This window comes from Cyclopterus lumpus, chromosome 7, assembly GCF_009769545.1.
Source record: "Cyclopterus lumpus isolate fCycLum1 chromosome 7, fCycLum1.pri, whole genome shotgun sequence".
NCBI lineage: Eukaryota > Metazoa > Chordata > Actinopteri > Perciformes > Cyclopteridae > Cyclopterus > Cyclopterus lumpus.
The window spans coordinates 18,722,483-18,863,585 of NC_046972.1; the positions used below are offsets into that span (position 1 = coordinate 18,722,483).

General features: G+C 42.0%; 14 protein-coding genes across 17 annotated transcripts in view; 7 read left to right on the forward strand and 7 right to left on the reverse strand.

The window, feature by feature from the left end:
* The first annotated feature begins 1,275 nt into the window (after positions 1-1,275).
* On the forward strand, positions 1,276-24,028 carry nol4la (nucleolar protein 4-like a). Its single transcript, XM_034537698.1, has 11 exons — positions 1,276-1,617; positions 9,768-9,923; positions 11,613-11,724; positions 12,849-12,958; positions 15,253-15,394; positions 16,146-16,438; positions 16,557-16,742; positions 17,248-17,436; positions 17,531-17,653; positions 17,798-17,987; positions 18,943-24,028. The coding sequence occupies exons 1-11, from the start codon at positions 1,276-1,278 to the stop codon at positions 19,158-19,160; spliced, it is 2,061 nt and encodes a 686-aa protein (XP_034393589.1). The 3' UTR covers positions 19,161-24,028.
* A 5,417-nt stretch (positions 24,029-29,445) lies between these two features.
* ppdpfa (pancreatic progenitor cell differentiation and proliferation factor a) lies at positions 29,446-31,649 on the reverse strand. Its single transcript, XM_034537378.1, has 5 exons — positions 31,466-31,649; positions 30,351-30,453; positions 30,074-30,151; positions 29,894-29,981; positions 29,446-29,799 (listed from the first exon to the last, which is right to left on the reverse strand). Exons 2-5 carry the CDS (start codon positions 30,403-30,405, stop codon positions 29,667-29,669), a joined length of 354 nt encoding a protein of 117 aa, XP_034393269.1. The 5' UTR covers positions 30,406-30,453; positions 31,466-31,649; the 3' UTR covers positions 29,446-29,666.
* A 939-nt stretch (positions 31,650-32,588) lies between these two features.
* LOC117733639 (tumor protein D54-like) lies at positions 32,589-36,189 on the reverse strand. Its single transcript, XM_034537424.1, has 9 exons — positions 36,095-36,189; positions 35,539-35,654; positions 35,291-35,439; positions 34,974-35,021; positions 34,434-34,535; positions 33,996-34,022; positions 33,256-33,291; positions 33,058-33,106; positions 32,589-32,976 (listed from the first exon to the last, which is right to left on the reverse strand). Exons 1-9 carry the CDS (start codon positions 36,105-36,107, stop codon positions 32,905-32,907), a joined length of 612 nt encoding a protein of 203 aa, XP_034393315.1. The 5' UTR covers positions 36,108-36,189; the 3' UTR covers positions 32,589-32,904.
* A 4,247-nt stretch (positions 36,190-40,436) lies between these two features.
* Positions 40,437-42,306, reverse strand: dnajc5aa (DnaJ (Hsp40) homolog, subfamily C, member 5aa). The gene is made up of 5 exons (XM_034537420.1): positions 42,210-42,306; positions 41,220-41,348; positions 40,909-41,122; positions 40,642-40,813; positions 40,437-40,540 (listed from the first exon to the last, which is right to left on the reverse strand). The coding sequence occupies exons 2-5, from the start codon at positions 41,327-41,329 to the stop codon at positions 40,437-40,439; spliced, it is 600 nt and encodes a 199-aa protein (XP_034393311.1). The 5' UTR covers positions 41,330-41,348; positions 42,210-42,306.
* A 2,375-nt stretch (positions 42,307-44,681) lies between these two features.
* On the forward strand, positions 44,682-48,012 carry LOC117733887 (glucose-induced degradation protein 8-B homolog). Its single transcript, XM_034537806.1, has 5 exons — positions 44,682-44,851; positions 45,169-45,296; positions 45,412-45,608; positions 45,803-46,000; positions 46,565-48,012. The coding sequence occupies exons 2-5, from the start codon at positions 45,179-45,181 to the stop codon at positions 46,736-46,738; spliced, it is 687 nt and encodes a 228-aa protein (XP_034393697.1). The 5' UTR covers positions 44,682-44,851; positions 45,169-45,178; the 3' UTR covers positions 46,739-48,012.
* A 950-nt stretch (positions 48,013-48,962) lies between these two features.
* Positions 48,963-56,621, forward strand: LOC117733886 (solute carrier family 17 member 9-like). 2 transcript variants are annotated; one of them, XR_004609771.1, is made up of 13 exons: positions 48,963-49,132; positions 49,770-49,967; positions 50,063-50,202; positions 50,992-51,091; positions 51,188-51,312; positions 51,571-51,664; positions 51,771-51,867; positions 51,995-52,082; positions 52,199-52,233; positions 52,574-52,689; positions 52,997-53,244; positions 55,592-55,647; positions 55,733-55,763. XR_004609771.1 is itself a non-coding variant. In XM_034537805.1 (13 exons), the coding sequence occupies exons 1-13, from the start codon at positions 49,008-49,010 to the stop codon at positions 56,069-56,071; spliced, it is 1,368 nt and encodes a 455-aa protein (XP_034393696.1). In that variant the 5' UTR covers positions 48,963-49,007; the 3' UTR covers positions 56,072-56,621. The 2 variants fall into 2 exon arrangements, 1 of the variants encoding a protein (XP_034393696.1); XM_034537805.1 differs by lacking the exon at positions 52,997-53,244 and adding an exon at positions 55,908-56,621 and having other exon boundaries at positions 55,733-55,762.
* Positions 56,622-60,643: 4,022 nt separating this feature from the next.
* Positions 60,644-66,350, reverse strand: ythdf1 (YTH N(6)-methyladenosine RNA binding protein 1). Of its 2 annotated transcripts, XM_034537683.1 has the most exons (6): positions 65,957-66,350; positions 65,486-65,513; positions 64,849-64,943; positions 63,139-64,746; positions 62,591-62,635; positions 60,644-62,176 (listed from the first exon to the last, which is right to left on the reverse strand). In XM_034537683.1, the coding sequence occupies exons 1-6, from the start codon at positions 65,984-65,986 to the stop codon at positions 62,162-62,164; spliced, it is 1,821 nt and encodes a 606-aa protein (XP_034393574.1). In that variant the 5' UTR covers positions 65,987-66,350; the 3' UTR covers positions 60,644-62,161. The 2 variants fall into 2 exon arrangements, with proteins under 2 accessions (XP_034393574.1, XP_034393573.1); XM_034537682.1 differs by lacking the exon at positions 65,957-66,350 and having other exon boundaries at positions 65,486-65,668.
* Positions 66,351-67,868: 1,518 nt separating this feature from the next.
* zgc:100920 (uncharacterized protein LOC445241 homolog) lies at positions 67,869-72,298 on the reverse strand. The gene is made up of 6 exons (XM_034537539.1): positions 72,245-72,298; positions 71,023-71,160; positions 69,874-69,954; positions 68,908-69,105; positions 68,112-68,172; positions 67,869-67,924 (listed from the first exon to the last, which is right to left on the reverse strand). Exons 1-6 carry the CDS (start codon positions 72,296-72,298, stop codon positions 67,869-67,871), a joined length of 588 nt encoding a protein of 195 aa, XP_034393430.1.
* A 9,594-nt stretch (positions 72,299-81,892) lies between these two features.
* Positions 81,893-87,840, forward strand: si:dkey-70p6.1 (uncharacterized protein LOC570575 homolog). The gene is given in 15 exon segments (XM_034538212.1): positions 81,893-82,026; positions 82,760-82,817; positions 82,986-83,019; positions 83,917-83,993; positions 83,995-84,192; positions 84,194-84,290; positions 84,293-84,381; positions 84,383-84,445; positions 86,426-86,528; positions 86,531-86,565; positions 87,299-87,340; positions 87,342-87,389; positions 87,391-87,618; positions 87,620-87,676; positions 87,679-87,840. Coding segments are annotated over 15 exon segments (1,425 nt in total).
* A 3,827-nt stretch (positions 87,841-91,667) lies between these two features.
* uckl1a (uridine-cytidine kinase 1-like 1a) lies at positions 91,668-102,306 on the reverse strand (the record flags this gene model as incomplete). Its single annotated transcript, XM_034537815.1, has 15 exons — positions 91,668-92,174; positions 92,844-93,000; positions 93,263-93,370; positions 93,571-93,693; positions 93,795-93,857; positions 95,463-95,556; positions 95,651-95,749; positions 95,935-95,951; positions 96,604-96,665; positions 96,756-96,945; positions 97,103-97,174; positions 97,490-97,660; positions 98,744-98,850; positions 99,074-99,261; positions 102,071-102,306. Coding segments are annotated over 15 exons (1,767 nt in total), but the record flags the coding sequence as incomplete, so codon positions are not given.
* Positions 102,253-108,603, reverse strand: samd10a (sterile alpha motif domain containing 10a). Of its 2 annotated transcripts, none has more exons than XM_034537174.1 (5): positions 108,445-108,603; positions 106,689-106,870; positions 103,194-103,362; positions 102,957-103,097; positions 102,253-102,663 (listed from the first exon to the last, which is right to left on the reverse strand). In XM_034537174.1, the coding sequence occupies exons 1-5, from the start codon at positions 108,455-108,457 to the stop codon at positions 102,641-102,643; spliced, it is 528 nt and encodes a 175-aa protein (XP_034393065.1). In that variant the 5' UTR covers positions 108,458-108,603; the 3' UTR covers positions 102,253-102,640. The 2 variants fall into 2 exon arrangements, with proteins under 2 accessions (XP_034393065.1, XP_034393063.1); XM_034537172.1 differs by having other exon boundaries at positions 102,951-103,097.
* A 9,793-nt stretch (positions 108,604-118,396) lies between these two features.
* LOC117733687 (EMILIN-3-like) lies at positions 118,397-122,519 on the forward strand. The gene is made up of 4 exons (XM_034537510.1): positions 118,397-118,548; positions 118,689-118,808; positions 118,922-119,448; positions 120,122-122,519. The coding sequence occupies exons 1-4, from the start codon at positions 118,397-118,399 to the stop codon at positions 122,077-122,079; spliced, it is 2,757 nt and encodes a 918-aa protein (XP_034393401.1). The 3' UTR covers positions 122,080-122,519.
* A 6,167-nt stretch (positions 122,520-128,686) lies between these two features.
* Positions 128,687-135,484, forward strand: LOC117733815 (opsin-5-like). Its single transcript, XM_034537708.1, has 6 exons — positions 128,687-128,776; positions 133,603-133,693; positions 133,787-133,949; positions 134,261-134,388; positions 134,512-134,846; positions 135,032-135,484. The coding sequence occupies exons 2-6, from the start codon at positions 133,603-133,605 to the stop codon at positions 135,482-135,484; spliced, it is 1,170 nt and encodes a 389-aa protein (XP_034393599.1). The 5' UTR covers positions 128,687-128,776.
* Positions 135,485-139,871: 4,387 nt separating this feature from the next.
* Positions 139,872-141,103, forward strand: part of rad21l1 (RAD21 cohesin complex component like 1) — a 5,453-nt gene continuing 4,221 nt past the window's right edge. The window contains exons 1-3 of the mRNA XM_034537630.1: positions 139,872-140,018; positions 140,124-140,253; positions 140,944-141,043. Coding sequence (XP_034393521.1) covers positions 139,872-140,018; positions 140,124-140,253; positions 140,944-141,043 — 377 coding nt within the window. The remainder of the gene's footprint in view (positions 140,019-140,123; positions 140,254-140,943; positions 141,044-141,103) is intronic.

Below are 141,103 nucleotides of genomic sequence, written 5' to 3' on the forward strand. Positions count from 1 at the left end.
ACACACACACACACACACACACACACACACACACACACACACACACACACACACACACACATAATGGGAGCACGACACACACATGGCACATATCCAGATCCTAAATATGTGCAGTTTGTCGATTCTTCATGAGTGAAAGTAAAATTCTTCTCTTTTTTTTACTGGGACAGATGTTGCAATACTGAGAATTTAAATTTACTCTCTAAAATTATGGGTTTGCAGTACTCTGCACCAAAGCACACAAATCCACAATAAGTAGGACTGAATAAAGAAAACTGTTATACGTGGACAATCTTTTGAAGATCATTTGTGTGTTTTTTAGAGGTTGTTTGACTGTATCCAACCCACTTTTTATTTTATTTTTACTTTCTAAATATATTTGTTTTTTATTTGAAAGGAAATTGTGAAATCCATGTGTTCTGGCATATTCTTCAGATAGCATCAACTATGTTCTGCCCCCACCCTCCCTCACCTTCCACGTCTCCAAATCGGAAATTTTCTCTCCGCGTTTGGGCAACATCTCGCTATTTGCTGCAAAATCAAGCCAGTCACCATATGCAATGTAGATATGACATGTGTTTTATTAACGGGATAGAAAGAGCAGACAGTGCCAACGCGATTCACATTCAAACAGGTGTGAGGAGCACGAAACAATCCCAGGTGGCGCATGTTGATCGGATATGTGGCCACACAAGAGCACATTGTGTGCATCTCTGCGCTTTTTTTTTAAAGGGTTGAGCAACCCGCATCCGAGAATAGTGTTGGCTGTTTAAAAGTAGGTCGATAGGAACTGAGAGCGACGGTTGTTTCCATGCTTTCGTCTGTGTTCTTTGTTGTTAAGCGAGGACTGTGTTTTTTCTTCTTCCTGAGCCTACCATTTAGTGAACAGCGTTTTACGCACAGGTGGGAGATACCCGCTCAGCGTGCTGTAGGACAGCCCCCCTCTCTGCTCCTCCGCGGATGATGTGAGGAAGTGACATTTTCCACCGCTGCGGTTCGGGACAGCACTGCTCCGCTGCAAACAGGTGTGCTGCCGTCCGGGTCACTTTTGCTGGGAAACAACAGAGAGGCGGCGTCCCAAACCCGGAACCAAGCTTGCTTTTACACGGGACAGCGGGGACCTGAGGAGAATCAACCCGGTGAAGTCTTTATTAGCCTGGGCTGTTTGAACGGGTTCAGACATAGAGAAAAAAGAGAGAGAGGGAGGGAGGAGAGAGAGAGAGAGAGAGAGAGAGAGAGAGAGAGAGAGAGCGAGAGAGAGAGAGAGAGAGAGCGATGGCAATGAAAAAGGCGTGCGTGGATGCGCCCAAAAGGAGCCGGAGTCCGGTCGTGTTGGAGGCGGAGATGTTCAGTGAATTTCAGGACTGGTGTCTCCGGACTTATGGAGACTCCGGTAAAACAAAGACCGTCACCCGGCGAAAATATAACAAGATCATGCAGACACTGTTGCAGAACGAGGAGTCGGATGGCGTGTATATCGACAACAGCCACATCAACGCCAAATTCAAATTTTGGGTGAAGTCTAAAGGATTTCAGGTCGGGACCAACGTGTTGGGAGAGCACATCAAGAAGGGAGCTCCGGGGAAACCAGTTCTATATGTCCCAGTCAAGACAACGGTAAAGTGTGTGTGTGTGTGTGTGTGTGTGTTTCTCTCTGTGTGTGTGTGTGTGTGTGTGCACGTGTGCGCGTGTGGCAGAGAGAACGTGCGTGTACACGCGCACAGATGTCCCATTGCCGCCGATAAGTTATCATTATTTCAGGCCGCACACATGCACCTGTCACATGAAATACAATGACAACTTATAATCTTTTGTCGTCCCGGCTCGCCCTCGTCTTTCTTGATAAAGCTTCACTTTGTCCACATCCCAACCAGAACAGCCCTATACTCTCATCCCTTGCTGCCATAGCAACGCCGGTGCCTTCTGGCAATTGCAATTGTGAAAGGTATATCGGCTATCATGCATAGCCATCTCGCCAGTGAGGTTGAAGTCCTGTCAGCGGCACGCGCCCGGGTGCAAAGCGCGAGATAATTGACTATTGACAACATTTAGTTAGAACCGTGCTGTTCAGGTCTCGTGCAGCCCGATGTGGTGATGCTGTGCGCGCGCGCGCGCGTGGATGCAACGGCATGTTCGTGGGGTCGGTAGCCTAATGTCAGGTTACTCCGGTGTGTGATGGACTACAGGGCACTAACGTCGACTATAAGATCATGTCTGATTCACCTTTCTGCTGTGCGCGCAGCAGGTTTGATTGTAAGCGATTCATCAAATAACACGCGCGCTCACTGTCCCATCTAAACCGAGCAGACCGGACTGTGTCGCGAGCGTCGCCGAGATTAGTTAGAGAGAACAAAGATGGGGTACTACTCAATACTCAAATGTCTGTCTTTTTTTTAATAGAAATGTCCCTGGGCGGCAGACAGCCCGAGCCTCGGTGTTTGCACCCCACTTCTCATTGTCCTGGGCGGGATGCAGATCGGCTCGCAGGCACTCGTTGCTCTGGCAACACCTGTGTAGTCCAGGATAGTCTGCCTCTGCCGCATTTTTTTTCATATTGTACGTTAAGATATTAAGCCCCCATAAGACCATTTAAGACTGTGTTTGCAAAAGAAACATTTTACAATTAATTTGATGGAGTGTGGTAGCTGTGCGTAATTGGTGACCACGTGAGGGGCTGTGGCGGAAACAAAAGGGTCTGATTGGGACTGATAGCGACGTACGCCCACAGACTTCTTCTACGTTTCTCTGGATGACGGGGTGAGATATTTATGCGTTACTGAGGCTGCAGGTGTGTTCAGGGTTACATTCTTCTTTTAGATAAACATGAACATGGGGAACTGTCAGCAATGCCCCCGTAGCTCTCTTTGTGCATGCGCACGCAAACACACACACACGTACACACACACACACACGCGCGCACACGCGCGCACACGCACACACACGCACACACACACACACACACACACACACACACACACAAACACACACGCACACACCATATTTCTGTATAGTGTTTTGGCCTGCTGTGCCAGAAAGGAGAGAACCACCATTTTAAATGAGCGTCTTCAGGGAATAATATTCCCCCCTCCCGCCCTGCTGGGACAATGTCTCTGTGGACCTCACAGAGCAGAACACATTTGCTCTGTGTTGGCCCCAATTACAGACTGAATACTTTGATTTTGGTTTGAATAGCACTGATCCCTCCACAGGTGTTATACCTGTGTGAATGTACAAATTAGATTATGGCCAACTGCCTTTACAAAACTCCTCTAATCTCCACTCAATATTATGTTTCCCCCTGGGCAAGAGGGCAGGTGTGATTTGTCTCCGCAGGTGCAGATGGGGCCTGAAATGTGTTGTTGATTAGCTTTTGTCTGTGGCTTTTGTAATTTCTGGTCTATATACATTCTTCTATGTCCTCTTGTCCAATATATATTCTAGCCTCCTCCAGGTGAGCCGGTTTCCTCTGTGAGTGAGGCCCATCCAATATGAAATAATTCTCAGAGGTCTGTTTAAACCATTTGGGAGGCTGAGAAAGTCGTAAAAAAAAGTGAAGCTGACTGTTCTTTGGAGAGGAGTGCACTCACTTCTTAGCTAATATCATAAAGAGGAGGAAATCTTCCCCCTGACTCGACTTGAGAATTTCAAACAACAAACAAAACCTCAGCCAACACAAGCTGCTTCTAATGATGAGTCAGTGGCAATAAATCCACAGATTAAAATGCATTTGACTGTAGCAGAGTTTTTCATTCACTGTTCGTGGGCTTTATAAATAGGCTGTCCTGGGCCAGTGGAAAAGTGACACACGAGCAGACGCACAAACACACACACACACAATGGTCACTGGCTCCTCGTACGGCTGCAGGGCCGGGGGCGTGTCTCTGGAGCTCCAGCATTGGTAGCCCTGCTGCAGCTGCTCCCAGGGTGTGCCAAGTTTCTGTATGGGGGCAGGCATGGGGCTAAATGACAGGAGGCTGGGTGGGGGTAGGGATGTCGGTGGCTGATGTGCAGACAGAGAAGGTCTCTTCTTCTGATGCATACAAGGCTGCTTCAGTGTGTGGCGGGACAGAAAGGCCGGGCACAGTGTAGCACACACTCAGTGTCGATGCCTCCTTTTCAAGCCGCACACAGAATCGTGTTCTTTCTGTATTTTCTCTGTTCATCTCTATCCTTTCCAGCTCGTTCTGTCTGCACAACTCAGTGCTCAGAGAATCCAGCAGTCCTCGGTGTGGAGATGCAACCTCGTTTAGCTCCCATTATGTCTTGATTAGAGGACGCTGGGAAGGGAGGAGGGGAATGGGACCAGAAACAGGCACAGAGATGCACCGCACACTCTGAGCACACATACTTTCTCCAGACGAGGGGAGTCAGAGTGCAGCCACTTTTCAAAAGACACGCTTAAACGCCCCATGCGTTTTCTTTTCGGCTGACATGAGCATTGTACTGACAATTTTGAAGTACTGCGCGAGCTGTTGCTTTTTGTTGCCATGCCAACTGAAATCTGTAAATATCTTTGTTCGTCTCACAACTTGTTAGTTGGACATGCTCTCAAACACACACACAGACACAAATACACACCCGCACACACACACACACACACACACTTTTGAAAAAAAAGTTAAAGTTGAATCGCTCTTTGTGGTGGAGCTGCGAAATATGGAGACATTCAACATCAGCCTGTGTAACGCTTTTTATTTTAACTTGTACAATTAGTCCAAAACATTAATTAACACTAATCAGACAAAAACAAATACATGTCCTAAAGCTAAAACGTTTAACAGTCATTCAGAAAATGAATTGGCAACTAGGGCTACAACCAAAAATGTATTATCCAGCTGTCAATTATTTTCTCATTTTAGTATAACATGTTATAAAGCAGTGACACATATCCATCACAGTTTGTCAAAGCTCAAGGTAATGCTTTTAGTCCAAAGATATTCAATATAACTATTACAGAAGACAAAAGATAACAGAAGTATTGACACGTTAAGAAGACAGAAGAAGAGGAATTTGGCAAATCTTATGAAAAAAAAGGCTCAAAATAATCAATTATTTATCAAAATGGATGCAGATTATTTTCTATTAATCAACTCAACCTTAATAATAAGCATTAAGAATTTTTCTTTAAGCAAAATTACAAAACATTTTTGGTTTTAGCCTCTCTAGTGTTTGCTGATTTTCTTTGTTATATGATAGTTAACTGAATATCTTCGATCATATAACATAAAGGATAAAGAATACAGAGGCCACCTCAATCTGGAAGGTTATAATCTAACATTTTATAAACAAAATGATTCATTGAATAATTAAGAACATGATCAGCCCTAAAGTGACAGGACAGAATAAAATGAAACAGGATTGCCACAGAATGAGGATTTCTGAAAAGAGGATTTAATAATGCTATAATTTTACAAAATAGAGGTTTGTCTTGGGACGTCCTCTCCTCGTGTAAAATTCAGAAACCCCTATTCCTAATCTGTGTCTCCGAAAAATCGTCCCTAAATGTTTGTGCCTCGCCGTCAGACGGGAAGAGGAAGATCATCATTATTATCTGATTAATTAGTCCACGTTTCCCCTGAGAGGCCCTCTTTTATGGAAGGGCCACAGAGTCAAAAGAATACTGGCCCTATTATTCAAGAGCATTTGCATGTATGCTATTTTTGCATAGAGAATCTCCGGTGCTTTTGTCCCTGTTTTTTTTTTGTCTCCTCCGTCTCTGGCAGCGCTTATTAGGGGCAACACGGGCTCGCACCCGTGGATTCAAACGACAAATGCTCCACCACCCCAAACAGGAATCACCTAGTTGTTCTAGCCACAGCTGGATTCAGCAGAATGTACCTGTGCGTGGGTGAGGTGACTTCTTCTAGTCAAACTGAGACTTTATGTCCACGTTGTGTTCAGACGTTATGTTACTGTGACTTACTGTAACATGGGTGATGGAAACTGTACTGCACGTATGTGGTAGTTTGAGAGTCTGCTCGTACAAAGAGGGGGTCGCTGATCGCATGCTCTGTGTTTCCTCCTTTCAGCACCCTCTCTGTTGCCATGGAGAGACCGTTCTTTGCTTTCCCATAGGAGGAGAAATTAACACCATTTTTAACTGGCCCGGGGGCCTCCCCCCCTGTGTGGGAGATAGTCTGAGTTCTGCTCCACGCGCACACACACACACACACACACACACACACACACACACACACACACACACTCTTTAAGACGGCAATAATCTTCCTACCACACCGCTACTGTTTTTTTAATACCTTTGCCAGGCCCACATTTAACGAAGTGGGACAGTATGATAATAGCCTTAAAATGGACTCTGTGATGATGTGTGTGCGAGTCATTTGCATACCATTTTGAGCCAGCGATTGGAATGTCAACAGTGCTAGTCTGCCGGCGCTGGTGGAACTCTCTGTGTCTCCGGCTTGTGGGATATTGTGGATGTCACACACTCAAATAATGTTCATCATGGATGCAGCTGGGAGAGCAACACACACGTACACGCACACACACACACACGCTCATGCATGCACGCACGCACACACAGACACACGTAGATATGGGTGTCGGACATGAGGGCTAGAGCACGTAATGTAGATTTAATGACAGGGCTTCATACATTTAGATAAGAGAGAAGGATGATGATGATGTAGAAAATAAAAGAAATACAAGGGGACGGATTTTATACAATATTTGGGGCACTTTGGAGGCAATAGTTTCTTTTATCTTAGTTTTCCTGTCATGCGCGCGCAAACACACACACACACACACACACACACACACACACACACACACACACATACAGAAGAAATGGATTGTACCATTTACATGTCCATTAGCCAGCTACAGAGGGGGAGATGGGGCTGTAAAAGATGACCTGTTGTCACATCGGCAGTGAGATAATCTGAGTCATAAGTGGTGTTGACACAGCCATCTTTACTCCCTACTTGCCACACACACACACACACACGCACGCAAGCACGCACGCACGCATGCACGCATGCACGCATGCACGCAGGCACACACACACACACACACACACACACACACACACACACACACACACACACACACACACACACACACACACACACACACACACACACATAGAAAGTAACTGACCACATCACTCCTGCTGCTGCAACTTAAGCTACTTATTGTGCAGCCACCCAACTAAATAAAACACCCTCCTCATGTTTTGCTTGACTTTCAAAGTTAAAGATTAAACATTTCTGCCTTTGAGATTTTTGCAAACCTTCACCTGTGAATTAAATTCCTTGTGTGGCGCATCTCTTCTATCTTTGCCGGCCTGCCTTTGTGACCCAGCTGCTTCCCGTGAACCTCCCCTCCTCCTCCTCCTCCATCACCTCCTCCTCCTGACCTGCCTGTGTGCAGGACTGCTCCTCTTTCCCTCTCTGCTACAGTGTGTGTGTGTGTGTGTGTGTGTGTGTGTGTGTGTGTGTGTGTGTGTGACTGCCAGCGGGGGTGGGGGCAGCCGACTCAACCCCTCCAGTCTCCTAGCAACAGAGCGGTTTGGTGCGGGACGGGGAGAGAGCGAGCAGGGGATGGGGGCTGGTTGTACAGTGGCTGGGGAGAGCAAAGTCCTACTGGATTAGAAAGACAGCGAGAAGGAGAAGAAGGAGGTCGAGGAGTTTTGCGGTGTTGTCGGCGATTAGGGATGCTGACATGTCTCCTTTGCTCCATGAAAATGGCTCGCTGCTGATGAGACCAAATATCTACAGCGCTGTTCAACAGCTGTTCTCCTCTGAGATGTTTCAGCTACAAGCTCTGCCCGGTAGACATGTGCTGCACTTAAACACACACCACACTCGCGAATGCACACACACTCAAAGCATGTTGTGTTTTGAGGTGAATGTTTAACTCCCTGTTGACTTGTGTTTGGAAACTTAAGAGCTTATTGAAGCAGAGGAGTCCGAAAAGGCCTTCAGGTAGCTGGATTTAATGGAAAAGTTCACTCAATATAATTTGCCAAAATTTGAAAAATTCCTAAGTAACAGCTTCTCAAATGTGTCTTTTCTCTGTTTTGAATGCCTTTAAAATGAATAGTTGTGTCAGCCAGACTAAAAAGACATTTAAAGATGTCCCTTTGGGTTTTGGATAATTGTGAGGAGCACTATATAGACTAAACAGAAAACAATTTACAATGAAAATAATAGTTACAGCCTGACACAAAGCAGACTTCAGCAGCATTAACTAAGCTAACTACAAGGTGTAACACTAGTGGGTTGCAATATGATGTATATATGATCTGTATGTCTTGAGGTTGTATTTCCGGCACATTCCCAGCAGAATATCCGGTGTGTGTTGGATATTTTTTGTTGGGGTATAATTCAGTGGAGGATGCAGCAGCGGTGTGGGTACACTGCACACCCCACAGTTGTATGAGATTATCTAAATCCAGCGTGAATGGACCTGACACCATTGTCCCAAGCAGCAGTAGCAGCAGCAGCAGCAGCAGTAGCAGCGGCGGTGGTGGCGGTGATGTCACCGGGGGAATGATGATGATACCTCCAAGTGCGATAGATTACAGCTGTGATGATGAGGTGCAGGGTTGCTATTATTTCATTTATTATCAGTACATTTATCCCATGCTGACAGGGGAGAGCGGCTAGAAAGAATGAGGGAGAGAGGGCCGGATTAAAACAAACCCGCTCTGTGAGCTGGTTTTAGTTGCCATGGCAACGATCATTACCTCGCACTTGGGAGAGCAGGAGCAAGAAGAGGAGGAGGGGGGAAGAAAGAAAGAAAGAAAGAAAGAGAGAAAGAAAGAAAGACAGGATGGAGAGGTAGGGGATGGTACATGGAGGAGAGACAGGAGGGAGGACGTAGTTGCAGGAAAACAGGGAAATTAAATGTCAATGCCAGGAACTGTGCAGAAATGTCAAGGAGAGGAGAGGAGGGGGACGGAAGTGTGATTCCTCAATGCCAGGGGGACAACTTTCTGAACTCCGGACCCTCCTCTCACTCAAACAAGAAAAGATCACTCTCCACCTCAAACCTATCTCCAGAAAATGTCAGAGTGTGTCTTATATCGGCATGGAAGAGGTGCATGAAAAGAAAAAACTAATTAAATGCCCCAAACCATTTATCTTTTCCCGTTTATGCTTGCTGGGACACTTTAAAAAAACCAGCAGGTGCAAGATAAGATCTGGTGGAAAATGCAAAGTGTTTGTAAGGATTGAAGGGATGAGAGAGTTGGAGAAAAAGATGGAGGCAGAAAGAAGGAGAAAGCCCCATGCTGTGGATGGAGGCCGTTGTCCTGGCGATCCCACTTCTATGGCGTGTCACATGACCCTTTGCCCAGCACACCTGCCCGAGAGAAATCAGTGGCAGTTTCTATGGCGACAGGGTCAGCGGTATGGGAGGCAGGATGGCTGCCAGAGGTTGTGGTAGGAGGGACTGTTAGTCTTGTACAGTGTCGGTAGTGTTATTTTTAAACATTGCAGAAATGAGGTGATGGCTGCCGACCCAGACGGGCCGAGACTTCTCCACCCGAGAGAGACATTCAAAGACAGAATGACTAGTGGACAAAACAAGAGATGATATTCCAGTGCTGGTTAGGACACCTTGTGCAGAACTGTAACCACCTGACCCATGACGCATGTGACTCAAATATCCTGCACACATCACATGGATGCAGGAAGCTCCATTTGCAGCTATAATACATGATATAGATGATACACACGTGTCATCCCTGCAAGCCCGAGGCGGGACATTCAACTGAACCCCAGTCTTTATCTGTGTTTTAGTGCTCGGATGGGAATTCGGCCCAAGACAACTCCTCCCTGAAACGTGTAGCTGTGGTGGAAGACTTCTTCGACATCATCTATGCCATGCATGTGGAGATGGGCGCCGACCCGGGAAGAGCACCCAAACATGCAGGCCAAAAGAAGACCTACAAAGCGGTGGGTAAATCCAAACAGGTACCTGCTGGGTGCAGCTAACCCTGCTAGCACTGCTCACAGGAGTGAAGCAAAAGGAAAGATTGTTTGCACACTGACATTTGTTAACTTCCCACCCAATGTTTTTTGACTAGACTTTTTTGTTGGTGTGAACAATAAACAGTCAATACCGGGTTTAGCCTACAAACACACCAGGCTGAGGGTCTACAGCCATGCTGGCTGCTCAGTGACGCTGTACGTAGGGGCAGTGGTGATTTGAGCTAACTGCTAATGTCAGCGTGATAGCATGCTCACAGTGACAATCAACCTGTTGATAGATATGTTTATGTTTTATAGATATGTCATCCTCTGGGGGACCATGAATGTTTGTACAAAATAGCATGACAATACATCCAATAGTTGTATTTCAGTCAGGTTTGTTGTTACTGATGCTGTTTGTCTGTAAAAATAATAAAAAATAATGGAAGCATTCAACTCACAGCTTGCAGAGAACATCTCCTTTTCCTTTGAGTGAAAAGTGTCGCACAGTTGGAGTTCGTTTTTAAAATTCCCAGTTGGATTATTTAATTTAAAAGAAGTGAGCAAACCTTCTGGAGCTCGGCTAAAGCCATGTTAAAGTTAGACCTCATCAGTGTTTTTTAGTCCGTGAAACATAATGTATAACATCAAGAGTTACCAAGGGAACAAGTAACCACCAGAATAACAAAGTACTAATGGTGCTCAAGAGTTTTTATGGTGCCACATCATTGATGTCTCGAGAACAAAGGCAGTCAGAAATATGAGTTTATGTTGCAAATGGAGGTATGGTTTCGGGTCGGGTGGTATCCTGACAGAACGAGGGGCTTTGTATGCAGCTCTTGGTGCAGTGTTGTGTGTGTGTGGCCGGGTGGGAGCGGGGAGCAGGACTCTGGTACCCCCCCCCACCCCCCCCCCCCACCCCCCCCACCCCTCAGGATTGGAAAATAATAATCATAGAGCCTCTTCCTCTTGCCCTGTAGAGAGGTCCTGTCACGTCTCATAGAGTGTACCCTTTTGAGGAGGCAGCATCACTGGGGCAGGGCATAATATGGAACTGTCACTGTGGCCTTCTGGGAGGTGCACGCTCCTCTGGGTGGCCTTTCCCTCTCAGCTGCCTCAAGGGGCCGGGAGGGTAGGGGTGGGGCCATGAGGGTAGAGGTGGAGGGGGTGGGGTGGGCAAAGGGAACGGGGAGCTGTGGCAGTGGTGATGGTGGGCCGGTGGGGGTGGGCACCCCCGCTGCCTCTCCATGGTCACGTGAAGGTCGCATTTTACAGGGAAACGCCAGAGGGGGTGAGCAGGGGAGGGTGGCATAGCAGTGGAGACAAACAGAGAAGGAAGGCTGAGCATGAGAAAGAGGTGTAGGGATGAGTCGACTGCACCTGAGAGAGCAGGAGGAGAAAGATGACCAACACTGATTGTTGTGTAGATTGTCAAAGAAGAAATACGCGCAGCTGGAATTAGGCCACTCACGAGAAATTGCCTAAAGGGAGGATTCCTCCTCATGTCACATCCATGATGACGCATTACCACTGACCCCAAACTTTCACACATGCACAGTACAAAACAGACCAAAAAAAACCCCCTGCGCACACAGTTTGAGTTCACAGCCTGGGCCATAACTGCTGCCATTTTTGTTAATAACCCGGTCTCCTCTGCTCACTCCCCCGGCACAGATAGCAGAGACCTACGCCTTCCTGCCCAGAGAGGCGGTGACTCGGTTCCTAATGAGCTGTGGAGAGTGTCAGAAGAGGATGCACATCAACCCGAGCACTGCGGAGTTCAAAGGTAATGGCACACATCTGACCTGTGGAGGGCTCGCTAATGCTGGAGACATCATTAACTGATATGTTTTTTTTTTAGATCAACCTTTAAGAGCGTAAAGCTCAAATCCTTTGACATACTGACATGGGAAAAGGGTTAATTACAATGCTGCAATGCATGCTGGGATTGCAGAAACCAATCAATCTTCTCCTACAAGAGCCAGATGTTAACGTTGTAGGATTCTGTGAAATAATTGTATCATAAGATCCATGGAAATATTTATTTGGTTTATCCCATAAGAAAAGAGGTGAGTTCTCCACTGTCCTGTCAGACACTAAATATGAGCTGGTGTGATTGTAGGTATTTATACTGAGATTAATAAAACATAGTGTATATATCCATCACTGGCATGCTGTAACAAAGACCCAAGAGGACCACATATCTGGGATTGTATATACCCACGAAAACGATCACAGAGTCCCTCTAGTGGCTGGTATGGAGACTGCGGACAGCTCTCAGCCACTTTGTTTTGATATCAGAGCAGCCTGCTGCACGGATTTCAACCCTTTGCAGTATTGTTAGTTATAATAGAGCAGAGCCCCCCTCCCCCTCCCACCCCTTCTCGTTGTCAGAGCTCAGTCAAATTCTGAAGCCTATTATAATTCTCTGATGCTCATCACATATTAACATCAATATACCTGTTTTGAAATCACAGAGCAAATACTCTCATTGTAACTCCAAAACTTGCTTGATACTAATCACACACCAAAAAAATCCAATAATAGTTATGTGTATATCCATAGATACTGTACAAACAGGAACTGGTAACTGCTTACTCAGGATACATTTGTTGCTCCCAATTTAAAGTATGGGGGTGATTTTAGTTTTAATTGGTAAAGTAACCAAAGATTTTAGATAAACGCAGTGTAGTAAAAAAGTACACTATAAATAAATACTTAATTAAAGTACCTTTAAATTGTACTTAAACATAGTACTTGAATAAAAGTTGACTATTTAGTTACTTTCTTGATTCATCATCTTGATCTATGTTTTTTTAGATAATACATTATTATTATTAAATTAAATTATGATCTATTAGTTTGTATATTTTTTTGTGATTTGCCTGTTTCTTTTGCTGTCTTTGACAGAAAATGACAGACCCACCTCGCTGGTCCCGGACCTTATTGATTACAACATGCCTCTCACTGCCACCTACCTGAAACAAATGAAGCTGCAGTGCATGACAGCCACTGAAAGGGTAAGTTCCTATTTTCTGCAAAAGGGCACAGAAACACGTGTCCTGATGGGATTGATTAGAAAATCAATCACTATTAACGTCTCCTTCTCACCACGTTCGTGTTTGTATTGACTGCACAAATCCTGTGGTTAATGTTGTCTTTAGTCTTGTGGAGGCTGTGGGGAGACACACTTAGTGCAGGCAGAGTAAGACAACCTTCCTCTATACTTTTAAGTCCATATTAAACATTCAAAACAGTCCTCCTGCTGGGTGGGGGGGGGGGGGGGGGGGGGGCTCAGTGTGAAATGAGGATTAGTAAATCATCTGCATGACGTCACGTGTGAGACCACGCCCATGTGTGGCTGTGACAGAAACCCTCAGAAACCACTGTCACTAAAGTGCATAGAGCGCCGCTCGATGATGATAATGTAGAACCTCACTCACGCATAATTAGGATTATCCGGAACAATGACCCAGACTGTGATTTGCGGGTGAGTACAAATTAACAAATGCTCAAAGTGTTGGTCACATCTGTGTGCAGACTCAGAATGAGCAGGGCCAATAATTTAATAATTAACCAACCGGGAGGGTTATCTCAAATGTTGTAGCGATTTGTTCCATATCTCTGCTTCGCCGGTTCAGAGAACAGTTAAAAATGCAGCAGGTTTTTATTTCTGTTGACAAAAAGCAGACCAGTAGAGAGTGTGTGAGTTTGTACCTCGTGTGCAGCCAACTGTTTGCATGTTGTTTTGCAGAACTTTGGTGATCGTTACAGTACAACTCCGCCTTTCTCTTTGACATATGAATAAAGAAACAAATTATACATGGTGACAAAAACATGCCTTGCATTAGTTTTATATCCTTTTCAACCAAACATTCTCCCGGTTATACAACTTAGTATGACCATTTAGATTGGATACACGCATAGTTGTGACATGACAACTAAAATAGACTCTGCAACTAGTGAGTGTTAGTCCTTAAAACATCAGAAAAACAGATGGCAATCAAAATATCCTCTCCTGATTGCTGGTTCCTTCCATAAAATAAATCCAAAATTATGTATTTTACTGTGGCAAGACAAAAATATACAAGACAAAAATATACAAGACAGCAAACTGGAAAAGCTGGAATCACTGAATGTTTGGTCTTTTTATTTAAAAAATGACCCAAACAAGGAATAGATTGTCAAAACAATACATAGTGGTGATCAACATCTAACTCTTTTTGAGAGAGAACCCTTTTAGAAGTTAATCTGCGGACTGCATGAATTACATACTTTCCTAAAGCCTAGACGCTAACGATGCTTGAAACGGTGTAATTAAAGACTCTCTCTCTCTCCCTTTAATGCCACCTTGCTCACTTGGTACCTAATGGAGTTGCCACTGAGCATTTTGGTCCTCCTCAGAACCGTTACAGAGGGACAGATGCATGCTCCCGAGAGTTGAATGCCATTCGTGTGCTCGAGTGGCCGGAATGAGACGGCGAGATGATATTTCCGCTCTGTTCCCATCACACAGTCGTAGTTTTGCTCCTCTTTCTGCCAGCTGACAGAAGAGAAGTCCCATATTTGTTGTTCATCGTGATGTAAACGTGCTGCTTGTTTCTGTAGTATGAAGCCGAAGCTCCGGACAGCTTTTGAATAGTTTGTGAGATTATTCCGCTGTCCTTTGCTAATCCTTACCCTCGTGGTTTACTCATATATTTGTGTTACGCTACAACAAGCATCCTCAGGGTCTCTACGTAACTGTGTTATAAATAGCAGCGCTCCAAGAAACATAACAGGGAGCCTCCTGCTTTTTTTCCTTCTTAACCAGACTTTGGCACGGTCTGCTGAGATTTAAATCAAGAAAAATGTCATGAATGTACTGTACATTGAAAGTGTAATTGGTTGTGTTTGTACCTCCTGAAGCTGTTTCAATGCAGTGGGGGACTAGATTCTCAGTATGAATGTAAAGCTCAGCTGAAGCTAATCATCCCTATCACGTAGCTCACTGGATGCGTAAAGAGGGAATTTCATGCTTAAACACAGGAATGCCTCCACTTAATTTGTGCTTTAAAATGCATTTCTTTCACAGACCGAAGACTGTGGATTTTGTCCCCCATCAACAAGGGATTTCCTTGTGTGTTACTTATATGGACAGGATCAATCATACCAATAGTAAACCACCGGTATTGCTAAACGTGTGAACCTACGATGCAAAAAAACACAATGAATGTTTCTTCTTCGGGAAACGTAACAATCTTGTTCCCGACACTGAGTTTTCACGTCCAGGTTCCCTCTCCCCGTGTCACAGTCTCTGCCTTCCTATCCTCAGGATGACAGTTCGGTGAGCAGCGAGGACATGAACGGCGTTGAGCCGACCTGGGTCGCAGCTGAGCCGCCACCAGTGCGTGAGCCCAGTCCACCAAACGGAGAGAGAGTCAGCAACCCAGCAGCCCCCATTAAAGAAGAGGATGGTAAAACATCTTGTACTGGTGGTTACTGGCTTGATGGGTTTATATCTGTTTTTACTCCTTTTTAGTTTAGTATGTACATCTGTAATCTGAAGGTTTATTCACTACGTGAAAAGGGCACAGATTGAGGATACACAGGAAACAGCTTGCCTTGTTCTTAGTGGACTAATCCACATAAATCCACTATTACAGGGGGTGGGACACCACCGCATCCCCAATCCATTGGGCACACCTCTTTCTCTCAGGGTACAGGGTTTAGAGAAGTAGGACAAAGGCCAATATCAACCATCGCAGATTAGGCACCACTATAGAAAAAACCCATTGAAATGGAGAATGACTCTGTCCTTGGGAACTAGATGTAGAAAGCATCACAATACAATCAGTACACGCCATAATGGAGGTTAGAAAGCTGTACTTTGCACACACCAGGAAGTGAAGGCTCCCTTCCCCCATCAGTCCCTCCTCATCCTCATCTCTTTCTCTTTTCGCTGTTAGAACTCAGGAGATTCCTCTCTTCTCCCCTAACTTTTATTTATCGTGACAGTTGACCCCAATACCCACTTCCCTAACAGTTTCAGAAAGCACAGCATGTGGCATGAAGCCCCCATCCCCCTGTAGTCACACACCCACTCTGTCGTTATCCAAGACAGAAGCAGTGCCTATTGTCGTAAACAAAGTCACAAGCGTGCAAAAAATGATGACAGACATCCGCACAGCTCATCGCTGTATCTTCTGCTGCTTCCCTTTCTGCCAGATGACGTCTCCTCGGAGAGCGGCAGTGCCAACGGGCTGCCGGCCCTGACCTCCCCTGAGGCGCTGGCTGTGGGTGGGAACCCCCCAGATGGTGTGGCCCCTTACGGGGAGGTGACGGAGAACGGGCTGAGCGCTCCCCTGGACTTCAGCACCACCTCGCCCTCGTCCACCTCTGAGGATCAGCAGCCGGTCAATCTGAGCGACAGACTGCTGCCGGCGGGGAGCTCGTCACCAAACTCTTACCCCGCAGAACCCAACAGGAAGTACCCCATCAAAACAGAGTACAACAACAAGGTAAGAACGGAAACTTGACTTTATCTTTCTCATGAGGAGACGACTTGAGAAAACGCAGCTCTTGAGTCTGTATAATCTGAATTAATGGTCTTTTTGGTGCATTTCTGTGTGTTTTTAGTCCCCTCCTTACAGCTCAGGGAGCTATGACTCTGTGAAAACTGAACTGAGCATGAGCGCTGAGGACTTGACCTCCGGTCGGGCGCAGATAATCGACGACGACGATGACGATCACGACGACCACGACGACAGTGACAAGATCAATGACGCTGAGGGCATGGACCCTGAGAGACTCAAAGCCTTCAATGTAAGTAACCTGTCTAAACGGTGAGAATACCAACCAGTCCTGCTAGATATCACCCAGCCTGGCTGAATTATTGTTATTATAAGTATATCGTACTCAGAAATATTTTTTGAATTCTCATATCCTGACTTAATATAGGCACATACTCAATGCTCCCTATTTATTCTGTGAAAAACACCATCTGTGCATTTCTGAATCTAATGGACACGAATACAGTAGAGTTGCAGAAATGCAACCATGAGTGAATAAGCAAACACTCGAGATATTGTCCTGAATATGAGCAATGATTCAATTTCCACCGCCCCTGTTTTCATCACCTCCCCCTTCCTCTTTATCCTCTCTTCTTCCACTCTACCTCTGATGCTCCCCCATCCCCTGCCTTCCCTTTTCCTCTCTTTTGTTTTCGACTCTCACACCCCTCTCTCCAACCGGCTCCCCCTCTCCATTTTTCTGCTCTATATCCCCTCTCACCCCTCCCCCCCGCTCTCTCTCTCTCTGTCTCTGTCAGATGTTTGTGCGTCTGTTCGTGGATGAGAATCTGGACCGCATGGTGCCCATCTCCAAACAGCCCAAGGAGAAGATCCAAGCCATCATCGAGTCCTGTAGCCGCCAGTTCCCGGAGTTTCAGGAGCGCTCCCGCAAGCGCATCCGCACCTACCTCAAATCATGCCGCCGTATGAAAAAGGGTGGTTTTGAGGTACAAAGTGCCCCACATGCATTCACGAATCCCAATAAATCCTGTGTTTCACATTTCATAAAGTGCAAACATCTTGCTTGCCACCTTCTGGCAGATACGACCAACACCTCCTCACCTCACCTCTGCCATGGCTGAGAACATCCTCGCTGCCGCCTGTGAGAACGAAACCCGAAACGCTGCAAAGAGGATGCGGCTCGATGTCTACCCAGCGGTAAATGTCTTGGCAGTTGGTGTTTGTGAATTGGCCCAGCAGGGATTTTGGGGAATGCGCTCGCGCGGCTATGCATCATTAACGCCAAGCTGCACAACACAAACTACAATATCCTCCCCAAAAACTGAAAAACATTTTAATTTATCATAGGATGAACCGGATTCTGTTGACAAGACCAACTCAAGGGACCCGGCGTCTGTGGCCCCGTCAGGGTTCACCATCTCCAGCGCAGCTTTTGCCCAAGACCAGCTCTACACCAACGGAGGCCTCAACTACAACCTGCGGGGATACGGGACAGTCGGCAGCAACCAGCAGAACTCTGGTGCTGCACACACCAACGGTGAGAAGCTTTTCCCACCAAGCAATGAGGCTCGAAGGGGAATTATTAATGCTGTGTATTTAGAAGGAGCGGATATTCAGCTCATTGCCCCTTTCAATGAAGGGTTGGTTCATGCAATTCACAACAATGCAAACACATTTTCTAATTTAAGTCTCCACCTCAGAGATTCCACTGTGATATTATTGCTGCCTTCAAGTTTAACCAAAGAGCTCGTGGTTACAATACAGGAAGTCACAATGTGCTCATAGTGTTTCGGTTGGGAGAGCACCGCTGCTAGGCAACGGCAACATTGAAGCCAAAAGGCACAGAGGCTCACAATCTAACAAGCTAGTGAATGGGTAATGTTATGCAGGGGAAACAAAAAGCATAATGAAAAGACGAGGCCTTTGGAATACCGACATTTTCCTCAGACAAATATAATTCTGAATAAAACTAAAATTACAATATATCGATCACCATCCACTGAAATACATCTGTACCCTAAGAGAGAGGGGTGCACAATGAATACAATGATACCATGACTTTTCTTCTAATGCCACCATCAGGTCAAATTTTGTATTTGTTTAATACTTTGGTACAAAATCCAGCACTCTGGAAACTATTCCCAACACTCACAGCTGTATTTGATGGAGGATGTGGTAAACATCACTATCGCTTTGTCTCAGTACAGCTTTGGATACCACAAACTAAGCTTCCAAGGCATTTCTTAAAATAAGCATTGTCTGATATTTGTCTAATTACAAAGTTAGCATGCACACATTTTATTTTCTTAGAGATATTGAGCTCCTCTTTGATGCATCTCTGAAATACTAGAATGTTTTTTTCTGCCATGTTCAGGGTATTTAGTCTTAACATAGTTTGATACCTCGACATGTTGACACTTCTCAGTTTCCTGCCACCTTTTTGACCGTATGTTGCATAATTTCTTCTTTAACCATCGCGATCGTGTCCGCAGGTCCCACAGATCTGAGTATGAAGTCAGTCGGCCCAAACTCCACCACCTCCAGCTCCAACAGTCACGGTCAGGGAGGCGGCGGCGGCGGCGCTTCGGCTCAGCTCAGCCCCCCGGAGGTCACGGCGGTGAGGCAGCTCATCGCAGGTTACCGGGAGTCCGCCGCCTTCCTGCTCCGCTCAGCGGACGAGCTGGAGAATCTGATCCTGCAGCAGAACTGAGTCCGAGCCAAACCTTCTCGCAGCCTGTCCATCTCTGTCGCCCTCGGTCACACATCTCTGGGCGGACATTCATACAAAGACACAAATGCACACGAGTGATACTGCAGCGCACAGTGGGTCCTGTAGGTACAGTACCTTTACTTATTCCCCACGTGTTTATGTGTTTGGACGGGCCAGAACATATCACAGGCTGACAAATGTTTATTTATGCATTTGGTTCACTTTGACCTTAGTGCCCTGTTATTTGTAGCCATTCATCCCATTCAGTTCATTTTAACCCTTCAACCTTCATTCGTCTCAGGAAGCGATGATCTATGTGAAAGCGTTATCTTCATTGGTGCACAGGGGAGAACCAGAACCTTAAGTGAGCTGTGACCATGATGCCACATTGGCTCGTTTATGCAGATGTTTGGACAAATTAATAGTTGAATGGTAGCGATTTAGTATCATATCCTTGTTTCTATTTTTACACCAACCTAAAAATATGCTGTACAGTGGCATGATCCGATCGGGTCGTCTGAATCAAGTCATTTCTAAACGATAATTCTCTCCAAATTCACTTCTGTTTCATGGAAAGTTTGGAGTATTGCATTCTGAAAGTCTGCAGATGAATCGCTGCTAATTCCACTGACCTCAACTGCTACAGAAGGATGTGCTGACTTAAATATACGCAAAAAAAAACAGGACAGTGTTTGATAGTTTTCACCTGAAAAGTTTGACCGCCAGATCCGTCAAAGCTATACCTCGGTCCTGCTCTGCTGGAGTGGTTTACAGAATCGTAGACATGTGGTTACTAAGAGAGAAAAGACTCATTACCCAACTTTATTTTAATTATTTTATGATGAATATTTCTTTCACGGGCAACTTCTCATTACTTAAAAAACGAAAGGAGGCTTTTACAAAGCCTGGGTATGCAAATTGAGGTCAGAGACACCTGTCAGGGAAAAAAAGGAGATTAATATATTGTTTAGACTCTTGGTTTATAACCAGTGCTACTGGAACAGAGGAAAACGGTGCAATATTGAAGATAATCAGTAATGGTGTGCTTACTGAAATGACTCAGACTTGCAAAAGCGTTTTAAGGCAAAAAGACGGAGTACTTTACAACAATCTCTTCTCGCTGTAACTGTCAAGTTGTAAAAAAAAAAAACAAAGAAGAAAAAAAAAGAAACGATATCCCATGCAGCATTGTAGCCAATTTCAATGTTGTTTGTTGTGAATACCGATCTTTGATCGCGAACCTCATAACTGAGGCACTTTCATGTATTGGGATCAGTCAGCCGTCGTGGTAAACAGAAATGGGACCTGGCAGAAAAATGAGACTTAATGTTGCACGTCTTCTTTTTCTTTTCTTTTTTTTTTACTTTCAAGTGATTTTTGGGGTCTTTTCGTGAAGGAATTGTCCTGTGAGTATTTTGTAAGTTAAAAAGGAGCATATTGAGCTCACATGCATCGGTGTAACCCCTAACATCCATGTGGCTTTACTGGATGTGGTGTGAGTGTGTGTGGGCTGTATCATTCCGTCTGACCTCAGCTGTGTCAAACCCTCTCGCTCATCTCCATCATAGATATCATGTCTGAAAACACACTGTCTGAAAAGAAGCAAGAGACAATCTTTGAGAATGATGTAATCGCATCACAGTTTACTCTCCCAGCTTTCTGCAAGTGTGTGTGTGCGTGTGTGTGTGTGTGTGTGCGTGTGTGTGTGTGTGTGTTGGTGGTCTGAGTGCACACAAGAGTACTCAAAGCAGATCTAGAGCACAGTCTCACAACAGACACTTTTAATGGCGAGTCACTCGGCACAAAAAACATGTTGTTTAAGTGTGTGTGTGTGTTTTTATTCCCTTTTTTATGTTGGTGTAAGTGTTGGTATTGACAGTATGTTTATGGTTTTCTGCTTGTGTATAAGTGGAGTGACCCAGTTTGTACCACATCAATCTGTGAAGATTTAATTCAGTCGGCTGAAACATTCCAAACAAGGACAATGACTCTTCAAGCGGCCGAAAAGTGGCTCGCACCTTATTGATTAGTCAAAGTTTAGAGAGATATATTTCTGTATTTATCACAAATCTTATCAAATTTATCAGTAATTTATCATGAATCAGTCTATTTCTCACCACCACCAGGCTGGTCTAGAGTTGGATTCACATCCTAAATGACCATTTCACATTTTTATTCCCATTGTCATGATTGGGATTGCATTACATTTAAATTATTTTAAACTATTGCAAGTTTGGAAGCACTTTAAAGCTCAGGATTAAGGTAACAGTGATTTGAGTGTGTCTTTACCTCATTTGGATTATCAGCTTCAGTTCAAACATATTAGGAACTGATTATGACAACGGACCGAAGCAGCGCTCATGCTTTATAGATGAAAAAAAGCATACAGCTCCTTTTTTGAAAACCTCGTTGGAGCTCAGTTTGAACTCATTGCAGAGGGGTGTTTAATAAAGGAGACTCAGAAAAGCCAAGTTTATTGTCAAAAGTCCGTCTCAAATTCGTCTATCAACTGGAGCATAATAATGGTTTGGAGCTGAATCTGTTTCATCTCATGAGGAGTGGCTCGTAGAGATGAACCTACAGATAATTATCGCCTGTATCTGCAGCTCCCCTCGACATTACAGAACTTTAAAGTGGGTTTTGGCACATTGTTTAGGTGTCCTGGCTGCCCACTGCCACTGTGCACTACCTGCTCAGCACAAAACAGCAGACAGACACAGTCAGCGACTAGCCGGTGAACACAGTCGAGCAATTAGCAGCTGAAGAGAGACTCCCTCAGCAGATGGTGGGGACCAAAAACGGAGCTAAAACAGAATATTACAGGGAGACAGAAACAGCACCCCAAATTAATAATAACGTTGTTTCGTATCAGCTTAATGTTTAAATAAGCAACTGTTTTGATAACACGTTCACCGCATCAACTTAAAAAAAGTGATGATATGATCTGTGTTTGCAGTGTTAAGCTATCAGTTGGATTGTGTTTCTTGGTTTGTACAAGTGACACAACAGCTTTAATTGAGTTGCATTTAAAAGCACATTCGTCCACTTGAATCCGGTGAAGGATGACAGATTCATTGTAAAACACAGTTTACGCCTGAAAGCTAACCCGACACAAACCGGGGCTTCAAGACAGACTTCTTTAAACCTTCTGATTTACTGAAATACGCCTGCTTTATGAAACACCCCTCTGGACATAATCATAGATGTACGTGGGACCCGAGTCCTCACACATGTCTTCCTTGTCTCCTCCAACCTGCTCGTTCGTCACTGCAGCCGCTCAGATCCTCCCACGTCAAACTCAGTGATGTCACGCTGTCCCATTCTCACAACCAAACATTAGCTTGCAGATTTTGTAAACTGTCTTAAGTCTACGCTGAGCAACATTTGTGCTGAAGTTACTGTGATCAACGACAACCACTTGTTGTCATGTTGTTGTTTTGTTTTTTCTAATAATGCCCAATGGATTTTCTCTTTGTATTGACTGGACAATGTAATCTATTGGTGTTAAAATGCCCTGGTAGCTTGTGGATTGCTTAAGTGGTCAGATAAATGTACTGTATAGCTGTACAAAGAGTGATACAAGATGTTTTAAACCTTTCTTTTCTCTGGGTACAGCACCGTTAAAAAAGAAAAAAAATCAAAGTGGTTTTAGCCTTTGCTCGTTTTAACTTATCATTTGGTGGTGGTCTGTATTACTTCTATTGTTATTTATATTATTTCAATTGTTGCCTCTCCTGCACTGATAAGAGACTGTAGCTCTGTGCAGGAGGTTGTACTGTAAACCTGTGTGAAGCTTTGTATCCCCCCCCTCTGGTTTTGGACTCAGTGAAAGTGTGATGTTTACATGTACAGTTTTTCAGAATACATTTGTGTTTTATTCAGGCTATATTTTTCTTTTCCTCACCTGCACCCCAAATCTGTGTACATTTGCCCAGATATTTCCCTTTTTGTTGTTTCATCGCATCAAAGTGCAGACGTGCACCTCTTTGACTTCTTGGTCACGCGGTCATGAAGTGTGCCATCGGGTCGGCTCGATGTTGTGGTGGCTTTCAGCATTAAAATAGAAAAGGTAAATCTTAAGTAAACGGGAGCTTCACAACTTCTCAAAGTGGACCAGCAAAGACTTATTAAGGATCAACTTTAATCACCTGTTTTAGAATACTATTGTGGCCTAAATGGAGATCGGTGGGGTGTAGGTACATTTATTATACTACATTAAGTGCTCAGAACCTTTTAATATCCTGGCCGTATTTTCAGGGAAAAGTCCTTAATCCGACTGGTACCCTGAAAGGTACACTTTGACCTGTTGTAATATCTCCTTGGTAACATAAAGCCATTCCCCTCTCCTGGCCTTTTTTTAAGGGGAACCCATAAACCTCAGGAAATACTGAATCTCCAAGTTTAGTTTTTATCCAGTGATTTCTTCTGAAATGAGATTTAAATCTCAAAAAGAAAACCATTAACATTTATACGAGATGTCTATTGTTTTGTACATTCGTCATTGTGATTTAAAAGTGGAACTTTTTCCAGTACCTGTGACCTAATAGTTTGATTTTTTTTGGGAGTGTTTATAGGTATGGATATTTATTATTATATGTGAAACAAAAAGACAAAAGAAAAGGTTGAACCTGTTTCATTTGTATGTGTGTTTCATGCAAAAATGTCCAGGTGAGATTCTCTCTGCCTATTACATATCACTGATGAGGGACCTGTGTTTGTTTGGAAATAGCGCTTTTTCAGTGTTGCATCAACGCTATGAAAAAAAGAAAAAGAAGAAAAAAAAACACACACCAGTGGTTTTACCAACAGCAGAGCTCCAAGGCGCTCCTCTTCTCCTGAGATGTCAGTAATTGAATAAAACAGTTCGATGAGCCATCAAACTGAGACCTCACTTGTTTCCTTTCTTCATTCAAATTGTGTCAGCTCAGTGTTTTCAGGAGTTGTGTTCTTTGTCCACAAGAGGGCAGCAGAACGCAGTGGGAGGAAGTTAACAGTTCACACAAAGAGCTCTTTTCACCAGGGAGAGGCCATCTTCAGGTCACTTTGCGATCATGCCAGATCACTTTGATTGTTGCAGTAAGTGTTGTCTATCTGGAGGTTTCTCCACAGAGGATCATGGAGCTCAACCAGAGTGCTCAGTTCAGCCGGGCAGCCAGCTCCAAGAAGAGTCCTGCTTGTTCCAGACTTCTTCCATTTAACAGTTATGGCGACCACTGTGCTCTTGAGGGCCTTCAAGCTGAACATTTATTTGTGTGGCCTTCCCCTGATCAGCACAATCCTGTAGGCTATTCCTTCCTTCCACAGCTTAGTTTTCTTTCTTTCTTTTGAGACCTTATATATAAACAGATGCCTTTCCTCATCAAGTCCAATCAGTTGAAGTTAGCAAGAGAAACGGGAGACACTTGAGCTAAATGTCTAAATACTTCTGTCAATGGGATATTTCCTTTTTGTTCTTTTTGATAACTTTTTCACTCTGTCATTGATTAGTGAAAACATTTATTTCAACGATTTTAGCATACGACTGCAATACATTAAAATGTGAAAAAGGTGTATGGATTGCTTTATGAATGCATTGTATCCATAAAGATACACACAATATGCAAGTACAGTGAAAGGGAGATCTGTCATTTTATGGATTGACAAATTAAACTTTATTATATGTACATTAATGCTCCTATTAGTGGTTCTATAATTGGTCTTTTCACACCATTTACACAATGTTAACATACTGTTGTTTATCAAGCATAATGTTTACCATGTTTATCATTGAGTTTAGCTTGTTAGCGTGCTGCTAATTTGCACTAGTCAACACAAAAAGAGTTCAGTCTGATGGAAAGGTAACTTATTTTGGACGTTTTGGATCATAAATCAACCCATTTTCACCACATGGTGGCGCTGGAGGAACATTTTATGGATCACTGAAGTGTTTCTAATTAATTCGAGTAAAATGTTTTGCCTTGGCTCATACAGGTCTGGGAAGATTTACAGCTGGCACCACAAACAGATTCTATGAGTAAAAGAACGGCTTGTTCCAGGAAACCAAAGTTAGGTTTCACACGGTGAAAACAACAGTGACCTTATCTCATTTATAGAAGTCACAATGTTTGCTTGAAACATATTTTATGTAAATATAGATTACTATTCAGTGTATTGTAGAAAATTTGCAAAAGGTATCAAGAATAAAATGCGGGAACATTTGCTCCCTGTGAGTATAATATTATTATATGTGATAATATTATTATATGTGATATTAATGGGTCATTACTGGCTCCATCTGTCAAATAAATGCTGTGGAGTAAATATTTCAAACTCTGTCAAAATGAAAATACCTTAAATACCCCACTAAACGTTGCAATTGAATCACTTGGGGTGCCTCCTCACCCCGAATGTACGACCACTAAACTTGTTATTATAAGTGGCTGACAGCGTTATGGAAAGGACCGTAAAGAGAAATTAAATTTGATCGGTTTGTTTTTGTGTCTAACCGAGTGTTGCTCAAGGAGAAGTCTCGTTCTGAAAGGGCTGGATGAATATTCATCTTTTAGAAAACACTTTACGCTCTCTGCACTCCAACTGACTCCAACACAATAAACTTTTAATTCTCTTCAACTCTCGTTTCCACTGTTGTCTGTTGGAAACAAGTTGCTTGATGCCAGATTTCAGAATGAGACAAAAGAAGATGTTTCATATTTCAATTTCTACATTGTTTTAAAGTGCCGCTTTGGGCGTTTCTCAATAATGTTTCGGTTTCAGCAACAAAACTACTTGGTTCGGTTTTAGTAAAAGATAATATTTTGGGTGACAACAAGTACTATGTGCTCCAACATCATGCCTACGCAGACCAACACAGATTTGGATTAAACTGGGAGGAACGTAAACTGAATAGTTTTGTAGTGAGGAACTGTCATTTTTTAGGTGACGGTCATTATTCATTCCCCCCACTGCTCCTCACTATTTGTGTTTAAACCAAAGACAGGCCATAGAGGGCTGGCTCACTGATGGAAATCATTGTAAGAACCTTTCCAGTAAAGGTTCAAGGCCATTTGAAATGGGTATTTTAAACTTGATCCAGACCCGAAACTTAGACCAACAACTGTAGCCTGCTTTGTGTTGACACTCAAAGTCCCGTGAACTCACACAAGCTGGATGGTCCATGCTGCTGATCAAATATAGATCTAAAAACAGGATGACACCTGAGTCCCGGCGCCCGGTCTGGACCCCTTTACCTGAAAAGACAAACATGTGGAATTACACAACAATGCACTTTGTCTGCTAATACTGAGAATAAGATGTTATTTATTTATTATATATATTTCTCTCCTCTTCTCTGTGCAGTATGAACTTGTAGTGTATGTTTTGTTGGAGTCTTGGCTTGGATTGAATCATACTCATGGCTCCGATACCTTTGCCCCAGATTCCCCATTTATCCGTCAGCCGATTCATGAGCAGGAACTCTCTGTGTGGCCACGTCAACATTCTTATCCGACTCTATTTCCAACAGATTAGAGTTTAAAAAAAGGATCCAATCTGAGGATAGTGTTTTAATAAGGATCAAAAAGAATTATAAATCAAAAATATGTTATACGTAGCTCTACATTGTGAAGACGAATCTTCAATACATCTATTAAACCAGCAGTTTAAAAAATGCAACCGCAAAGACTGCAGCACTCTGTCCAGTAAATACTCTCTAGCTCCTAAATACTGTAGAGGATGTTGCCATATACTTTATTGAATCATCAGCAAACAACATTTTGCATTGTTAAAAAATAATGGTCATTAATTTCTAGGAGAAAAAAAAAAAGATCATTGTCCTTGACAGCTTTAGTGTGAGCATGCAGAATCAGTAAAGATGCAAACTGAACTGGCTGAATATCTTAATTTGGAAGCAGGTACAGGGCTGAAGGGATGTAGGGGGAACCTGATTTTAACAACAACAACAACAACAACAATGTATTTGGCACCACATATACCCCACCCTGATGTGGGAGGTGGACATAAGCTGTATAAATAACAAGGCCAAAAAAATGTCTTCGCTTGGAAAGTTTGATGTGAGTGATGAGGCGAGGTGTGCACGTGTACTGAGTGTGCTCGCCTTCTCAGTCACAGCGGTGTGTGAGTGGGGACAGTTGGAATAAGAGCTCACCCTGCTCACCCTGACTTCTTGCTTCAGGAATGTTTGAGGCGTGAACTTTGGCCCACAAGCGCCTTCAGTAGTAGAACGAGCATCATCCGACGATCACTTTAGAAGTAGATAGGTAGTTAAACAAATGTAGCAGAACAAAGCACTTTAGGGTTTTCATCTTTTTAGCATATTATGTATAAATGTGGTAACTGCGTTGCTAGAGATGCACAGAGGCAAATTGCAAGTATTGAACATGAACATGGTAGATTTCATTGCTATAACAGGAATGGTTCAGATAATATGTGAGCAAGTTTATGTTAACTCGCTGGTTGATACCAGACACAACAGCAGCGCTGCTATTGTTTTACTGTGTCGGTGTGTGTGAGTCAACATGGTAAAATGTGTTTATGGTATGAATGTGGAACTACCACAGATTGGGAGTACTTTGAGGACTTTGCCAGGTGTTTATATTTCTGTCAGTCTGTGGACAGATTTTGTCTCTACCACTAAGCCACAACTGGTCAGCTCATCAGTGGTGGAGGACCAGGTAGATATCAATGTCACGATATGAAAAACCACTGTACTGATCACATCCACTCACCGATGCACACATTATCTGTTCTCTGCCATCTAGGTGAGAAATGAGTGACATTGGTGGTGAAGAACATTAGGTATCCTACCTGTAACAGCGATAACCAACAAGGCAGGGATAACAAACAAATAATCATCAGAAGTCATGTGACTGCAAGGCATCTGTTACATAAAACTGTAATAATTACCCTAAAAACAATCTGTGATCAGTTAAGTCAATGTTTTTGTTCATTGCAACAGTGCTGCTAATTATTCTGGGGATTGTTCTTTCACTGTGTTCTTTGAACTTTGTACTGAGAAACCTAAAGTGCCCTCTGAAGTCACAGAGACCTGCATGGTGGGAGCCTTTTGTGTCCGTTATGTGTCACGGGCGAGTAATTGGTCGGGATCACGGGACATTTTTAGACCCAAGTGCTTCTCTGATACGTTGCCAGAAATAGTGCAGCTTTGGAGGGGCGGGCAGGATAGCATGCACTTTTTAAATGGATAGAAGTCTAAAGACATGAATCCTGGGTGCTTTAAATGCCAAATGTTTGTCCCAGTATGTCACTTTAAATCCTTCACAAACTGTAGTGGAATAACAGGACTTTCCTGTTTGAATAGAGACGTTATCTCACAACGGCTCGGCCTATTCTTAGTTGTTACACATTGCAAAATGTTCCTGTGTATCACTCCACGGAAAACTGAGTTCAGAGAACTACGTATTGATCCTTGTAGTTAGCAGTACCCCCGTGTCTTCAAAGTAATTAGAATATGTTTGAGTCCAAAATGAAAATAAATAATACAACATTTTTCCAAGAGATTGGTTTTACAAGGGATTTGTGGCCCCGGCTTTTGAAACCTGCTACAGAAGTATTTTGTGAAGTAATTGTTTTTTTGGCCCCTTATATTTCTTTTGGCACAGTACTTTGTCTAAAAGCTGTCAACACAACATGTTGCATTTGAATAAAACACACACGGACTGCAGGGGAACATTATAAGCTCTCTCCTTGCAGCACTAACATGAACAGACTGCCTTCTTTTCTTCACAACAATGTGCTGAGGGGTTCAAAACGAAGTCTTTTAAAACCATTACAGTACAAGTGTAGAATTTAATAGAAGAATAGCTTTTTTTTGGTACACTTATACTGAAAGGGTGTGTTCATTAAACTCAGCAGGTCGGAGCTGGCAGTAGCTGACCTGCTTTCAGAAATGTGTTGCGTAAATGTTTGGGTCAGCTAATTTTACCTTCTGTTTCCTTCCTTATTCATTTTTACATTTGGAGAACCCAAAATATGTATACATGAATTTCAATGTAATTGTTCTATGAAAACCATTAACTTTGACTTCCAGAAACCATTGACCCACATTGTCTAAGCTGCATTAACAACTGAATTAGTCGTTGCTAATCATATCGCAGCTGAACAGATTAGTTTATGGGCTGCATGTGTTGCCTTACAGCTCTGCTGAAGGGTCGCCTGAAGAGAAGTGACACTAACACTAAAGATTTGAAGTTTACTATAATAAGTATACACATAACGACCAGTCTATAAAAGGTTAATAACAGCCGTGTGGAATAAAAAAACACATTGTAAGTTTTGACTGTAAGCATTTCATTTATTATTAACAGTTTAAAGAAGAATACAATGAAAACAACTTTACTTTCTTTTTTTGCTTTTGGTCATAATAAAAATATACTATATATGGACAAGAAGGAAAAAACATTGACTGAAAAGTAACTAACACCATCATCATCATCTCCATTGATGGACGACGAGCGGAGGCTGGGGGGGGGGGGGGCAGGGGGCAGCAGGCTAGGAGGAAGTAGACGGAGGGTTCGATGTTTCAGACTTTCCATTGTCACTGCTTACACTGAGTTTCCTGTTCAGAACCATCTCCTTGGCGATGCAGGTCACCTGACCGTCGGCCAGTGTGTAGGTACTGTTCCTGCAACACAAAGAGAGGTTAGTTTTATTCACCCCACAGAACCAACCTTCACTGAACCTTATATTTGGTTATATTTATATATTCCTACACTCACTTTTCAGATCCGTTCTGCATGCCGGCCTGGTTCTGTTTTGCAAAGAAAAATGAACTCCACCAGTGGCCAGAATCTTGCCTGGTAAGTCCTGCAAAGAACATAATCGATTTTAAACAGGAACTCAGTTTGGTGCAGGGAGATTTAGCTTTTTGACAACAAAACATTGTGTTTTTGTTATACCTGGTGGGTGTGGAATGACCTCTCCTGTGTACTCAGCACTGCCACAGGAGCTGTTGCTGGAGTTGGACCCGAGGCGCCCTGGAATAAACAAAAAGATAAAGACACTCGGTTTTAGTGAAATATCTCGTCTATCTGTATCTTATCATAGAAAAAACAGGCAAATACAAATACTGCTGCATGCCAGAATACATGCAGAATGAAAAACAATCAAAGATGCCATCTTGCCATTCACTGAAATGAATACAATATAAATGCATATAAGCTACATCTCACTCACTTCTATAGTAATCATTGGTGGCGATGAGGGAGCCAGTTGATGGAATTGCTGCCATTTTCTCTGCTCTCAGCTGGAAAACTGCTCAAAGATGGAAGATGGAAACCTGGAGACAAGAGGAGAACAGATGGTACAGGGATTATTAGGCTGGAAATATAATAAGACTAACACTGTTATGATTTAATTTCCTTAGATTCCTAAAATAGAAGATATACTTCTATTGAATAATCATTGCACCTGCATATATTATTTTCATCAAATTATCTAGTTTTGAAATGCAATGCATCCGTCTGTACGAACATTTGACTCAGGACCCATTTCAGGGAAGCTTTTACTGCAGGCATTCATGCCCTCTGGGCTTCATTCCAGTCCACTGATAAATCAGAAGCAGCTGCTTCATAGAATCCGGTTTCCCGCGACTCAAATAACCAAAGTGTGAGCCCACATGTCCATCAGAGCTTCGACAGCATTGGTGCACGAGCTGCGTGCGTGAACCATGGAAGTTACAAGCAAAAGATTGAGCTCTTACCACCGAGGGCATCACTTTAGAGCCGGCAGACGTCCAACTCTATGTTCAAATTACAGGTGGCTCCACCCAATCGTTTCAATGCCAAAAAAGTCAAAGGAATAAGCCTAACCTTTTTCAGAATGTATTAAAAAAATGTGCAAAAATAAAGATTGATTGATTCATTTGAGTATGCATTTTCATATTTAACATGCATGTCATACTCTTTAGTTCAGCTGGAGAACCAGCTGAACTAAAGCTTAACTAACACCAGGTGGGCTTTGGGGATTTCATGGACCAAACACGACTTTGTAGCCGAGATAAACACGGCAGCAGATAAACACTTATAGCCAGAAGGTTGTTACTAACTAGTAGCCTATCTGCATGTGCTTATACAATGTATGCATGTCTTTGCTGAGACTTAATCAAATATAAAAAAGGACACATGTGGATATAATTGACAGGTAGCTCACTTAAGAATAAAAACATTCGAGCACATATAACCACATTTGTATTTTGTGATCAACACGAGATCAAAACATATTTAGTGTATGATTAAACACACAGAAATGTAACACATTGTAATGTAACAAAATGAATTATGTCGACCTACCTTTAGGGTTAAGATGCGGTTGCAAGGTGCGGATGGCGTGAAGTAGAAGATGTCCTATAGTTGTTACTGTGGCCCATTTGTGGATTAACCCTCGGTGTCGACCCCTCACAGTCACTACGCTGCTGCTGTGACTGTCTCCGCTGTCAGGAGCAGCGCGTTTTATAGCGGTCTGGCCTGGCACGTGCAGCCGTGGCACGTGACGGGGACTGCGTGCAGCTCAAGAACACGAAACGTGGTGTTGTTCTCTGCTCCGTCAGACAAAAGGCGGCCAGTCGGCTGTGGAGGGGGCTTGAATTAACCCGCTGATGACTAACGGACGTAACGCCGCGTTGGTTTGCTCGCTAACGTTAGAAAGATGACACGAACTGACACACACATTATTTGTGTGCGCTTTTATCAGGGTTTTTGTGCGTTCAACGTAATTCTTCCATCCAACGTTTCAACATGTTATCGTATTGTTTTCTTCAGGAGAAACGTTACGACAACGTTAGTAACTTGCGCTAACTGTCAGTAAGTGACATCCGTGTTGTTTTTTCTAAATTAGAAGACCTGTAACGTGTACTCGTCACAACTTCCACTGAATAAAGGTCATTCCAACTCGCTTGACACCATCTCTCCCTGGTGGTCTAGTGGTTAGGATTCGGCGCTCTCACCGCCGCGGCCCGGGTTCGATTCCCGGTCAGGGAACGAGTCTTTTCTTGCTTAACAAACAGTTGGTTGAGTTGTCTCACAATCTTAATTTTGACATGTCAGACACGCGTCTAAATGTCAATAATGGCGTCCACTGTGCTCACAATCAGAGGTCAGAAATTACACTCTAATGTTGCATTAAAGTTATTGTCCATCATAAGGCTTAGAATATTTTTTGGGCTACATAATTCTTCTGGGAGTATCAGTATCCCATTTGGTTTATATACAACTGGATAACATACAGTAAGAAGGGACACTTTCATCTAGTTTCCATATCCTAAACAACAATGTTTAACACATTTGAAGTCTTTAGCGCCACCCAAAGGCTTGAAATGAACACCGCTGACAATAGACCATGCACCATTCAATTGACTTTAATTGAAAAATCTTTAAGTACAAAAATACTTCTTGTTTGTGATATTTTGTTTTGTAAATGTCACAATTAATGTCAATGAATGCATATTGCAAATACCAGATGGGTTTACTGCACACTGCATGTCAAAGTAAATAACTTGCACATTACATTTATCTGACATGCAGAAATATAACATATATTAAAAGACTATTTTTACATTTAAGTTTAAAATAATTTTCCATTGCAATTGTAATACATTCTACTTGTCGTGTTGTATTAATACAATAAATAACAGTGGACAAATTAACACAGACAAGGGAGAAAAATAACCTTATTTCATAACTTTACAAGGTATGAAACATTATTGTTTGTGATATGTTTAGAAGGGTCCATCTCATGTGCGTGAGGATCTTCTTTCAAACCCAGAGGTGTCTCCGTTATTTGTGAGACCTCCACTCACCTTGTCCTGTGGGATCCATTCAGGAAAGTGATCAATACTCAATAATATACACAGTAATAACTCGTGATGGTGTTTCGAAAAACTCACCTTCACATTTCCGACCATTTCCTCAAAAGACTTGAACGTAGAGGAATGTCTGCGGAGAAACGTAAACACAAATTACACGGGACATATTTGACCATTTTTTGACTGGTCTTGAACCATTTGTTTTTAAATACATGAATACAGCAGTAAGTAGTATATATATATATATATATATATATAGGAATAGCAGTGATGTTTTACCTCATGGACGGCACACTTATGGTGTGGCTCAGGGCGCTTTGTGTCACATTGGAGAGGCAAAAGAGGAAATAAAGTGTTAACATTTAAAGTGACAAGTTAATCTGAACAACATCATAAAAAAAAAGAAATCTGCGAACATGTATTTATTTACTATTTGAATGTGCACCTTACATTCGACATTTCAGTTTCCACGTCAATGTAAATATGCCAGTTACCTAATGATCTTATTTTAATCTGCAGTCCCTGGGCAGGTTGAACATATATACATATACAAAAACAAACCATATCATGTCTATTCCTTTATTTACATACTTAAGTACAATGTTGAGGTAAGGAACTTGAGAATTACATTTACTCAACATTGTGGAGGAAAATGTTGTACTTGTAATATTACTTTTACTCTACTTCATTTATTTGACAATAGTTGCTAGTTACTTTCCAGATTCAGATAATTATTATATATCAACAAATACATTATAATATATTATTAATTAAATATGAATTATAATTTAATAATTATAATTCAGTGATATTAATATATTATTCTGAAACTCCATTCTGCACAATTAGTACTTTAATTTTTGGTAGATTAAGTATATTTTGAAGGACTTTTATTTGTAACAGAGTTATCACACCGTTATGTTAGTATTACACACACACGCACGCATGCACACATGCACACATGCACGCACACACACAAACACACACGTACACACACAATGAGCTCAGTTCAGTCTTACCGTGGTGGGCTCGGAAGAGACAGAGCTCTGTTGAGATAAAGACAAACACACAGATAACGTCTGTTTTCACACGTATGACAACAACAGACTTATCAACTACTGCTGATGATGTCCAGATGTATGAATGTGATTGGATAACAATCCCCTACTGGCTCAACAAAAACACAAGACAGAAGGCCTTCGAACTTAAAGTGATTCTCCACCAAAAACTAAATGTATTAGTTTACCTACCTTGTTGCATTAGCCAACAGCGTTTCTTACCAGCCACCTCATTTGTAGCTTCTGCACTATTCATTTTTTTTATCATGATCGCAAGCCAATTATTTAGTTAATTTCTGCTTGTTAAGACTCATATATAATATATTTGTTTACAAATAAAATTGTTAATTGATGTCACTTTTTCTTTTCAGACAGGAACTGGGCTGACCCTGAGCGTACCTCATCTCCGCCAGTCTCCTGGTGATGGTCACGCCCATATTGGACATCGCAGATGAGGTCACCTGGCCTGCATGAGTGAAACTCTCTCGTGTCCTCATATATCTACACGTAGAAAGAAGTAGTAGCAGTCAGGAACAATGGAGGCCAGTAACAACACTGCCAACATGTGACACTTACAGAGAGCACAAAGGTATGAGCAGACACTCACAACATAAAATAAACAGCTAACAACAGGCTCATATACGTCAGTGGCTTTGGTGCATGTGGTTGCAGAAGGCTGCACACTCTGTTTCAAACACTTTAGGCCAGTCCTGCCATTACCTGTTAATACAACTGCTCCTTGTACTAAGTCCGGCTGTAAGACTATTAACGGGGCACCAATCCTATTCAACCTGGAAAATCCCATCACTTGTTTCTTAGAAGAGAATCCTCTTTAACAGGTGAGCACAGGGCAAACCATTGGGAGACCCCTGCGCCATGAAATGCAGTAAACATTATTTGTGTATGGTTTATAATGCAAATGTGATGACCAACACTCACATGTTGGAGTGGCTGATGTCCTCCAAAGTGGCAGAGGCTGTGAGATATCTGAAACAAGAGCACAAGCTGACAGATTATTGCCCTGACTTAAGACAGCGCGCACGGCAGTCATTAGTGTGCTTTCCATGGTTATGTAACCATGTCAAACCATGTCACAATGCGTGGCAAACGGTCTGCCAGAGGAGACAGTTGATGTCTTAAGCCTGGTAAGACTATAGAGGTATGTAGTGGAGCTTTTAACCATCCAACAGCCATTGCCGAACAATGAAAATGTCAGTCTAAAGAAGCAATTTTTAGGAGGATACTAGTGCACTTACGGGGCGGAGGTCTGGACGTCTTGCCAGCCTTTGGACAGGTTCTGTTTGATGTTACTGAGAGGGCTCATACCCAGCTGCCTCCTGATGTCTGCTGCATATTTTTCTCGGACCAAAAGCACCTGCCTCAATGTCTGAATCTCATCCTCCATCTAGAAAAACACAAAGAAGCTAAATCAGTACAGAGACAGGCAGATACTATTCAATATATTTACCTTTTAGTGATTAATAGCCCAAAAGAGCTGCATTACCTTCGCCAGTTCAATCTGTAGATTGCATATGTCCTCCTCTGTCAGATCTGAGTCTGAGCATCGGTTTTCTGTTATCCTTGTGGTGAAGCTCGTGGATGTCGAAGCCCCACCATGACCTTACAAAGCAGATAGTTTAAATATGTAGCTACTGTAGATATAAACAATGTATATGTCACTTATATATAGGATAACCTTAGATTAAAGTGTGTGGGTAAACCATTTTGGAGAAGTTAACTATCAAAGTAAAATATCAGAGAGGCTAAACACATTATATACCACGCATATAATTGTTGCAGACTTTAAAAAAATAATAATACTCAGTTTAAAACGACATAAAAGAAACCAGTAAAGGTTGTGATACTTTATAATAGTCGACACACTCGGAGCTGCCCGGAGTGCTGAACTGAGGAGAACTCAAGATAACAACCAACGTTACTTGTTGCACGCGCAGCTGACGTCAGCCAGCGGCGAAAGCGGCACGAACACACGTTAACCGACACAAAAATCTCGCGATGCAGAATGTTACGGCAAAAAACAATGTGGAAAACGGTCTTACCGGGTCGGTTCATCGCTGCCTCGCTTTCGCCTCCGGAGTGTTTTTGACTAGTTTTAGCTAGCAGCAGCCTCCTGTGACGTCACCGTCCAACCAGCTCAACTGCGTGACGAGCAGGAGGCGGTTTCAGCCCTTGATCACCGGGGCGGTCACCGGGCTGATGTTGTTGTGTACATGTGTGTGGGACGGTGAGCAATGGCGCATAGTAAAATACGGCATGCATATATATTATAGTACTGATTATGCAGAATGGCACATTTCAGAATCATTTGTATTAGTGTTTTACTGTTTATATCACTTGTTTTTAATGTGTTACTCTCTCTTTAGTGTGCACTTTAACCCTTTCCTACTGTAATCCTGTACATTTCTTCCACTGCGGCACTAATAAAGGATTATCTTATTTTATGAATGCTATTGTCTCAGCAGCTGGTGAAGGTGGAGCTCATTCTAACTTTATTAATGCTACGTAGCTTCGTCCATAATAATACATACTATTATATCTCACAATTGATTTATAGTCTGTAATAATAATCTAAATATTAAAATGTAAAAGTACTCATTTTGCAGAATGGCCCCTGTCAGTGTCTGAACAATGCAGAGGAATACACAGCACAATATTAACTGCGTAAATTGTCATGGAGTTGAAGCATAAAGTAGCCAAAAATGGAAATACTCTATAAGTACCTCAAAATTGTACTTAAGTACAGTACTTGAGTACATATATAGTCACACTCCACCACTCATAATTACATCCAAGATGGGAAATGTGAGGCACAAAACTAAGTGTATGTCCATCAATATATTTATGATATCAAAATTAAATAAACACAAGCCTTGCCTAACCTAATCTAATAAACCCATATATTATGAGGAGTTTAGAAATCACATGCATGAGATTCAAAGTACGTAACAAGAAATCCTCAAATCCTTTACAACATCTTCAGTAAATAAAAGTACAAATAGTATAGTGTAAAACCAGTCAGAATCTTACACTACATATATATTAGCCACTATATTGTTATATTATGTATATTTGCCTATATAGCATTATACAAACATAATGACTCGTCACTGTTATAACACTATAAGAGATTATTCTCACAAATGAATTACTTAGTGGCACTTCAACGTTGTAGTTGAAGACGGAACACATTTTAACTAGTGTTTAACTGTACTTGATATAGTGTCAGGTAGTTTAATATATAACAATATTTTATATTTTATAAGATGATGGTATGCATCGAAACTATTAATCTGTTGAGTAACAGTCAAGTAATGTAGTGACAAAAACTACAATATTTGCCTCTGTAAGTAGAAGTGTAAAGTAGCATCAAATTAAAATACTCAAGTAAAGTACAACAACCTAAAGCTTTACTTAAGTAAAATACGTAAATGGGTTGACAATTAGAAATGTTTGTATTGTTTTGTAAATTCTCATTTATAACAATGTTCCACAATGAATTGTTAAAATCAAAGACTCACCATCTACTGGCACAAAATGCCACTACAATGAGTGTAACGTCTCCTCTTAAAGCAAGTGAACAAAAAGTAGCATTTTGTTTTGTTTTTACATCATCATCATCATGTTACACTGAGATCAACTACAAGCGACAGCAAATCAAGACAGCATGTGGATGAAGATTTAATATCAAGTGTGTGCAACCTCTGAATTTGGTTTAGTTACATTTTGCAAGGTATATTATAAATTAAAATGAATGCATAAAAAATATATCTAACAATATATATATTAAAATTTGAGAAAAATGCTAAATTTTCTTCTGCAATATACGTTAATTAAATCTATTTTGTTTTTGTGCTAAAAATAGTAAGCGTACAATTCAAACCTTCTCCAAACTATAAAAAAAAACTGACTGTCACAAGTCAAAATGTTCAGGAACATTTATTCAACGACAGCAAATCAGATCAATGACCACTTGTTTTCTTCCAGACACACAGTTACCATGCTACAACATAAACGTTAAGGTTTATACTTTATATGGGCGAAGTGTATCTACAAACGATCTTAACCATTAAACCATTCCTTGCTAAATTGAATGGTTACATTACAACACCATACCAGTTAAAATGATAGCCATCATCAAGTATGAAATAAATAAAATTGAAAAAAAAATGCATCATATAACCATTTCACTATAATTACACTATGTTGTCTTTTTGTGGAGTCATTTCCTGATCATTGATCCATTATAGTTATTTTCAAACACACAGTGCATTCAACTTAGAACATTTACAGTAGCATCTTTCAGTATCTCTATGAAAAAAGCCATGACAGGAACATCTATGTTTCATCAAGGGTTACAGGAAACATCATACAAGGGCCACAGAGGTCAACATCCATACCGTTAATAGCAGAGGGTGGGCAATAGGAACTCACCTAATGTAAACCATTGAAACACATTATTAGCATTTAGGAAACTGACAAATGTGGCGAAGATGTTCATGGCAATTTATGGCATTTTGCGAATCCGTGACAATGTATGCAAATTCTGTAGTATGAAAAACCTAGAGTAATTTTAGTTGGAGCTGTCTGTAGCAGAGAGCTCACAGATGATATGACTGACGAGCTTCTTACTCTACATGGATTCAAAAAAGTCAACAATGATAAACGAGTACAGCATAGGACAATAAGTCATCAGACTTCAGTTCAAAGCACAAGGACTACAAACATGAAGTAAATCATATTATTCACTACCTAAAATTTCCTTCATGTGGATGTTCTTTTGTCAGCTTTTATTTCCCTGCTATGGAGAGTGTAACATGTTTTTTTTCCCCACAGCACATTAACTACTTCACATATTCAAGACAGCTCAGAGTTAAAAACATGTCACCCTCTGAACAAGCTGGATAGACTACAGCTCTCATCAGAGCCGACTGGATTACTTGGAGCTCCTTGGCTTCACATACGGCGAGATCAATAAGTGAACAGAAAGATATTGATTTCATCTAATATTCATTAGATGAAATCAATATCTTTCAGTCTCAATTAGTTGTGACGTCCCTGAAATAAATTACGTTTGCGATTGTTATAAAAAATAAAAAAATAAAAAAGTCATATTACCCAAATAACCTAGATGGTTACCTTTAAATTTGGATGAATGAAATTGAACATTTCTTCTACTGATGAAAAACTACGTGATTTAAATGTTAATTATTTGGATTTTGTTTTATGAGATTCCTTTAAAAATCTAATTTCTGAATCCAATGTCAAATTGTTTTTTTATCTATCAGATGTAACTGCTGATGTGACGAAAAAGACAACACGCATCAAATTAAACAAAAAATTTTGTTAGGTTTGGTTGAGAACAATAGATCAACACACAATAACTAATCCAGCTGGGCTGAACACTGCCATAAATAGATGCATTAGTGCAAACCAAGACATTTTGACCCAACATAAAGATTACCGTGACAATAACGGTCATGACAACCTGTTCAGTGCTGCAGGAAATACAGGAATGTAGTCTCCATCCTGCAAAGACAAGCTGAAATAAAGCTGAGGCAGAGGAATGGAAAGCCAATGCTAATTATTAACAAGAATGTTCCACCAGCAGGCATTTATGAAACAAATGTCTGCAAATAAAGCGCCGTGCCGTAACAACCTCATGATTCATAATAAAAACTCTCAGGGGAGCAGACTACAGACAAACAAACTGACAATGGCAGGTGACAACAGTACGGATTGCGAATGAGAAGTGACAATGCACTAATATTTGACAACTTGGTTCTCGAGGGTTTAATCAATCATGGCACTGATCACCTCAGCAAACAAACACATCTCCCTATGCTCCTCCCTGAGCCATGGTTCTCATTTCCTTCAGCAGAAAATATCACGTAAACTTTACCCCTGCGCCTCCCCTGTGAGAACTGTACTTGTTTGAATACATTGCACATACACCTACATTATAGAGTCTTGCAAAGTATAAATGTTGCAGAAGATTAAAGAAAATCTGGAGACCATGATTTATAAACAGTACATGCTACACCATGATGCAAAGTGTGGGAGAGGGGGGAGAGGGGGGGGGTAGGCGACCTGTGCGGTTAAAGGCCAAGAAATACAAAAAAAGAGATACAAAGGAAACTTAGGTGGTTTCTCTTTTCGTCTTGTACTGGGGGGGAAGGGGAGAATAAGTTGTGGACCAATCAGGGAGGAGTGTAAGGAATGTGACTTCATTAGTTCCTTTCATGGGCCATGCTTACTAGTCCCTCTCCTCCGCATTGGCCATCTTTCTGAAGTGGAAAGATAGATTGCCTCTTTCTTACATCTCACTGAGGTGGAGCAGGGAAGCAGGCAGGACCGCAGGCCAGGATTGACGGGAACGAAGGTTTAGTTGAAGCCAGTGTCGGTGTGATAGGAGTGGTGCCCATCCGATGTTAACTGGGTTGTCTCCGTTGCTGATGGTTGCAGCATTATAGGGTCACCTCCGGCCTCTGTTCGACAAAAAAAAACATTTTTCAGCCTCCTCCACTCCTCCTGTAACCCTCTCAATAAATTCGAAAGGGGAGGGGCAACACAGGTGATTCAGTCTCACCTCTCTCATCAGATTGCAGCTGAGCCTCCAGGTCCTCGGGGGACACGTAAAACTCCTGTTCCTGGCCCTCCCGAGGTCGTGGTTTACACTTGCCACAGCAGCAGTTACAGCAGCAACATAGGCAGCAACAGAAGTAGCAGCCAGTGGCCAGACCGCAGAATACAAACAGAGCCTGAAGGGAAGAAATGCGAGGAATTGAAGAGTCAATATGTGTGCAAGTAAAAAAGAAAAGAAATCACAAAGCAAATAGTGAGAACCCAGTCTTACCTTTGCCCACCAGCTTGAAAGGACAAAGTAAGTGTTGACATTCTCCTCTCCGAACTGCTCAGCCACATATAGTCCCAGAGAACCATATTTGTCATAGATATTACGCTTTGTGGGGTCATTCAAAATCGAATGAGCGTTGTTTATCTCCTTGAACTTATCGGCTGCCTCTGGATTGTCGGGATTCTTGTCAGGGTGGAACTTCAACGCCAGTTTCCTGCGCAGAAAGTCGTTAAAAAAGACAATGAAATACAAATGCAATCACCGTACCCATGTGGTAATTATGTGAGGTAAGTCGCAGAGGGATGCCTCACCTGTAAGATCTCTTGATATCATCTGACGTAGCAACCTTCTCAACTCCCAGCACAAGGTAGAGAGAGTCCCCGGCGGTGGACAGAGAGCGCTGCCTCTGATGCTCAGCCATGATGCCTCACGTCCACAGGCTGGGAACACAAAGCAGAACACATTGATTGGGCTGCAAGTCACAGCCAGGCCTGCTTTGTTAAGATAACCTGTTTAAAAAAATCTCGGACCTTAAAACTACAGCGAGGCCTGTGTGACTGCAGGCAACAGCTGGGCCAATGCTGTCATTACAACTCATCTGCAAAAGCTATGTGTGGAAAGATGCAGCTCTGTTTTAAATATAGGTGGAATTAAGGTGAAAGAGCCATGAAGGCAACACGCTGGATGAATTATATTTCCCTGCAAATATTTACATGTTCACAGTGTCACACTGTAGATTGTAAAGTTTAATGTCTACATGGCTCTACTGTAACTGTGGCGTCTTGGCAGGACCACTGACTGCTTCTGCTGCTACAAGTAAACCAGTAACTGACATCCATCAAGCCAACAACGCTGCATTAGAAAAAGATTTAGCAAGCAGCTGCAATTTAAAAATATATAAATAGGACAACGCCATTCCTGAGAATATTGCTGATTCCAAATGGGTGTCATCGTGATACAAATGAATAGCCACGGGTCTATGTGAAGCACTGCACAGCTTATTTCAACATTATTACCGCCCCAAGCTGTCCGCTCGGATAAGTGTGTGTCAAATTCCCTTTTCGCATCCAGATTTCAATTGTCTATAAAAAGGATTAGACGGAGAATACAATGCTGGGAGCATAATCTCTGCAAGCATCATCACCAGCACCGCTACAGTATAGTGCGCAGCATCCATGTTGGTTTGCTTCCTGGCCTGTACTTGATGCGAGCCAGGGATGGATCATCAGCAGTAATTTTCAAGGGCAAGGGGCAGTGTCTCGCGGGCAAATAAATGATCGAAATGCACCTTTCGGGCTCACCTTAAAGTCGGCTCTGATGCACTGCAACACTAACGATCCCAGCAGGTTATATTATTTCGACAGTGTAGCGTCACTGTGGCTGCATCTCGCACGTAACCGAACCCTCTCTGGCTCCCACTACACAATCATGGGCAGCTGCAGCAGTACGCTGGCTCCGCCCCCCCACCCCCCTCAACACCCCATGGCGACCCGACGTGCGCGTGCGCGTGCGCAACCGACTAGGATGAGGATGCTGGATGCAAAGGCGTGCAGATACCGCACTGTCAACCCGAATTTTGCTTAAGCACATCACATAAACTGGAATAGTATTTCAATCATGACATTGAGACCACTTAACATTTACTGAATAGTCTTAAAGCAAAAGTGCACTTTTTTCCATCCATCCATCCATCCATTATCAGCCGCTTATCCGGGGTCGGGTCGCGGTGGCAGCAGGTTCAGCAGGCCGACCCAGGCTTCCCTCTCACCCGCAACACTTTCCAGCTCATTCTGGGGGATCCCGAGGCGTTCCAAGGCCAGCCGGGAGATATAATCCCTCCAGCGTGTCCTCGGTCTTCCCCGGGGCCTCCTACCAGTTGGACGCGCCCGGAAAACCTCTAATGGGAGGCGTCCAGGAGGCATCCTAACTAGATGCCCGAACCACCTCAGCTGACTCCTTTCGACACGAAGGAGCAGCGACTCGACTCCAAGCTCCCCCCTGATGTCCGAGCTCCTTACCCTATCTCTAAGGCTGAGCCCGGCCACCCTACGGAGGAAGCTCATTTCGGCCGCTTGTATCCGAGATCTCGTTCTTTCGGTCACGACCCAGAGTTCGTGACCATAGGTGAGGCTTGGAACGTAGACCGACCAGTAAATGGAGAGCTTTGCCTTCCGGCTCAGCTCCCTCTTCACTAAGACGGACCGGTACAGCGCCTGTTTTACTGCTGCAGCCGCACCGATCCGCCTATCGATCTCCCGCTCCACCTTACCCTCACTCGTGAACAAGACCCCGAGATACTTGAACTCCTTCGCTTGGGGTAGGCAGTTTGCCCCCACCTGGAGGGAGCAATCCGCCGGTTTCCGGCAGAGCACCATGGCCTCAGATTTGGAGGTGCTAACTCTCATCCCTGCCGCTTCGCACTCGGCTGCAAAACGCCCCAGTGAATGCTGGAGGTCACGGTCCGAGGAGGCAAACAGGACCACATCATCCGCAAACAGCAGAGAGGCGATCCCGAGACTCCCGAACCGGATCCTCTCCGCCCCCTGGCTGCGCCTAGATATCCTGTCCTTGAAGGTCACGAACAGGACCGGTGATAAAGGGCAGCCCTGGCGGAGGTCAACACCCACCGGGAACGTGTCTGACTTACTACCGAGGAGACGAACACAGCTCCTACTGCAGGCGTACGGAGACCGGATGGCCCGTGCCAACGGGTCCGGCACCCCATACTCCCGCAGCACCCCCCACAAAAACCCCCGAGGGACTTTTTCCCCACATTTAAAATGACAAATGTGCCATTAGGAACAATAAAACACACCATTAGAACAGGAGACATGTAAGGGGAGTCAGACAAGCAGCATGCAAAGAAGGACATGTACAGTGCCAGCTATTAATACAAAACAATGTTTTAAGCAGACGATCAGCGCAGGCAAACATGACAACATAAAATCACATGACATTTCAGAGGATACGCAGTCTGACAAACAGACAAAGAGGCAACAAATGAGGACAGACAAGAAATGTTTGCAGGGATAGTGATGGCAGGTCTGGTTGCTTGCTCTGGTACTTGGGGCCATGGCCCTATTTGCCCAGTTGGTTAATTCAGCCCATCCATGTTCAACTCAGTTGAGATCTGGTGACTATGAGGTCCATGGTATTACATTCCCACCAAATGTATCCTCACCAAACCATTCAGTCAACCTGTCGTGTATGGAAGCATCTGTATTTGTTTAGCAGTTTGAGTTAGGTTCCTTTGTCTGTAGGGTCTTTGGTTAGTTTTTGTTGTGTTTGTAGGTTGTGAATGTTACTGTGTAATACATGCACTTCTTCAAATCAAGACGTGTTCGTAAACATACATTTTAAATAGTATCTGCGTACCTAATATCATGTTTCCAACCTCATGTGGGTGTCTCATTTCACATATCTCCATTATGTCTCACCTTACTTGAATTTTAACTGTTGTGTTTTTATTGTTTATTTTGTTAAAGAAGGCTATAGATATACATATATACATGGACAACTGAGTAAAAAGTAAGTAAAAGTCCTGCATTCATACTCTCATTCAAGTAAAAGTACAACAGTATGAGCATACAAATATATAAAGAATGACCCATTTCAGAATAACATAACAATAATTAAAATATCTCTATACAACGATTAATTTTAATACAGATTAGATTTGACCATGCGCTGCACACTGACTGTTCCTCGGCAACGGTGACGTCACCGTCTTCACCAATCGCAGAGCTCGCGGGGCTGACGCTCCTATCGCGAGATTTATCACGTTAGCTCGGTTAGTTAGCTAGCCGCGAAAACCTTGTCTGTGTACCCTGCGTTTTACACTTTTATTCTTAAAAGCACTGAGAGGACATTCCGCGTTTCTTTTGGGATTAGTGTCTCCTCGCGCCTGTACGAACGGATAATCGCCGGACCCCGTGTTTGCACGGTGAGTCGTGTGAACGCAGTCTGCTAACTAGCCGCGGCTGTTGCCCAAGAGCAAGACATCGGTTTGTTTTGGAAGCCTCGGAGAATCTACACATTTTTTTTTTTTTTTTTAGTTTAGTTTTTTTAAGCGCGCGCATATCGTGTCTGTTGTTTTTGTTATTGAATGAGCATTAATGTCCGTGTTGCGTTTGTGTTCAACCCGACATATCGCTCTCTGCACGGGTGACTCGCGTCTGTTCGTGTAGGTGCAAACTGTGACCAAGCTGTGTCAGTCTTGCTCACGTTTCGCTGTGTTTCAATGGATTTTCGTATTTCTAGAATCCCAACGATGAGTTATGCTGAAAAGCCAGAAGACATCACAAAAGAAGAATGGATGGACAAATTAAACAATGTTCACATACAGAGGGCGGACATGAATCGGCTCATTATGAATTACCTGGTGACAGGTGAGGCATGGAGCTCGACTACCGTGACTGTGATTTTTAATGTGCACCAAAGACGTCATGCAACACTATACTTAATGTCTTTGCCTCTGCCTGTATCTGTTTCTCGTGTTTCCAGAGGGTTTCAAAGAAGCTGCAGAGAAATTTCGGATGGAGTCTGGGATCGAGCCAAGCGTGGACCTGGACTCTTTGGATGAAAGGATAAAGATTAGAGAGATGATCCTGAAGGGACAGATACAGGAAGCTATTGCACTCATCAACAGCCTACACCCAGAGCTGCTGGACACCAATCGATACTTGTATTTTCATCTGCAGGTACAGTTGCATAGAGTTTTGTAATAATCACCTGTAGTTCTGATTTTAGGCTGTGCCTCCTGTGAAGTAGTTGGTACCAAGTTATGCAGGTCATGCGTCTTCCCAAGTTAAGTCAGAAAATAATTTGATATTGGATAAAGCTTGAACTTCAACATTCACTGCTTGTACTTTTTTTGGGGTTTCCTCTCTTGCAGCAGCAACATTTGATTGAGTTAATCAGGCTAAGGGAGACTGAGTCAGCGCTGGAGTTTGCCCAGACACAGTTGGCTGAGCAGGGAGAGGAGAGCCGCGACTGTCTGACAGAGATGGAGAGAACACTAGCCCTTCTGGCCTTTGACAACCCAGAAGAGTCGCCCTTTGGGGACCTGCTCAATATGATGCAGCGGCAAAAGGTAGGCACGTTTTTTTTAATAACAAACCAAAAGCTGTCAGCATGAGGAAACTCGTTGATTGGACAGTTTTGGAGACTTGTCTTCCTGCCTCACCAAGTGACAGGAGCCCACGTGAGAGACCTGACGGAGCAGAAGCGTCTTGTAGACATAACGGGTGGCTTTAATGCACGATGTCATTCACATAATTGTCTGCCAAATACACGGATTAGGATACAAGCACAACATACTGCTGTTATGCATACACGTTTCCATGTTTAACAAGTGAGTTATATAAATACATAGATTGCTGATACAGTTCCCTTTTTTATAGAATCACAACAGTTCACAATCAGCAAATGGATTTAATAGTACTTTAACTTTTGAATTGATGCCAGAGTTCGATTTCCCAAACAGGCAAGCGTATGCGATTTATTAGTTCTGTTAATTGGTAAAGCATTGTAATTCAAACCATGCTGCTGAATTCCCTCACATTGCATGTAAGCTTTAACAATAAAGTGAATGAAGGCAATTCAGCAAGAAATGTGTTTATTTAATTTTGACTGAACCAAATCTCTGGCTGCACAGGTGTGGAGTGAGGTGAACCAAGCTGTGCTGGACTATGAAAACAGGGAGTCAACGCCCAAACTGGCTAAACTCCTGAAGTTACTGCTGTGGGCACAGAATGAGCTGGACCAGAAGAAGGTGAAATATCCCAAAATGACTGACCTTAGCTCGGGCACCATCGAGGACCCCAAGTGAACAGAACAGACAAGAACAACCACCTTCCACATCCCCTTAATTTATGATCAGTCAGTGACTGTGTGACAACCAGGTAACATATATGTATAAACAAATGCTACATTGTTAGTTTTTTTCATGTTTCATTCATGAGAGATAAAACGTAACTTTTTGTTCAAACTGTAAATTGCTGTATTTGCAAATTGACGGAAATTATATAAGTACTGATCCTGGATTTTTAGATCTTGGAGACGACAAAATTAAAATTGCTGTTTTATATTTTGTCTTTCTAAAGCTTAAGCCGATAGTATTATTCATTGTAACCATTCTCCCCACCAAGACTTCATTTTGAGAGAGCGAGAGAATAAAATAAATGAACATGTTAAATACTTTGGCGCGTAGAGCCAAATTCTGGTCTCCCCAGAGTGAGAGGGGGGTAAACTGGTTTAAACAAGAGTCTAGATAGTTTCAAATCAGAACTAAGTTCAAAATTGAAATTTCGTACACAAAATGTGAGTATTTTTCAATTTTTAAATGGAAAGCTACGCAAATTAATGTAATATAGTTTTAAATATTATAATATTTTATGATTTATGTCACAAAGCAAGAGTCTAGATGGTTTCAAATCAGAACTAACTTCAAAATTCAAATGTCGTACACGAAATGTGAGTATTTTTCAATTTAAATGGAAAGATACGCAAATTAATGTAATATAGTTTTATTATTATACTATGTTGTGATTTATTTTACCTTTTACAATATGTCTATAGGGTGAACTGCCTTGCAAAACGATAATGTTGTGTGTGTGTTGAGAGACTGATAACCGTCCTGACTTGAAATCAGTGATGGCTTCCGTACTGAGGTTTAGCGCCCTCGGCCTTTTCTGAGCCGACAGCGTGCGACATGCTCCAAATGAAAGTGTTTGTTTGGTTTCATGTTACAAGAGATTACAATAATGTTCAAGCAATGCCATTGATGGAGGATTTATATGTAGCTTGAGAGGAAGGGCTGCTCCGATCAAGAGATGCTAATGAGTAATGGTGCCAATGACCACTTTGTAGGATGAAAACTCTCATTCTCTATTCATACTGAAACTGATGAATTATTTTTATTTTGTTTTTGTTTTAAATAATTAATGAGCAAATGCATTGACATTTTGAATCTGAACAGGCATTTTGAAAAAGTCGCAGAACTTGTCATTCATTTTGCCACTTTTAAAGCCGTTAATATTTTTTACTTTGACTGCACGTAAATGTATTTTCTTTTTCAATGGGGAAATGCTCTTGCGCTTGTTTATTTCATTTGGTTTGTTAACTTATTTATATATATATATATATATATATATATATATATATATATATATATATATATATATATATATATATAAACTTGCTGCTAGTTGTCAGTCCTTAATTTCTCTTAAGGTTGTATTGTCTTTATAGATATTGGCTTTGACAAATACTGAGCCCACATCCCTTTTATTATTCCCTTACATTTTTAAGATCAGATTTGCAATTATTAAAATAAACAAAACTTTTGTGAACCATACAAGAGCTGTTTTTCCATTTTCTGAGTTGGGAAATTCCACTGAAGCTTATATGTATGTATAACAAGTATTGTTCTTAAGTACAACTTTATTTGGAGTTTTCCATTTTATTTTACTACATACTTCTACTCCACTACATTTGAGGGAAATCTGCTTTTTTACTCGACTACATTTACGTTTTAGTTACAATGCAGATACAGATTATTAATAGAAAATCAAAATCAACTAATGCATTATGATGTATTATTATAGATTAAGTTACCCAGCATTGTATGAAGTAATTAAAATTAAACCCATCTTTAAAAGCTGCAACATTAATGATGCTTACACATTATTGCAACAACAATTATAACCAATTACTTTAATATGTATTGTTCTGAAATGGGTGATTCTGCATAATGATACTTTTGGTACCTCAAGTATATTTTAATGCTAATACTTTTGTCCTGCAGAAATATTTTGGAATGCAGGGCTTAAACTTGTAACAAAGTATTTGCACAATAAAATGATTATGTAAAAGATCTGAACACTTCAAAAGCTTAAAACCACAAACTACAAACTACTATATGCAAATGTTTACCTCCGGTGGTCAGTTTCTTCTAATCGCAAGCAGTTCTCTTTATTTGGGTTTTGTTCTAACACGTTTTACCAGTTTGGCCTGTCTGCCTGAGGATATGAGGTAAAGCGTCAGCTCTCAGCACAAGAGTATTGCTGATTTCAGGAAGGACTCCAAGTGTTCTCCGGATGGCTGACAAGCACACAGAAGGAGACTGCAGGAATGACTTAAATGATTCTTCACCGGGTCTTAAAGTTCACACAGCTGAGGGTTCGACCGAAGAGGAGACAGAGGACCAAAACCTGTGGCCGAGGTGAGAGACTGTAGGTTTAGGTCAGCCTCGAGATACTTCAACTGGAATGTTGTGTAAAGAGGTTGCCTTCATTTCATCTAGGTAACATTACAAGGTGCAAGGTGTCTTTAAAATGAGCAGAATGTAAGGTGTGTTTGTTTACTGAAAGTGATATGAACTGAATATGTACTGGCATTTAGGAGAACTTCAAAGACATGTTTTGCTTCTCTGGAACAGCATTTGTTTTGTAGCCATGCTAGTGACGTTGCTCTGTGGATGCCAATGTCGAGAGATATTTCAATGTGGACCGACTCGAAAAATAGACTAACAACTTTTGGATAGATTGCCATGGAAACGTGTGCATGTATTCATTGTCCCCCAAGGACAAATCCTACTGACTTCGATGATCCCCTCAATTCTTCTCAGGCCCCACCAGCATGTTGACATTTTAGGTTTCTATTGAAATGTCTCGGCGTTGACATTTGATACAGATATTCGTGGTCCGTGGACTCAACCATTGACATTTTACTTGCTAGTCACCTCTCTACAAGTGTGTTTACCCCTTTCTTTAGTTACAGTCACTGTAGTTACAGCTTTGACCAAACGCACATTATGATCCACGTTATTAAGTGGAATCTGTTTCCCTTCATACCAACAGGCTGCTGGCTCGAAAATGGAACCTGATGCTGTTCATAGGCACATGCCTCCTCTACTGTGCCAGGATGGCCATGCCGATCTGTGCCGTGTCAATGGCAACCTCTTTCCACTGGAGCAAGATCGATTCTGGGCTGGTTCTGGGTGGATTCTTCTGGGGTTACTGTTTAACACAGATCCTGGGCGGACTCACAAGTGACAAGTAAGGAAATCAGCTTGTAAAACAGTGTAGCAAGACTTCAAATAATGTGCTAATAACCTTTTGTTTCCATTCGATCATGTGTGTCGAAACTTTAGGATGGGAGGAGAGCGTGTCCTGTTTATCTCTGCAGTCTCGTGGGCTGTCATCACAGCTGCTACTCCCCTTGTGGCCCACTTAGGTTCTCACACCGTTGCTCTCATGACTATGACCAGATTTCTCCTGGGGCTACTGCAAGGTGAGAATAAGTAAAGAAGTTAGCATGTTCAGTTTCTCGCCCAGAATTCGACGAGATGATCGATACCACCCTCAGCATATGTCTGTGTACTAAATATGAAGCTATAGACAGCAGATGGTTAGCATAGCTTAGCATAAGAACTGGAAACAGCTAGCTTTTTAAAAAAAGCTTTCTACAAAGTCAGACTAGTTGTTTCCCCCTGTCTTCATGCTAAGCTAAGCAGCTGCTGGCTTCTTATTTTTCATGATTGCACGAGGTACTGATCATTTACAAAGCTAATAATAGTTTCCATGAATGAAAAAACAAAGTCGTCAAACAAAGCATCCTTTCAATGACCAGTTATGCTACAATATCCATGGTGACATATCAGGTCAAACGTGTTTTGACTGTTTGCTAGCTCGCGTTAATTCTCTCAGACGCAGTGACACAGAATGGATTAGTTTTGAAACAAAAAACTGATATGGGAGACAACCCTGCACCAGTGAAAGCTCCAATGCATGTGGTGAGGAAATATATTACAGCCCAGTTTATTTTCCTCCTTGTTTTTTTGGGTTATGTGTTTATATCTAATTTATTTAGGAAATGTGTTTTTTTTTTACAATCAAAAGTGATGTTTGAGAACCCCTGGTATGTACTGTACAGACATTAGAGTGGTAACCATTGTTTAACTAATTGAAGCATATTTCCCAAATTGTCAAACTCCTTGAAATAAGAGTTTCAGTGCTGCAAATATACACTACAGTGAGTATTATACATGGGGAAGCTGAGCTTGGTTCTAATCTCTTTTAGGTGTTTTTTTCCCGTCTTTGGCCAGCCTTTGCTCACAGCGTGTGTTGGAAGCAGAGAGGGGCTTCTTAATGAGCACCATGAATTGCGGTGTCAATCTTGGGTATGTAACACACGCACACACACACACACACACACACACACACCATCTACTGTATCTATGATGACACCTTTTTGTTGCTCTTTACTGCTCTTTCAGAACATTGCTCGCGGGTGGGATGGGGTCCCTGATGCTGGACCGGTACGGCTGGGAGAGCATGTTCTACTGTATTGGTGTCCTTTCCGGACTCTGGGCACTCATTGTTTGGCTGTACTTATTAGAAGGTACAGTAACTACACTAGTGGGTCAGGTAACCCTGAATAACAAAGTGACCAGAAGTTGTTATTTGCTGTCTCAAATGACCTGGCCGAGTATAAAGAGGGCTAACGGAGCCTTCCTTAAAGACAGGATAGCTACTGATGCTAGCGTCCCTGTAGGCTCTCACTATTATTTGTACTATGTTGCTAAGGGAGAAACAGTTTCACTTAGGTCTCATGGCATATACAGTAAATTGTAACGTGCAAGGTGTGGTCCCGGTTCAGAAGTTGCCTCCAAGCAGACGGAAACAAGTAATGACACACAATGGAATGTGTCAAGTACACGTTGGCGGAGTCTTTCTAAGAAGTCACCTGTCTGGTAGGGCCCATTTCCTTTAATCCTTCACTCTTTACCAATACACGATTGTTTGAGTTTTTAGCCCTAACCACATTTCTCCATCTGTCTTTGTCATCTTCTTTCTCAGGGCCATGGTGTTTACTCACATGTGCATGTCCAGCACTTTCTACACGCTATTGTCATGGTTGCCAACATATTTCAAAGAATCCTTTCCACACGCTATGGTAATTGAGTTCTCTACCATGCATTTAGTCAAACACACCACACTGTACGATAGATTGCTCCACCTTTTATAGTCCAGGCTTACGACAGCCTCAAGTTGTTTAACTGCTAACCTGTCCATTCTTGCAGGGATCTGTGTATAATGTAATTCCATGGCTTGTTGCAATTCCATCATCATTCGCTGGAGGATACATGTCAAGTTTCCTCATCCACCAAGGTATTTAACTGTGATTATGCTTTTATTGCTGTGTGCTGTGTGCTTTGAGCTAAGTTACCGTACCTTTCATAAAATGACTCAAATTAAATGTCGACACCTTGTGTTATTTTCTGTAGGATATAGTGTAGTGTCGGTGAGGAAGATAATGCAGGTAAGTGTGGAACTAAAGTTGTTTTCAAGCGAGTGAAAGGTTTTGTTCTGACTGGCTGAAGTGTTTACAATGGAATTTTTTCTGTGCTCTTCAAACATGTAATTACAAGCTTCTCCAGGGCAAAAGCAGTATAAGTACTGTGAATCACTGTTCTATGTAAGCTACATTCTGTACAACTGAAAAGCTCGACTCATGATGGTTAAAACAAAGTGCATCAGACACTCACTTTAACAGAATCTCTATTCTGAACGGCAATTAATTTTAAAAAATCCTGCACTATTACCTCTAGATTATGAATTGTGCCTTCAAATGTCTCACCTGCACCTCTCATCCTCCTCAGTTCATTTCCATGGGCATATCGAGTGTTTTTATTTTGCTTCTGTCCGGAGCCATCCCGTTTACCTCTGCTGTGACTTTCGTTTCCGCAGCAATTGGCCTATCCACCTTCAGCAGCAGGTAAATTAGATTATTAAAAAGATTGTATTTGTGTATTTTGATTGTTACGACCTCATTTCAATTATGTTAAGGATGTTGCTGGGGTTGTTCTATATTTCTGTTCCCATGAAAAGACCAAAACTAATAATCTGTTTCTCGATACTTGTATTCTCCCTTCTACTTTATTTTAAAATGGAACTTTTACAAACAACATAGTTGATTTAAAAGATGCTTCACAGCACAGAGAGAAAACCAGAATGAAAATAAAGTAGGCATAAGTCAATTTTATTTATTCTATACCATTATCAGAACCGCTTATCCTATTTAGGGTCACGGGGTGCTGGAGCCAATCCCAGCTGACATTGGGCGAAGGCCAGGTTCACCCTGGACGGGTCACCAGTCCATCTCAGGGCACATAGACAGACAAGCATTCACACCTACGGGCAATTTAGAGTCCACTTAACCTAAGCATGTCTTTTGAACCCGGAGGGAACCCACGCTGACACGGAGAGAACAAGCAAACTCCACACAAAAGGACTGCCAAGACCGGGATCCGAACCCGGCCCCTCTTGCTGTGTGAGTGCTAGCCACTACACCACCGTGCAGCCCCAATTTTTTTTATATACCCCAAAATCACAAATTAGGTGGTTCACTGTGTCAAATGTAGCAGAAAGGTCTAGAAGCATAAGGACAGAGGAGAGAGAGGCTGCTCTAGCAGTGTGAAGCTGCTCGGACACAGCAAGGAGGGCAGTCTCTGTTGAGTGGCGTGCCTTGAATCCAGACTGGTGAGGGTCAAGAAGGTTGTTATGGTAGAGAAAGCTGGAGACTTGGTTAAAGATAGCTCACTCTAGAGTTTTGGAAAGGAAGGGGAGGAGAGAGACAGGTCTGTAGTTATTGACTTCAGACGGGTTGAGAGTGGGCTTCTTCAGGAGAGGGTTGACTCTTGCCTCCTTCAGAGAGTTAGGGAAACAGCCGGTTGAGAGGGAGGTGTTAATAAGATGGGTGAGAAAGGGAAGAAGGTCGGGAGCAATAGACTGGAGAATGTGAGATGGGATGGGGTCAAGGGGGCAGGTGGTTGGGTGGGCAGAGGTTACGAAGGTAAGAACTTGATTGGGAAACAGGGGGGTAAAAGAGGAAAACGAAGGGGAAGAAGATGAAGTTAATGGAGGTGTAGTTATCGAAGATGGATTAGTAAATGAGGAGCGTATGTCATCTATCTTTTTTGTAAAGTAGTCAACAAAGTGGCTTGGTAGAAGGGTGGCGGGAGGAGGGGGACCAGGGGGGTCAAGGAGGTTGGAAACAATAGAGAAGGAGGAGAGAAGAGATTAATAGGCGAGCAGGTCGTCAGCGTGTTTGGATTTTTGCCATTTCCTTTCCGATGCTCGCATAGCAGCTCTCTCGTCACGCACCGGTTCGGACAGCCACGGAGCCGGAGAGGACTTGCGGACCTTTCGAGTCGTAAGAGGACAGAGAGAATCAAGAAAGGAAGACAGAGTAGAGAGTAGAGTGTCAGTGGCAGAGTCAGGATGCATGAGTGAGAAAGAGTCAGTTGAAGGGAGGGCTGACAGAACAGAGGAGGCCAGAGAGGAGGGTGAGAGGGTGCGGATGTTGCGACGGACAGGTGCAGAGTCTGCTGTGGGAGGGTTGTCAGTTCCAAAGAGTGGGAGAGAGTAAGAGATGAAGAAGTGGTCAGAGACAGGAAGAGGTGTTACAGTGAGGTTAGATGAAGAGCAGTTTCTGGTGAAAATATAGTCAAGGTGGTTGCCAGCTTTGTGAGTAGGAGGGGATGGGCTGAGCGAGAGAGCAAAGGAAGACAGTAAGAGTAGCAGGTCACATGACTTCTCTGTCTGGATGTTAAAGTCGCCCAGAAGGATGAGCGGGGGGCCAGTTTCTAGGAAGTTTGATAGAAGGACGTCTAGTTCTTACAAGAAGTCTCCCAAGGAACAGGTGGACGGTAGAGAACAACAATGATTAGTTGAACCGGATGAGTTACCGTCACTGCATGAAACTCAAAAGACAGTGGGGTAAACAATGGAAGCAGGTAGAGAGCAAAACTCCATTTGGGTGAGATGAGTAGACCTGTGCCACCACCCCGACCAGAGGGTCTGGGTGTGTGGCTGAAGGAGAAGGCAGAGGAGAGAGCAGCAGGGGTTGATGTGTTGTCTGGTGTGATCCAAGTCTCAGTGAGAGCCAGGAAGTCCAGTGATTTGCTTGATAGCGAAGCCAGACTTGAGGTTAGCTGACTGGCAGTTCCAGAGGCCCCCTGTGACGAGGCGCTGGGTCTGTGCTGAGCGGTTGGGATAAGTAAGAGAGGAGGGATTTTGATGCATGTGTGAACGAGTCTGAGGTCTATAGTATCTACGAGTAGATATACACACAGGTATGGATGGAAAACACATTTTCACAGGGAAATGATTATACTCAGCCGCCCCCGAAGACTTCAGTGTCTTTATCCTCGGAGTCTTCACTGACACTTCAAGACCCCACCTGGTTTTACACCAGTTGGTGATAATTAGCTACAGCTGTGTCGACCCCGCCCTCAGGTCGTTTGTTGGAATGGTCCAACTATCAATACTGCTCTGAGTCAGGAACATGGCAGGGGTTCCTTAAAACCAGTGAAGTTTTAGTTTTACAAGAATGAGTAATTCTTGTAAAACTAATTAAGGACAAAGGTCTGTTTACCTCAAGGTAGAAAGCAAAATAGATAGGCACTCAGGTGCACGGCAGCAGGACGGTATGCACTGTGTATCAGGCTTTGGATATATAGGCAATACTTGTTAGTAGTATTAGTAGTAGTTTAGGTGTTTTCTGGTAATACTACAGATATAGAATATCACCAGACTTCATCATTGTGTAAACTATAGTCAAATATACTGAACCTTTTTGTTGTGCTGTACATGTAATACGTTTCAATGTGTTTCAGTGGCGTGTCTGTGAATGTACAAGACCTCTGTCCATCGTGTGCTGGCGCCATCTATGGTGAGTTCCCCGCAGTCTCCATTCCAGTTTCATAAAACTGTGCTAATGATTGTTTTTGTTGATCGATTTTCCTTTTCTGCAACAGGTTTTATGAATATGTTGGGTGCTTTCATGGGTATGTATCATCGATTCTTTTTGCAGTATATAGAACATGACTTTTCTTACTCACTATATCTGGAATAAACAACATGTCCATTGTTACTACTGGCACTGATAATCAAATTCCTCTTGTCATTTTCCCCCCCTGTGTGGTTACAAAGGACTGGTGTTGGTCTCTGTGTCGGGTTACCTGATCGAGGTCACGATGTCGTGGGCGTCAGTGTTCTCGCTCATCACTTTAGTGAACGCCACAGGCCTCGGGATCTTCCTCATCTTTGGTGAAGCTCGTCGTGTCGACCTGGGGGATTACACACCGGTGGTTTGATTTGACCCGGTCGGCACACCTACATTCTGGACGCTAACATTTTGAAACTAAATGTGAGTGAATTGGTCAAATCGGACTGCATGCAGAAATGAAAGCTGCTGGGGACGGTTACATTTATAAACATGTTAAGAGATGAATTATAGCCAGACGTTACTTGAGATTTACAACATACAGGTTGATTTTGCTTCAAGGAATAAGAACAAACGTGACCCCACGAAAAGGCCACAATTTTATATCTTTCATAATTGATCAACATCTAAATTTCCTGGCTACTGTATTTTTAATGCAAGTTGGAAGTTATGGTCAATGTTCAAATCTACCAGAACTAGTACAATGAATGAGCAAGGTGACAACAAAGACTTGTGTCAAGTCTGTTTAAAGAGGACTTCACTGAACATATTTAAATACAGTTATGTTATTATAGATATTTATACAACTGTACAATTTAATTTAGAACATGTCCATTTCTGTGCTATTGTACCGTTTTTGTACTTTTGAGCAAATATTAGTGTTTGTGATGGGTTAAAATGTGAATTTCCGTGTCCATCTGCTCCAGAAAACATGAGAAGATTAAGTTTTATGTCAGTCATTGTTTAAGAATCTGTGTTTTCTTTTACAACAGACAGAAAAAAAACATTTGTTTTTCTGAGATGGAACTTAAGTGCATTCATAATTGTGAATAAACATACAGTATTCCTCCAAGTATTGAGAACTGTACACTTTTTTCACTTTACGTTGCAACCTTCAAATGTTTTAATTTGTTTTCCCTTCATCAACTCCATCGTAATGACAAAGTGAAATCGAGGTTTAGAACATTTTGCAGACTCTTGTCTCAATACTTAGTTTATGTACATTTGGAGCACAACAAGCTTTGCACACCGATACATTTTGGTCTAAACACAATCTCTGACCTCAGCAGGCAAGTCTTTTGACCACATGGCTTAGTTTCTGCTTTGATGTGCATTGTTAGCTGCGAGTCATTAAAGAGACAGGCGTGTGTTGTCCAATCAGTTTAATTCACCACAGGTGTGCTCCAATCAAGGTGTAGCGACATCTCGAAGATGATCAAGAGTAACGGGAGACACCTGAGCTAAATTTCAGGCGTCATTGTATTGAGTCTGAATAATTATGTCAATGTGATATTTCATTTTTTTCCCCAAAATCTAAATTCACATCTGTAACAAAACGAAAAAAAGATAACTTGGCGATAGACTCTTCTTTAATATGTAAAAATGTTACATCATGTTTTGTTTAATGTGGGGCTCAAAGTTAACCTTATCAAGTAAAACACTTTAACAATAAGTGTACTTCCGCATTGGCGTCACTTTTCAGACCCGGATGTTGTCACCTGGTTATAGCCTATCTTAGAAAACATGTATCTACATTATAGCGCTCCCTAAATACTATGAAGTCATAGTGTAAAAGAATTGAAAAGAAACAAATAAGAACTGGACATTTTGACAAGAAAACACAAAAAAACTCAACTCAAAGTAAAGTATCTTACTCCTGAATTGACGCTCTGGGTGACCCCTGACACCAATTATTCAAATGTAATTAGCAAAATAAAAATTAACAACGCCTTCTGAGGAACGAGATCTAATGAATAAACAACCAACCCCATTCTCCTATATCCCTAGAACCTGGTAACACTCTTTGAGTTCCCTCTTTACTTTACTACAATAGTTTTTTTTTTAAAAGAGCCATGTTGGAGTTTCCATTAAGTCCCTGCAGGTCCGGTTTCAGCACCCTGGTCAGCGCATCTCACATCCGGCGGTGCTTTGTCCGTCTGCAGTGATGGAAAAATTACCACAGATCCGATACATTAACCCGGTGAGACAGACGGTTTCATTGGGGGGGGGGGGGGGGGGGGGGACGCAGCATCCAGCGTTTGATAGCGAAGGTAGGCGACGTCATGACGTTATTGCTTCAGCCTATAGGACCATAGCACGCAAATCAGGACGGGGAGGCTTGATGTAAAAAAAATGTCTAATAGGCTAATAAAAGAAAAAAAGAGGTATAGTATGTTCGGTGTTTTAACCTGAAGGTGTGATCGGACTGATGCTCGTCTTCATCCCTCCAAGCAGCCCGAACGGACATCATCAGCGGGGCAGCCCGCCCGCCTCCACCGAAGGATGACATTGTTTGGCCTCACCACCTCCATCTCCATCTCCATCTCTAGCTCTTTAAAATCTTATCGCACGGGGACGTTTTCCACTGAGGAGAGACAGCCCGGAGACCTGGACATCAGACGCGCGCGCCGCGGAAGGGAAAAGCGTGCAGCTGCAACGCACTGGAGGAATTAAACAGTTAATGATGGCGTTCATGTGTGGAGGAGCTTCAGCGGGTGATGGGGAACAAGGGCGAGAAGAAGGAGCGTTGTGTTTGATGTCGACGCAGCTGGATCAGACGTGTCGATTTAATACAGATCACATTTGAAGACATTTTAAATAGCCCTGTTACTGCGTTGATGGCGCCCGGGCCTGTCGAGTCTTTTGTTTGTGTGTGCGTGGGCGCGCGCGCGCGTTTCATCCTGTGATGCTCTTAAAGCTCCAACTGTCCTCGACAAGGGACGACAGGATGCCGCTCCTCGTGTTCACGGCGGACCTTGATTTATTAGACATACAATTAAGGCACGCGGTGAATGCCAAGAGAGGAATCCCACTCTGCGCGTTCTGCATCATTCATGAAGATGAAGAGATGTAAAACATCTGCAGAGAGAGAGAGAGAGAGAGAGAGAGAGAGAGAGGTGCCTGTGCTCATGGAACAAAGACTGCCTGTTTTCTGACCGATCATGACCAAAATGTAACCAAATATTCTTTTTATTGCAGATTTTGTACTTGAAGTTTGCCATAAAGACTATAAGACTGTCACTTAAATGCACAAATAAACAGATTGTTGTGTATATTAATGCCACACATTGAAAGGATTCGCTCATATTATAGTAAAATGTATGTAGTTTGTTTTTGGACTGGACAAAAAAAAAGCCATTTGAAGACGTCACCGTGGGCTTTTAATGGCCTTTTTTTTTCACTAGCTTTTAACATTTTAAAAAGAAAAAAACGATTAATACAAATCAACAAAATATCTGCAGATTAGACAATAATAAAAAGATAGTTGCAGCCCAAGTGATGCCTTTAAATGTCTTACAATTCAGTTTACTGTCATTTTAAAAGCTGAGTAGTTGGAGTTGTGGTTAATAAATGACTTTAAAAACAACTAACACATCACATCAAACTGTAGCTGGCCTTTATTGTCGTTGAATACCTGTTCCAGCTCTAAAAATGTAACTTACTTGTGTTTGGAAGGATATTAAACACATAAAGCATTACAGAATGGTGTGAGGTGGATCTTGAGTATATCTATTGTCACAATAACTAATGAAACTACTCATGGCCTGAGTCATCTGTAACACCTGCTTCCTGAATTTTCAATCATAAATTTCCTGAGTGAACGTCCAAATGTGGTGAGTCTGAATGGATGTTGTGCATGCTCCAATATTGAGAACATGCTCCTTCTCCTTAAACTGAACTACCGGTATTTAAAAACCATATCAGATGGAAAATGCAACGTCACAGTTCTGAAACAGTGCTCTTTTTCACTGGACAGACGCTAAACACACAACCTTATAGAATATGTTGCATTGCTGTAGATTGATCTATCCAACAGAATATAAATGAATTAAAATTGGCATGGGCTTATACCTACAGCACTAAAATGCAACATGAATAGAGTAATATAAATCCTATAACAGCAAATACTGACCGGGAAAATGTTACAGCACGACTGTTTTTACTTTAAGTACATTCAGCTAATATAATACTTAAATAAGGTTTTGTATCCAGAACCTAATTTGCAGTTTTTTCACAATGCGGCACTTTTACTTGAGTAAAGGATCTCAAATGTTTGCAGCACTATTTCTAACCACATCCACTTTTCAACGATTTCTTCACGAGGATCTCATGAGACGGGACTGATGGTTGCAAAGTTTGCACCCAAGGTAAAAAAAAGAATTCTTCTAGTAAACCTACATTTTTATTAGTTTTACATTCCTTTGAAAGTATATTGTTAAGTGTGTGTGTGTGTGTGTGTGTGTGTGTGTCAACATCAGGAAGTCAAAGGATGAAGCTGGCCATGTTCTATATTTTTCTTATTGTCGACAAAACCCATGAAAAGTAAAAAAACAAAAATGAGTTGTGTACTCCAAAGCCTGGTGGAGCTCCATGCTGTCCAAAAACACTTAAAAACACACGGTACTTTGTGGCTGTCGGTCCATTTACACTTAATATTTCATATAAAAATTACAATTTAATGAAACAAACTGGGAGACATAATTAAAATCTTGCTGGGAGATAGTGCTTGAAAGCCAAACAAGTGTGCTGTTGAGAGCAAAACAATATATTTAGTGATGGAATCAAAAGCAGATTATTAAGCACGATTATATAAACAATGTGTTTCAAACGGTTTCCTAGGTTCTTGCAAACTGTAACAAATGTTGTTATTTTTGGACTATATTATTATTAACATTGACTTAATCGTGCACACATGATACATGTCACAATAAAACCCCACAGAGAACAGATAAGTATATCTTTAATAATGGAGATGAGCAAATCTAAGTATGTGATAGTGACTTCTGATACAATGGGTATTAAATTCAGGGGTGACTTTAAAACCTTTTTTTTTTTTTTTGCATAAATTTTCTATAATCCAGTAATATAACTCTGATTGCTCCACAATCATACTCCCTCTCTTTTCTTTCACTCTCGCATACACACAATACAGCAAGCAAGTTTAAAAAAAAAAAAAGAAAGTCACACAACATATACCATATAGGCTAGTCTCTGGCTTTTCATACACTTGACAATAAATCAGTTAAGTATAATGCTACAGTTAAACATTTCCAGGCGATCTCAGTTAGAAATGCCGTTACATTAAAGCTTACATTTTCTGAGGATGATGTGGACAGGTTATAGCAATGAAAATGATGCCAAGATTATAATTCTGTTAAGAAAGAACAAGAAACGAAAAAAGAAAATCCAAGTAGCAGGCCTGGCTTGAGTTTTAAAAGCAGTACATGCTACATTTCCTCCATAATTCCATAAACAGAGACTTCCTGTTTGAACATCGGGGAAATAAAAGCCCCTGTAACAGGGAAATAAAGACAGAAAGCAACATTTTGTGTTGATAAGACCTGAACTCATACAGTATATTTGTAATTCCATCCTTTAAATAAGAAAGAGAGGGACCACCATTAAGAGCGTTTGATCTCTACAGACATCTTTTCCCTGAATCTCTAGCAGAATAAATTTGAGGTACAGTTCTGGATAAAAGAATACAAATTTAATTTAGTGCTGAAAATAAATGTTACGGCTCCGCTCTAGGAGAGACAACATCCCACATAATCTCCACCTTATTGTTAAATAGAATCAGCCGTAAAACAGTTTATAGATTAATCAAGATACTTTCCTAACATTTACGCTTTCTAACGTCACAAACCTTGCACGATTATTTCTATGCATACAGACTTTCAGTGGACACACTCCCAACCAAGTAAAACACCCCTCACATGAAAAAAGGGGGCAGTATAGAAGTTAATTTGTTCATCCGATAATATAAAATACAACTGGCCACAAACAGATAGCAGACATTTGTCAATAAAGTCATGTTCACTCGTTAAGATTAACCAATACAAGCACTTTAACATTTCTCCAACACACAAACCACAAAGTGAACAGTCACTGAATATCAGCAGCATGTTGTCAAGAGATTTTCAAAAACAGACGTGCAGATATTGGTTACTTATATTTAGTTAAGAATGCAAGTTCCGGGGTAGCGATAGAGATTTGTAAGGCTAAAACAAAAAAAAATGGAGGAAAAAAACAACAACATGAAAATACATTATTGTTGAAGTGGTGGAACTAGCTTCATCCCTGCACACATCTTAAAGACTGGGAGCCAGGAGCATTGTGGGTCAAAGGTTTGACGTGGGCCAAAGTCAACAAAATTAAATAGAAAAAAATATTAGTTTCAATTTCTTTATGTCCTTGTGTTTTTTTTAAAATCTAAATTCCGTCGACAGTCTTCTTCTGTTTACTTTTGGCGATCCTGAAATAGGGAATAAAAAGGAGATCAATAAATTATTGGACACATAATTATTATCACACCGTACACCTGTGACACATTATTGTTTTACAACATTGTCATATTTAACAAAAAAAGATAAGGGGGGGACACTTTATTACTGTTAATCGACAGTGAAAATAGATCGTGATAATTTGATTAGAACAATATTGTGACAAAAATGAATTGTATATGAAGACAAAGAAAATGAAATACTGAAGCTGTGAAAAGAGTTTTGTTTGAACAGTTGAACACAGTCGAGTGCATTAAAGATCAATTTGATTACTTAATATATGTAATTCTGCATCCACTTGTCATACAGTGAGATAGATATATATATATATACACACACACACATACATACACAGTGAGATATATATAAATAAATACAGACTTTACCTGATCGATTCGGGATCGGCTCTGTATTGGGGCAGGCTCATAGCTCTGTTAAAAAAACAAACATGCAAAGTCTTATTGAAAATGTACACAATCATACATTTTTATATTTCATCAACAAACTCTCCAATTTTAAATCGATGTCAATGGATACATATGCAACTAAAAAGAAACCAGTTCACAAATAAGGGACTGATTTATTAAGGTGTCATAACAGTCTCTGTCTCAGGGCTTTATTTTCATCACCAGTCAAACAAGCGGCTAAAACAGCATCAAAATACACCTGCCACTCACAATTATGTAAGTGGTTTAACTATAAACTACGACGGGTCTAAAATCACATTTATTGTTATCTGGATCGGGCAAAATGTTATGGGGCTAAAGTTAAAAGGAATTGTACCAGTTAAATACTATTATTTTATTCTGAAGTATAATCTTGGTCAGGGGGAGGGTCAAAAGACTGGAGAGGGCCTATTGTTTCGTACAGTCCCTTAATATCTTTCACCCTAATATAAAAGTGTTATGTGTTAAGTCTAAAAGGAAATTAGTACCTTTTTCACCACCTCCTCCTCCTCCTGCTTCTTCTCATAGTGGGAAAAGTCATCGAAGAGGGAGGTGGTGTGCTTGTACTGAGCGATGATCTTGAGCACCTGCTTCGCCTTTTCCAGAGGAACTTCTTGAGTGTCACGTGAGTTGGTGACTGGCTTGTTGTCATTGTTCTCCAGGCGGATGTGGCGCAGCTGGCTATTAGGCACGTCCTTAACAAACAACCAGTTCACATCAAACTTCCCCTTCCACTTGTCCTGCGCCCAAACGCCAGCGCTGGTGCCGTAGTCCACAGGCGAGCGCATTTCGGCCACGCCGCAGAAATGGCCGCTGCCGTTGACACTGAACAACAAGTAGACGGGACCTTTAGAGTTCATACCTCTGAAGGCGGAGTCCAAGCGCTTGTTGCCGTGCTCCGTGCTGCACCAGATGGAGTACTTGATGGAGCGGTGGATGTCGTCCTCAGAGTAGCTTTTGATGATGAACACGCGTCCGTTCTTCAGGTTCCAGTCAAACTCCTTGGGGTTGTAGCTGTGGGCCGCCCGCAGCTTCTCCAGCACAGGGTGAGACTCTGATCCTGGTTCTGGAGGCACTCCCCCGCCGTTACCAACACAGCCACCGTTAGAGGAGCCGCTGCTGTCCAAGCTTCCACCACCGTAGCACAAGTTGCGGTTGCGTGGGGCTATCCAGCGGGTCTGAGGTGTTGGAGCGGAGTTGTGGTTCTGGTAGGACTGTGGAGGACCCTGCATGGTCATCTGCTGCACAAGGGACTGGGCAGACTGTAGGGACTGTTGAAGGGGGGGCAGGAGACTGGGAACATGGGAGTGAAGCTGGGGCTGTTGGTGATGGTGGTGGTGATGTGGGGGCAAAGGAGGGGCCATCTTAGTAACAGCCCCTTTATTATCCCATGTATCAATGTCCATGTTGTGTTTAATGGGGGGTGGAGGCAGACCTCCTCCGGCTATGGGTGTGCCAGGTTTGTTCTTGGTCTTTTGTTGCTGCAGCTTGGCAGGTTTACTAGCAATAGCGGCCCACGATGTCGGTTTCGGAGGGGGCATTCCAATTGGTGTGCCGCCGTTGCCCATGGCAACAGCTGCAGCTACACTGCCACCTCCAAGGGAGCCGGAGTTCTTCACACCCATGCCACTTCCAGTCACATCCCCACCTATTTTTAGGCCCAGCATGCCCTGCTCAAGGCTGTTCATACCTGGTGCCTTACTCAGGGTGTCACTATGGAAACCCGTCTGACCATCAGGGACTAGAGTGCCTCCTAGAGAGCTGGGTGGGTAGCTGTAACTCCCCCCATAGGCAGAGCTCTGAGTCTGCTGGCCCTGAGAACCACTGGTGCTCCAGGCTGAGAAGGCCGGGTTCTCGGGGAAAAAGTTAAACCTGTGAGGATAGATGCTGCTGCTGAGCCCGCCCGGCTGCCCAAACACGGTGTCGTGCATGAAATGATGGTCTCCATTGCTGAGGGGGGCATAGGGTGTCAGGTAGGGAATTGGTGGGTCACCTCCTGTAGACCAAGGAGCCTCACTGAGAGGGTAAGGAAATCCAATGGAGGGGGCGTAGTAGCTGGACAGGTAAGGGTCTGTCATGGATTGATAGCTGTTATTCTACAAACACAAATAGAATTCAGTTAATTCGTTAGGGCTATAAGACGCAGCGATATTAAATAATTTTAGTGCCACAGAAGACATTTCAAGGGTCTTGCCTACCTGATTAGACTGGTTGGTGAGATAGGGCTCAAAGTCATTGTCATGAACTGTGTCCTTCTGGTGCAGGGAGCCATTCTGCACTGACACTGGAAAGACTGCAATAAAGTCAAACTGATGAATTTAAACAGGAAACAAACCTAATATTGCCACGTCTAAATATCAGCATTGTAAAAGCCGTAATTACAACATCGCACATTTCCCATGTAACTATGTCATTACTTGTTTTTGACACCCAGCAACAGACCAGTGTACATCCCATTCTCTGACAGCCGCAGTGAAGTCAGTCAGAGAATTGAAAGAGCAGTACATGGGTGTTTGGTGCTGTATAGTGATTTAAAATGATTACCCTGTCTGCTGGATAAACACCGCCTTTAAAAAGGAGTTGACCTTTTGAAAAGTACAGTGTTTTCTATTGATACGCTGTTTGCCTTTTGTTCATTACAGCATGCAACTACAAAGCAAACACACGGTGGAAAATATGTAATAATGCAAACACAGTATTAGTTTCTCGGGTTGACACAAGGGCTGCATCAATACACCGGTCAGATGTATGAGATAGATATGGCATCAGTTGCTAAAAAGGTTTACGTGCCCCATCTTTGGATACAGCAACATCGAAAAGAGATAGTCTTCTTACCTTTGCTTGCATCTTGTCCTTTCGTTGTCTTAGTTGTCACATTGAAAGGAGGAATGCATGTGAAATGAAGAAGAAGAAAAAAAAACAACGCTTGCATGGGTCTCCAATGTTTTTCAAAGCATTACACATTATCTGAGCTGCACATTGTGTCAAGGTAATAACGTTTCATCTGGGAACCTGACAGACAGTAAAGCGGGTTTTATTTTACCCAGTCCCCCCCCCACACACACTGGACGCTGTGGTCCAGGCCTTTGATTACTACCAGAGAGCAGGTTTGTAGGTTATCTACCCTCCCGGTTGGCTAACTAGCTGACTAGCTGGCGAATGGTGGCATCGTCTTCAGAGTGGGACGCACACAGACCCGCACCGGTCGGCCTCGCGCACACACATACACACACACACACGCGCGCACACACACACACACACGTCTCGCCTCTCTGGGGAATAAAAGCGCTTCTCCTCGCCGCTTACCTGAGGGTCAATACTAGCGGCAGACATCATTCATCCACCTGGTGTTTAGTCGGACTGAAAAACGCTCACAACACGCACAGTGTTGTAAGCTGCAGGCTAATAGCTGCAAAAGCTGCTTCCCTGATCCGCGGTGGTGTCGCTCACAGTGAGACCGTCAGCCGGTGTCTCTGCTCGGCGCGGACCGTTTGCTCGTTGAAGCCCTTGCTGGCACTCTGCGCTGCCCTGTCGACATTAATCCAGCGGGGCTTCAATCCGCTCCGACCCCCTCGCCGTTAAATTAAAATCCAACCAGCCTTGGTGGCCCTGCTCACTTGCCCCAATGGCAGCTTCATCCGGGGTCTACGGGGGCGGAAATGACGTCGGTGACGTAGGAGACGCATCCACGGCTCACGTTACCTAGCAGCAGCAGCAGTAGCAGATGAATGGACGGAAACAATGTTTTATATGGAATTGTTTTATTTTAATAATTCTTTTTCTGACAGGATAAATAGGTTCACTCCTACGGGTTCATAATATATTAATTGTATCAAATGAAATGGAGAAATAATAAGCCACCATTGTTTGGTTTATACATTATTTCAAAATATTATTTTTGTCATCACTTAATACCCTAAGATTTGAGGGTGAATATCTCTGTTCTTATTGTTTTACTTAACATGTATATTGTGTTGTATGCATGTGTTCTGCAACATTTTGTATGTTCTTTGTGGCCAATAAATAAGGTTGACGTGGGGGAATAAAGCATAAATAGATTATGCTCTTGCCATGTTTACATTACCAATTAAAAACACATTTTTCTAATCAATTTAGCTTTTGATACATATTTACATACTGTTCTAAGCCTGTCTATTTGTACATATGTGACAGTGATGTATACATGCTCCTATAAGTTACAAGATAATTGTTTTGTCATTCTACAGCACATGGTTGCACAACAAAATACAAGGTGTAGCCCCTCTACATTCCACACACATAGAATATATTTACAGATATTTAAATAGAATAGAATAAAATCAAATTAAACAAAATACACAGTTACCATAGATATGTAAATCCTTATACAATTACATATACAGAGACTATGGTTTAGTGGGAATGAGGGTTGTGAAAAACAAATTATCAGAGGCAGGGAAAAAAAACTATCACTTTTTAGTTATATGAATGATGAATAATAAGGAAGTGTGTGCAACACCACAATACAAGGTGTTTTGTGAGCATTGTTTATTTCACTGAATAAGATCATACACTACTCAAGTTAGAATGGTCACTTTTTAAAACTGAAATATAACATTATTAATAATTTATACATTTAGCCAAACATCTGAAAGGATCAGATAGGCCAACTTATTTACATATTTTCAATCACTTTTCTTTTGTACTTGAGTGCTTCATATCAAGATATTTCTATCTCTTTCACACACACACATACACACATATACACACACTCCACAAACAGAGGTAGATTTAAATCTAGATTTACAGCATTTGGGGCCTGAGTACAAACAGGGTGGGGGTTTCTGGCACAACTTCACTTTCAAGGTACGTGGAGAAGGGAAAAAGTCTGAGGAGGTCAAAACTCCAGCATTACTTGAAGCATATAAAACAACATTATTGTTTTTAGACCAACGCGTTTCGGTGCGTTGTTTTGCAAAAGGTGTTTTTATTGACAAATATACGCCAAAACAATTACATGATGACAGTCTTCAAAGTCCCTCCCCCTCTGACCAGTTCCTCCCTGGTTTTCCTCAATCACTTTATTTGTGGGGTTATTTATAATCTAAGCAAAAGAAAAGAAAAATACATTGTGTATTAGATGTTAAACAAATATGATGGACAATGACATAGATAATAATGGGTGGAACTTAAGAGCCAATGACAATAATGCCACTAAACCTACCTGCAGGCGTTTACACTAGAAGAGCAAATGAGAGGGTTTGGATGGATGATAAAAGTCACCCATGAAATTAACTAAAATGAGAAATAAAAACAAACATAAATGATACAAAGCAAATCAACCAGTGTAAAAGACAACAAACAAAAACTAAATGGGATGGCAAGGTTGTGCATTTTCTTTATACTGTATAAAATACTTTAAATGGATATGGATCATATTTGCTGAAATGCTATCCATGGTGTCTCTCAGGAGCATACTTACAGCTGTCTTCTTCATCTGAGAACGTGCTGACGATGTAGCAGGCATAAACAAATCCTGGGAGCTGTATGGGAATTAACACAAACGTGTATACAAGTGAATCACAGTGTGAAAAGAGAGTTTTCAAATCATCCTCAATTCATTTTCTTTTACATTTCAAAAGCATTATTCATGATTTAGAAACACTCTCTTGGTGGTGATAACATTTCACAGAAAACATTTTTGAAATTAACACTTGTGCCAATTGCGTCTGCTGTGCAGTGACATAATCTAAGTGTCACAAGATTTCTTGGATTTCAGATTGTGGTTTATATATTTATATTTATTCATGATCAATTCCACATATTGCTTTTTACGCGTAGCACTTTTGAATGTTTTTATTTTTTTAATGATAAATGGTACTTCTCCTGCAGCGTGTAGGCCTGTGTGTGTGTGTGTGTCTGTTGATCTGATGGCAAGCTGCTTCATACAGTTGCTGTAGAAGACACACTGTCACTCTTTAAATTAAATGTACATGATAACAGAAACTAGAGGCAGAGAAGCTCAGCAACCAGATGCCAGTGTGACGACGTGCTGCCATTTTTAAGGTTTTCCAATTTAGAGTTGCTGTTGCCAGGCAACAGTCCATTTCTGTCTGTGCATATTTACTGATATTAGAAGAATATTAAATGTTATATATGCTTTCAATTAAAAGTTTCAAAGCATCATAGAGTAATTCTGTTGACATTTCCCCTGTTTAAATACTGCATAATAATACTGAATAATGAATGAGTTTCTTATGTCAGCGGCAGAGACTCACTGATACGAACAGCTGGATGATGCAGTGCAGGATTTCGATGTACTGGTATTGCAGCCAGCAGCTCGGCACTGTGGTCAGCTCGGGGTTCTGCTGGTTCTGCCACCCGGCGGAGGGAAGGCCCTCGATCTCACACCCCGGCCCGTTGTCCTTCCACCACGAGCGATGCGACGATACTCCCAGGGAGAGGATGTCACTGTCCTGCAGAGACCAAGCAGGCAGAAGAGACGTGAAGGCAACTTTTCAGCTCTCAGGCTCTTGAAGATATTCTGCTTTATCAGTAGAAAGTGTAAAATCCCACTTTAAAAAAAAGAGATGCCACTACAAACAATTATTTGCATTCTCGATGAAGCTATTCATTTTTCATTTTATTTTAAAATAGCAGAGCTGCAGGCCGGAGAATATACAGCAATAATAAAAATCCTTAATACGTAAAAAAAACATGTGATAATAGATTTAATTCAAATTGTGTTGTATGTATACAGAGAAATTATCTTAAGATGTAATTATAATTAAAAACAAGGCTTCAGCTCTTTTCTGAAGGCTCTGGTGTTCCTCTCAAGTCTTTCAACATTATGTCTTATAAAAATAGTTCAAAGTGGAGATGGGAAAAGAAAATTATGTAACTGATGAAACAAATTTAATATATAAATATATATATTATAAATACATTTCTGTCAATTTATTAAATAACCAGTTCATTATTTTTACTTTCAATACAAGGTACAACTGCCACCACTTTTACTGTTAATAATATTGTCATCACAATCAATAAAGACCAAATAAATCAATACATTTTACAATGCAGAGAGGAGACATAAACAGCTACTGTCAACAGAAACAATGTGTAAAATGAGTGTTGATCATGTGACTGCAGGTCCTGAAACATGAGAAGAGCTGAACACGGTATTTAGGAGCTGAGGCTGCGTGGGTCTCTAATTATGACACGTATGTGAACATTAGACTTACCTTTGAAAGGCCTCCCAGATCCAAGTAGAGACAGCTGACAAAGACATTCCAGCTGACCCACAACAACGTCCACAGCAGGTACTGAGGACACGAAAACATGGAAAATTAATAAAACTCACCATTCTGCAACGTGGTCAATGTGCAGCTCAGGTTTTCTCCTCTTTTTTTTTTACAAATGTCCTGATTCTGAATGACAGAAGTGTGTTAAGATACTCTGAGGCATACAATGAGTAAAGACAATTAAAGACAGACTAATATTTATGTTACACAAAACTATATATATTTAACTGCTGTAATTCTACCTGTGTCCCTGTATTGTATTTTATATATTGTTGTTGTATTTGTGTTTGTTGCTTTATGGACTCATGAGTCTGGAAAAAAAGAAAATATGTGTTTTTTTCTTTTGAAAAACCAGATCGGGCCAACCTGAGGGTGATGGTATAAACTATTGTTGCTATTGTTATCGTTCTTGTTTCTTTTTGTAGTACGACACACTCACATTGTCATTAACATGCACTGCTCTCGTGCAAACAGACACATACACACATCTCAAATATCCAATCAACAATACGCTTGTTTACTGCATATCACTGCAGTTAGAGAGAGCTAGATGAGAAGATCGATACCTCTCATGTGTCAAATAGCTTAGCATAAACACTGCAAATAGGGGGAAACAGCCTGGCTCTGATAAAAGGTAACACACTCTGCACCGCCAAAGCTCACTAATTAACATGTTATAATCGTGTTTGTTTAATCTGTACAGAAACTGTTGTGTAAATACATCCATTTGTAGTTTTACATGGGGAATATGCGCAATATATTTTTAGCCTGGAGGAGTAACGTGTTAATTTGTTATCTTTAGAGGTTTCAGAGGGCAGATTTTGTAACCAGACTAGCTTTTTCTAGTCTTTATGCTAAGACAAGCTAACCGGCTGCTGGCTGTAGCTTCATAATCATTGTACAGACATAACAGAGGTATACATTATTTCATCCAATAAAGCAAATAAGTGTTTCCCAAAAGGTTAAATTACTCTAATAAGCCAACAAAAATAAATAAATGGTCACCATAAAACCAACATTTGGTATTCAACGCTTTAACACAAATGTTTTTTTTGTAAGCTCCAATATAAAATCAGACAGTTGCCTCACCATAACCACATAGCGTGATCTGTACTGGATGACACCAAACAGGCCCAGGATGACCGTGATGATGTGGAAGAAGTTGATCATGATGGGAGCCCACTGGTAGCCAAGGAAGTCAAACACCTGCCTCTCCAGCGCAGTTATCTGGAGGGGTCAACAGGAGCAGAGTTTAGAGACATGATGACTTATAAAAAACATTCCCTTTTGTCACACCAGGTGAGCGACTATGCTGCTCTGGCATGTTTTTTTTCCTCCCTTAAATGGAATTTTAGGGAGTTTTTCCTTCTCCGAGAGGGTCTGTGGTGTCGTAGCTGTAGAATAAAGATCCCTGAAATGATCTGTGATATTGGGCTCTATATAAATATAATTGACCTGACTTGAATCTCTTGCTTGTGTGTCCCACAAGGTTGGGTTTTGGATTTGTATGAGTTGTCAAGGCAACCGAGCCGTAGGGGACAAAGACAGAGCTAAAGTATTATGTCCCTCTGAGGCCGAGCCCCATGTGAGTCATGAAGGGGGGCAGGGTGGGAAACCGAGAGGAGCAGGACAAAGTGGGTCCAGCCCCTCATTGTGGTGGTTGTAGTGGTGTGCTGCTTTTCACAAGCTCCTCCAACTACAACAACCTTAATATTAACACGGATCACACAATTCAACGTGTAATAGAGCTGTAGCTGCCATGTTCGATAACATGGGGGAAAAAAAGTAATGAAAAATGCTTGTTAAAATCATACAGAGCCCAAGGTGACGTCTTCAAATTGCTTGTTTTGCTTGAGCAACAGTCTGAAACCAAAATATATTCAGTGTAATTCAACAGAACACCAAGAAAACCTGCAAATTGCAGCTGTTTAGAGGCTGGAACCTCTGACTTGTGTTTCATTTGAGTTTGCAGTTGGTGCAGAAACATGAATGAATAATGACAATGTGAATGGAAGGTCATCAAATACAACACCAAATAATGTGCTTAACGGGTATTTAAATAGGAAATAACATTGTGTAGCCTTAGTGGAATATTAAATATTAAATATGGTCCAAAAAAAAGATATAAAACGCGTCAAAGCACCAACAAATTATACTTTTATAATGAACACAAAGTCTTTCAGCTTTTTATCTCATGATAAATGTAGCAGGAATTTGGTGGTTTTCATGAGTATAAGTTGTAAAGAATCACCAGAGCGAAAGGAGAGTAAGCACATGTGTTTATGCATCATGACAGAAAAAAACATCTTACCAACTGCAGACAACACAGGAGGATCAGCATGCATCGTGCCGAGCAGCAGCCCATCTTCCTCTCCTGGTGAGGAGGGGGATGAGGAGGAGGATGATGATGGTGATGAAGAGGCAGAGGTGGATAACAACAGTAAAGTGACTGGATTTTCAAAAATTGCTCAAACACGAGCGCCAAATATCCAGACGTGCGGGGAAATGTACAGCGCACTTTACCTGATGAGGAAAACACGGAGGCTGTCTCTGTGTGTGGACTAAGGGGGAGGGGCGAGTATGAGAGGCGATTAATGCCGCGATAGAGGGGGGGGAACCCCGCAGGACAACTTAGCTTTGATGCTGTGGGCCTTTTTTAAAAATGCACAAACACTGTCTGTAGAAACAACATTACATTAAATTAATGAAAATAAAACAATGTAATTAATTAATTTGCACTGTCCTCCGTTAACGCACTTTATGTGAATATTAGAAATCTGAAATCAACACAAACAGTTGGTGCTAATTCTCAAGTCTGGTGCCCTTACCACTGCAGAAGAGGAGATTGTAATGAAAGACGTGAGTAAAAAAAGCTAAACTTCAAACATGATAGATATATGACATTTATGTTTTGTTTCATATATTAATTTGAAGATCGTAACAAGTTCCACATCACACATTGTTCATCTATTCAGAGACAAATAAGTCACACACTACATATACATATCTTACGATGTCAATATGGATTTTATATACGTAAACTAAAAAAAAACCTGCTGAATAGACGATTTAGGTGATTTTGTGCAGTTCATGACTCCCTAAAAAGGTGATATAAACCGATCTGAAAAAAATGTGTAGTAGAGCAACAGAAATTAAATATGTAACAATTATGATGTACCAAAAAGTATCTGGTTCTAGATTATTTTCTTCTTTTACATGAATGCAAACAAATGTGTTTGAGTTTTGAACTTTTGGTCAAAGAAAACATGTTATTCGAAGACAACGCGCTCCTCTTTTCTGACATTTTATGAACTAAACAATTAGTTAAGAAATAATTGCCAGGAAATAAAAACCTATGTTACAGCGAAGTGAAGGATGTTGGTCGTGGTAATAAACCGAGCTGACTTCCTGTATCCTCTTTTGTTCCTGGCAGACAAGTCATGTGTGACACCGTTTCTCTTCTTCTAAAGACCCGTCCTGTAGGATTCTCCTGGTTCGCTCCCATTGTGGCATGGATTGACCCTCATACAGCAACACCGTCTGCTGCACTGTGATAGGCGGTTGCACTCCTGCAATGTCAGGTTGCCGCCAGTACGTGGCGGTAGAGAGCGGTGGAGGTGTGATGGCTTCAGAGGTGTGTGAGAGTGGCTTGGTTACATTACATTACTATTATATATGTTACACCACTTAGGTTTATCTAGACAATACAACCAGTCGTACATTATGTTATTAGAATAAGTGTCTAGAATAACATTTATTAAAATAGAAAGTGCCACTGGGTTATTAGTGCCGGTGGCTCTTAGGGGTCACATGAAGATCTCTGATACAATGTTGTTCATATAATTGAAGAGGTTGCATCCAACAGTTTCTTTCACCTGTTGTTGTGCTGCTTTCTTCAACTCGCTCTTCGGGTTTAAAGTCAGTGTTTATGATTCATGGTCTCATGCATCAAACTATGTAATTTGGAATTCACATTAAAGTAAAACAAGCATTCAAAACACTAATCAGAAGAACTTCAACAGGTAAATCTAAACTCGTTGTGCAAAAGACGGACCTGGCGTTGAAATTAAGTTCGTTAATCCAAATTGAACATATACCAAGAGATCTCTGAATTTAACCAGAGCCTCGTGCACCTTTAGCAGGGACCGAAGCGTCCATCCTGAACCGTATCCTCAGCTCATTGGACGCAGCTATGCACCCGCACTTCCGCGTCCTTCCGGGAGATGACGCTATAATCAAAAGACAAATTCAAAATTGGGGGGGTCTCCAGGTCTGCCTGTCACATGGAAGCACAGTAGCTGAGCCGAGGGGATGCGAGTACAGATGGAAGGGGCTTGAGGGACCGTGGAGGAGAAAAAACCCGGGGATCATAGTGGAGATACGGCGGCCGCAGCAGCAGCAGCAGCCGCAGCAGCAGCAGCAGCAGCGCACATCGGCAGGTTACACACTTCCCAGCCTCCCTTCTGGCTGGGGAGCAGAGAGGCGCGCGGACGGGGCGCACAAGCGGGTCAGCGGGCGCTCAAAGGATGGCACGTGCAATATGCTGCATTCCTGCTTTCTGAAGCCCGAGTTATCGCCTTTGATTGATCATGCTCGCGGGGAGCGACTCCGAGGGGAAGCAGGGACTGAAGGAAGAGATGCAGGGTTGATGCTGCGCCTCCCAACATCTCCGAGCTGAGTGAGTACAGGGGATTCTATAGCGCAATGCTCTGTGCCCGTGGCTATGTGACAGGCTGGAGGGAGATGGGAAGGAGGGGAGGGGGGGGGGGGGGGGGGGGGGGCTATTCATATGTGCCTATAGATTCATCTCGATAAGCTGCAGACACAGTTGGTACACAGCATCCTTTATTTATCCAGGACTTGTAACTCACCGCTTTGCCTGTTTTAGTCTTCTCCTCTTTGTGTCCGCCCTGCCTGTCTCTCCCCCCGGTCATGCTTTTAACACAGACACGTGTGCGCCCACCTCAGCCTTACTGCATTGTCGTTTTTATGGGTTTAAGCCTCACATTAACGGATTCATCAGAGAACTTGATTGCGATTTGATGAGAGGAAGGCGGGGGAAGCCTCCGATCATTCCCCCCCCCCCCCCCCCAAGTGTGATATCCCTGCCAACTGTGAAGCATAAAGATAATTAACGTTAGACCTTTGCAGCCCCCTTTCCTTCTACCGCCCTCCCCTCCTCTCCCTTACTCATACATAGGAGGGGGGTGTGGGGCACTGTCTTTGTCGTGTAAGTTGCCAGCTGACCTCGGGGACACAACACCCTTTACCATCCACACTTTGATCTGCAAATGAATCGTAAACCCTTTGATGATTAGAGGAGAAGAAAATGAGGAGAGAGAAAGAGAGAAAAAAAAACCACATCTGGCAGGCGGAATGAAACAATGACAAAAAGCCCACTGCATCATCCTGAAAATCCTCTGTTTCTGTGACCGCCCATTGCCTCCACCTGCACGGGCACCCCCCCAACACTTAACATCCTGCATGGGTTTCTGTCTGAGAGCCGGCATCGTTCTTGAGTCGTGCTTTCTAACCTGTTGTCACCGGCATCGCTGCAGTTTGAGGTGTCGGAGCCAAGAGGCGCGGCGAGCCGGGCCGCCGAACCGTCACCCAGCGTGACTAATGCTGCTGAGTGGCTGCCATCATGAGCCACATATACGTGCAACCTACACACACACACACACACGCACACACACACACACGCACACGCACACACGCACGCACGCACCTAGGATTTGACTAAATACATGCACACGACATAATGAGGATGATTTCCCTTTTTAACTTTCAGCATCTGTTTCATAGCTCCTGGAACGGATGTGAATCATGTGATCATAATAATGTATTCTTTAATTTGCTGTGAATAACGTCAGACGGTGTTTGCATCAGAAGCAGCGTTGCGCAGATAAAGACAGAGCCTCAGCTTTCCTCCTCACAGGGGCATGCTTAATCGTTTTTGCAAGCAAACATTTGACCTAATTCACATTCTCACACAATAGCAGCCCCCCCCCCCCCCCCCCCCCCCCCCCCCCCCCCCCCCCCCCCCCCCCCCCCCCCCCCCCCCCCCCCTCCTGCCTCTCTCTCCCCCTCTCCCCCTCTCCCTCTCTCCCTCTCTCTCTCTCTCACACACTGCTGTTATTTGTGTCACACAGAGGGTTAGGTTTGAACTCCCAGGTGGTTTATCAAAACCTGAGCAGATTCGACAGAGAGGCCACTGCTGGCTGGCTGAGCTTAAAAGAAGTATTATTAATAATGAACACACATGTTAATGCAGTGCATTTTCCTAGAAAATGTAAAAGCCTATTGGTATTTATTGTAGTAATTTATTGTTATTGCTAAATATGTTCCTAAAAATGCATTTAATGAGGATTACAACAGAAATCCTGGTCGACTTTTGTGCTGTAAGCCAAAACCATAAACATTATTTTTATTGTTTGAGGGAGTTGGATTCTGTTTAAAAAAGGACAAAATTCTGTATAATTATTTTGGTTAAATTTGACTAAAACATATAATTGTTGAGATTATCCAAGTCAACAGGTGATATGTTCATTCATTCAGACCACAACTAACAATTATTTTCTTGATTAATCAATTAATAGTGTTTAATAGTCTATTAGGCATTAAAGAACATCATGTTTACCGGAAAACTAAGCCGATGTCTTCAAAACATCGAGAGAGAATTGATTTATTATGATAAAAGACACGGCAACGTAGCACATTCTTACATTTGAGAAGCAGGACGATCAAAAGAAAATTAATTGGCAGCTATTCTGATAATTTATTAATAATGAAATGAATCTTGTTTTTTCCATCTTCTCCAATGAATGGATTTCTGCTTTTCTCTGTTTGATATCTTTACAAACTGAATATATTTGGGGTTTGGACTGTTGGTTGGAAAAAAAAACAAGCAATAACAAGATGTCTAATTTTTTTATAAACAAACAATTAATCAATTAATTTTACAAATAGACACCAGATTAATCAGTGGTGAAAGTTAGCTGCAGAGACGCAGCAACTTAACTTGAAAAATGACTTAAACAAACAACCGCCATGTTTCTACAGTAGCCCAGAATGGACAAATCCTACACACTGCACCTTTAAGTTTTCAGTCTATCAACAAAAAATCAGTATGTGGCTGTCGATGAGGGGGCTTTGTTTAGCAGAAGAATCAGCCGAGGGAGGGCCGTTTCTTGCTCCTGCTCTGAGTCCAATTGGTTGGCTCATGTGAGGCAGCTCGAGGGCCAGAGATTACACTGCAGTGCTGAGGCGTCACTCCGGCTGATCACCGTAGGCGGAGGCTGGGAGATACAGGGAGAGAAGAATGGGTGGGGAGGTGTGGACACACTCAATGAGATGGGGAAGAGGAAGGAAGGCCGGGGAACCTTGTTAGGAAATGTGACAGCCTCCTCTCATCATCTGCTTTCAGCGTCTTCAAACACCTGCCACAGGACTCCCACGCATTCCTCCCCTCCTCTCTCTCTTTTGTTATCCTCCTCAACTACACCTTTCCCCTTTCTTCTCTCTCATTACCCTCTCCATCTCTACTCCTCGGCTCTGTTGTCAAATCAGCACAGATATAATTATGCTGACATTGTTGCAGCTGCGAATTAAATGAGCATTGTCTCCAAGGTGCACATCGTTCCTTAAATCCCACATCATATTTCAGACTACTCACTCTGGAAGCTTTTCAATCAGGAAGTGTTGTGTTGAAGGTGAAGCACTGGTGGATGAATTGGAGGCATTTCAGTATAGGCCTATCACATCTTTGACACATTGGCTGGCTGTTGTTTAAAAATCCCAAAATAGTTCCACAGACGTGCTGGGAAAACACGTTTGCTGCTGTAATCATTCTCTTAAGACATGCTCAAAGAAGTAGGCCTACTTATGTTGGATATCCAGCATTGGAAAATATGACTTAGAACATATTAATAGCCAAGTAACTTGAGGTTAATTTGAATCATGAAAACAAATCATTTGTTTCTGGTCAAGGCACCCTGAACTTACAAAGCAAACTACCAGCAGCGTGCAAATAACCACAAAGACGTCTGTGTTTGAAATGTGGTGCAAATTGGATTTCATGCTGTGAACGGTTGGGTTCGTGGCTGGATCTCCTCAAAGAAATGCAAATTACCCCGAAGTCTGCAAAACATCCACCATGCAGAGCCTTATAAAGTCCTGTCGGTTCTCAGCTGATATAAAGAATACTCCCACAGAAAAGAAGAAACATTCACACACAGACAAAAAGGGAAAGAATTCCACATGGACAACTTCATCACTGAAATAGAGACAGCGCAGATCATCCTAACAGCAGGCCACTGATATTACAGACCCTCTAGTGAGCTGTTTTAAAAAGGTGCAAAATACGAGATTGGGAGCATATTTATTGCCTCTCAACAGGGCGACGGCTGAGACAGCAGCTCACAGCTAACGGCACTAACAGCGCTAACTGTTAAAATTACGGTAACAGAGCTAACAGCGTTTACCTGAAGAGGAACCGTGAGTCGGGTGGTACGCCGGTATCAGCTGTCACCGCTATATTCGAGCAGCAGCCGTTAGCTAGACAGTGGGACACGCTCACGTGCACTAACATGCACGAGATAAGAAGTATTTTTTCAATCTTTTTTTGTTTCTTGATAATGCCTAATTTTGCATTAATTCGGGAAAATACAGTTTGTTTCCCCCTAAACCTGAACCAACCCGTATCCCTAACCAACGAGGAGGGCGATATACAACAGAACATGGGTGGATTGGTGGGGACTGGGGGGCCCTGACACCTACAAAACACAACTCAAAGGGTGCATCCCAAGTCTTCCTTGTGTCGCCCCCACCAGGGATGCATAGAGAGAGTGTGAGGGAAACATGGATGCATTTAAAGAGTATTGGGATTCGCATGAAGAGAGACAAAATAACCACATATGATTCCAAAGAGACATAAAAAGAAAATAAATAAATGCCAAATGACGAAAAAAAAGGATCCAAAACAACCACAGATAAAAAATATCTACGTAAAGAACAACCAATTACAAAGAGACACAAAAACACAGAGGCACAACAAAAAAACGACACAACAAAAAGAAGCTCAACAACTGTAAAGTCTGTATGTCATGACAGACATCGACGTGCCCCTCCGACAAGGTGGGAATGGGTGTGGCCTAAATCAGCAGACCTGAGTGGACTCAAGGAATATGTGGATAAAACAAAAGGGTGCAATAATCCAATTAGCATCATTTTAGTGTAACAAAAAGGGTGGAGCTACAACCGAATGCTGAATTAGACATTTTAGGCGACCAAAACGATTACAATTCACTTTCATGAAGTGAAAATACACCGTGAAAGGGTTAGGTTATAAGACGAAAATACGGAAAACTGCCAGTGGCACCTAACACTGTGGTAGCTACCTGTCAATCACAAGGTAGTTACTACCGAAAGCATATCCTGGTTTATTTCCTATTTTACTTAAAATGGGACCATAATTTGAAGAATACTTGAAACTAGCGACTGAGACGATAAGCTGGCGTAATAAATCAAGTGAGAAGAAGGGTAATTTTGTCATAGACTTCTATACAATCAGACTTCTTTTTGCAACCACAGGAGTCGCCCCCAGGTGGCCATTAGAAAGAATGCAGGTATCATTCACCTTTCAGATCTGGAGATTGCTGCCTACTTAAACCGATGTTAGCATTTAGCTCAAAGCTACAGAAGCAGAGAACGGCCATGCTTGCGCTAATTTCTTTAATGCCGTTATCCCCAAATCACGAGATAATTTCTCACGAGAAAATTACTTTTTGTTTTCTCGAAATCACAGGATAAGTATGGAGAACGCGAAAATGAGTGTCTTGTTCATTTGATCACTGTTTTCAGTCTTCAAGATCCTGACTGTTGGGCAGAGATTTATGACTAAACATTTAGTCGAGGCATACAGTAAATGTGTAATTCATGCCTCAACATAAGTACTACAAACTATTCATCTACAGCCGGGCTATGCGTGCTGGCATTGCTCTCCTGATCTGTGATAAAACATTTTTCAAAAGTAATAATAAGAAACGACCTTTCGTGTTCTCGTGCGGGTTGGTTATCTCGTTAATTTGGAAAACAAAGTTTCTTGTCTTGAGATAAGTAAATAATTAATGGAATAAAAAAATAAATTGCAAGCACTGTCATCTTCCGTCATCTTCCAAACAAAGCACTTATTTGTTTAAAAGTAAAGCTTCGCAGAGCCGTTATCATGGCTGGAGATTCTTAGTGAGAGAAGGATACATGCCACATTTTGGGGGAGGTAAAGAATTTGAGAAAATGACTGTTTTAGAAAATTAAAAACATTTGGTCAGACGTGTGCCAGATTGAGCAGGCAAATCTGTTGGGCATAGAGCACATCTCGGATAGATGTGCTGAATATATTGGCGTGACAGATGGACAGATTTTACTGTTGTGAAAGATGGTGTACAAAACATACTGTAGGGATGAACACTTCTGAAAAGACACTTGCATCTTTCTTTTTTATAATCAGTGACTTACACATTTTTAGACAGAAAATGCCCACTTTCCAATTAAGTTTAGCCAAATGAAGGTCATGAATACGATTTTAGGAAGAAGAGGCAAGAACGGAGTAGATTATACGAGCAATTTCATGCTCGGCTTGCTTGAATTTGTATTAGGCCTCACTAACTTTCACAGATCTCTCTACTGCAGTGCTCAAGATAAAATTATCCGGGGAAAAAAACAAAAAAACAACAATGCTGAGGTCAGAGAAGAGACAGGTTTGCTCACCAGACTGCAGACAAATTGTTAAAGTAATTTGGACCGTGAACATTAAATTCCGTCTGAAAGGAAAGGATCCATGACTGAAACACATTGTTCAAAGCGTCAGATTTGATCATTCGCAAGGAGGGTTGAGGAAAACGTCTCGAAGCACAAGATCCACCACGGAGCGTTTTGTTTCGAGGAAAATCTGTAGTCATAAGCTGAATAAATACACAAGAGACATTTTGGACAGAGCTAGACAGACAGTTAAGTATCTTTCATCCCAACAACAACAACAACAAGACTTTGGACAAAACCCGGCAGTATGTTCCCTGCAGTCTGCCGCTCAGTCTTGTTGTTGCTGATGGACAATGACGAATAAACACACAGTCGCAGTAGACAGATGGTGTGATTTGACAGAGATTAGAACATGCTTGTTGATTATGTCTTTTTGGCTGTGGCGCCACGTTTTTTTTCATTGTTTATTTGAAAAAATATTACATTGCCCAAATGTGAAATTGTCTGGCAAGAAGCGAGCAAGATGTTTCTGTCTACTCGCTCCGCTTTCATGCTCGTCTCCTTCGGGGTCTCAGGTTACTCTGCCTGCTGGCATGTTCAGCACCGGATGTCACTCATCGTACCTTCTCAATATGTATTTGGTTCTTGTTTGATAGGAAACATGCATTTACACACGTGCATCGCGGCAGCTGCCTGACAAACAGATCAGCACTCAGGGTTCAGATATGTTTTCTGGTTTATTTAGAATGCTAAATGTAGATTTGTTGGACTACTTTAAGCACTGGTTCACTAGTATGCTATGCAGACCCAGATGTCTGCAAATCGTTGCTGGTGAGCAGGTATTGGGTTGAGATCTATGTAAGTGTGACACAAAATCTCAGTAATCCCTCAAACAAGGTAAAGCGGTAACACATGCCGGAGGCGTAATGTCTGTTCACTTCACCGCTTCAGCGCTGGACAGGAATTCTCCCTTTCCCTCTTCCCAAACTGCTACTTCCCCTCTCTGTGAATATGTTATTTCTGCTGCCTTTGTTAACCTACTTAAAGTTCTGTTAGGGTTAGATCACTTCTGTCATTTAAGCGCCGCTTTGTGCCTTCTCGCTGCAGATCCCAGTGAGACCGTGGCACTTCCATGCGTGGATGAGTTGTAAGGTTGTGAGTGTGAGTGTGTGTGAGAGCAAGTGAGCGTCAGCGCTCCCACATGGCCTCCATGCAGGACGGGCTAAACTTCACGGCTCCTCCCTACGGCAAGGTCCTGCTGCTGGGTGCTATCGCTGCTGCCTCAGCCTTTGTTGTCACGATCCTCATCGTAGTGCTGTGCGTGGGCTGCCAGAGGTGAGGCACTGTGCACGCACACACGGAGACACACACGTGCTCATTTACACATGCACGCACGCGCCAGTGGCGGAAGAATTCCTCAGATACTTTACTACAGTAAAAGTATCAATACCACAGAGTTAAAATACTATGTTACAAGTCCTGCAGTCAACATCTTACATTTAAGTGATGCATTCATGTGTACATCACTTTATTGCTGCAGCTGGTAAAAGGCCACTAAACATGTACTGTTGGCGAGTTTAACCTATAATAATACATCAGAAGTTATTAGCTGAAATCAATTTTGTATCTAAAATCAGAATTTGCAAAGTAACTAAAGCTGTCAAATGAATATAGAGTAACAAGTACAATATTTCCTCCTTAAATGTAGTGGAGTAGAAGTATAAAACAGCTTAAAATGGAAATGGAAAATTATATTAAAGTACACAACTGGCACGCACATATGCAAAGTATTCTCGTAATATTTTTCTCTCGAACACACACACACACACACACACACTAACACACACACACATGCATGCACATAACATGACTCACGGACATGGATAGTGACTCAAACTCTGCACACACACACGCACACACACACACACACACACACACACACACATGCATGCACATAACATGACTCACGCACATGGATAGTGACTCAAACTCTGCACACACACATACACACACACAATCACTGTAGTGAGTGTCAACCTGTGTGACGGAGCGGTTGTGTTACCCACAGGAAGGGGAAGACACACAATGTTCCCGGTGAGGGTGGAAAACACCGTCTCATGGACATGGTAGGTATCACACAACACGCTCCTCGATGTTTTGTTTGTGATGCAGCAGAGGAAGCTGAAGCAATTCAATTCACCAAGGAACGCCATCATTCAGAGAACACCTCTTCAGTCTTAATTAGTTTTTAACTGAACCTCTCTGTGTGTGTGTGTGTGTGTGTGTGTTGTCAGGGTATACTCAGGCAGTCAAAGCTGCGGTCCATCAGTAAATCAGACACTGAGATGAACAAGATGAACTGCAATGGGAAAAGTGAGTGCACCTTTCGCATATAAATCCTGACCTTTGCTCTGAACTGTCGTCTCGTGAAAACCTTGTATCTCCAAAATATAATTAAACAGTCTGTTCTTGTTTTAGCTGCATGACAAAGCACCTTTAACATCATCAGATGAGATTTTTGAAGGTTTGAAGTTGAGTACTTATATTCCACCACTGAAAGCATGTACTTTTCAGTTTGTTTGAAAGCATGAACATCACAAAACAGTTGAGATGCAAGGTTTTCACCCAACAGAATCAACATAGTCCATGAAATGGTGACAATTCAAGTAAATATAGCAGAACATGAATACTACAAATGTGTGTAGTACATTCAGATTCATCTTGGCGTCCACAAACACATTACAAACCCCTAATAATAAACCGCACACTTTCCTCGGCCCGCTCTGACCTGATTTGGCCCTAAATCGGCAACCCTTTGGAATTGACCTTAAAACAGAATTCACATTACAATACCAACTCATTTCCAATGGACTGTTCAATCTTGATTTATAAACATGCATATATCTCTCTCTCAAAGACAGAAATCAGAGAGCCAAGACAAGTCCTGGAGCTCCACGGCTGACAGTGAACAGGGAGCTGTGTTTGTGACAGAAACATAAGCATATGTCCTGCTTCATACTTGTCCTGCTTCCACTGCAGTGGAATTAAGTCAATTTGGACACGTTTCCTCAAACAGCTACTCCCAGTTACTGTCAGCTCCAAATTTTTCACTTTCTACCAGTGAGAGATTTTATTCCTGTTCACAAATGTTTGTCCAGTACAACGAGAGGTAAACGTAAGTGAGTTTTGTTTTATGGTGGGCATCGGCCTGAATATGCCTTTCAGAGGCTTCTAAAAAGAAAAAGGTCCAGACCTTCTGCCCTGCAGGTCCTAACTCTGACCTTCGTTCTCAAGGCAGGCAAGCTTCCCCAGATTCCCTCTGGAGAGGATGGAGAGCACACTTACTCAGAAGTGGGCCGAGGCTCCTCCACCACACGTACTGACGATGCCCTGTACGCCATGGTAGGCAGGGCCGGGCAGACGGACACCCCGGCCCCACCGGCTGTTCCCGCCAACACGCCGGCGCCCCCTGACCCAGACGGTGACGTGGAAGGAGGGATTGCCCGAGTCCGAGTCCGAGGTCATGTCTACCCCTCACCCTCCGGAGACGGCGGAGTACGCGTGCGTCCGGAAGCTGAGGAAGGCCGAAAAGGCTCCCCAGAGAGGGACAGTGGGACGGATATGGGGGAGGCACCGGTGCCGCCTCCACGACACGCCCCGCCGTCACATCCCGCCCCTCCTCCGCCACACCCCGCACAGCACAAAGCTGCCCCGTAGGAACGTGGACGCCTTCAATGTCCCGGCATTCCCAAAGGTTGGTGGAGGAACTTTGTTTCCTTTTTTTTTTTTACTCTGATGATTAAAAATTGTTTACAAAACCGTTCTTGAGCTTTAAAGTTCATACATTTCATATTGTGCAGTAAAATCAAGGTGCACTTACTAAAAGCTTTTCTCCAGCGCTTTCAGCTGCATCTCATCTCCATGACAACTGGGCAAACTCCATACGCTGATGAAGACCATGAGATGCAGTTGAAAGTGGAAAAGCTAGTAAGTTAATCTTATATTAAGATTGTTAAAGTATGAATAAGCATTGTGACCTTTTCTTTTGGGTGTGTGGGAGGTGGGAGTTAGAAAAACATGAAATATACGAGATTACATACATAAATAACACATAAACAAGAAAGATGGATATTCATACAAAGAGGTGAATAATTCTCCACATATTGTCAGTGACCTTGTATTTGATGCCACTTAAAAAAAGATGCGCTCTGTATTGTGTGATCGAGGGAATACAACCCCCACTCAGCTAAATACCTGTTTAGACCCGTAAGACATCATAGAACACACGACATTCAGCGACGTATGCAGGCAATCGTCTCGAAGTCAGAGGTGATCGTACAAAGCAGATTAAGACGTAGATGCCTTGTGCTCTGACTTCACGTTATTAGTGTGGCTCTATGGACGGAAATGTCGGTCTCCTCATCTAGTCAGTCGAACAGGCTGTACCTTGTGTTGCCATGACGTTCAGTGCAGGCATTCATTGATTGATTGAGGTAAAGCTGAATGGAGAAATGAGCAGCATCAGTGAAGTAGCAATCTTTTCTCCCCCCCAGAGCTTTGATGTTTTTTTTTTTACCAGCGACCATAAGCAGGTTACAATAAGTGTAAACTCTGTAGCAGTCTCACAGATGGAGCAGCCGTCTGCTTTCCCAGCTGACAAATAAACAACTCCAGTCTCTACTTGCACCGTTACACAGTGAACAATAAATGAAAGTAATATATTTACGACATAACCTTGCAAAACACAAATGAGTATTACTGGATCCAGATTAAATAATATGCCGTGTAAACTGAAGAATTAGCAAACAAAGGCACATTTAACAAACAACCATCTATCCACTCTCCTCTCTCTTCGCCCGACAAGGTAATTGACATCAGCTTGAGCCCCGTGGCTGCATTCTCAGGTGCTCCGTAGGAGTTCCCCCAAAATAAAAGCACAACATAACCAACATCCTTGCCGTATTTGTCTATTCTGTCAGACTTTACACAGACAATGTGCATTCTGGTCACCTTAGAGAGGGGGATGCTTTCCAGCTCCCTCACAATGCTACGGAGGAGCTACACGGTTGTTACCGTGCCAACGCTGCAGTTTTTCTTCGCTGCACTCGGGCGTCATCGTGCTCGCTGTTGGGATGCGTTAGTACTACGGTGGTCCTAACTTGGAAGTCTGGGCAGTGAGCTGTGTATATTTGTGGAATATTTCTTGGGGAGAGTGGGGTATTTCGGCTCGCAGGGGTGTCACCTCCCCCATATGTTGGCAGCAGCAGGAGTGGAGGCAGCACGCCTGCTTTTACTGTGGCTACAAGGCTTCGAGCTCCCCTCCAGGTGACAGCGGGAGACCATTTGCTGCACGAGGTCGTGCAATCTGCTCTGACCTGAGTTCAGCGACACGCACAGTTCACAGGCTTACATGTGTACGCTGTCTGCTCGCAGGCCTGTTGGCCACGGAATTTCTTGTGGATGATGCAACATGTTGAAATTGAGTCATCCAGAATACAAGCACATGTACAAGTGCCACCTTCCAGGGAAAATCCATTCAATACTGTATGATATCCATCCAATAGATTTCTGCATGCATGTTAAAGTGGTTAATTTGTCTTTATAAACCCCATCAAGGTCTGTTTTAATATTTATATATATATATATATATATATATTATACTCACAAATATTCGTAGAAGACATGAACACGTGACTCGCTTTGCCCCAGGTGTAACTTGTGGTTCTGTTTCCAGGAAGTGATGTTTATGGGCAACGGAGAGCAGTACATCTGGAAGCCTCCAGAGGAAGAGGAGATGCTCATGCACCAGAATAAAGCCCTGGGACCATTGGGTGCTCACACAGTGAGAACATACAACCGTCTGCTGCGGGTGAAGTGAGCGAGGACGCTTCAGTTCTGTGCAGCAATCGAGTTTATTTGTTAAATTCCTATGTTGAAGCTCCCTGATCGCGTTACATTTACTATGAGGTAGCTTTAATATAACCGTTTCTACACGTCGTTTTATAGCTTCCTCATTCTGTATCTGCTCGATTCAGCACTTCACTCAATTATATTACTATTAAATGCCCCAGTTTGTGCCTCTAGTGTACAGTATTACCTGTGGATTTGAGCTATTCATTCGTTTGTGAAAAAATAAATTCCTACCCAAGTGGTTGTTTCACAAATGTAAATTTAATGAGGTATCTCAAGAATCCTCAAAGAAATATTCAGTTTCTCTTCAGAATATAATAGATTGACCATAATTCAAGGATATTAGCCGAAAGAGATCTAAGATCTTGCTCAATTTGTTTGATGTGAACTAAAATATAAAAAGTTGTATTACCACGTATCACTTGTCTCTATTGATGTTATTTTCTATAATTATATATTTTCAGAAGAAAAATGCATTTATGTTTTTCTTGTGTTGTAAAAAGAAACCAAGAGTAAGAGTCACAGTTTGAGAAACAAGTTATTTATTTATTCTTTTACATTTGCAGCAAAAAATGGTCAAAGGAATAATTGGGAAATATTGTTATTCCCTTTGCTGTTAAGATTAGAAGAACATATCTGTTCGTTAATATGAATAAGTGTTTTTTCACAATCCCAGTAATGTTTTGTTTGACTGCAGGTGGCTGAGATGTACTCAAAGGTGTGTAAACCAGGAAAGAAGAAAGCGAGCTGTGCCCGGGTCTCCCCCAGCCAATCCTGGCTTCCGGACCCTTGGGTCGCGGTGACCGTGACCGAGACCGGGATGGGGGGTTTAGTGTAGTGGTCAAACCCCAGACGTGGGCCCTTCAGGAGGGCAAAAGCCGCTGGTGGGCCCCTCGACGACACACTGCTACGAGGTCCATCGGGACAGAGGAGTGCGATCTGGCCTACGAGAACATGGAAGGCGCCTGGAAGAGAGAGAGGCCCCCCAACACGTGTGCCACCCTGCGGCCGAGGAGGGAAGAAGGCCCAGCAGCCCTTGCAGCAGCAGCAGCCCCCTCCCCCGCCGCCCACGCAGCAGACCCCAAGTTACAGCACCTGCCCGCGGAAAGCCATGCTGCTGCTGCGGGGGAGAACCTGTACGAGAGCATCGGCGACCTGAAGCAGGGCTCCGCCACCTCCAGCACCACCACCATCTTCACTTTCAACGACGGCATGGAGATGTACGTGACTGGGCTCTGAGGCGGCGGCTGCAACCGTGACCCCCTCACCTTCCAACACCAGGAGCACCACCCCCCGTCATGCTCACCCACACATACTGTTTACATTCAAGTCATAACGCCATGCCTTCTCTTAGGTTCTCAGGCCGTGGGGGCGATAATGTTAATCTGTTATGACCTGGGCTGAACACAAAGTCCCGATGTACAAACTTAAAAGGAATCCAAAGGTAGTGAATATAAAATGAGCACAAGACCATTGCAGAGCAATCTGTAGGTAATAGTAGCACTTCTATTTTATTGATACTTATGTGCAAAGCACAATAAAGTAAAAAGCCTAAATTCTTCCTCAATTCTAGCGGGTAATAAAAGTCCAAGCAGGACTCCTATAGGGGTAAAAGGCACTGCAAGTATTTTGGTAGCACTTATCATGAACAGGCCTTCCCTGTAGTTGGTCAAGATGTGATTCAGGACAGAATTTAGATGATATAAAAGGAATGAATTACTAATCAAAATACTTGAAAGCTCAGGGACCAAGAGAAACAATGAGAGTATTATATAACAAAAAAAATTGCACACATTTTGCATTCCTCTTAAAAGCTTCGACTAATTTAGACCATCGTCACGTTTAAAAAGCCGACCAGATATTTCACCGCGCCACGTTTTGTTTCATCCTACACGGGCTGAACACTGTCTCCACTGCCGTCTGTAAATGAAGTGTTTTACTTTTCCTGTTTCTGCACTTTGCCTGCTACAAGTTGCATGCTAAAAAAAAGTGAAGGAAAAAAAAAAAAAAATCAAAACTTAAAAACTAAAAGTCATGTGGTACCTCTATATGAATGTTTTTTTTGTTTTTTTTTCTATTGTCGTTGGTTGTTTTTTTTAAAGTGTTGCTTTATTTCTCTGTAGAGCACAAAGCCAGTTGGATGGAGGATGTATTTGGTTCAGCGGAGAGGAGAGTTAATGTTCTCTCGCCACACACAAACACACACACACACACACACACACACACACACACGTACACACACACACACACACACATGGGTACAGATGAAACAAGACTAAAGAGAACTGCTCGAGTCCTAAAGGTGGAGACAGTTCACTGCACCACCCCACTCACACACCTCCCTCTCTGCTCAGTCCCCACTCACATCCGTGGACCGCTCATCAACATAGTCCCGTAGCGGTCGTATGAATCTGCTCGGGTTTCACCATAGTGCAGCTTGGAAAGCTACAGTAGAACTGATGTGTATTAGGCAAAACGTCACGTCCCATCATCACTCCATCGACGACCGCTCCGTCCTCGCTCTCTGTTTATCAGTGTTTAAAAATATTGCAAAAAATGTGAAGCAAATGGCTAAGCAGCAGAGAGATTAAGACACTCAAAGATTTACATCCTGGACAATGGCGATTTTCATTTGACCAAATATCCCCAGCAAACAATGTGATAATACTGTATGTTGATGCAATGTGTATGTACATTACAAAGAGAAAGAATAATAAATATATCATCAGTGTCAAGAATTCTATCTTTTTCTATTATGTTTAATTGTGTTTTGGAATGACTTTAAATTGTGACACAGGACTGAGAAGAAGAAGAAAAAAAAAGAAGAAAAAAAATACAGCTGCAATGTAAAATTGTTCAGTGTATTCTGTTTGTTGTTTTTGAAGCCATGAAGCTACGGTGTGTTCTTGGAAAGCCCAGCTAAGTTAAATGTGGCAGCTAACGTTGTGTGTTTGCTATTCAGACTACAGGGTCTTGTACTCAAAAAGCGTGTAATTAAGTGCTAAAGTGCAAAGATTGTAATGTTTTATATCAAGATTACTATTCATGAAATGTCAGTCAAGTTTATACTTTTGTAATAAAGTGGCACTTTAAAAACTATCTGTGTCAGTTATTAAATTTGAAAGACAGCAGAATCTGTTGAAACACTGAAGAAAACCTTCTCTAAAAGGATAAAATATCACCAAGAGTTCACTTTGCCGGCTGCTACAGAAAGATCCTTTTAGATTCAAAAGGTTTTCTGCTGATCTCAAAAGCTGCCTGTAGATTCATGTCTTCAGATCTATCAAATAAAAGATCTTTTAATCTTAATCTGAGGGTCAAATTAAGGCAATAATCCCAAAATATTACTCATTTCTCACATTATATCTCAGGCTGCTCGTTTCTTTTGTGTGCAACCTCACATGTAGTGTGTATGTGAACGTGTGTGTGTGTGTGTATGTGAACGTGTGTGTGTGTGTGTGTATGTGAACGTGTGTGTATGTGAACGTGTGTGTGTGTTTGAGTAGCCTCCCCGTTTTCTTTCTTCATCTGTGTGAATGTTTGCACGTGCCCATGTAGTGGGTCTGAGTAGCTGTGGTGGTTGGGGGTGGGGGTGGGGGGGGCGGAAAGAAAAAAAAAAAATAGGTCACCCCTTAAAACAAAAAGCTTGCAGTCAACATCGCAACCGTCTGCTGAATTTTCATTGGCGGGCTTGTCTCCATGGTAACAGGTTAACCTTGAGGCAGTAGTCACATGGGCGAGCGAGTCTTCTGCTGTCTTGGAGAATACGGCGTGCGTCGTGTGACATCCGTGATCACAGTGTCGTCCGCTCGGCGAGGAGCAGCCCCCAAAAACAAGGCGTGCAGGAGATGCTGTAGGTGTGAAGGTGATACAACGTTCACAGCTTGTGTGTGAGGTGTTAAAATCTCACGGCCGAGGAGCATGAATGACTGAATAAATACATGAATGAGACCGGCCAGATTCATTGAAGGTGCATGACGGGTGAAACGACACCGGGGTAATATTGAGCATAAGGTCACAAACCGGCTGGGGAATCGTGAACACAACGGGGAGGGAGGGGAAACCTATGGAGGCTCGATGTTTTATTGCTCCTTTCGTAACCCTGAAAAACACATTCATATCATTATCTCACACGTTTTGTAACTGAGCTTTTAAACACAATGTATTCGGCACCATATCAATCAGTAAAATCCTGAAAAAAATGTTTCTGTGATCGCAAAACTGCCATTTGTGACACCCAGATATCAACATATTTTGACTGGTAATAAAGTGAAGTGATTCAGGTGAGCCTAAAATGCATCCCTCTGCACTGTAGAGACAGTGTTTTTTCAAAAGGACACCCCTATGAATCACACTGAGAGAAGCTAAATGTGAGCTACAGTGACCCCCTCAGGCTGTAGAGTGCATCGCAGGGGGAGTCGGGCGGCCTGTCTCTGAACCTTGAGAATCAGAGAGGACCGAGGATCATATTCAAGAGAAAAGTGACCCTCTGTGACCTCGCTCTGATAACCTGATCCACAGCTGGTGGATCAGTCCAGACCACATGATGAAAAAATAATGTCCTGTGGAAATAGAAAGTGCAGTGAGAACTGAATTAAATCTCCAAGATGTTTTCTTCTACCCTGCATGTAAAAATCTTTAGATACTTTTTGCATTTTTGCAGGATTTGTGGTGTTTAGTATCTGACGACTACTCTTCTCTAGATGATTGTTACAATAATATGTGTAACAAAAATGTATTAGAGCAGCGTGAAGTATGAATTCAATTTATGCATGAACATATTCTTGAGTGGTTCAACCAGCTGTGCATGATAAAATAGCTATGAGTTATGTATATATTGATGTTATTTCATCTTTAGTTTAGTTTTTAGTTTCTAAATGCTAAATAGGAGCTGCTGAGAGTGAGCGGGTTTTGGTGGACACGTCTGAATTCTGACCTGCTGGTTAATAATGAGGGAAATGACTGATGATTTTTTATTTCATATATTAGAAATAAGAGTATGCCGCTAATAATGTCAGTTGGTGGGGAGTCCATGTTTACACAGTTGATTGGACGGTTTTACCGATTTACCCCTTCACAAGTTTTGATGGTGCAACCAAATTTTGTAAATTACTCATTTTAAACTATCTCATAGTTACTAAGAACAGGATTCAGGCGCAGCTGGTGCAATCCTGGATTAAATAATTTAGTAAATATTAATACTGTTATTGCATTATTGTAGCTCAAAGGTAACGGCACCGTTTCACCTTCTGTATGAAAATGATGAACACTCAGTTGTAACTAGAGCACAAATATCCCTCTTTCCCTCCGGCATCCAAGTTGACCAAGACTCACTTGTTGTATAAGAGTACAAAAGTTCATGTAAAACAAAAAGTGAATATATATATAATTGTTTTTTTTGCTGGTTATATGCCTGAAGGAGAGGATGCACGATAACGGGAGTTTTCAAGTAGTGTTTGTATTTCCTTTCACAGTGGCTGACAGATGTGTGTGTCAGTGAGACGGCTGCTCGTGGTCCTCATCCCTCCAGCTGTCGGACGTGTCCGTCCCAAAGTACCGGTCCCCAAAGTCCCCTGAAAACACACCACAGTGGACTCAGAGCTGCTGTTCATCAGCAGCATGAAGACACATTCAAACTAAATGGATGCAACTTTTGGAGGATGTTGAGATAAGAGCTCAGTGACGGGTTTTCTAAAAAGGATGAAATTGTGATTGATTCACTCACTTCAATCAATTGGTGTAACATGGTTCAATTATGTAATTGTGTGTAACTATTTATGTTGGCAAACAACAGACTGATGGATCTGATACGCACATTGTGCCGTTTAGTCACAGTGCTGATTGAGCGCAGCGCTCGCTTCAAATCTGAAGCGACACGAGTATAAAATTAGAATCTGCCGGGACATGAAATGAAATCCGTCAACTTGAAACACAAACGTTTATTATCTTTTATCTGAACCAAAGGCCGTGGACATTTTTAGATTCTGAAACTAACACCGTGCACACTTGAGAAAGAGTTGTTGTTGTTGTGTGTGTGTGTGTGTGTGTGTGTGCTGACAACATTTTATGGAATAGAAGTTATAGTTTTTGTGCGTCACCTGTAATTCAAATTACAGTTCTTCAGAGATTGAGAGACTTAAAATGTTGTCATAAGTTTCATTGTGGAGCAAATGTTTGATGCATGCCTTCTGATTCAACAGTACAGTAACAGAAAGAGTGAGAGCGTGCATGTGATGGCTTACCGATACCAGGAGTTACATGTAACAAATCGTCCAGACTCTTGTCCACAGCGGAGGTGATGATTTTGACCTTCGGGAAGGCGTAGGCCACAGAGTGCACTCCGAGCTCCGCCATCAACAGAGACACCAACGCAATCTTTTCCTCCTGCACCTCGTGATCCTACACACACACACACACACACACACACACACACACACACACACACACACACACACACACACAGATCTTTTGCAAGTGGAAAGGGAAGGACATTTCTGGCTTTTCTCTTTGCAGAAATAATGCTTAGCTAATCTCACCAGGACAAAACTTAATTCCCAATCAATAACCACAACGATGAGTATTAAAACATGTGACTGGTGAAGAGGAGACCGGGTCCCTCTTGTCTCCTGACTGAAGAATAATGACGTTAATATCCACCCACCAATAGGACTCGCACTGCCATCATGGCAGCAGCGCCGGTGGAGACGGTGCTGTCCATTAGGATGACATGATCCTCGCTGATGTCTTTGGGCAGACGCAGGTAATGCAACTGGCGGGGCCAGAGAGGAGGAGACAGGTTACCATGGTTACAAAAGCAGGACGGGTAGTTACCACGGAGACACACATCATGCAGAAGAACGAAAGAAGAAAAACAATTGAAACATTTGCCATCTTTTGTTTGAAAAAAAATCCTGATTTGAAGATGTGATGCGAAGGACATTCGGCGCAAAATGAGCAAATAGTTTCTACCTCTGGTTCGCCCGAGTCCAGGTTGGTCTGGATGAGGATCTTGCCGATGCGGACGTCCTTGCACACGGCCCTCAGGGCAGGCTCCATGGTCTCTCCCGCCCGCAGGACGGACACACCGGTGATCTGCGGAGACGAGGCAGTGGAGCAAGTGTGATGACAGAACGCCCCGCGGACACACTCGACTAGATGCTAACGAGACCTTGTCAAACCGGAGCATCACTCACCCCTTTCCCCTTGTAGCTGCGGCCTTCGTACTCATGGCCCTGTGGAGTCTGGACGACACACGACTGTTGGAAGATAGAGAAGAAATATCCTCTTATTACACAAACACACGACTCCCATAGATGGAGATCTATTGAAAAGATTCAATAGGTATCTATTCATGTTATTGTATGCATATAGACTATCGTTTGCAAACAATGGAGTACATAAGTGGGAGCATGCAGAAGGGCAATAATCCACAAATATGGTGAATGCAACCGAAACAAGTTGACTATTCAGATCTGTGTGCTTTCAGAGTGAGGAGAATACATTAGGGGCCAATATTATTGGTCAGATATACAGGTGAAACCTAGTGTAATACACCAGGTAGAAATTACATAGTCACTAGATGCTTGTAGACTACATGTACAGAATGTTAAATGTCATGACATATAGACATATAGATATATTAGTTTATTGAGTTGTGAAATGGGCAATACAAACAAGAGCATTTTGGATCTGTCCAGTGGTCGTCCACACATTAAGTAGCTCGCAGTCATTGGCTTATTTAGTGACCGTGTTAACTGGTGACTTTTAGCCGAATGCGTCCGTGGTTGCTGTTGGTGATGGCAGCTGTTGAAAAACACCAACTTTATCTACGCTCACCATTTCTGTAAGTTACTACGAGCAACCACGAAGGCATTTGGCTAAAAGTCACCAGTTAACACGGTCGCTAGTTAAACAGAAACACCTGTTGCCGCCCTGAATTATGTATTACTTGAGTCATCTGTTAGAATATCGATACTGAAAACCGAACATGCAACAACCAGATATTTTATGCTGTTAACAGTTTTAATTCAATGCAACTGGATGGATGGAGCAGCAATGCGCCCGCATATTTTAGATGTCATCTACTCTAAAAAGGGTATATATGAAACTTTGTCTCGTGAATGTGTGAGATATTTCTGTACTATATGTCCTGTATTACTGACGCAAAATGGGGCAGTTTGTTTGCTTTAGGACATTCACCACAAAATGGCCCACGCTTAACGTTAAATAGCAAAAATGTTCCAATAAAAATTCTTTTATACGATAGCTTCATCCAGTGGTTTTGGTTGATGTCAGAATGGTATTAAATTCAACTTAAATTCTGCTTCAGACACAACATCACAGAGAGAGTTCAGTCATTTTTATTGTTTGTCTGCCACGTTGTTGGGAGATAGAACTGTGTTGAAAACTTTGTCTTGAGAAGTAAATTTGAAGTAAGTAAGTTGAAAAACAAGTTAACTTGTGAGGTGTTAATTTGGAGTCTTCAAAATTGCTATATTCAGCTTCATTACCGCGCGACAAAGACTGTGAGAAACCCCATCATTAAAATAACAGTCAGAGTGTGATTATTATAATTATCTCAAACAAGCTTCATGTCTCTAAACTATATTGGCAGAAACTAAAACTGCCGGCTGCCAGGAAGATAATAAATGAAATGACACAACGATTAGAGCGGTGAGAGTGAACCGAGACAGAAAAAGTACAGCGGGGCTGGAAAAACCAAAACAATGGGCTGAAAGACACAATTGTATCGACCAGAAGGGGAACTCTTGCAGAGTCATCATTCCGAGCAACCTCTGTCCATTGTTAACATAAACATATTGATTAATACCCCTTTAATATTCACTTCACAGTCCACCCACCTGAGACGGTAGAAACGTCAGGGTGTGTTCTATGAGAAGCCGCATTAATCTCTTTGAGTAGAAAATGAACTCATCTCGACTGGTTCCTTTATTCCTGCATGACAAAACACAAATAGGTATTAAAACTCCTATTGTATGAGCCGCCACGATTACTCAAAAGTTGTATTCGCTGAGCACGGTTCAGGTACCTGATGATGGTGTGCAGGCCTTTGACCTGCGGCGTGCTCTCCAGCACGCTGAGCGTCTGGGGCAGCGGCTGCGTCTGCTGAGCCGAGGCCAGGAGCGCCCTGTGACCGAGGGGAGGCGGTTCAGATCAAAAGGTTTCAATGTGTTATTCTGCTGCACACAGTAATTACTAAGACCGAGTCACGAAAAGCAGTGTGTGAAGGTTCAGCCCGGACACAACGACGACTCAAACATCTCCAATAAAGAGCCGGAAGGGGGAAAAAAGTCAAGATACGTGTGCGCATACCTGACACTGAGCTCACGCTGCATGAAGAGAGGCAAAGAGAAACAATAGAGACAGTGAGAGGACGTCCACAGCCCCGGACCCCTTCATTTCTGATGAATATGTACATATTCAAACACTTGTAACAAAATGTGTAGTTTTCAAACAATGAGTAAATCGTTAATTTGTCCGGGACTATTTTCTGCTGCTGATTTGGTGCTCATGATTATTTATGGCAGCAGGGCGGAGAATGACTCTAAAGGAATATAGAATAGGAGCAATAAGTCGGTACAGATAAATGGACCAGTATTAACAAGCTTAGCTGCTAATGAATTCCTTATTGAATCTTTAATTCTTCATCTCTCTGATATACGTTTGCCTCTTGCTAACAGTTGATATTTTTTCCTAAGGATAACGTTGAATTCCTATTACTCCTATTAAAAAATCTATCAAACCCATGTGTTTGTTCTGGTTTATTTTTTTACAATAAAGATCTGATACATAAGTTTGTTTGGGGTCTTTCCATGGGACTTGTTGACAACAAGAGGAATACAACATAACAACAGGCGTTTTCAGACTTTGTAAAGTGAGAGGGATATAATGTGAGCTTGAAGCATTGTATTGTACATATTGTTACAGCTTTCTGACACATGGTGGCGCCAGCCTCATGTAATCAGTGCTCTGGCTGCTCACCTCCTCCAGCTGGCTGTGGACATGCTGGACTATCAGATCAATGGCCACCATGTTCCCACCACCTCAGGAGGAATGACAAGAAGATGTTGGGTCTGTTCTCTGAAGTCAACAAAAGAATCGTTCTACTTTATGTTATTTAAGGGAAGTCTCACCTCTCGGCACGACAATATCGGCCAGCCTCATGGTTGGCTCGATGTACATTTCAAAGGCCGGCTTCACAAACTTGTTGTATTGCTTGATGACGCCTTCAATGTCCCGCCCGCGCTCTGTGATGTCCCTGCGCAGCCGGCGGACCAGCCGAATGTCTGAATCAGTGTCCACAAAGATTTTCATATCCAGGAGCTGCAGGTGGGAAGAGCCAACACCCCCCCCCACCCCGAACGCTTCAATAAGAGTCCCTTCTGCCAAAGCAGCTGCTCAAACAACAATACCTGGTGCTGGTGGCTTTCACTTCACTCAGAAATGTGTCAAAAAGAAAGAAAGAAAAACATTTCCTCACCTGAAGAAGCTCTTTGTCGGCAAAAGACATAATTCCTTCAAATATTATTACACTGGCACCATACACATTTTTCTGCACAAAGCGGAGAGAGAAAACCAACAATCTTCAAAGCTGCTTCATGTACAGTCAGTTCAGCTTCTTTTTCTTTTGTATTAGTTTTGATGAAGGCTGCAGGATGTCACTTTGGGAAATACTTTTTTTTCCTTTTTAAAATAGCAATATTTTATTTAAGTTGACAATATATTTTCAGCTTTGAAAAGTCAATCCACCGAAAAAAGCCGAACGCTTCCTCACTGTGTTCTACTTTGGGAACTTACAGGAGACATGTTGAATCTTTCAACAGTTTAAGTCTTTGAGGGACGCCTCACCGGGGAGCTTTCCACTCACCCAGTCCTTGTGTCGCCCGTGTGAGGTGAAGTCGTACACCGGGATCTTCACGCTCTTGCCCTGCTTCAGCTTTCGCAGGGTGGCAACCAGCAGCTCGAAGTCAAAAGCTCCCGGGTGATCAAAGTTGTAATCGTTACTCGCTGCCAAAGTCTGCTCCTCCGAGGATAAAACCTGTAAAACACAGCAGATTCAAGTTTGCCGGTTCCCGTGGGTGGTTGCTGATAATGCATTTAAAAAAGGAAGAGCTCATCATTCTTATTCAACGTGCGACCCAAGTTAAATGAGAATAACGATGCCTGGACTGGCATCGATCTTCTCATCTGACCCAGATAAGCAAGTATACGCACATTTTTCCAAGATGTCAAACTATTCTTTAAAAAGACAAAAAGAAGAAACATCTTTCCACCGTATGTTGGTAACTATAAAGTTCCCTGCTTTCCCCTCACGAGCTTTTGGAGTTGTGAGAAGTTTCATTGTGGTCATTAAATGTGCATGAATTTCCATTTCTCATGCCATCAAAGTGTGAAATGCTCAGGAGGAATCAGCTGATGATCAGTTTTCTATATAACATTGGTGGGTTTTAATTACGGATGACTGTTTTTATGCTCTCATGTCTTTGTACATTGTTTTATGTCAGCTTGGCGTTGTTCTTTAGATATATTTGTACTATGTTTTAATTAATTAATTATTTTTTAAGTCAGTGCTCTGTGTTTTCCTTTGGGAACAATGAAGTTGAAGTTAAACAAAGACTTTCTGTCCTGTGATAGAGATTGATACAGCGTGAAGAAAATAAGTGTGGCAAGCTGTTCCCCTTTCAAGGGTGTGCTGAAGGAATAGTATTATATCGTAATTAAAATTAACATTCATAATTAAGTGCTTTCCTAAGTGAAAGAGCCACATGCAGTTTGTCTCCATTTCAAGAAGAATGTCTGTTGTTAAATGACATAGAAGTGATTAAAGACGTGCTTAAGTGTATTGTATTTCTAGATACGTGTACTAAGCAAGTTTTTCATCGGTGCCCTTTATGTACAAAATATGTAAATGAGGCTGTAATCTAAAGTGCGACCACAACAGATTATTAATTTAAAACCGTGACAGCCGAGCGGGTACTTATAGCTTTCAGGTGCTGTGACTGAATGTGAATTTCAATTCGTGTAACGAAAATAATTTCTTCCCACAATGAAAACACAGATAATTTAGTGAGAGCCAAATAAAATAAGACAAAGAAAGCGTAAAAATGCACGGCTCTCTCACCTTGTAGAAAGAATCCATAGACAACAGGACAACCCACGGCACATCCAGAGCCTCAATGATCTTATTGGCCACGGTGGTCTTCCCTGAGGCGCTACCCCCACACAACCCTGTAGATCCACACAGCATGTCAATGGCCCATTATGTGTGTTTTTCAGAGTGTGTGTAATGTTGTCTGGCGGTACGCATGTGTGATAGCAGTAAAGTGTTTATGGGTATAAGAAGACAGAAAAGGGGAAAAGGTTCTGCAGCTCAAAGCCACAGCTTGGCACCAAGGTGTGGAAAGAAGAAAACAGTCGGGAGGTCTGAAAACATCATCAGTGAGCGTCGTACCGATGACAAAGGCCTCTTTTGACTGCGCTCCGTGCTCGTCATACCAGGGAGGTCGGCCGGCAGTGTAGATGGTGCGCGTGCCTGTGCGGAGCAGAGGAGGCTCGGTTGTACTCAGTGAGGTAGTGCTCTTCCTGCGAGGGGCCCCGGCGGGAGGCAGGAGCCGGTCCAACGAGTCCTCCCCGCTCCCACTGCAAGACAGCAAAACAGCCGGGCAAGTTACAGCCTGAACACACACACACACACACACACGTCTACACAAAGGTCAGTCATTTAGTGTGACTGATTTTGACAAAACTTAAGGTCCACCTAAGGGCTTTAACCATATCTCAGTCTTCATCAGAGCTTCCTCAGCATACCTGCCGTGCTGGGCAAAATTCTATCTGTCGATTAAGGCCTTGAGATGTGGTTAAAAGCTCCAGAATTTTTTTTTTTTTTAAATGTGTTTTGTTTTCAAGACTTTATTGCAATTGCAGACAGCTATTAGATAACACGGGGCATGTCGAGCTTTGATTTAAATTTTAAATATATACAAACAGGACATAATAAAGCTGAATCAGTTTGATTAGGCAGAAACATACTAGTACATATACTGTGAGGTATATTGTCTTGTTACAGTAGATATACTTTATACACCCACAAGGGTACTTATAATAATACGTAAACCTTTTAATACAGAACTTGCACTTGTAATGTAGTATTTTTACAATGTGGTATTAGAAGTAATGGATCTGAACACTTCCTCCACTGCCTGGATTGTGTCATACTTTAACTATGGAACAAATATAAGTCAGCCAAGCTGCCACCTTCAGGGACACCTGCATTCCCACAGGCCGTAATTAAAAATGTAAGTGGTACCTCTGTTCAGTTCTCAATGTTTGTGATGCACAACCACATACATGCACTTAAACTGAAGAGACACGACAGACGACCCTCTGTGACTGAGCACAAACCAAAACACACCAAAATCCCTGCAAACTAACCGAGATCCAGCGCTCCCTCCGACCTCTCAGCAAACCCCTTTCTTAGAGACTTTATTTATAGCTCACACATGCACCGTGTGTTTGTGAGCTTTGTGAGGGGGAGAACTAGCATCCTGCCGGCGCTGAGAGAAAACGACAACACAGACGGTCAGATCTTACCTGCAGTCGGACCCCAAAGACCAACAGCCAGAGATTCTGGCTCCTGTGCAGTCGAGCAGAGTCGTATCTGCTTTAGACAACAACCTGCTACCCTCCAGCTCGCCTGTCACCGTGGCAACTCAGCAGAGTATCACTGACCAAAAGTCAAGAAGGTGTTTTGTTTGCTTTGTTTGTAGTCTGCTTTTACTGTGTCCATTCACAGTCTGTATCTATATGGAGACTCAACAATCATCTGAAAAATCTCAGTGCTGCTGTACATGTGTCCTTTTTCTCTCTCTCTGTCTGTGTGTGTCTGTGTATGTGTGCGTGTGTGTGTGTGTATGTGTGTGTGACAGACACTAAGAGGATCACTGTAACACTGGCAACAATAGGCTGCTTGGTTGGTATTAATAGAGACACTAGTAAGCACACGCAGGACGGGACGGCCGTCTTCTGCTGAGCCTTCCTCTTAGTTAACCTCCGTCACAGCCACACTACACGTGCTGTTACAATATGACTAGTTTGGGCGTATTAAACACATTTCAAAGTATTCAGATGTCTTGTTTTGTCAGTTCAAAACTCACAAATATTCAGTGTACAATGATATCAAACAGAAGAAAATCATCATATTAGGACTCAATGCATTGACTAATCGTTTCAGCCCTAACAAGATTTGCCTTTACGTGTCCTGAAGGCAGCTTTAAAAACATTTCCTTACTTTGTTTGGGTTAATTGCTGCATTTTCTTTTTTTCTAGTCAGGTCAAATAAGCTAATTAATTTATACGGCCTATTTTCCTCACGTGGTTGTACAATCTATATAATGTACAACGCCATCTGTTCTTAGAGCTCTTTGACACGCAAATAAGGCCAAAGCGCCAGGAAGAGCAACAGAGAAGAGTTCCCTCCTCCAGGACAGATAGATGTCACATGCACACACAAGACAGGAATAACTCTAAAATTACAGTATGGAGAAACGGAATGAGAAAAAGAAGTATCGAGGTATTATACTTGTGTAGAAAGTAGCAATACTTCATTACAAAATACTCAATTACAAGTCCTTCATTTTAAATTGTACTTATATATTAAGGGGAAAAAATAACTAAAATCACATTTAGATTGAATATTTTAACATCACAATGACAGGAGTACTTTTAATATTTACAGATTCAAGACATGTACTTTTCACACAAGTCATATTTTAAATGTAGGGCTTTTGTTTACAATGTATTTTATGGCGTATATTGCGACTTTTACTTTAATAAATGAAAGTAAGTAAAGTACACAACACAAATATTTACTTAAAGTAAGTAAATCTGAACATGCCTATACTTCCACTGCCTATTTGCAGACAGGGAAATAAAATAGCACAGGGTTGAAAGGGAGACACTTTTCTACATAAAGATTAGATTTTTTTTTAATTCATGTAAAAATAATAATATATATATCGACACGAATTATATCTTCCATCTGAATACTAAATATGCTTAAAAGGTTTATTTCGGTATATTTTAGGGATATTCTGGTATTCTCCTGAGTGAGCGTGACCAACGTATGACGTCAGCATGTAGCTCGCCGGCTCCTGAAGAGCTTCATGTTTCCCTCGATGGGTCAACTACAGCCTCCAATATGTCACCATATTGAACAATGAATCAATACAAAACAGAAATGAGTTTCCATGTAATAATATCAACATTAGAAACGAAACATATTGGGTGCTGTTTTGCTGTTTGGAAGAGGGGAGTCAGTGTGGTTAGCGTCAGATGACCGGTCCACGACGCTGCTGCCGACTCAATAAAAATAAAAATAAAAAAAATCACAGGAGTAATTTCGGTACAGAGATTTCAAACATATGCAGAAAAAACGGACACCATCGTGTACCTGTCCGAACGGGACGACATTATTCTCCTGCACTCCGTTTCCATGGGGATCCTGCGACCTCGGAGCCGGCGGCATCTGCTGGATTCCTTCTTATCCTTGCTGTGGGATTGTGGGTACTGTAGTTCATCATCACGTGCTTCCTCAGAACTGCATTTGCTAGGGCAACGAACACTTTTCCTGGCATTTAAGTAGGCACCTGCACTAAAAGCATTGATATGTAGATGTGCATGTGTATTTTATTTATTTACTTTTTGACATTAAAAAAGTTTCACAAGAGAGAGAGAGAGAGAGAGAGAGAGAGGTAGAGACAGTAAGAAAGAAATAGTTAATAGAGCAAAACATTTACAAAGCAGATTGTCTCGGTGCTTTTCCATCACAGTTCATTGACAGTCCGCAAAGATTGTGTCAGTTCTTTTGTGCAGAATGAAAAGCTGCCAACTTCCACTCAACAACACAACTCGTACTTCGCTGCCCGCTGGACGGATTCATCCCACAGATCTGATTCACATTTGAGTTAATTTGGGTAAATATCCCAGAGTTCCACATTGTCCAATTCTTCCAGCAATCTGGCTATGACATTCTTCCAAAGGAACCTGTGAGTGACAGAAAGATTAATACTTTTTGGGATTATTCCAAACATTTGAAATCAAAAGTTACACATTTTGGGAAACAAAGATTGATACCACTCATGTCTGTATTGTTGATATGAAGCTGCAGCTTTTAGCACAAAAGACTAAAAAGGCAATAAACACCACCTACCAGCACTGAGATTTCATATTTCTATACATTTCTATATGTATACCGCTTTGTGGTACAAGTATATCTCCTTAAATGTCTACTACTATTCCTTTAAAGTTGAGGTTTGAGTTTAAACACACACCCTCACCTCTGCTGAGCAGCTGCAGGTTGCGTCCTTCCTCCTGCACCTGAAGCTGCAGCACCTGTTGCAGCAACTCCTGCCGGAGAGTTTCTTGCACTAGTCCCATCCTCTCCAGCTTCTCCCCGTTCAGACGCAACAGCGCACGGCCTAGAAAGGGAGAGCGAAAATAAACGTTGCTTTTATTTCGTGTGTTTTCGATCCACTTTCCATTTGTGTGTCTGCTGAGCATCTCGGCAGCGTGACCTGTGATGGCGTGCTGGGAGAAGGCCTCCACGTAGGTCAGGTAGTTGTGCGGACAGTGTTTCTTCAGCCATTTACAGACATCTTGTTGTGACCAGAGCACGACGGGGCGGATCAGGTTGGGCTGTGTTGGGCTTGTGTGATATATCCCATAATTGTCACTGGAACGGTACTGCAGACAGACAGGAAGACATATGGTTCATAGACGTATTAGAAGAATATTCCAACATTTTGCTGAGAGGTAGATGAGAAGATTGACGCTACGTTTGGAGAGTAAACCGGTGAGGAGTCTGTACATGAGGAAGTGACATGGTCAGCCCTCGATAAGATCAAGCACAGGTTCGAAACTCTAATTAAAGCACACGGGGACCATTGCGACCACATGTGCATGCAGATCAAACAGGACAGAGACGTGAACTTCTGGAAGATCAACAAACATGCAGCAGCAGCTCGTGAAACAGCAACAGCACAGCCGGAGGAGCGTGTAGGCCAGTGTGATCATGAGATACGGCTCTTTAATCTTACAAGGTGTCAACCCATAGAAGACCAATCAAACTGGGCCTTTGATCAGTCAATCAGTTTGAAAAATTCTGCAGGTTCAGCATTTCTCCAACTCAAGAGTTTTCTTACATGCAAGAAAATGGTGCTTCGAAAAGAAAAAAAAAAAATTGAGCTGGAGGTCTGCTTAATTTGTCAGACGGCTATCTGATGAATTATTATTCATTATTCATCTTCTGAAACTTATGTTTCAGTATTTACATTGTAATAAATTGTGTCCATAATCTCAGTATCCATTACATGATTGAATGAAACACCCAGAGCCCTGAACAATAACTTCTCCTCTTTGGGAAATAGATATATTGATGTCTATTTATTTGTGGTTACTGGAATGTAAGTTGCTTTATTTATTATTTAAATGACGTGGTAATGTGATGTAGAGCTAATTATTGTACGAGATGGGTTTTTGAGTTTGTGTTTTGAGTCTTTTTGGGAGTGTGGATGGCAGAAATGTTTTGTATCATTGTCATTTAAATACATGCTGACTTCCAGAAGAGGATCTATTGTTGTTCCAGTACACGGAGCTAATGGGGAGCAAAGTACCAAAGAAAGAAAGACACATTCAGAGCAGCAAGTCTGCGTCGATATTTTTCTGCCTCCTGAAAAACTTCCAAACCACCGTGATCATGGAAAGTTCTCTTAAATGTTTGCTTTTATCTTTAAGACGTACTTTAAGAGCACCAGGTTTCCTTTCCTTTCACTCTTGCTGTGAGGAGAGTGTTTCTCACTTTCTCACTCAGAGTGTTTTTGTGCTGCCTAAAATGCTGCATTGTTGCTATTTGTGGACCAATATGTGAATATTTTGACTTCTAAATTGGACCCATGTACGGATGCAAGTATTCCAAATTATCACGCAAAGGACCAGTACTTCTCATACTATGTAGCAGACAGTAATTTCAAGAGTCATTTGAATGTTATTGAAATGTTTCACACTTTTTATAGAAAGCAAACATTTTCCTCAATTCATATCAAAAATTAATTGTTTTGAGCGTGTCAAAACAAACAGCATTCAGAATGCTGTATTGTCCCCAAAAAACCCATACAGCCTTTTCTCCTCGGGCTGCAAGTAATTATTTTCATTATGAACCAATCTCTCTGATTCATTTGTCGATTGAGTGATTGTTTTACTGGTCAGAATTGTCTGACCAGTAAAATGTCAAACAATTGTGAAAATGGCCATCACAATCTCCTTAAGCCAAAGGTAATAAGCTGATTGCTTTTTCTTTTTTTATTTGTCTGAACAATAAGATAAATAAAAATAGCAACTCCTCATTATTTAGAAACTGCAATTAAAGATTGTTTGGCATTCTTGCTTGAAAAATGGCTACCGGTTATTATTTTTTCTTTCAACAGCGACTGAACGTATGGTGTTGTTGAGAGAGACTATAATGAGTGTTTACAGCTTTTTTCTGCTCTCAAACCAACATGTGCAGGACATTAGTGAGGAGTCTGTGGCTGCCGAGTAGATGAGAGAAACGTGGAGAAAAGGAGACAATAAAACTAACTGATGGAAGTGAAAGTACTTTTCACATGTTTCAGTGCAGCACGTCTTCCAAACACACAACACCGATTAAGTTTATGTTCCCCAAAACAAAAATAAACCAACCACTACATTATGTGCATCCAAGAGGATTGAAGCAAACAAACGATGCATTGTGTACAACTCTGTTATCAGCCAAGTCCAGTTCTATGTTTGCAGCTTTTGGCTTCAGCTCATTGCTGCCTTTTAAAGACTCTTTCACGGGGTGAAAACAAAGACATGGGGCTTTAAACGGGGACAGTTTACAGTCCCTCGTGACAGCGAGCAGACAGTGCTGTTATCAGATCACGAAAGGAATATCAATTAAAAGATTTTATTCAAACAGAAGGCCTCGTGGAAGTGGATCTGACAGCGTTTTGCATAAAGAGATTGTTTTTAATTAATTTATTTAAAGGCTCTGCACACCGTGCAACAACAATCACAGACTGTGCACAATCAAGTATTTGGTATTAAACTCAATTATGTTTCTTCCTGCTCTCAGTCAACAGTGCTGCTGCAGCACAGTGTGAGTGTTGGAGGAGCGGTGCTATTTAAAGCCAAACTGTACTAAAAGGCTGTTTGAGCCCACCAACCCGCTGGGGGGAGAGCGACTTACATTCTCTCATAAGAAAGTGGCCATTTGCAACAATGTGTGCCGACCGGCCACATTTGCCTGGCCATCTTTCGTATTCCTTCTGCACATAAATCTGAGAGTACAATTACTTAACAGAATCATATGCATGTGTAATCATATATATATATATATATATATATATATATATATAGTATATAGTATATATAATAATGGTATAGTCAGCATGAGATTTGTTTGTAGGTCTTCATTATTTTATGTATGAATGCAGTGGGGCTGAATGAATGATCTCTTACTCTGTATGATGCAACCACTACAGTTAATATGAACAATTATGATTTTCGATTACATTTTAAGAATTACTTCGGATCAATCCGAGTAAAGATTTCTGTTGATTTGAAGGATTTTAAGCCAAAACAGAAATTCTCCTCACTTTTTGTATGAAGAGATTTTTTTAAGAAAGAAGAGGGTGCTGATACTGAAACTATTGGGCATATTTTTTTCGGTTTATCACAAAAGTGTGTGGTTGTGGTTAATAACCAGACTGTTACAACACACAGCAGCTTGCTGTAACCTCACCACTCTGTACATTAGCCCATCATTTTAATCACGACACAGAATAACGTAGGGAAAGTTCAAATCCCATCAATGGCTTCTTAACAAATATACTAATTTGATTCAATATTGCCATTCTTTTTTGTTGAGCACTATCACGCTGAAGAAATAAAGATATCTCCTTGACCGTGGAGAATAAAGAAAGCCTGAGGGCTATCACATAACATCTGTTGTGTTCGTGGACACGTTGAGGTCAAGTATGTGCTCACTATACCTGCAGAGCCTCTGTGCCCGGCTGCTGCAGCAGCTTCACTGTCCTTCCTCCCGCGGTCTTCTGCCCACGTCCGTCATGCCAGGTTAGGTTCCCACCCGTCCGTCGACTCAGCTGGTGCTTGAAGTCCTCCGGCAGAGCCCTGTACTCCACAGCTGGCCTGCAGAAACTGAAACTCGATGCCGCTGGAGAGTTCAAAGCAGGGGGTATAATGATTAGATAGCCGGATCTGTGTGTAACTGACAATGGAAAAACAACACGAGACATGCTCTGCAAAAACACTCCCTCAACACTGCGTGACTCGCAAGTCAAACCCACCTGAACATCCTGTCACTCAGGGATGATCTCATTATCAAGTACCTGCTCGTACCTGCTCTATTAAACCGAGCAGGTATGAGGTCATGCTCAAAGTCACCTGAGCCGATACAAGCTCATGGGTAATTCACAGAAGTCCTAGTTCAGGTAACACTATTACGTTGTGCTTGTGAGGCTAGCCAAATTCTGATAATTAATGACGAGGCCTGCAGGCAGACATCCAAAGCCACTCAACAGCAGGTGGCTTTCCAACATCCAGTAATTAAAGAAAGTGTGTAACTACAGTAAACACACTGTTATTGGCACAGATCTTGGCAGAGAGCCACGGGTCATTACTGATTCATGTGCCAGATTTGAACTTTTTTTTCTCACCCTGTTTGAAGGTATTTGTGCAGCTGTGCTGTGTGTGTGTGTGTGTGTGTGTGTGTGTGTTAATGTGCATTTCCAATATCTTGAATTGAGAAGACTTTGAAAATAGGACATAAGGAGAGAGGCTGTTGGGTGCTCGGGTTTGAGGAGATGAAAGAGTGTCTTTTGGTTTTCTATATGCTTCATGCCTCTCCTTTCTGTCACTCAACATCTCCCTCAGAGCGAAGCGAGCACTGCAATCATCAAGGCAGCATCAGAATATTATGAATAAAACTCTGTCTGCCATTTTTGTTTCTTTGAGGTGGAACTCTGACGCTGCGTGCTTATGAACTCTCCTCCACAGTGTTATTACTCCCCCAGGCGGCTGCAGTAACCACAAATGTGCCCCTTCCCCGGATTCAAGACATTTAATTAAGACCACTTGTCAGACTGAGTTTTTTCCTTCCTTTAGTTTTGCAGTCTGTGAGGGGAAACAAGTCCTCATTAACTAGCACACATATTAATTGCTAGCGCCGGATAGAAAAAAAAAACTCTTTCATGAACAAAAATCTTACTTTGCATGCTGTGAAGTGTCCTGCATGCAAAATATGTTTCAGCGGGTATGAATCATCTGCTCTGTAGATTAAACAGAGAGCAACGCAGCGGCTATAATAATATTTACCAGAATTTGTCACACAGTGAGTGTCCAATTGAGAGTAACTTAAACGCAAAAACCGACCACAGCAATCAGTCACAACACCGGACTGGCCATACTGGTCCTAACTGGTGGGCTGTCCGTTTCAGCACCAAGTCACTGGCCATCAGCAGACCACCCTGCTTCATAGTTTAAAGAGTTTTTATTTCCTCCAGAGGTCGATGTAATATAATGTTCCAACCCTGTATCCCAAAATGAATGGTCTGACTTCACACTGTCGCCATATGGACTTTCTCGTGCAGTTACTGCATAGCAGCCTTTTAAAGCATGCGTCCTGTCAACAGACGCACGGACACACCTGGCAAACCGCTCTCACAAGTTTAAGTTTATATTAAATGTGTGTTCTGCCTAAGAAAGTGTACCCCGCAGAAAGCCACCTACCGTCCACAGCCATGGTGTTTCCGTGCCCTCGTGGATCCAGTCAGACTCTCATCCTCTCCGGTGACCGACAGACTGCGGGGTCCTGCGCCCGTCTCTCTTTCTCTCTCCTTCTCTCTCTCTACCTCTCTCTCTCTCCTTCTCTCTCTCTACCTCTCTCTCTCTCCTTCTCTCTCTCTCCCGCTCTCTCCTTCTCTCTCTCTCTCTCTCTCTCTCTCTCTCCCTCTCTCTCTCTCTCTCTCCCTCCTTCTCTCCTTCTCTCCTTCTCTCCTTCTCTCTCTCTCTCCCTCTCCCTCTCTGCGCGTTGTGTTCACGGACAAAAAGTTTCAGTGAGGAGGAACGGCGGTCCACATTCTCTCTCAAGTCTTACCGGTCGAACTGGGGGGGGGGGGGGTTCAAAATGCCTTCAAACCAGCTCACGTCGTTCGCCTGTGGGTTGAAGTTGTTGGACGAGACGCGACAGGAATGTCCCCAAGCAGCTGTGCCGACTGGTTCCGCTGGCTCAGGTCGTGCGCACGCCGCGCGTGCGCGCGCAGTGTGTGTGCCGTCTGTGGTTTTTATATCTGCGTCGTGAGAATCAGACGCGCTGCTTTTTCTCAAGAGCCTGCATGAGCGCAGTGAGCTCAAAGTGCAGCCCCCGGCCCTGTAATTATCGCAGGCAGTGGAGACTCTGAAAAACAGCCGGATGAAAAGGCTTCTCGCCACTGCAGCATCCCGCGTACAGGAATTCCCCTTAAAGAAAGGGAGCTCTGTGCGCGCCTGTGGGCAGCGGGCCCTCTGTGATGACCCCTCTATGTGGGGTTTGTCCAGAAGAGCTGCAGTATACGATATCAGAGAGCACCGCAGTGCATCGGTCACACTAATGTGTCCATGTCTTTGCCATTTAGCCGATATGTTGTATTCATGTTTTCCACCACAATAAAACATAAAGGGAAATGGAAAAGAAAGAACTGAATAAAAAAAAAAAAAAACTGTTGGTTAAACATATCGTTATAACATAACAGCTGTAAAAGCATCACATGTAGCGGATGTGCTGATATATTGGGAACAAAAGTGTGTATTCAGCCATCACACACTTGCCACACCAGTAGTTCAAACTTTAGCAATAACGGGCATAATCTTAGACCCTATAGTAACCCTGAGAATAATAAAACGGTCACTCTCAATTCCAGGTTTTTTTATTTATTTTTATTTTTACAAATGAATGGTCATTGCATTATATTATAGTTGTATAAAGCTGTAAAATGTAAAATGCTAAAACACAATTTCTAAAACTGGAGCCATCTTTGCCAAAACTAGACACAAACATATGCACAAAATACTAATTGACTCTTACAAAGAAAAAAATGCAGCATATGGCCACTACAATCCTCAAACTTTCTTCTTTGTGTGCACATCAAAGGGCAAACCTGAATCTTATTTGCAGTGTTCAACTCTGATTTCTCTGCGCTCTGATTGGTTACAAGTGTTTTCCCAGGTGGGAGCTGTGTGCAGGGGATTGATGTTCGAGTGTGCTGTTTCAATGGCAGTGTTTAGCAAACAACATTCATCGGGTCTCCATTTGGTATCATGTGTCTAATGCAGTTAAGAGTGTGTAGTCTTTTGCACTTGGTGTAAAGCAGACAACGGGCTCATGCTTTAGCATCTCTGGTCTATAGATAGGCAGCAACGAGTTAGTGGTCTAAATAATTGTGCCACAAAGTACCAGTTTCTGTATCTTGGCAGTTGCAACAAACAGCATATGAATCTGGGTTGTCCTGATCTAATCTCAAGGCATGTTTTGAATCAGCTGTTCTGACACTCCGAGCAGAACGAGTGCACCAAACACCATAAACAACAGGAAAGGGTCTATGAGACTATTTATGTTATTGACCTGATTTATGTGCACTTTCATTTGTGTGAGAATCTCTTTTGTTTTGCTGTCATCTAGTGGTTGGTGTTTTACGACAGACAGCAGCAGAGAGACCAGAGGGCCACACTGCAACAAAAGCCCCGCAAGCAAAAAGCCAATGAGAGTAATCTATTAATGTAATCCGTACAAAATATGTAGAGTTGACTAAAATTAACATGCCGCAGAATACATTTCATTAAAGTAAATCAGGCAAAGGCTGCAAGGGTCAAGCATGTACATTGGATTGGTTTTAATAACATTATTGCATTTGAATTGTGCACTGTGCTGCTGTATTATCTTAGAAGTATCAGATATTGGTAACCAAGTCCCGAATATGAACTGACTTGATAACATAGTATTACCATTAGTACTATACCAGAACAAGAAGTATAGTTGTTCTAGGATTACTAATGCTATACTCAATCTGTGTTGTATTATTGGAGGTCACACAATAATGAAGATGGACGTGGTGGCTAATTGACTTTGTCAAAAATGTTTCTGCCAAAAGTACACAGGGTTTCCAACACTCTCGGCATCTTCTGACGTGGTGGTGCATGGCAGCTCTTGGGTTGGTGGAGCGATTTTGTTTGTTTGGTCAATTTCATAACAAACGACACTCCGGCATGCTTGCTAGTTAGTCGGCGTCCAATTTCTTAGAGGGACACGTGGCGTTAAGCCACACGAGATTTGTACAATAACAGGCGTGGCGCTCTAAGATGCCCGGGGCTGTACACGCACCACACCGAGTGGATCAGCGTGCGTTGATCGAGTGCCTTGCCTTTGTTCACGCCGCCTGTCGCTTCTAACCAGCGGACGGTTTAGTGAGGTCCTCGAAACGCCCGAGAAGACGATCAAACTTGACGATCTAGAGGAAGTAAGCATTGCTACATGGTTTCAGTAGGTGAACCCGCGGAGGGACCGTTACCGGTTGTCAGGGCCGCAGTAGTAGGCCTTACAGAAAAGGAGCTGTGGGTCCTAATGGTTCCCATTAGGGCAATAAATCATTTTTACTTTTGGCATTTAGCATTATAATCATGACCACTTTAAAATCACAAATGCTGCTGTTCCATGGAATGGAATCCATCAACGGAGGCAAGCGGGGTATTCCACATATTGGCTCACGCCCTGTCATCAATACTTTCTGAATCAATTCAGTTTCAACAGGAGCGGCATGTCTAAATGGGGATGGATGTCACAGTTAGTACATAAAAGGACCGAAAAAGGAGGTCAAACTGAGTTTATTTTCTCCGCTGCTACACATCTTCCTGGAGCGTCAGGGAGTTGCAGAGGGATTGCCCCTGAAGGACTAAAAAACATTTCATTGTTCTCATCTGTGTATTCATAAATATCTCATATTTTGACATTGGGTTGCTCTGGTTCTACAAAAAAACGGAAAATAATAATGAAGTGACACACGCCGCTGCATAAGGAAAAACTGCATTTCTTTTCTGTACAGACTATAACATGATTGTCCTCCTGAGACAGATCTTGGCAGAGGACTGTAGTGGTGCAAGTGTGCTGATGAACGTTGATGGGAGAGGTCAAGGTGACATGCACAATATTACCCACAGTGCATGGCACTTAATCAGTGTCAACAGTGGCTGTCTGAATGAGACGGCATCGGAGGAGACGGGAGATGGACATCCAGCGCTGCAGTACTGTTCTTGGTTTATGAAAATGGACTGTTTTGTCCTTGACTTTAACCGTGTAACACACTTTTTTTTTTTACATCCAGGAGCGATAGTGGAATCCCTTTTGTCTTCTTCTGTCCTGTGGCTCCTCTGTGTATCCGTTGAACTCAGCCAAGCCTCCCAACCTCGTGACGTAACCCCGTTATTACTGCAATATGGCGACGCTCTTGCCACTATTAAAACACTCACATTTGTAGTGTCTGCTATTTAATTGTTGATTACAGTGTTGCTCCATTTTGTAAATCAGCTTAACTTGAGTTTCACTTTAAGGCCCCTGCAAGTGCACACAAGTATCCACCCACACAGGTGTTTTCACTTATCTTCCCTGGTTGACCTCTTCTCAGGACTGTGTGGGAACTAGACCAGTGGGATAGTTTACTGTCAGTGAAAGACGGGAAAGACACGCCTCCCTTTTGTTCATGAGGCCTTGCTCGGCAAGTTACTGTTCGACCTCACTTCCTTCAACTTAAATCCTTTTATTATCACACACACTCACAGGATGTTTTTTTATTACTGAGTTTGATAAATTGTCTTTTAGATTTTTTACAAATTACAGGAGGTATTGAAAGTAGACTGGACTGTGTCGGTAGGTCATTTAACTTTCTGCATAATGATATGGTTGTTGCAGGTTGTTAATTATTGTTTTTAATTGGCATTTCTACATTTTATTGTCTTTATTGCTGCTGTTGATGTTATATATCCTTCCTTCTTGGCAGACTTGTTTATCTCACTGTTGTTATTTAACTATTTGTCAGTTTAATGTGTATATATTGCTGTATATCATTCTGTCCAGACGTGTCGGCTATGTTTTTCATCCCTTTATTATTAATACATTGGTTGTTATCATGGTTTGTATATCCTTCTAGCCCATGTGAATGTGTATTCAGTGCACTGCTGTAATTTTTCATTTTTAAGGATAAAGACAGCCACAGCAACACAAAATAAGCCTCTCAAGACCGTGCATAAGCCATGCGGAGCAACAGGAAGCAACAGGAGACGGCTCGCAGGGTGCACTGTTTCCAGTTGTATAGTTTGTGATGGCGTGTCAGTCTGGGTGCCTTGAATGTACCAATTTAACATTCTCTCTTTGGGTTTATAAGAATGAAAATATGCCAAGAGTACATGAGAGGCTGAACTCCCTGCTGTTTTTGCTGTTGCACTGTGATTGATGTTTATTTGAAATGACTCCACACTAGATAACAGCATCTGCCAGATATTCTCCTACCCCCCCCACCCCCCCCCCCCCCCCCCCTCACCACTGGTGATTACTGTCTCATTGGCTCTAGCTTGGCTCTTCTAAACAGTGTTGACAAAAAACATATTGTCGTGTATCCCAGTTACACCACAAACTGCACGTGTGGTTGTAACCCCAGCTGACTAGTTTAATTGGCAGGGTGTAGGTATAGCCAGCTTCTGCAGATGATTCTGAGGAAATGCCTACTGGAGCATTGGCGCTCCTCTTAAACTTTAAGTACACATTTGGCCTGGTTCGAGCGCTAAAAAGATGAAAGGGAACGCTTGAATTAATACTTTCCAGAAGAGAGAACATCAAAGGGCTTCTATTATTAATAGTATACTTTGAGGTTTACACTGAGCAGCTGTTTAACAAAAGGAATTATTTTCCAACAATTGTTTTTTATGATGAAAATATTTCAAAATACTCGATTTTATTGCATCGGTTTTTATGGCCATGCCAGAGTGATTCAGACAATCCTGCCCAGTGTATTTATTATTATTATTATTATTATTATAATTATTATTCCAAACATTACTGTACAGTAACATTACAGACACAAGGAGTTAATGATTATTTAGCAGAGCATTTAGGAGAGAGAAACTCGTAACATCTAAACCAGCAGTCAACACAAGGGGGAAGTCTTGCTCTGATTATAGAGAGACATTGTACTGTAATGGTACTCAGCAATATTATATTTACAAAGCAAAAATGTACTTTTACCCATTAAATATTGTGTTCCCGAGGAGCAACCCAAACAATGTTAAAACGACTGAAAAGCTTATAAAATGTTCCCTTTTTTATTTTAAGTATCTTTATTTGTGCTGTTTATGAACCGTCTCCTGCTATACAGAAGGGAACATATACAGAAGGGAACTCTTGTGTATCTTGATGTTTGTAAAATTATACATTAACTCAACTATTGTAGTTAAGTACAATTTTGAGGTACTTGAGTATTACCATTTTAAGCCATTTATATTTCGAGGTAAATATTGTACTTAATATTGTACCTTAGATGTATTTCACTTCTACTTATATAGCTTTTGTTACTTGTTATTTTGCAGATTCTTATTATTAATACAACAATAAATAATAACTATGGATTTTGATGGGTTCAGATATCCAGCTGTGTGTAAAGAAGTTTGAATTAGCTCCACCCTTGCCGGCTGCTATTAAAGTGATGGACACATTAATGCATCCCTCATTATAAACCAATGATATTATAGATATTATTCTGGTAGTGGCTATTCTGCATAATGAATACCTTTACTTATAGCTTGCGTGTGTGTGTGTGTGTGTGTGTGTGTGTGTGTGTGTGTGTGTGTGTGTGTGTGTGCGCGTGTGCGTGTGCGTGTGTGTGGGCCGTCACCAGATGTGTTCTCACTGCTTTGAGATGGAAACAGCAAACACAATGGACCTCTTGGCTGAGGTGTGAAGTGTGCCGTGACCTTCTGGTTTCTCAAGTGACCCCCAAATGATGTTTATTCAGCCAACATCTGGCTCATTTATTGACTAAATCATTCAGATGGTGACGCTTTATTAATAAAAAGGGTCAACTCAAAGACATGAAACCTAAAACAGAACAATCTTACATGAAAGAAGTACAAAATAAAAAGCATGCAACTGGGAACGCCACCACAGGAAACAAGGTGGAAGTTTGTAAAGTGTTGAGACCAATTACTCTTGTTTGTTCTGTTACGTGGCTGTGAAGATACAAGAGCGGATATAGGCCACTCTAAAGCAAACAAACCTGCATTTGTAACATCATCTCTTAAACGTAAGCGGTTACTGTGATGAATAAAAGCTGCGTGGACTATTTTCTATGTTTCACACTTTATTGCATTTTGCACTTCTCGCTGTCAAGTTACAGCCATTGAGACTTTAACATGCAATATTTTAAAAAAAAATTGTATAACAACCTGTGTATAACCTCACAGTGTTTGATCAGGTTTACTTCAGTGCATTAAGAGACTATAAAACATGTATGGACCCTTTCATACTCTTTGGATCATGCTCCGACTATTCGAGGCAAGTTCAAACAAATGCTGAAAATGCAAATATTACATGAGCCAGCACTGTTTGGGAAAGCACTGTCAAACCCCCGGTCCAGTTACGCACCGACTTTGTTGAAAGACACACATTAGGAGATTTACAGGCCAGCTCAGAATTCGGACCGCCGGTGTTAAAACTAAATAGACACAAATAAATAGAGAAAGGGATAAACACAAATGCAACTACCCATGTGTTGCACAGACACATGGGTGTTCTCCACTTACATTGGGCCTCACCCCGTCTATAATGTGTCAAGAACTCCATGAGTAGCTTGAGCCTGACGTATGCATTAAGAAGGGCAGGTGAGTGGAAGCTAAAACAGCTGAAACTGTGTGATGACATTGAAGGAAAACTCTGGGTGGAGCCGCCGCCCGCCCACAGAATAAAGCTGCACTTGTTTCGCAGCAGCAGAAAGCCAGAGCCTGGACGCTGTGCGCTCCGCAACATGTTTCACATGATACAATGAGAGCTTGTTTACAAATCTGGGGAGTAAAAGAGCTCACGGAGAATATGCGACACACACGCTGTTGTGTACCGACACGAAACAGGAGGGTGTTTCCAGGTAAAAGAGGTGGGACCTGGTACAAACAGGATACAGGAAATGGGCCTGCTTCTAAAAAAAAAGGGTCAATCAAAAGATCCCTGCAAAATAATGGACACAGTGTTACTCTTGTTCAAAATTAGGTCACGTTACAATGGTCACGGCAAAACATTTTTCAAGGGCACTAATCTGTATTTATTTTAATGTAAAAAAATTATATATAAATTGGATAATTTGACCCTTTTGGGCGATTTAACTTATTTGAACTTTGCTGTTGCTGACCTATCAAAACGCCACCAATGAGATAAGAGCTGGATGCAACATAGACACTTTTGATCACATATAGCTCTGACCTCTGAAACCGGACAGAGGGCCCCATTCTCCACAAGTCAAAATGTTGGTGAACCCGAGGCCTTGAGTTTAAATCTTAATCATTATTAATATTGTTAGTATTTTTGTGTGAGATCTTCTAAAAAGTACCTTGTAACTACAGCCGTAAGTAAAAAGATATATATTTTCCTGTAGTCGATAAAAAAAAGTATAAAGTAGAAGATAAGTACAAGCAGATTAAATGCACTTCAAATTTCCAGTACTGCATATGCAAAGAAACACACATAATAATACTGTCCTTCAAACTGTTGTTTTAGCGATAATTGGAAATGGTATTTTGTTAACTCCATCTTTACCACCCAATGTGGTCTTTCTGCATAATCACAGTTCACCTTGCGAACCATATTCTAACAAGGTACATGTTGACCTTCTGAATGAATCACATGCTGCACTCTCCAATATAATATAATAGGAGATTCGAAAGAAAAGTAAAGTGTGTTCAACAGTTTTAAGGCCAACAAGATAATGCCTAAAGTTGTGAAAAACGTGAAAAAGAGTGTTTAGTTTGCCCTCCAAAAGGTGATTCTGTAAAATTACTTATTTCACTGGTATTTGTTGGAAAATTGTTACGGTAAAATGGATATAATGGACGCATGAGGCCAAAATGTGGCTCCGTCTGACTGGCCTTTAACTGGAAAGTGTTCTGCCTATGGTACAGTGGAGCAGCCGGGCGTCTTTCTTTCCTCCGGGCGGTGAAGTTTTTCAACTGTACAAAGACTAGTGTTGTAAATGAATGTGTGGGCTTGTGGGGCGAAGCACTCAGGCATGGGTGTGTGCAGCCACGGCCTTCAACACAGGGCATTTGTTTTTATTTGTTCCCAGTCCTGGAGGTTTGCTGTTAGGTCGGAGTTTAAACTGTGTCTATGTGTGAAGTAAAAGAGACCAAGATGTTTCACAGATTTCCCTTTGGAGACTGCAGAGCCGTCACATAACCTCAAGAATACCATCACAGATCAGTCATTCTAGCACTAAAAAGATCTTCTATACTCATTGTATATGTTGTGTATGCTATACTCAACTACAATTTGGAGGTACTACCTCATACTTCTAGTCTACTACAATTTGGAGGCATCAATTGTATTTTTAACGCCCCAACATTTGTTTCGTAGCCCTGTTAGATAATGTGATACATTATGATGTATCACTATAGATTAAGGTACCCAGCAATGTATAAGATATTAGTGAAGTAGAGAAGTAGCCCCATCTTTACCAGCTACAACATTGGTAATGCTTACACATGAATGCATAATTAATTATATTGCAATAATAGAAATAAAAAGGTGTTTAAAAGGGCCATTCTGCATGAGTACTTTTATTATTGATACGTTAAGTATGACTTCTCCCACCAACTCTACAATGGGTTCTGCAAAAGTAAGGTGGTCAGTGTTCATGTTTTATTTTGAAGGATCATACACAATACAGGGTCTTCTTTATACTCTAAATAACAAATTAATAATTGCTGACTATGTCCACTTGTCAGCTTGGACTATTTATTTCTGCTATTACCCAAAATAAATGAAAAAATGAAAACCTGCCTTTTTTGAGACAGGTCTGTTGTTGTACCTCTGGTTTGCCATGATGTCACCATGGGAAAATAGCTCATGGTACTTTAGCCTCTGCCCTGATTGGTGGAAGGCAGCCTTCAAACTAGTTGTATAATAAAAACTAAAATGTTGAATAAAGTTGAGTACTACAGAAAACTACAGGAATAACAGTAACTGAAGGCGAGGGCCCTCTTCCCTCCTTCACTGTCACTCTGGTGTTACTTTGAGGAGGTTGAGTGGGCGGAGATATGCAGATGGTGGCGGTGGGGCCCTATTAGTGGCGTCTGTAGTCCACCAAACTCACAGTGGACTGTTGTCACTCTAACCGAGTCCACCACACCCACAGCCAGCTCCAGGGTCAACATTCACAGGGAGGCGTTCTGGTTTATAGCCTAAAAAAGGGTTGTACTGCAGAGACTCAAGTCTTTTTCTGATGTCAATTTTGTAGCCTTCTTTCTCAGTTTGTGTGTTTGGAGATATTTTCTTTTGTCAGAAGCCCAAGTGAATGGAGTGGAATATTTAGGGTATTACTTTTTTCTCCTGGGAGATCGCCTTGACCTCAGTTTGAAGACTTTTATTCTTCTTTTACTTTTAACACAAGGATATTCAAGGATGCATTTTGTGATGATGGCTGTGAGTCCTTTTATGTTCATTACTCTATTTCTTTCACTGGTCGAAACCAAGTTCTACAGACCGCTTCAATTTAACCAGTATAAAGGGCACAATCAACACCATGACCAAGTGAAAGCCACCAGCAGACACAAGTAAGTTCTCTCTCTGTGTCTTGTGTTCTCAGGAATCAAGACCAAATTTTACTTTGAGTGACACAATTTTGTATTTCTAAAAAAAATCATATTCATGCGTCTCGCATCTCTCCTGTCATCTTTTATCCTCTCTCTGAAAGAAACCACTGTGCCTATGTGGTTGAAAAGACAGTGTCCTTCACCGTGCAGGATGGGGCAGCCCCATATGTAAAAGCTGAATACAACAAGTGCTCCTGGGGTCAGAAATGTCCGACTCTACAGTGAGTAAACAACGGCTCATATTATGTCATGTTGATATTTATTTCACATCACTTAAGGGTAGAGCAATACCACAATGAAGCGTACTTTTCTGACTGCTGGTTGTTTCCCTCAGGTATCGTCTGATGTACAAACCAATCTACAAGGTGGCACATAAAACAGTCACAGAGCTGGAGTGGCGTTGTTGTCCCGGGTACTCTGGTTATGGCTGTATGGAGGGACATCCAGTTTACCAACACCCCATGAACATGATGCCACCGTTCAAGGGCCCGCCGATGAAAGGCCCGCAGTTTAAGGGGCCACAATTCAAGGGCCCACAGTACAAAGGTCCCGTGTTCAAAGGCCCACCTATTAACACTGTTGTGAAGGCCAACCCATGGCATCAACCCAAAGGACCTCACACCGGCAGTTTTAACTATCCAATGCGGCACTTTGGACCTCCGAGGACCTCTTCCTTCCCAGACACCTCTTTCGAGCCTTATCCATCCGAGCAGGAGCAAATGCCAGAGCACCGGGAACCACATCACACAGAGCACGACCAAGAAAATGAGCATGCACATGAACATGAACACAGCCAAGGACCTGAGGAACACATAACAGAGGAAATCCCTCATGCTCCCTCTGGTGGGGAACAGCCTGAAGGTGAGACCATAGGTGTGTTCAAGTTCTAAACATCATACTACTTGTAACTGGGTTTGGTTATGTAACGCGTACGTAGACACTGGATACCAAAACTAAGCTTCCTCATGTGGTGGAAAATGTATCATTAGTCTTTCTTCTCAGTGTAACTGTGAGAGTTCAGCTCATCTTGCGGGGGACAATAACAGATCTTATTATTGTAGTGGCAGGTTGTTTTGTGGTCTTTCTCTCTCTCCCTATCACCTCTTAGGAATGCACCACAACACCATCTGGGAAAGCAGACAGAACCTGTTCACATGGGCGCCGTGGGAAGGAGGAGCAAGAGGGGGAGGAGGGATGAGGGGCAAACACTTCATCAATAATTATGACTGTATAAGATTATGTCGCACTATCTTTTCTGGGTCAGATCTCATAAACATTTGTGGGATGGAGCTCTGGTCATTCAATTGAATTATTCCAAGTTTCTGTTTAATACATACTTAAAGACATTTAAGTGTTTCCACATTACACTTGTTTTCTCTAAGGGAGATTGGAAAGGTTCATTTCCATCACACATCACACTTTTTAGAGTTACATCATGGGCTCTGAAATACTTGTTTTAACATCATTGTTTTAAACTAGATTATCATGTTTGTCCCATTGTTAACAGCTTTTTGCTTTTTCTTTCCCTACAAAGGCCAAGCTCTGGACAGTGAAACAGAGGAGCGAATATATCGAATGGAGGAGGATGTGCAACGTCTAAACCAGGGCCTGGAAACCCTGAGGGGAACTTTGAATGGACTGGAAGAGAGTCTACGAGCCTCGCTGAGAGAGGATGCCAACAGGATGCTGTCAGCTCTTCTCTCTGCTGCCCCTGGTCCTGTTCCCGCTCCTGCTGCAGCCTCTGGTCCATCCAGTGTAGGGTTTGTAGAGATTCCAGGGGGAGACCCTGAGACAGACGGTCTAGATGGCAGACACGTGTTTCCGGGCCTCACAGAACTGGATGGAAGGGTAGAGGAGCTCAGGACAGAGCTGCAAACCAAGACGGCAGAGCTGCAGGAACTCAAAGCAACAGTGACGGGACACGATGGAGCACTGAAGAAGATGTCGAATAGAGATGGGGTGGTATCAGACTATGATGGGAATCTTGGGCAAAATACCCAAAAAGCTATGGAAAACCTAATGGATGCAAAGCTGAGTGCAGCCAGGACAGACATCCTTGTTGGGTTTGAGAAACGTGTGGAGAGTGCGGAGGGCCGATGCGAGGAGAAAGCTGGTGATTTTCGTCGTCAGTGCCAGAAGGAGCTAAATGAGAGGAAGGAGCAGATGGAGGACGCTCTGGAGGAGAGTAACACAGACTTAAGAACAGAGCTGAGAAACCTCCAGGCACAGATCCATGGTTTAAAAGTAACAGATAACTGTTCTGGTGTAGTGAGTGGACTGGTTGAAAGGGTACAAATGCTGGAAACATCAATGGCAGGCCTCAACCAGTCCCAGGGACACCTGAGAGTGGAGCTAGGTGGACACAAGGACCACATAGAGGGAATGCTGGAGGGGCGTCTGGAGTATGTAGAGGCTAAGCTTAACCTGACTGAGCAGATTAAAGGTGATGAGTATGAAAGGAGGAGTGTCCCAGACAGAGCTGAGACAGTACAGGGGGTGGAAGCAAGAATAGATGGGAAGTTTAGGGCTCTGGAAGGCCGTTTACTGACGGCTTTGGAGGAGTTGGGTAATGCCACGGCTCCCGCACTGCTGGAAGGTCATGCTGTTCCCACTTTGGAGACAGAGCTGGAGTCTCTCCGAGAGAGACTAGAGGTCGATGTAGACAGAGTTCAGAAGCACCTGAGCAGCCTTGAGATTCTCTGCTCTTCTTCCTGTTCCTCACCTCAAAACCCATCTGCCATGCAAGGAGACTCGGCGGCGCCGAGTGCTAACCAGGCAGAGGAGCAGAATGTGAAGGAGGCAATCAACAAGCAAGGTGACCGTTTGAATAGCCTCAATGTCACAATGCAGAACATCCTGAGGCATCTGACCCCCAGGGAACAGAAGGAACAAGCAGAGGGAGATTATGCCATCCAGGGGGAGCTCACAATCATCAATTTCAATGTCCGCTCAGTCAACCATACCCTCAAAGGCCTCCAGGATTCCCTGGGCACAGTGGTCCACCAGGTGGGCCAAGCCAACAGCTCCTGGCATGAGAGAGAGGCTCGTCTGGCCCGGCAGATAAAGGGTGTGGTGCAGCTGGTTGGACATCAGGCGTCCATGCTCGGGGCAGGTGAGCGCAGACTGACCCGGGTTAAAGGTGAGCTGCAGGAGATGAAGAGGCGGCTAGCCGAGGAGGTCCAGGGCTGCCGGAGCACAGCATTGGGGGTCCAGAAAGAGGTAATTGAGGTTGGAGGGCGTGTTGCCAGTGTGGAAGACCAGTGCAAGGGCCTGAATAACTTAGCAGATGACCTGGAGAGAATCAGGGAGGAGTTGGAGAGACAATCGACTGGGCTTCTCGTGCAAGTCAATGGGACTCTTTCCAGCCACGCTCAGCAGCTGTCTGAGCTGAGAGGCGAACTCAGGAACTGCACCTCCCAGGTAGAGCCAACACAACAGAGTTTAGAGCTGGAGCCACAGCTGAGACGAGGGGACACCTTCACTTTGAATTAGTATCAGTTCATATGGAGTTTCGGACAATAGATTTTAAAAATGAATACAAAAGGGGAATACTCTGCAGGTGTAGTGGGGGTCCACCTAAACCCCCATCTTATTATTTTAATTGTAAAATACAAAAGGTTTTGAACCTGCACTGAAGGATGGTTTTAGTTAGCTTACACTATAAACATTTGAACAAAGTGGCAGCTAATTCCAACTGCACTAATAACACAGAATCTTGAACTTTGAATCATGAAAGTGCTGCAATTCACTCTTTGTTGTAATTGACCTGTATTCAGAGAGACAAATGACAAACTGCACCTGTGTTACTGTTCTGTTTATGTAAAGCTTACAAAAGATATTGTATGAATGACAATGTTTACATTTTATAGTTTAAGATTTTTGCATTGATTTTTCTTATGTCTAGACTAGAAGTATACATGATTATGTTTTTATATCCGTTTCGATTCTGATTGTAACCCAACATAATATTTCAGCTATACACAGTTTAATTTCAAGGTTTTTCAATAATGACTATCCAATAAACAACATTTCTTTACTATTCATGTTGACTATGTATATTTACGGACTTGTCACACAAGAGGTGATGGATACATCTGAATAATAATAATAATAATAAGTATGAAGGACTTCTGTTCTAACCCTGCATTTCAGAAACTAGTCATGTTTGACTTTAGTGGTGAGAGGTATTGATAGGGAAACCACAAAAGAGCAATGGGGACGCATTACTACTGTTGACTGCTGGGGACTATAGGGAGGTTCATTCAGAAATGTAATTATAGTCTCTCTTTCAATAAGTATGACAGCCGTTGCTCGCCAGAGCAAAACTGCAAACTGGCATTATTGACAAGGTGAGACCGAAAGAGGAGGACTTCCTCACAGTAGTCTTGTATTTCATTCTCTTTCCCGCTATACATCTATAAGACAGCTTTCTGAGCACAGTTCCCATTACTTCTTCTCAGCCGCTCTCCTATCAGAAAAAACTATGTGGGAGATGAGCCCCAAATAAACCTACTATTTAACCCGAGACATGTGGTGAATAATAAATACGGTAATTGCAGGCAGGGAAAAAGAGGGCAGCCAGACAGAGTAGACACTAAATTTATATTGGAAGAGCGGAGTGATGGAGCGATCGCAAAAAATAAATATAAACCTAGGTAATGATGAACAGGCACACACACACACAGACACACACACACACACAGTGAGGCAGTAAGATATATTTTCTGCTTCCAGAAGAAACTTTTCTCACATAACCTACAAACTACTTTTCTCCCATTACTTAACTGCAACGATTATGACATGAAAAATGACTTAACATAATAGATTTCTGTCTATAAGGGCATAGACAAAATAACAAAACATCAACTTACTAATGAACTACACCAGTCCCGTGTTACTTCTTAAATTCATCTCATTATTTGTTTTCTACGATAAGTTCACTCCATGAACAAGCCAGGACAACAACACATTCATCTTGTCTGTTTCCAATAGACACTTGGACCTAAAGGGCAGTCGATGGGACTCTGGTGAATGTGTCTCTTCTTACTCATGGATACGATTATGCTCCCATGCACAGCTCGCACACGGTCACTGGCCAAGACATGCACCCAAATCACAAGGCAACGCTGGCACAAAGACAGAGGACACAAGGATATTTTAGTAAACAGAGGGCTGCAGTGGTCTGAATCGTGAATCATCCTATATGATGTCCTCTGCGGACGCTTAAGGCGAACGCAGGAGGTGTTGTCCTCATTATAGTGATGGCCAGCCAGCAGAGACAGTGATGATCACAAGCCCAGGAGAGGGTTACTTTGAATTTAAGGATTCACATTTTTCAAGAAGCAGTAACACGTTAGGCAAGGCTATACTGTATTCATCAATTAAAGCACCTGGTGATGGCAAATAATGTGGGTTTGTACGAGTACAACTTTTCACCATCACATTGTACAGTTTAGAGGACAGAAGCTCAAGTATAGCTTCACACGTTGCTTTAAAAAAAAAAAATGGACTATTGGACAGATTTAAGAGCCTGGCCCAGTCCTCAGTGTGGAGGGTGGATTATGACAAAGAAGGAAAGCAGAAGGGAAACTAGGCTAATTTAATGCCAGGGGACTTAATCAATAGTCGACCTCATAAAACTAGAAGAAACCCATTACAAATAGAAACATTCATATAATGGGCATCTTGAGCTGGTCCTCTTCCACTTGTCCACAGAGAATGTTAATATATACTAAAAGGATGTCGATTTGCAGTCTTTATTGGTCTTTATGAGTTCTTGTGAGTCCGTTTTTCACTTTGAGAATGATGTCAACCTGGGACACAGCAAATATTTCACCTGGTTTATTAGTTTTGCTGCTTCCTTAACCAAACAATCAATTTGTTTTCCTTTGAGAAGCAGAGACACTGCTGAGATGTCCCATTAGAAGGGCAACAAATCATCCATGTTCCCAAAAAAAAGTATGGCATGTATCTATTAAATGTGTCACACAGATACATTTTATTTAGATACATGTGTTTTTTCTGTGGAACCTAAAGTTGTCTTTTCTTCTAAAGAACCTTCACCAGCAACAACAAAACAACTGTTTTAAGGGTCACAATAGACAACCACACGTATAGCACAGTTTTCAGATGACATTATATTATATTTTACTTACCCTGTGAGAGGTTTGAAGCCCAAAATACAGTCCATCAAAAGTACCCATCTGTGTGACATTGTGGTCACAGCTATCTCTCTCTCTCTCTCTCTCTCTCTCTCTCTCTCTCTCTCTTCTCTCTGCAACATGATTATGAGTGGTGATGAAAGTTTATAATCTTTTTATACCCGACAAATGCCTTGACCTTTAAGAAAGTGGTCATGTGGTCCTTTCATTATTATTGTGGAATTATCCATTGGAACATTTATTCTGTAACTCTCTCTTCGTAACTAGGTGTTGGGATGTGACATTATGTCTACAGCTAGAAGTCAATACAACTGAAGTTGGGTTGAAGAAGGGTTATTGCTCACTAGCAGATCATGTAATGAGTACAAGTTGTTATTGATAAGATTACCAATATGAAATTGACTATACCTGGAAGTTATTTCAGCAATATCTCAAATGTTCTCTCCTCAGTTTCTCTTTCCCCCCTCATTGTATGGGCAGGAAGTAGTATTCTCTAATTAGGGTGACAGTTGCTATATCAATTACATGAATACATGTGTTAATCTGTAAAAGACGTAATTATTCTCCATTCACATTAAAATTATTCACTGGTAAAATTTCCAGCAGTGCCAATTAGTCTTATTGCGGTCAGATCAATTCTGTAGCCAGAAGCATCACTGTATAATGTATCCTCTCAAAAGGTTGAGGGAAGGAGTCCACTGCTTATGGCTTATTGCTTATTTACACATCCAGCAGTTACGTTTTCACTCACTTTTGGCTCTGTTTTGGTCTCATTCCTAAAGGAAATATCTGTCTCTTTAGCTTCTAAATACTCCAACATGTTCACCAGCTTATCTACATCTTCGTCTGGCTGCTGTTTGCTAGTGTACAGTGGGGTTTTCAGAATGCCTTAAACGTCCCCCAATTATAAAAGTTAAGACAGCAAAAAACCTCTCAAAAGGGCCAAAAGACAAGACTTTCAACATCTGCTGAAACGAGGTCTGTATTCAGTCGAGGAAGGCTCTGAATGCCCCGGCTGCGTAACTCTGCACCTCTCTTAAGCCCTAAAGAAAGGCCGCCGTCACACCCCGATAAGCCAAGAGGGGAAATGCACCAAGCTGCTGCCAATTCTTAATTAGGAGCACGTTCTCTCAGCCTGTAGAACAGGTGATCTAAATAACCCTCCAATAAAATCAGAGGATGTAGGAGATGCAGCCAAAATTAATTAGAAAAATTGGAATTGAACAGAGAATCCAGGACTGCAAATCAAGAAGTAGAGACCATCTAAATCTTGCGATGGGAATAAATGAGCTCCGGTATCATGTATGTGGAGGTGGTGGGGTTATTTGCATGTACCGGTAATTCAATCGAGGCAAATAAAGTTGGAAGCCGTGTGTAACGGCGCTGAGCTCTGAGTCGCAGACTTATTAGGGAGCCTGTTGTGTGCTGCCTTCGCTGGAAGGGATTTTAGTGAACTGAAGGAGAAGCTTTTCATACAGTCTACAACATGCTGTTGACAACAGCAATTGTACAAATTTGTATTATTCACATGCCACCAGTGCACTGAATTTCAAGGGCAGGAATAATGGTTTCCTGCTTTCACTGGTTATTGCCGTTCTTTGTAACATTTGGGCATTTAGCAAAATGTTGTCATGTTAAGCAATTCAATTCAATTCAGTTTATTTTGTATAGCCCAATATTACAAATGACAAATTTGCCTCGGAGGGTTTTACAATCTGTACACATACGACATCCCTGTGCCAGGACCTCACATCGGATCAGGAAAAACTCCCCAAAAATAACCTTTCAACCTCCCCCGGGATGGACGGACACAATGGATGTCATGTGTACAGGATGAACAGCATTACAGAGTTACATAAACACATTCAAATGAATATGACAATGTATGAATGGACCTCCACAATCCATGAAACAGAAGGAGGTAGAGAGGAGGGGGCGGGGTGCATCAGCAGGGCCCATGGCCATGCCGCATCAGCCGGGCCGATTTGATTAGTTTTTTAGGTGCTCAGTGTCCTAAAAACATCCCCCAGCAGCCTATAAGCCTATAGCAGCATATCTAGGAGCTCGACCAGGACATACCTGATTCAGCCCTAACTATAAGCACTATTAAAGAGGAAAGTCTTAAGTCTACTCTTAAATGAGGTGACTGTGTCTGCCTCCCGGACTGAAGTGGAAGCTTTTACCAGCGTTTACCATGTTCAGGTCGTAGTTTAGCATGCTAGCATCATTTGATAGCACTAAACATAATGACTTAACATGATTCAATGATTATTACCAGAGTTGTTCAAATCCTCCCAACGGGGACAATATAGTCTGTACAAAATGGCAATCCATCCCATAGTTGTCGAGAAATGCAATTCAAAGCCACAAATGTTAACCCCCAGGTTACAGTAGAGGGAGAGTCAGGGGATTATCGAAGTCTTCAGGGTTCACACTCTGGGGACCATGAATGTCTGTACCAAGTTTGATGCCAATTCCTCAAAATATTTGTTGAGATATGTTTAGTCTGGACAAAAACATTGACTTTCTTATTGATATCTACCACGTTTTTTATGATCAGAGGGAAAGTGAGTGCACTCATGATTCAACATAATCTCTCATAATTTCCAATAAGTCTGATCATTTCCTGCTTGCTGTCGTCGTAGGGACTTCACACAACAGCAGACCACTGGCTGTGACACTAAGAGCCGGAGAAGCAAGGTATTAATATGACAGTGCTGCTCTTCTGACAGCCCCACGGCTCAGCGAGCGAGCCCCAGACTCCCTTAAGCAGCTTTCCACGACTGTCAGTATGAGAGCGGCCTTACTCCAGGCAGGCTGCATGGGTGACGATGATAAAGTAGGATGACGCAGCGCTTCAGGTGCCTGTTCCAATGCTTCCGAACAGAAATGCATTTACTGTGTGAACGAGGATGGCACTTTATTTTGTTAAGTGTGCTGTCACATTCAATTTGGACACTTGAATTAAGAACAATAACCTGAGAAATCTCATTCCAGTTGCCAATCATGCATCAAACATTTTGTAATTCTCAATGTGTTCCAACATAATCATTAATTAACATTAGCACACAAAAAAGGACATTCACGAAGCACAATCAGAAACAATTGGTGTAGCTCAATTTCTCCACTGTATGAACTATTAGGACCCTGATGGAAAAAAAGGCAGAAGCTGTCTAGTCACACAATAAATTACAATCAGAATTTTCAGAGGTATTTTTGAGAGACATTTTAGCTGTAAAATGTACTCTTCACAGGCACATCCTGTCATATTAATATTCCCCATTACATATTCAGAGAGAAAATCCTTCAAATGTTAAAAGGATTTTAAAAATGTAAATCCACCATGACATTGTCAGAGTTTGTTTTTCTTCTCCTCCAGGTTCTGATTGCCACCCTTACAACCATTGTTCAAGACAAAAGGGATTTGCAACACATAGTATGAACACAAACATGTTGCTCACAGGTCTGATTCCTTTAAAGGCATGATGCCCATGTCTAAAGAAGAGGAATAATCCAAAGCCTAGAAGCAAATCAAAGCGTAAGGGAAAAGTATAGTGGGTAGAAAATCTATCGATAGAGGAAATAGGGTGGGGAGTGGTGTTTTGAGTCATCAGTGACACAGCTTGCCAGTATTATGCTGATCCCTTTCTCTCTCTCTCTCTCTCTCTCTCTCTCTCTCTCTCTCTCTCTCTCTCTCTCTCTCTCTCTCCCTGGCTGGCCTGCTGTCACTGTGGGCTTTTCATTCTACATTGGTGGGGCTCGGTGCATCTCCAACAATGATGAAGAGTGCATGTTCTGTATGAGGGAGTGAGAGTGTGTCCACCTGGCTGGATGAGTGCAAGTGTGTCAGTGAAGAGGAGGAGAATACCTTAACCAGACTCTTCCAGTGCTCCTCGCTCTCTCTCTCTCTCTCTCTCTCTCTCTCTCCATCTCCCTGACGGTGGCTGGCCAAGCTCCTCTCCTCTCTGTCCTGCTCTCCACTTGGCTTCCATGAGTTTGAATGAGGACAAGCCATTCCTCCCTGGAAGGTAAGCAGCACAGCTGTGGGCCGTCTTTTCTATTTCCAGGGCAAGACAAAGATATTAGACAATTACAACATGTGGGATTATTGATGATGATTAATTTGTTTCATCTTCTAAATTGTGTCTGCTAGATTTTTTTTAGTGACTCGCAGTGGTTGTTATTTTACGAGTCTCTCTCTGAAATGGTAACAGCTCAAATACCACCTCAAGGAAGTGAAAAAGGGATTGCGCCGGCTGTAATGCTGACGAAATGAAGGCACAGACACCACGGCCGTGATGTGTGGGATCTCGGAAGGGATTAGTGATGAGGTCACCAATCATTCCTCTGTAGAAGGAAGAGAAGCGACTGCTTTTCTTCCTCTTTTAGTCGTAGTTGTCGATGTACGGATCGTTTTCCTGTCCGCCTGTCGACTTACCACACAGGATTTTCTCGTCTGTGTGCATGAACTGCCTTTGCTTATTACTGCACAGACACATCTCGATCCTGACTCTCGCCTCACAACAGACAATCAATATGAGTTGTCAGTGATTGATTATGATGTCAGAGTATGATGTCTTCTTATTGGATACAACACAATATGACTATATAACCTTCAACTGAAGCTCAGAGTCAAATAACTAATTCAAACAGTTGTCTGAGGCAAGATAATTACCCATCATTGACACAGATGTGCTCGCTTTCCCCACTCAAGCAGACTGCGGTTATGTGATGCGTTTGTGTTACGACGGTGAAGCAGTTGTGAAGGAGTGATGATGATGATGATGATGAGGATGATGATGAGGATACTTATAGGGTGGCCAAATTGTATTTATTTAACAATGTTGCATTCTTTGGGAAGAAAACATGTTAATTAATTATAGATACTTATAATTATTATATTCTGATTGTATATTGAGCATCAGGGTATGAAAAGTAATCCAATTAACCTTATGGGCATGAACAATTATCAACATTTGTATTGTTTGTGTCAGAACTTTAATGACAAATAAGAGTCTCCCATCCCTAAAACCTCATCAGTGCCACCACTGCCTTTATCTCCGTCTTTTATTTTTACTTGGTCCTATCCCACTGGCTAAAAAGAATCACAACAACGCTAAATGCTTCCTCTCTAATTCAAAAGTTGATATTGTAAATGGTTTATTTGAAGTAAATGATCAACATGTCTCTTGTTTTAGATCCTAATTTGCTAAAAGCAAAAGCCACTTGTTAAAGAACACAGTGCATGAAAAGCAAAAAGACACGTGTGAGAGATAACTGTTAGCAGGACATTTATATCATGTGATCAAACTATGACATAAGAATATGTCCTGCAGTGTTTGAAAGAGTTAGCCTCCAACTCCTCGTTGTCATGCTGCTAAACCACGGTGTAAATGTTGTACTGTCACTTGTCAGTGTCAGTCACTCAGACGAGGAGGCTGCTGCACACAGCAGCGCGAGTCCTTCCTCCACTCCAATCTCACTAAAGGTCGCACTCAGGGCCCTGAGGGGAAGCGTCGCACAGCACACTGTGTGTCATATATGTTGCTTTGAAATATTGCACAATGTCGTGGATCATAAGCTTAATACTAAATGACACAAATAGTACACAGAAATGTTAGAGCTGCGATTGAGTGGTTTGATAATTGATTTACACATCTAAAGAAAATGAAGCGACAATTTTGTAAATAGTTGCAAAAATAGACGCGAGTTTGCTAGTTTCAGCTAAAAAGTAAATATTTGCTCTCTTTTGTTGGCATTTGTGATAGTAAACAAAATGTCTTTGGGTTTTGGACATTTTGTTGGTCAAAACAAGCAATCACAAGTTTTTTTTCTAAAGACAAATTAATTAAGCAATTAATAGAGGACATTATTGGCAGATTAATCTATAATGGAGAATGTATTAGTTAGTAATAATTAGTTGCAGCCCTAATGTGGACATTGGTATCTAAATGACACTAAACTAGCTGGACTGATCTTTTGACTTTGTTAGCATGTGTTTAACATATTACATTACATTACATATAAGAGCATCAATAATAATACAAATTATGTTCAATATTTAAAAGGCACTAATATAAACTGTGGAGACACGGTAGGTCAATCAACCCGAGCATAAAAGATACAATGTGACACTTTACACTCAGACATACAAATGCTTTATGATTCAAAATGTCAGAAGGCGCAAACTCTGAGGGCTGTGTGTGAATCACAATAACAGGCTAAAGGAAAGGCAATGTCATACATATACTGTACACACACACACACACACACACACACACATATATATGAAATCATATGTTGTATATAAATACATACATACATATATATATGTATATATATGTATGTATATATATATATATATATATATATATACATAAATATATATACATACATAAATAAATAAATATATATACATATATAAAATCAGTCTGACCCCAGCCATTTAAATGAGAATGAGTGACAGCCCTAGATCACAATTTTGATGACATGCTGCAGGGAAATTTGTCACAAATAGCGGTAAATTGCACTCATATTCATTTTAATTTCTTCCTCACTAAATTACACAGTCCGCATGTCTCCACAGAGACACACACTTGGTTAAAAGTGTCAGGGCTGGAGAGGATGAGGTGCAAATGAAATAATAGGGTACGTAAACCAGGTCAGCATGCGATATGTTGTTTACCACCCTACACAATCATCTGGAGGTCAATGTCCCTGTCCCCGTCTCAAAGGCGTTGCATTAATCACAACTGGACAGAAGAGTTATTCAGCCAGGATCAGAGACATGAGAACTGTAGTGTCACAGCTCAGCCAGCCTCAACACACTCAATCTGTCACAGTTCAGCTGGCTAAGCTCTCCGCGGCTCCGTCGACCTCCTCCCTTCTCACACGGCTAACGGTTGTCTCGCTTTTAATGACAATAGGCTGATCTGGTATCAGATACCATTATTTTTGATAAATAACATTTGGCAAATAAATTGTATTATGTACAGAAATGACCACAGCAGTGTTTAAGTGAGCCTTACACATACAGGAATGATCCCAGTCACGTCCCCACAGAGAGGCCTTGTTAACCACTGGGATCAGATTGGTACTCAGCAGCCGCTGGAACCCAAAGCAGATCCCCCCCCCCCCCCCCCCCAAGGCGCTCGAGCGTAAACATGAGCACACTTGAGAGGAAAGTGTCCCTCCACACTCACATCTGTGCCGACGGTAGTTTTGATAATTGCAAGCTCTAAATCTTCCAGGCGTGACGGTTTCTGTCCGAGAGCTCGCATGAGATAAATCATCTTTTTTTTTTTTTTTTGCGCAGATCTGAGTGTGCAGATGTTTTCTTGTACAGGACGCTCATCACTCAGGAAACATGCACCCACAAGTTGTCTTCTACAATAGTATTGACTGCAAATTATTGCTGCTAACTGTTGTATTGGACTGCATTAGTTTTAGGTACGTGAACCTAATAAACTGGCAACTGTAACTCAGTTATATTGATTACTGATTGAACAGAATGCTAAATTGTGTTGACATCCCAGTGGAGTTCTTGAATTTGAGTGGCACTAAAAACTGGTCATAACCACACGCTCTGCTGATTCTCCTGCACTCAGACTGACTGGACGTTTCATCATCGACTCATGGTGTGCTGACTTGCATAGTAATGAAGCCTCGTTCTTCATCCTGTGTGATGATTGGCTAAGTCTTTGAGGGTCAATGGCGCCTCTGTATCATCTCTGCTAGCACTTCATGAATTTCTCCACATTCTTTCAGCCGTGAGTCGCATTCCTGCCCGATTTCCATTTGAACTATATACTCTATCCTGCAAAGTGGCGTACTGAATAGCAATCATCATTTCGTTTGCAGATGGCAGCAAGAAGAACCTTATTGCTTCGTTTATGTGTCTGGCTTGCAAAGATCACAAGTGCTTCTGACATCCACTGGTGCAGGGAGGAAGATTCTTCTAACAATCGATTAGGTTCATGTCTGAGCTTGTGTAAATCACTGAGCACTCGTCAGCTCTCTCGGTCGAATGAACACACATGTTTCTATTCTAAAAGTTCATTTGTTCGTATCGCATGTATATATATATATATATGCGTGTGTGGCCTGCTTGCATCATGAGAAGGCTGGAGATGCAATATCGCAGTTTCACTATCTTTTATTCCATCACAATTTGATCAGATGTTATCTTAATCATTTTGTTTGTTTCCCGAGATCTAAATCTCTCATCTCATACTGCTGTAGTAAATCCCGAAAGGCACAGTCTTTCTAATTCTTTCCATCTGTCAATCTGGTTTTGTATATATTTGTTATTTAATACGGATTGTCCTCATCTCTTGCACAGGATTATATTCTAATAAAAGAAACTCTTTCATTTCATTTCTGCAGCTGCGGGCTGAAAGTATTAGTAAGGAACAGAGATAGTAAGGAAACACATATTGTACCACAGGTAGTAGTTAACATTTTAGATGGATTGTGAACCAAAATGGAGAAATGTGGTTTTTGCTTTTGCTGCTCTAATTTAGGATTATTTCTTATGTTGCGCCTGTAGCTCAGAAAATAGAGCGGGCCGTCCACTAATCAGAAGATTAGCGGTTTGATCCCCGGCTCTTCCAGTCAACATGTCAAAGTGTCCTTGGGCGAGATACTGAACCCCAAATTACTCCCCAAAGTCTGTGCCACGGGTGTGTGAATGAGCATTAGTTTATCCTGATGGACAGGCGGCACCTCAGTGTATGAATATGTCTAGAAGTGCATTTAATTTACCATTCCAACAATACATTTGCTCCCATGAGTGTTTTCCTTAATCACTTGCGTTATTCCAAATTGACTTGTGTGTGTGCTGTGAACATTTCAGATGGGAAATGCTTCAGACACATCTGCTGTGTTTGCCTCCACCATCTCCAAGGAGCACGACATCCTCATGGGTTCCCTCTACAGCATCTTTTGTAAGTCCACACAGCAAAATATCTGCTGCGTTGATCCGTCGCTGACGACAGGCGCACGACGTCCGGATCCATCTCTCTCTTTTTGTTCTACAGGTGTCCTCTCCCTCATGGGCAACTGCATTCTGCTCCTTGTTGCATATCACAAGCGCTCGACCTTGAAGCCAGCTGAGTTCTTCATCATCAATCTCTCCATCAGTGACCTTGGGATGACGCTCTCTTTATTCCCACTGGCCATACCATCAACTTTTACACACAGGTATCTCACACGTCCCCCTTGTCTTGAGAATCAAATTACTTTCTCAATGAAAAAAAAAGTCCTGCTTTTTCGGTTTTATCTCGTAATTTTTATATCTAATTCTTTTTGACTGCATGGTCTGACGGTACAAATCCTTGAATAAGGTCAACTTGGAGTTGAGACATTTTCCACAAATTCTTAATATTGTATCGACCAAACAGTGAATCAGTCAATCAAGAAAATAAATCAGCAGATTAGATGATAATAAAAAAAGGATTGTCGATTGATTGTTAGTTGGAGGCCAAGTATCCATCACACGTCTTTGTATACAGGTGGCTGTTTGGAGAAATCACCTGTCAGCTCTACGCCATGTGTGGAGTACTGTTTGGTCTGTGCAGCTTGACCAACCTCACAGCCCTCTCCTTAGTGTGCTGCCTTAAGGTCTGCTTCCCCAACCACGGTGAGTATGATTAACTAAACCGATGAGCATGATGTTGCCAACACAACATCAATTTATTAGGAGTGGAAAGTAATTACCGCAGTAACTGCAAAACGCCTTATTTTGTATCTCCTGTCTGATCAGGGAACCGGTTCTCCTCGTCGCACGCCCGCCTCCTGGTCGTTGGAGTGTGGTGTTACGCGTCCGTGTTTGCTGTTGGGCCCTTGGCACAGTGGGGACATTACAGTCCTGAGCCTTACGGCACGGCCTGCTGCATTGACTGGCGTGCACCGAACCACGAGTTCTCGGCTTTGTCTTACATCGTCTGCCTTTTCCTTTTTTGCTACGCGCTGCCCTGCGCCATCATCTTCCTTTCCTACACTTTCATTCTGCTGACGGTGCGGGGGTCACGCCAGGCCGTCCAGCAGCATGTGTCACCACAGACCAAGATCAACAATGCACACGCTCTCATTGTCAAGGTCAGAGGATATAGTTTCGCTTTAGTGTGACTGACTTCAGGTATTGCAGTTATATGGCTCCATCTTTGTAGAATTGTTCCATGCATATGTAGCTAGCTGTGTGTATGTGTGTTTTCTTTTCCACTAAAGAAAGGATACATTAATCTTCTACATGTCATGTTTGTGCATGTGTTTCTTCTCCACAGCTGTCAGTAGCCGTATGTATAGGCTTCCTGTGTGCCTGGACTCCATACGCCGTCGTGGCCATGTGGGCTGCTTTCGGAGACGCCACACTGGTTCCTCCCGATGCATTCGCCCTCGCCGCCGTGCTAGCCAAAACGTCCACTATCTACAACCCAATGGTCTACCTGCTGTGTAAGCCCAACTTCCGCGAGTGTCTCTATAGAGACACGTCCATGTTGCGACAGAGGATCTACAGGGGAAGTCCGCAGTCGGAGCCAAAAGCACATTTCGGATCGACCTCGCAGCGCAACAAGGACATGAGCGTCTCCATGCACTTCTCCAATGGACAGCAGGAGAGCTACGGGGTGTGTCATGTGACAACACCCCAAAGGACGGCCTGCGTCCTGACTGAATCCACATGCAGAGAGGTGACAGTTAGCCAGCTCTCTGACAAACCTCAGGCTGATTTCCTCTAGTGGGACAACCTCAGGACAGGAGGGGATGCTGGGCTTGGACAACAACACAACAAAGGACCTGCACGAGTTAAAATGAGTGTGTGTCAACGAGACGTATAGAATAAAAAGACTGGATGGCAAGGACCATCACTGGCATTCGTCCTGAAAGTCACTCATGAATGGCCCTTTTAATTTAGAAAATACACACTGGGTTTACGTCATCTAAAATGTTTTTCACAGAAATGTAAGCGTGAAATGTCTGGATGCCTCGGTCTGTGTCAGCTTTGTTCCAGTTTCATTTTTAATGTGAAATTTAACTGGATTTTGCAAGGGCAAAAAAAAAAGGAGACAGGAAGCATCCTGCTGGCTTTCAGGGTTAATTAGGCAAAGTGTGGCATTTCAAAGTGTAATGTTTCATACCAGCTTATCATCCAATACAGCAGGAACATACCGCTTTATATCAGGATTAACCGTGTTCGGTGCAAACAAAAAGATGGAGAATTATTATAAAGGAGATCACAAAATTGTTTATGGTGCTTCCTGTGATAGCAAGAAAAATGAAGATCCAAGATCTGTTTAGGTTTCACTACACAAAAGGACAACTGCTATTCTCATTGTACAGAGTAACCATCTGTTAACTGTGCATATATCAATACAATATCTTGACAGCTGGAGGGGAAGTGGTACTCAACCCAAAATGAAGTACCCCCCCCCCCCCCCCCCCCCCCCCCCCCCCCCCCCCCCTCCCTCTGCTGTAGATTGACAGACACAACCGGTAAAGATGTTAGTTGTGGGACCCCTCTCTTCTTCAGACCCCCTTAGTCTTGATTCAATTAGATTAATAATCACACAGTACTTAATAACATTAACACCTGTTAATTAAGTACATTTCACTGGATGTTTTCAGGTCTGTTTAGGAACCAAAAGGAACAAGGGGAAGTTTGATTTGTGTAAATAGGATTTTCATAATAGCCCATAGCTGTGAGAATGTTTGAAGATCCTTGGTTACAAATCATTATTTCCTTATTGATGTTTTCTTCTTTGTCTTTGATCATCATTAATTGAAAGAGAGGCACACAGAGAAGTGTCTATCGTCTCTAATGTATATGAGATTTTGATATGCTGTTTTTTTGTGCTAAATTATTCATATTTACTCAAATAAGTTACTTTTGGATTGAAGTCTGTTTTAAAAAAAGTCCCAAGTCTGATCCTGCAAATATGTACCAAAAGACGGGCAATTAGTTTCCCCTCAAATCAGAACACAAATAGCATTTTGCTATCTTTAGGTCTGCTCTAATTTTAATGGTATTGTCCTTTGTGGCTTCATGTATGCATATAAAGAAAAAACAAACTGTATGTGTTGAAAAGCGTTATCAAAACCAATTCGACGAAATAAATAAAAACATTGATGGATTTTTTTCTGGAGTAACAGAAAGCCAAGGCTCAGAGTGTTTGAAGTCCTTTCATTTAATCTTTTGGGATTAAGGTAAATGGTAAATAGCATAGCAGCAGAGTAATTAAAGTAAGAAACTTTTGAAGGACATATTTTATTTTTTATCAATTTGACTCATTCATTATCTGTCAGCGGCATGTTGCTTTGGAAACATTAATCATTAACTTCGGGGCTTACCAGGTTCAAACTCAGTGCCAATCTATTTTTCTACAAAAGGAATCTATTATTAGCAGAAACTGTTGTCTCTATTTAAAATTCCTGTGTGTGTGTGCAACACTTCCAGATCTCCCCTCTTCTTTTAGACCAAAGCTTTAGTGCTTCACAAGACAATGCATATGTACTGCATGCCCTCAAAACCTTACATTTTAGGAGAAAGTGTTGTCAAATGTCTCCAAAATCACATTATATTTCATATTACTCTACTTAGTAACAAGCTTAAATAGCTGCACATTCGTCTATCCATCCAATAATGTGTCACACAGAAACAGACTAATCTGTTTGTCAGAGGTACAACACTGACATCCATTAAAAGAAAACGTATCCCAACAATTAATGAGCGGTTTAAATTGATTTTTAACTGGGTGGTTTGGACATGATTTATCTGTGAGCTTATCTCTCCGGGAGGAGACAAACGACTCATTTAATGGACTGTTTTATTTCAATGTTACTGCACCATTATTTTATCTTTCTTTGCCGCTGAGACAGCGTTTTCTGAGGAGCATTGTTGAGCACACTGACCAAAATTATGATGACAGCAAAGCCACAGCTGGGGGGGTTGCCAACCCTGTGAAGATAATATGAATGTGCATCCAAAACCACAACAAAGAAAGAGAGTTTAAATCTTAGAAATACAGAAATGTGTACATCTACTACAGTATGAAGTGTATCTGCTGCTGAAGAGATTTACTTCTATCAGAGCTGAACTGAACTAGAATAAATTGGATATGAAAACTCCCATGACAGCGAGGAGTCCAAGCAAATATGCAAGAAGATGCAAAGCTATTTATTTTGCTTAAGTGTAAAAAAAATAGGAAACCGTCTGGAGGATATTCTTTTCACTTGCAACCAATAGAGGCGAGCGTTGATATGCAGCCAGAGAAGGAATTAAAAGAAAACCAACCAATATGGCACAAAACATTGAGAGAAGCTGGCAGCTTGATGCTACATGGGCACACACACACACACACACACATTAGTTGGGTATTTTTCAAAACCCTTAAATCTAAAGTTCAGTTTTTAATTTTTATTATTGTGACTATTGTGTGTGAGATTCGTCATACTCGTGCACACACACTGACACTAGCCAAGGCTCTTGGTTTCCATTAAACACAAGTTTAACACAAGTTATCTTGTCATGCTAATAATTCTTCTTTCAATAATGTAGAGCTGATACAATTAAAAATAATCAGCAACTATTGTGATAAAGGAGGAATTGTTTTAAGCCTTTTACTTATTTCAGCTTTTCAGTTGTGAGGTTTTGTTTACTACTTTATATTATTGTATACAGAATATCTTTTTGTCTTTTTATTTGGTCAGATAAACAAAAAGAAAATATATAAGTATCAACATGGGCCTTAGTGATGGTCATATCCCCTAATATGTGTTAGACCAAACAATTAATCAAGAAAATACTTAATCAATGAGGAAAATAATATTTGGTTGCAGTCTGACCTAAATGTCTTAACAATATGTTGGAAGCAGATAAAGAAGAACAAATCTAAATTCCAATTTATAGGAACAGTCTGATTGTGTTTATTTCCCATAGTAGATTGTATTATTACATTATACATTGTATTATTACATTGCAAACATACAACATATAATATATACTGTAGGCTCCATACATTACAGTGTAAATCAACAAATACAAAAATACAGCATCAGTAATTACAGCTTTCCTGAACCAATTAGTCCTCAATTAACAAGTTGAAGGCCTAAATAAAAATCTGAAATGTGGCCATGATAACAATCTTGAGATTTGACCTACATGTGTGATCAAGATCCGGTCATCATTTTTGTATTCTAGCTCACATACAGATTGATCCATACTCTAAAGGTTAACAATAATGCACTGGTTGTTGGTTCCTTCCTACTGTGGCCCGGGTCTGCTCTTTAGTTGACCTTAGTGTATCAAATGCTGCCCTCTAGTGGTTCTCAGATGGGGGTACATGTACGTGAAGGCATTCCAGTGGATTTCTTTTAAATATATATTTAAAATTAACATCCATTAGTGTGGAAAAAGTGTGTTGGACCTTAGTAGTACCACTAGTGTAAACCCCTCGCGAGGGAGCAGGCGGTCCCTCTAGTGTAGTCCACACAAATGGAAAATGAACTCACCAACTCATTGTTGACCTAATTGTTTGCCTATTCTCCATTTATTGTGTTGCTTAACAATCAATATTATTACCTAGAGCTAAAATATGTTGGTCAATCGCACCTTTTTGCGTGCGTGCTGGGGTTTTTTTGTGGGCGGGGCCTAAGTCGTTGCCTGGATACGTCCTTGCAGTGATGTTCACGCTCCAAATGTCTAAAAGCGGCACTTTCAAAGTTACGGTAAGCTTGGCTGTATTTCTGGTGTCTGGTTAGCCCGGTAAATGGGCATAATTACTTACAACAGAAGTGTCACGCTTCTCACTAAATGTTTAACCGTATCAAGTTTTATTACTAGATTTTATTTATATCGTAAATAGTTGTCTGCTGCCTTAGTTAACCTAGCTAGCTAGTTTAGGGAACCTCCGAGCTAACGCAGCTAACGTTAGCTCACGTCATCCGACTTCTACGTAGAAGTTCAAGCTCGAGTGGCAGACACCTTTATACTGACTACATTTAACAGCTTATATGAATATTCTACTACTCTAATGTCGTACAAAATGAGCGTGGTCAGATGTATCAAACACGTGGGAGCCAGTGTTGTGTTTGTTGCAGGTGACAGACAGCTAGCTCAGGTCCTCCAACATGATGTTCTACACTCAACTCTTCACCTCCAAGCGGGGGCCTCTCGCCAAAATCTGGCTCGCAGCGCACTGGGAAAGGAAACTCACAAAGGCCCATATATTTGAATGTAATTTAGAAACAACCATCAAGGACATCATTTCCCCAAAGGTAAAATGTCCACAAAAACCACATATATTGAAATAACTTGCGCCTAAAGTGTGAGTGCAGTCTGAGATGTGTGTGTGTGTGTGTGTGTGTGTGTGATCTTTGTAGATGAAACTTGGTCTGCGGACCTCCAGTCATCTGCTCGTTGGTGTGGTCAGGATCTACTCCAGGAAAGCAAAGTATCTCCTTGCAGACTGCAGTGATGCCCTTGTTAAAATTAAAATGGCATTCAGGCCAGGTAAAACATCCTGTTTGTGCCATCAGTGTCAACTTGAGTGTCTTGTAGATACAGTGGACTGGCTAAAAGGTTCATTATGGCTGGTTAAAAATGATCATGCAGTGGAGTAAACAACTCTCTAAAATGGTTTCATCTGAAACTGAATGTCATGACCTCCATTATTTATTGCAGGATTGTCGTTTTCAATTTTGTACCTAATAAACCAATAAATACTTTCTCTAATGAGGACAACCACCAGAGGGTAACAGACATAATTACTGAACTAAATTATTTAGGGAGGAGAGAAGGAGCTCAATGTGAGAATATGATACGCATGTATGGTTTCTCTCATGTGAACTATCACACAGAATAAACGGCCCTGAAAGGACAGAGACAGAATATGGGCATACATGTATGTAGCTAAAAGCCTTTTAACACTCACCCAACAAGGTCAATAAGTTAACATCCCTGAATTCATATAGTAATATATTATCTCAGCTGATTAGTTCTTATATGTAAGATCCTGAAGACTTCATCTGTACATTTTGCAGATCTATTCAACATGATCTTTTAGTGCTCGTCAAAGCTCAGAATAAACGCCTCTTCAGTTAAATCACTGAGTGCTATTCTTACCTATTCTAGTTTTAAGCGCAGTATATATTTGTATAATATTTGTATAATATTTGCCCTGTTTCTCTGTCAACACACCAGGTCAGACAGATATGCCTCTGGAGGGGCTTGAAGCAACACTAAAAGCAATTACTTTGATTGAAGATTTCACTGCTTTTGATTCCCAGCTGCCACATCTAAGGTACCATCTTCTCTTCTCCGACAAATCGGAACCTGACATTTATAGATTCAGGTTTTTTTA

Excerpts from the sequence above, each read along its gene's own strand:
- nol4la (XM_034537698.1), top strand. The coding sequence starts at position 1,276 with ATGGCAATGAAAAAGGCGTGCGTGGATGCGCCCAAAAGGAGCCGGAGT. Across the intron at positions 1,618-9,767 it reads ATGTCCCAGTCAAGACAACG|TGCTCGGATGGGAATTCGGC; the intron begins GTAAAGTGTGTG and ends TCTGTGTTTTAG. Across the intron at positions 17,654-17,797 it reads ATGTCTACCCAGCGGTAAAT|GATGAACCGGATTCTGTTGA; the intron begins GTCTTGGCAGTT and ends AATTTATCATAG.
- ppdpfa (XM_034537378.1), bottom strand. The coding sequence starts at position 30,405 with ATGGCAGCAATTCCATCAACTGGCTCCCTCATCGCCACCAATGATTAC. Across the intron at positions 30,152-30,350 it reads CACCAATGATTACTATAGAA|GGCGCCTCGGGTCCAACTCC; the intron begins GTGAGTGAGATG and ends TGTTTATTCCAG. Across the intron at positions 29,800-29,893 it reads ATGCAGAACGGATCTGAAAA|GAACAGTACCTACACACTGG; the intron begins GTGAGTGTAGGA and ends TTTGTGTTGCAG.
- LOC117733639 (XM_034537424.1), bottom strand. Across the intron at positions 35,440-35,538 it reads TACAGATTGAACTGGCGAAG|ATGGAGGATGAGATTCAGAC; the intron begins GTAATGCAGCTC and ends GTGTTTTTCTAG. Across the intron at positions 33,107-33,255 it reads ATAAGTGTGCCGTCCATGAG|ACATTCCTCTACGTTCAAGT; the intron begins GTAAAACATCAC and ends GTTTCTCCGCAG.
- dnajc5aa (XM_034537420.1), bottom strand. The coding sequence starts at position 41,329 with ATGGCTGAGCATCAGAGGCAGCGCTCTCTGTCCACCGCCGGGGACTCT. Across the intron at positions 40,814-40,908 it reads TTTCAAGCTGGTGGGCAAAG|GCTCTGTTTGTATTCTGCGG; the intron begins GTAAGACTGGGT and ends TCTTCCCTTCAG. Across the intron at positions 40,541-40,641 it reads GCTGCAATCTGATGAGAGAG|AGGCCGGAGGTGACCCTATA; the intron begins GTGAGACTGAAT and ends TTTGTCGAACAG.
- LOC117733887 (XM_034537806.1), top strand. The coding sequence starts at position 45,179 with ATGAGTTATGCTGAAAAGCCAGAAGACATCACAAAAGAAGAATGGATG. Across the intron at positions 45,609-45,802 it reads ACTTGTATTTTCATCTGCAG|CAGCAACATTTGATTGAGTT; the intron begins GTACAGTTGCAT and ends CCTCTCTTGCAG. Across the intron at positions 46,001-46,564 it reads ATATGATGCAGCGGCAAAAG|GTGTGGAGTGAGGTGAACCA; the intron begins GTAGGCACGTTT and ends CTGGCTGCACAG.
- LOC117733886 (XM_034537805.1), top strand. The coding sequence starts at position 49,008 with ATGGCTGACAAGCACACAGAAGGAGACTGCAGGAATGACTTAAATGAT. Across the intron at positions 49,133-49,769 it reads GACCAAAACCTGTGGCCGAG|GCTGCTGGCTCGAAAATGGA; the intron begins GTGAGAGACTGT and ends TCATACCAACAG. Across the intron at positions 51,313-51,570 it reads TTGGCTGTACTTATTAGAAG|AAGTTGCCTCCAAGCAGACG; the intron begins GTACAGTAACTA and ends GTCCCGGTTCAG.
- ythdf1 (XM_034537682.1), bottom strand. The coding sequence starts at position 65,582 with ATGCAAGCGTTGTTTTTTTTTCTTCTTCTTCATTTCACATGCATTCCT. Across the intron at positions 64,747-64,848 it reads TCACCAACCAGTCTAATCAG|AATAACAGCTATCAATCCAT; the intron begins GTAGGCAAGACC and ends TTGTGTTTGTAG. Across the intron at positions 62,636-63,138 it reads AGGAGGAGGTGGTGAAAAAG|AGCTATGAGCCTGCCCCAAT; the intron begins GTACTAATTTCC and ends TTTTTTTAACAG.
- zgc:100920 (XM_034537539.1), bottom strand. The coding sequence starts at position 72,298 with ATGGGCTGCTGCTCGGCACGATGCATGCTGATCCTCCTGTGTTGTCTG. Across the intron at positions 69,106-69,873 it reads ATCTGGGAGGCCTTTCAAAG|GACAGTGACATCCTCTCCCT; the intron begins GTAAGTCTAATG and ends TGGTCTCTGCAG. Across the intron at positions 67,925-68,111 it reads CTCAGATGAAGAAGACAGCT|TTAATTTCATGGGTGACTTT; the intron begins GTAAGTATGCTC and ends TTCTCATTTTAG.
- samd10a (XM_034537172.1), bottom strand. Across the intron at positions 103,098-103,193 it reads CTCCCAGCACGCCATCACAG|GCCGTGCGCTGTTGCGTCTG; the intron begins GTCACGCTGCCG and ends CTCCCTTTCTAG. Across the intron at positions 102,664-102,950 it reads GCTGCTCAGCAGAGGTGAGG|GTTCCTTTGGAAGAATGTCA; the intron begins GTGTGTGTTTAA and ends TGTCACTCACAG.
- LOC117733687 (XM_034537510.1), top strand. The coding sequence starts at position 118,397 with ATGCATTTTGTGATGATGGCTGTGAGTCCTTTTATGTTCATTACTCTA. Across the intron at positions 118,549-118,688 it reads AAAGCCACCAGCAGACACAA|AAACCACTGTGCCTATGTGG; the intron begins GTAAGTTCTCTC and ends TCTCTCTGAAAG. Across the intron at positions 118,809-118,921 it reads CAGAAATGTCCGACTCTACA|GTATCGTCTGATGTACAAAC; the intron begins GTGAGTAAACAA and ends TGTTTCCCTCAG.
- LOC117733815 (XM_034537708.1), top strand. The coding sequence starts at position 133,603 with ATGGGAAATGCTTCAGACACATCTGCTGTGTTTGCCTCCACCATCTCC. Across the intron at positions 133,694-133,786 it reads TTCCCTCTACAGCATCTTTT|GTGTCCTCTCCCTCATGGGC; the intron begins GTAAGTCCACAC and ends TTTGTTCTACAG. Across the intron at positions 134,389-134,511 it reads GGTCTGCTTCCCCAACCACG|GGAACCGGTTCTCCTCGTCG; the intron begins GTGAGTATGATT and ends CTGTCTGATCAG.